We start from the raw sequence: 104,778 nt of genomic DNA on the forward strand, positions 1-104,778 counted from the left end.
GAAGAAAGAATAGTATCCTGAAAGATGGAGGTAAAGAAGTTCATATATGGTGCAGGCATGGGAGCTGACCTGGGCAAAAATGCAAAGGCATGAATGATTTGAGCATTTTCATTACAGAGAATCACTAATTCCTTTTGGCTAGGATCCAGTTTTCAGAAGCCCTGAGATCATTCCTATCTCTTCTTCCCCTAAGCTTCTTTCTAAAACTTAGAGTTCTTAAACATTTTGTGACATGAATCCCTTTGTCAAAGCCTACAGGATCTTTTCAGAATAAGATGTTGCCTACATCCATAATTGAAAGAAATGAACAATTTCATTTAGAGATTAAAATAAAGATACAATTTTTTCCCAAACAAGTTTACACATCCTCTTAAGCCTATTCATAGACCCCTTGGGAGTTTGCATCCCAGGTTAAAAAACCCTGTTCTAGAGAAAGGGCAGAAAGTCTTAAAAAGGTAAAATTATCTTCTCAGACATTTAAGCCAAAACCTTGATGATCACTTCCTCCCTTGATGTTTTCTCTGCATTCTCAGAGTTTTATCTTCCCAGATAGGATTCTCAGGAATTTCTCCACCACCACCACCACCACCAGCAGCAGCAGCAGCAGGAGCTATAGATAGGATTTGCTTCTTTTCATCAATCTCAGCCATAAAGCTCTAGAGTCTCAAGTCAGCTATAGTGAACATAGGACTCCTGAATATTAGCCAAAGCTTTTGCCATTAACCCATCAGGCCTCTGTAATTGGCAAGTATGAGGCGTCCTCCGTAAATGAAGCAATTTCTATTGGTTAGTGGGGGTTACAGAGTTGAGACCTCCGCCTAAAAGAGCATTCCAAGCACTAATGAAAGCTTAAAGAAAGGCACAGAGGTATGAGATAATGAGGTAAATACAGAGCATGGCAAGTAGTTCAATTTACCTGGAGGCAAAGGGACATATGGAAGAGTTGTATGAGAAAAGATTGGAAAAGTACAATCTAACTAAACTATAGAAAATCTTGAATGCTAGACAGAGTGATTTGAACTGGATTCATTGAATAATGGAAAAGTTACAAATCCAGATCTGTCCATGGGACAGATAAATACAATTACAATATAAAGAATGTCTTAGGGATGGAAAAACCTAGAGGTTGGAAGATATATTAGGAAACTGTTGCAATAGTCCAAGTGGATAGTAAGTAGGGCCAGTACTAGGATGGTAGCTATGGCAATAGAGAGGAGGCAAGTGAAATATAGAAGAAAAATCCACAGGACTAGCTATAAGAAGTGTAAGAGGAAGCAGCTCAGTGACTCATGGATGGAGAGCAAGGCCCAGAGATGGGAGATCCTGGATGCAAATCTAGCCTCAGACACTTCCTAGCTGTGTGACTCTGGGCAAAGCACTTAAGCACTGCCAGCCCTTACCACTTTTCTGCCTTAGAAAAAAATACATGAGGGGGCAGCTGGGTAGCTCAGTGGATTGAGAGTCAGGCCTAGAGACAGGAGGTCCTAGGTTCAAATTTGACCTCAGATACTTCCCAGCTGTGTAACCCTGGGCAAGTCACTTGACCCCCCCCCATTGCCTACCCTTCCTACTCTTCCACCTAGGAGCCAATACACAGTATTGACTGCAAGACAGAAGGTAAGGGTTTAAAAAAAAAAAAAAAGAAAAAATACTTGACATTGATTCTAAGATGGAAGGTAAGGGTTTTGTTTTGTTTTGTTTTTTAAAGAGGGGAAGTGGGTGCAGCTGGGTAGCCCAGTGGATTGAGAGTCAGGCCTAGAGAAAGGAGGTCCTAGGTTCAAATCCGACCTCAGACAATTCCCATCTGTGTGACCCTGGGCAAGTCACTTGACCCCCATTGCCCACCCTTACCACTCTTCCACCTAGGAGCCAATACACAGAAGTTAAGGGTTAAAAAAAAAAAAAAAGAAAGAGGGGAAGGCAATGAGGATTAAGTGACTTGCCCAGGATCACACAGCTAAGAAGTGTCTGAGGTCAAATTTGAACTCAATTCCAGGCCTGACTCTCAATCCACTGAGCCACCTAGCTGCCCCTGGTTATCTATTTTTTTAGATAAGTGACCTCTTAGATTCCTTCCAACTTAAAATTTTAATGATACTTGGAAGTTCTCTTTTGGAAAGTATGGTCCACGTCTTCTAATATAAGCAGAATGTGTATCGTGAAACATAGAATTCAGGGATTATATATAACCCATCCCAATCACTTTCTTGGTCCTTCTACTTTCTTTGACTTCTGTTTCATCTTAATTGACTCAGAGAGGAAACTGTCCCATCCTCACTCAGAAGCATTTCCAGGTCAGAGCTCTTCCCCTCAATAATTCTCTTAATACCTTCCCAGACCCAAGCAGCCTAATAACTTTGGAAGAGGTAGAAGAATAAAACTATTAAATAGAAGGTGGTCCCTTAGTTCAACCTTGTGTGTGTTTGAAAGCTGTTATCATCCAGGAAGTGGACTTTTCCTGGTGGCCTAAAGGGTATTCTGCACTCAGGTATTCTTTAGGTGAGAGGCACAAAGAGGAAGTGGCAATGTCCTGTTGGCCCTGAATAGCTTACCTAGTGTTCTGCCACAAGGTGAACCAGACCAGCATCCCTTGTAAAAGCAATTTTCCTTGGGAATACACTCATGGAGCATATAGTTTTTTTTGTTTTCTCCATACATCTGTGGGGGTGGGGGGGGGGGAGGGAAGGGAGGGAACTTCACCTATTCTTTAGTTCAGGCCTTCCTGGTTCACTAGACCCTTTCTCCAAAAATAGGATCTGCTCTACGACTGTCCTTTAATAAATAGGGTTGTTTCCAAATGCACCCTATAAATCTTCTGGCCGGTTCATTACCTAGGTAAGGGCAGGTAAGAGGGTGAATGGCCAACCCTGGAAGAATCCAAAGGTGCAGTCTTTGTATGGCTCTTTGCAGTACCGACACACTAATGTACTGTCTGGGCTAGAGTCCCGAGCCGGGATGCTATCCTAGACGCCCCGCGCCCCCCCCCCTTCTCCCGCACCTCTATTCTCTGGCCCCTCCTTCCTCTCGCCTCTCCTTCCCGAAGGCTCCTCCCCTCTCCCCTTTCCCTGCATTCTCCCTAGACAGCTCCTCCCCCTCCTCCTCTTCTTGCTCCTCCTCCCCTTCTCTGCTTCTCCTTTCCCCCCCTCCCCAGCTACCCGCGCTCCTCCTCGCCCCCCCTCTCGCCCCACCGCCCTCCCCGCCGTAGCCGCTGCGCCGTTCCCGAGCTCCATCTCTGCAGTCAAGACGCCTGGGTGCAGAGGCTGCCGCAGCTACCGCGGCCGCTACCACCTCCTCCCCTCCCCCACTCCCATCCCCATTGTCCCCCCAATCCCTGCACCCTCACCATGGCGCACGAGGCCGGGAGGAGCTCTCGTCCCGGGGGACCCTGCGGGGAGCTACGGGCCGAGCCAAGAGGTGCGGTAGGAGCTGGGGCCTTGGGGAGGGGGTTAAAAGGAAAGGAAGGGAACGGGGGAGGGAGGAAAGCAGACTGCGAGGTGATGTTTGATAGGGTAGAGGTTTAGCTCAATGCTGAGCTCCCCACTTAAGCCACTGCCCCGCCCCCTCCCCTTCTTTCACCCCTCAGCGGAGATAACGCTACCCCCTCCCCCACCTCCCAGGCCCACTGTGGAGGGATGTACTGGGTATCTCACATGACTACAGCGTAAGGGTGGTCTGGACTGGTGGGACAGGGATCCTGCTATAATCCTTGTCAGGTGGGGGGGGGGGCGGGTAGGACGGGGAGGCAGGGAGGCGGTGCTCAGACCCTCCTGGTTTGCTTGCCTAATTGAAAACCTTCTGGGTCCTTCAGCGCCCACCCCCCTACCCTCAGTCGTGCTGAGTGGGTTATTTAATTAGAGCCTTGTGTTTTCCTGTGTCTCACACCCACCCTTCCTCCCTCCCCAATACCCTTTTCTTCTCCCCAGGTGACACTGGCGACGAGGACCAGCCTCAAGTCTGCGCCAAGTGTTGTGCCCAGTTCACTGACCCAACCGAGTTCCTCACCCACCAGAACACGTGTTGTACGGACCCCCCAGTGATGGTGATCCTTGGGAGCCAGGAAAATTCCAGCTCGAACTCCTCCTCCTCTTCTGAAGCTCGAGCAGAAGGCCAGGACAGCCCCCAGATTATAGATACAGAGCATGGCAATCCCCCCGACCCTGGGCCCTCAGTACCCACGGATACCAGCTGGGGGCCAGATCTGGCTCGAGAAGACTCTTCAGACCACTTTCTCATTACCACAGCAGGAGCTACTTCAGCTAGTGGAGGTGGGGGGCTGATTTTGGCTAGCCCCAAGCTGGGAGCAACTCCTTTGGCTTCAGAGTCCACCCCTGCACCCCCTCCACCACCACCTCCTCCCCCTCCTCCTGGAGCAGGTAGTGGTCACTTAAACATCCCCTTGATACTTGAGGAACTCCGGGTCCTGCAGCAGCGACAGATCCATCAAATGCAAATGACAGAGCAGATTTGCAGGCAAGTGCTCCTTCTGGGCTCCTTGGGTCAGTCAGTAGGTACTACTACCAGCCCCTCAGAACTGCCTGGCACAGGTGCAGCCACTTCTTCCAAGACCCTACTGCCCCTTTTCAGTCCCATCAAGCCTGGCCAGGCAAGCAAGACACTTACACCAGCTTCTTCATCTTCCTCCTCTTCCAGCTCTGGGACAGAAGTACCCAAGCCTGCTTTCTTCCACCTCTATCACCCACTAGGGGCACAGCACCCCTTTTCTAGTGGTGGCATAGGGCGAAGCCACAAACCCACCCCTACCCCAACCCCTTCCCCAGCATTGCCAGGCACCACAGACCAACTGATCTCCTCTCCCCACCTGGCATTCCCTGGCACCACAGGACTGCTGGCAGCACAGTGTCTGGGGGCAGCCCGGGGCTTGGAAGCAGCAGCTTCCCCAGGTCTTCTGAAACCGAAGAACGGTAGTGGTGAGCTGGGCTATGGAGAAGTGATGGGCCCCTTAGAGAAGCCTGGCGGGCGCCACAAGTGCCGCTTTTGTGCCAAAGTATTTGGCAGTGACAGTGCTCTACAGATCCACCTGCGCTCTCACACTGGTGAGAGACCTTACAAGTGCAACGTCTGCGGCAACCGCTTCACCACTAGAGGTAACCTAAAGGTACATTTCCACCGCCACCGAGAGAAGTACCCCCATGTGCAGATGAACCCTCACCCAGTACCAGAACACTTGGACTATGTCATCACTGGCAGCGGTCTCCCTTATGGCATGTCTGTGCCTCCAGAGAAGGCTGAGGAGGAAACCACTTCAGGGGGAGCTGAACGTAAGCCATTGTCAGCTTCGGCCACAGCACTGACCGCCACTGAGAGCCTGACCCTGCTCTCCACCACCGCAGGCACGGCCACTGCTCCAGGGCTCCCGACCTTCAACAAATTCGTGCTCATGAAGGCAGTGGAACCAAAGAACAAAGCGGATGAAAACACCCCACCTGGAAGTGAGGGCTCAGCTGTCTCTGGAGGAACAGAAACTGGCACCACAACTAGGATGCAACTGAGTAAACTGGTAACATCTCTGCCCAGTTGGGCACTGCTGACGAACCACTTCAAGACCAGTGGTGGCTTCCCTTTCCCATATGTGCTGGAGCCCTTGGGGGCTTCCCCTTCAGAGACGTCCAAGTTGCAGCAACTGGTGGAAAAGATTGATCGGCAGGGAGCTGCTGGGGCTGTTTCTACTGCCTCAGGGGCCTCTACCACCTCTGCCCCTGCGGTTTCCTCTTCAGCCTCCTCAGGCCCCAACCAGTGTGTCATCTGCCTTCGGGTGTTGAGCTGTCCCCGGGCCCTGCGGCTTCATTATGGGCAGCACGGAGGAGAGAGGCCCTTCAAGTGCAAAGTATGTGGCAGGGCATTCTCTACTCGGGGCAATCTTCGTGCCCACTTCGTGGGTCATAAGGCTAGTCCAGCTGCCCGGGCCCAAAACTCTTGCCCCATCTGCCAGAAGAAATTCACCAATGCCGTCACTCTGCAGCAGCATGTCCGTATGCATCTTGGGGGGCAGATCCCCAATGGAGGCACCATGCTGCCCGAAGGTGGGCTAGCTGTGAAGGAAAGTGGAGCTGAGCAGTCTGCACCACTAGCAGCAGGAGTCTTCCCTCAGCAACAGCAGCAGCAGCAGCAGCCACCACAGCAGCAGGCATCCCCAGAGGAGGAGCTGTCTGAGGAAGAAGAAGAGGAGGAGGAGGAAGAAGAGGAAGATATAACAGATGAGGATTCCCTGGCAGGAAGGGGCTCAGAGAGTGGTGGTGAGAAGGCCATTTCCATGAGGGGGGATTCTGAAGAAGCGTCTGGTCCAGAGGATGAGGCAGTGGTCACAACACCAGCATCTGGAAAGGAGATGGACAGTGGCGAGAAGTCAGCCCAGCTGCCTTCCCTGCCGCTTCCTGGCAACCTGGAGGAACCTCAGTCCACAGAGCATGGAAAAAATGAGCTTACAGGAGGCATTGAGGGGGGTGGACAGCCTGAGGGGAATAGCAGCCCAACTTCAGTGCTCTCTCCAGAAGGGGAAGTAGCCAGTGCTGTCATAGCAGAGGGGCCAGGCATGCAGGAAGCCAGAAGGAAGGAGCATGGGGAGAGTATGAGCAGCAGCAGCAGCAACAACAGCAGTAAACGGTCCTGTGGGGTGTGTGGCCAGTCCTGTCCCAGCCAGGCAGCCCTAGAGGAACATCACAAGGCCCACAGCAAGGAGGGGTCACTCTTCACCTGCAGCATCTGCAAGCAGGGCTTCCCTGAGCGGGTCACCCTCAAGAAGCACGTGCTGCTGACACACCACCAGGTACAGCCCTTTGCCCCCCATGGTCCTCAGAGTGTACCCTCACTCTCCCTGGCCCCAGGCCATTCAGCTTCAATCTCTGCACCAGGCTTCTGCCCTTTTGGTAGGAAAGATGATCCCACAATCCAGTGAGGCCCTTTAGCTGTACCTACTGCTTCCTGAACCAAGGAGCAGAGATTGGGGGTTCCATAGAAGGACCCTTATGATTTTACCTGCCCCTCTATATTATTGTCATAGCAATTGGGGCTCCCTAATATAATCATATCCCTCAAAGATCCTCTCCAGCCCCCCCTATGCATCAAGATCCTGGTGTTCACAGGGGAGAAACCCCTGAGGAATTTTTCATTGACCCTTCTACCCTTAATTGTGAGGAACACAGTCTTCTAGAAGGCCTTCATATCCCCAGGGGGAAACCTCTCTAGCTCCTTCAGGGGTGAACCTTCCCTCTCCTCTCTTCCTCTCCCTTTCCCTCCTGGCAGGTGCACCTGAGCACCCACGTTTGGAATTTCAGCCCAGCCCAAAGGGGCCGGCGTCTGTCCCTGGAAGGCCCCATGCCCCTCCTCTCTGGTGACCAGGTCAAGCTACGGGACTTCCTGTCCCAGGACATCCCTGCCCAGTTGGTGGGGGTGGGCCCTCTATCTTTCTGGAACCAGTATACACCTTTCCTGTCAAGTGGCCTGGCCTCTAAGCCCCCAGGTTCCAGCTCTACCTCTGCCACCACTGCTGCCCTGGCAACACCTGCCCTGTTTGGTCCAGGAACTATAGCTGGGAAATCATCTCCAGCAATAGGATCCAGTGAGGCCAAGGAGAAGGCCACCCCCCTCATATTCCAGCCTCCTGCATCCAAGACTGTACCCGAGAGTCCAGGCAGAGAAGAGAAGTAGCAAACTGCAGTGCCCCTCACCCTATTCCAGAAGGTGCCAGCAAATGGGATTTTTCATTGGTTCATGGCGTAACCCTTTGGGGTGAGAAGAAATACAGGGTATGCCAGCCCATAGGCCCTGAGAGTCACATGTAGGCAAAGGAGACTGGTTGGTGGGTGTGGCAGGACATGTCAGCCTTCTCCCGACCCCGCCTTGAGGAGACACTGGAGAATGGCAACTCTCTCATCTTGACAGTTTTCCAATGTAGGATTTGGAGTGTACAAGTCTGACTTATTTCTGGAAGGAGCAGTTTAGTTGGGGGTTGAGGGTGGTTCATGGACTGCAGACAGGAACATGAGGAGGGAAATAAAAGTATAAGGCCTGGTATGAACGCTTGCCATTCCAGGTCTGGGAAATATATCTGAAGGAGGGATGCCCCAATTCAGATTGAATGGCTCTAGTGAATGTTTGGCTCTAATAATGAGTGCACAAAGAGGACAAAGTAACAAGTCCCTCCAAACTGGGGTGTTTCCAGTTTATTAGGACCCCCCCACCTTTCCCTGGATCCTACTTTTTCCCTAATATCCCTTTTCTTTAAGCTCTTCCTCCTCCCTACTCTCCCTGCCCATGGACCAGGGCTTATGTCTTCACCACTCTCTGGCTCTTTCAGAGACTACCAGCTCCTGGAGGTATATGCCCTTCTCCTCCCTCCTGTAACAGACAAAATGTAGTATTTACTCTTAACATAGGATTATGTTAAACAGGAGCTCCAGAGAAGCAGTGACTGAGAGTCCTGCTGTCGAGGGACATGATCATGGCAGCTTCTCTAAAACTGTAGGCCCCAGAAATTCCTAACATAGTGAAATGTGCAGGGCAGAGAGGGGAGATGTTAGTGTCTTTCTTTCTATCATTAAAGGTGTTTTGACCAAACATTTGTGTTGTTTGCTCCTTGTGACTCATTGTTTAGAGAGAGCAGGCTCTATGCACTGTTTTTTCTGAATTTTCTCCCTCTCCCATTCAGGCCTCCAGTTCTCTGCCGGAATTGAACACGTGGTATTAATGTTTGTCTACTTATCCTATTACAGTTTCTAGTATGGGAATATTCCCTCCCTCTATCTTCTTAGCCTCCCAAAGTAGGGAATTTTCTTTCTGTGTTCCTTCCCATCTCAGGTTTTCTCTTTGCAAATGTTGGGCCTTCTGCCACCATATTCTGTAGTGGTGGGGGCCCATTCTTTCAGTTACCTGATTTTTCCCCAAACTTTAAGCTGTCAGCAGGTCTGCTGAAGGAATCAAGAAGGTGAACTGATTCTTTTATTCCTTTAGATAAAAAGAAAACAAAGGAAAACAAATTAAACATGTGAGATAAATTAATGAGATAAATAAATGGGCTTACCCCTAATGCTTCCTCAAAAAATGATATATCCAACACTATTGAGTGAGGTGGTTGGCAGAGGCATCATGTGAGCAGAATGAAGTGGATATTCTCTACCTCAGTCTCAGGGTAAAGTCCAAATTCTGATTTGGAGGAAGTGTTGAAACACTTTTTGGCTCCATTGCCTTGCTTCTCCAGAAAGAAGACTCTCCAGGCCCCTACGAGGCCATTTGTAGGATGCTTCAGGTTGCATAACTAGGAGCTCCTGTTGTGAGGCCAGCTCCAGGACAAAGGGGAAAGAGGTGAGTAAACCTATTCTTTGCTTAAGCTTGGGCAAAAGCAATGAATAGGTGTTGGATTCCAGTTGGCCCCACCAGTGCTGTGTGATTTCCTTTTAAAAATACAACTAGTGAATGGAAGAGACCTGGACACTGTGAGGCCTAGAATAAGAAAGAAGTAGCTCCTGTCCCTTTAATTCCTGGCAAAGCTTTGTAAGTCTCTTGTTCCTTTCCTCTTTTATTCTCTCTAAGGAAGGAGGTGGGTCAACAACCTCTTCCATTCTCTCTACTTCCCCCACTCCCATTGGTTACAGATAATGCTATTTAACTAATTAAACCTGACTTGCCCTCTGTTGAGGTGCCAGCTCTCATGGTAACAGCTGTCTGTGAGGCTTCTATTGATGGACGCTTCCTTACTTCAGGTCAACTATAATCCCAGCAGAGCTCCCATTCTGCTCCCCACCCCCTCTCCCACTGTTCCATTTCATTCTTCTCAGCTTGCCTCTTCAATCTCCAAGCCATTTTTTTACTCCTTCCCTACTCTTTTCTCCCTTTCTATTTTATCTTCCCTTTATTCCCACTCTCTGCTACTATTTCAGTCCTGTCTTTTTCTGTGTCTTCAGCCTTACTCCTTCTCTCCCTGACTCAACTGATCTTCCCCCATCCTACCTGCCCTATACTCCATTCTCATATTTAGTTTTTTTCTAATTAGCTCTTCAGAAGGTGCCTGATCCCTAACTCAGTGGCCTGGGTGAATGAGTAACTGAAACTTGCAAAAGCTTACTCTCAGATTCTTAAGTCTCCAGAGAATCTTTTTTTTTAATGAACCAAAATAATGATGGTGTTCCGTATAATAAAAGGACAGAGTTATGTCTTTCAAACGGTAATGTTTCAAAAATAAGCAGATAAGGACATATATTAGATACTGCACAATTTTAAAGATGGACCATTTATGCAACTGAAAATGGTAAAGGCAAGCTAGGCAGCAGCTCCTGAGGAACTGAACACTGAGACCTCTACAGCCCCTTATTGGGGCACACCTACCCTGGCTCCTGCTGCTCTGGAAAGTTACATTTATCTAGAAATGTGCTGCATCTCCCTTTTACATCCTACCCACTCTGTAGCATTCCTATCTTCAGGGAGCAGCATGGTGAAATGGAAAGAGCACTGAATTTGACACCAGGGGACCTGGGTTCTAGTCCTGCCATTCACTACCCACCTGATTTTCAGCCAGACAGTTGGTCTTTCAGCCTCAGTTCTTTATGTGTGAAGATGAAGGGTCTACCTTCAAAGTCTAAATCTCTGACCCTATGATGACCACATGTTCCATCTTAGGACAGAAAGTTACTTCTTAAAGATTCCTCTTTCTACTAGAACAACTAGGTCTTCCAAAGAAGACCAATCTCCATTGTTATATTTCCTCTTTTAACAAATCTGTAACTGATATTCCTCCCACCTCCATTAAAATGCTCTACCTTAGAACACATCCTCATTTTGCCTTCTAACCTTCCAATCAATCAATAAACATTTATTAAGCAACTACTGTGTGCCAGGCATTGTGCTAAATGCTGGGGATACAAAGAGGCAGACAATCCCCTGCCCTCAAGGTGTTTACAATCTAATAAGGGAGATAACATATAAAATTATACAAAGCAAGTTATATTTAGAATAAATGGGAAATAATTAATAGAGGAAAGGTCCTGGAATTGAGTAGGTGGGAAAGGCTTCCAAAAGAAGGTGGAATTTTATTTGGGACTTAAACCAGGGAGGTCAAATAGCTAGAGCAGTCAGGGAAGAGAATTCCAGACATGAGGAAAAGCCAGAAATCTAGAGCTGAGAGATGGAGTGTCTTATTCTTGGAACAGCCAGACCAGTATCAAAAGAGTATCAAAGAGTAAAGACAGGGTATAAGGAATAAGAAGACTGGAAAGGTAGGAGGGGGCTAGGTTATAAAGGGCTTTGAATGCCAGACAAAGCATTTTTAACTTGTTCTTAAATGCAATAGGAAATCACTGGAATTTATTAAGTAGGGGAGATGACCTAATTGGACCTGCATTTTACAAATATCACTTTAGTAGCTGAATGGAAGATGGATTGATAATACCTATAAAATGGAGATAATAATAGCACCTACTTCGTATGGTTGTTATGAGAATCAAATGTAATAATTTTTAAAGCCCTTTAAAAACTTTCCAAATGCTATTATTATTACTAATATTCTCTGAGAAAAATAATCAGTTTAATTGTTGGTTTGTTATAAGAATTGAAGTTATAGGAACAACTAGGTAGCACAGTAGATAGAGTACCAAACTTGAAGTCAGGAAGACTTGAGTTCAAATTTGGCCTTAGACATTTCCTAGCCGTTTGACCCTGGGCATGTCACTTAACCCCATTTGCCTACCCCTTGCTCTTCTATCTGTTACCATGACAGGGAGCAGCTAGATGGCTCAGTAAATTGAGAGCTAGGCCTAGAGGTGGGAAGTCCTGGGTTCAAATCCAGATTCAGACACTTCCTAGTTGTGTGGCTCTGGGTTCAAATCTAACTTCAGATACTTCCTAGTCGTGTGACCCTGGGCAAGTCACTTTAACCCTGTTGCCTAGCCCTCAGAGCACTCTTCAGCCTTGGAACCAATGGACAGTATTAATTCTAAGATAGATGGTAAGAGTTATTTTTTAAAACAGTACCAAGGCAGAAATAAGGATTTTTTAAATTAATGCTATGAAGGAATTAGGAAAGAAAAAATATATACATTGCCAGAGAACTAAGAGTCTATTTGCAAATGTGAGAAAAGTAAGAGTTTAAGCTCTGTTAGTATGGGTAACCAAATGAATGAAGAAGAAGTAAAGATGGGAAGAGAAATGAAAATGAATATAAGTAGATCTTTGGTCACTTTTGGTAAATAGACATACTTCTTGGCTAGAAAAGGCCTGATGATATAGTGGTATAAACACTGGCTAGAAAGTCATAGAAGCTAGGTTTGATCCCCATTTCTGCAGGATCATGAGAAAAGTCATTTAAGCTCCTTGAGCCTCTGTTTCCACATTTGTAAAAATGAGTAGGTTGGCCTAGATGGTCTCTATAGTCCCTTTCTAATTCCAGATCTATAAATTCCTAAAACTTCTGGTTGTAATTCTACAATGCATTGTTTTTAGAATATGGAAAAAGTTGCATTGAAAACTATTGGCCACTCACCAATATACAGAAAAATCTGGTGCCGATATATTTTTAGATATATCAATTACTACCAACCATACAAGTTTCTTATAGCACATATAAATTCATACAAAATGGTAGAATACCATTCTTAAAAGCAAGGAAAGATGTCTATTTTAACCTCAGACCTTTGGGTCAATTCCCCTTTTAATAATGAAATTTCAGATAGGTAACAGATACCTTCATTTTACTCCCAGTTCCAACTTGTATATTTCAAAAGACATTTGTCCAACTAAATAACCCAGTTTTAGAGAATTGGGTAGAAAAAAACTTCTTCCTCACATTTCTTACCACCTTTTTGAAATTACTCTCTCAAATTCTGACCCTTCCTTTATTTACTATTTAGTAAATAGTACTAACCTTTTCAGGCCTAATCACCTGCTACAGGGTCTACTGCAATAATTTAATTCATCAAACATCTATTAGGTTCTGACACTTTGCAAGGTACTGTACTTGTCATTAAGGGTATATACAAATATAGATATAACAGGAACTACTCTCAAGAAACTTGACATCTAAAGGGCAATAGATGGTAAGAAAGAAGGGGTTGGGGAGAAAGGAAATACAAAAACAGCTATCATATAAGAAAGAGTGGCAAGTTTCAAAGAGATATCCAAGCAATGTCCTGTGTAAAATTTAGTCTCCGTACCTCCACTGTCACTCTGTCCTGGCCAGCATGGCCAAATTAATCTTCCTAAAGCATCATAATATTCTTCTGTTCAAAAATATTCAATGATTTAGCATAGTCTACTAAGTAAAACACAAACATCTGTCTATCTTCCAAGGTCCTTTCCTTTTCAAGCCCCAACTTACTTTTCAGTCTTTTTGTTCTTTTATTCCCCAATGTGAATCTCATGCTTTTTGTCAGTCAAGAGTACTCGGGGTTCCCATACAAAAATCTCTCTTTCCCACTTCTGTGTCTTTGTTTATGCCATTTTCTATTCCCACTGTCCACTCCTCTCACATATTTGCCTACTGGAAGGAAATACTAGCTCTTTTTCAAGACTCATCTAACATGCTAAAACATTTAACCATACTAATTTTTTTTTCTGATCACATGAGCACTCGTTTCTAAAATAGTTGGTGTATCTGCCAGTATGATACTTATTGCAGATTTAATTTAAATCAGTTCAATTCACCAAATGTTTATAAAGGTCTACTAAGTAAAAAGGGCAACTAGTTGACACAGTGGATAGAGCACCAGGTTTGGAGTCTGGAAGACCTGAGTTCAAATTGGCCTCTGATGCTTCCTAGATGTGTGACCCCTGGCCACAACCCTTAACCCTGTTTGCCTTAGTTTCCTCATATGCAAAATGAACTGGAGTAAGAAATGACCTTTGTATCTTTGCCAAGAAAACCCCAAATGGAGTCATGAAGATGCAACTGAAAAGACTGAATAGCAATACTAAGTGCAAAAGACCCTGTACTGAAAACTATGAATACCAAGGCAACGAAATAAGTCTTTTCCCTCCAAGAATGTATATTCTACATAATTTTGTGCATTTTAGATATTGTGTATAAATCTTCTCTCTTCTAATGGATATTGCTAGCACAGTGCCTCACACATAGTAAGGATTTAATGTTTACTAAATGAATGAATGAATGTTAAAAATAAACACCCCTAGTCTAAGATGGAAACTAAAACTGGCAAGCATGATATCAGATTTATTATGACCTATCATTAAATGGAAATAGTTTTTAAGCTTTTTTGAACTATTGGGCTAAGCTCCTTTTTCTATTAAAGTGCTATCCCCAAAGTTACCAATGATCCCTTAATTATCTCCATTCTTATTCTTTTTGAGTTCTCTGCACCTTTACACTGTCAGTCACCCTCTTCTCCTTGATACTCTCTTCTCTCTAGATTTTTGTAATATTGCTCTCTCTTGGTTGTTCTCCTACTTTTTAGACTGTTCCTTATCAATTTTCATTGCTAGATCTTCATCCAGTTCACTCTCATTAACCCGAGGTATCTCCCAAGGCTCTGTCCATCTTCTTCTCTTCTCCCTCTATACTCTTTCCAATAGTGATTTCATTAGGTCTTGTGCATTCAATTATTCTTTCTACGCAGACAATTTTCACTTCTAATTATCCAGTCCTAACTTCCCTCCTGACCTCATTTCAAATCACCATTTGCCTTTGGATATATTGGATTCAATGTCTCATAAGGCATTTCAATCAAATGTCCTGTCTAGGAACCACCATTTTCCCAATCACTTAGGCTTACAACTTTCAGTGTCATCTGCAACTCCTCATTCATACCCATAATCTGCTCAAATTTTGTCATTCCTACCTTCTCAATATCTCTTTCACATCTTTTTAAAATATAGGTCTGAAGGGGCAGCTGGGTAGCTCAGTGGATTGAGAGCCAGGCCTAGAGACTGAAGTCCTAGGTTCAAATCTGGCCTCAGACACTTCCCAGCTGTGTGACCCTGGGCAAGTCACTTGACCCCCATTGCCCACTCTTCCACCTAGGAACCAATACACAGAAGTTAAGGTTTTAAAAAAAAATTAAGTATAGGTCTAACCACATCACCTCTTCTACTTGAACTTCAGCAGCTCCCCATTAAAATCCTGTTTGACATTTAAAGCCCTTCATAACCTATCTCTTTTCTGCCTTCCCAGTCTTTTTACACTTACTCCCCTCCAACTCTCTAAGATCCATCTACACTGGTCTTTGTATTGTTCCTTACACAATTGCCATTCGATCTTAGACTATGTACATTTGTACTGGCTAGAATTTTTTCCTCACTTCTATTACCTCCTACCTTCCTTTAAGACTCAGCTCAAATCCTACCTTATGTAGAAGATGCCATTTCCCTTTCCTGTCCCTCTCTCCTCCCTTCCTTCTATTGACTTCCCTCTAAAATATATATAGATAAATATATACATATTCACATATACAGATATGTTACATGTTATCTCCTTAGAGTATGAGCTCCTTGAGAGCAAGGACTGGTTTTGTCTTTCTTTGCATCACCAGTATTTTGCACAGTGTCTGGCAAATGTTGCTTACTCACTGACATGACTGAATATAATATTAATAATGGCATATAATTCACAGGGCTACGAGGATCAAACGAGTTAATATATATGTAAGGTGCTTTGTGAACCTTAAAATGCTATGCTAGCTATTATTAAGGTTGCATTAATTCCGTTTCCTCATCTGTAAAATTAGGTGGTTGTACAAAATGATCTCTAAGGTTCACTCCAGTTCTAGATCCTTTCATCTTAATACTTTAACTTAATGAATTAACTACTTAACGGGTTAACTAACACGGTCCCATTTCTGCTAACTTCCAACATGGCTGCACATGTGGCTATAATCAACATGGCCGCCTTCCTGCCAGCTAACAACATGGCTATTTCGGCTTCACGTTGCCAGTACCCTCTGATGCTTGCAGCATTCCACCTGCCAAAAAGGAAAATGGCGGTCCTTCTGCCCATAACAAACATGGTTCTCGCTTTGCCTTCAATCTAAGGGCGGAAGCGGAAGTGACGCGACATCCAAGCGCCTCGCCGCCGAGCTTTTTTCCTGTTTGGTACCAAGTGTCCATGTGAAGTTTGTGCACCTTTCTCCCGCTGGCCCTGGCCCTGGCCAGGGAGGAGGTGCTGGGGCAGCTGAAGCTTCGCCGTTCCTTTCTACGAAGCGTGGGGAAGTGAAGATGTCCGACACATGGAGCTCTATCCAGGCTCACAAGAAGCAGCTGGACTCGCTGCGGGAGAGGCTGCAGCGGCGGCGGAAGCAGGACTCGGGACACCTCGGTGAGGAGCGGGCGCGGGCGCGGAAGGGGGAAGACTCCGCGGGCCGTCCTGAATTAAGGGTCCCAGGACGAGCGGGGCAGAGGAAGAAAGGGGGTAATGCTCGGCGTCCTGCCCAAACCGCTCTTCAGGGAGCTCCTCTGGCCCCCTTGGTTTCCCAGACCCAATCTAGAGTATGTCACATAAGCAATGAGCCGAGTGGGCATCCTCGTCAAGGGGTCCTACCCTCTTTTTAAAGAATTCAGGTCATGAGGAACTCACCACCTGATAAGATACTTTATTGCACTTTTGCACCGCGCTAATCATTAGGAAATTTTTCGTAATATCGAGCTGAAAAAAAAAATGCTTCTACCAAACCTTCTATTCATTGCTGTCTAAGGCCAAAGAGTCCAATTAATCTCTACTTAAAGAGAAGAGAAATTTCTTTCAACTCTTTACCACCTGACACTCTCAGCTGTATGAAGATAATTATGCAGTAAACCATCCCACAGTACATCGGATCTTTTCTCCAAATTAACTAACCGTGTCCCTTTCAACTAGACTATAGTCTAGACTCTAGAGAGTTTACATCCCTGACAATCCTTTTCAGGTGATTTTCAACCCAATTTTAAAAGGCCCAACACTAGTCAAATCTAACTCTCATGCATCCTTATCTTTACTATTGCTGTGAAAAATGATACACTGTCATGTAGGTGAGTTGGAAGGATACTGTTTTCAAGGAAATTGAAGTATGTCTTGTCAGTGTTGAAAAGAGAGGTAGGTAGGTTAAGAGGTGCAAGGATCTTTGGTCCCAGTAAAGTGGTCTGTGGATTGGTTAATGTGAAAATCACTATTGAAGAACAGGATATTGTTTATTCCTATTCAGCTTTGGTCCATTTTGATTCTAAGCTTCTTTCTTAGGCAGTTTGGTGGCTGAATAGAGTGCTGGGCTCCTCTGGAATATCTAAGTTAAAATGCAGTGACTCTAGCATCAGCTATTTACTAGCATTGTGACCCCAGCCAAGTCACTTCACCTCAGATTGCCTTGGTTTCCTCGACTGTAAAATAAGTAAATAACAGACCCATTAAAATACTGTGCTTAGCACAGTGCCTGGCACATAGGTTATTCCTCATCCCTCCCCTTCCCTTTTTCTGCATATTGCCTCTCTGTAGTTTTGATTTTGTTTTTAATTGTTCTACTTTATACTTAGTCATACAAATAGTCATTTTTTTTTATAACAGAAGCCACATGACATAATGTATAGCATGCTAGGCTTGATATTTAAAAGTCATATGACCATTAATCTCTCAGAGCTTCAGTTTCCTTATCTGTAAAATGAAGTTAATAATGCTCTTTGTGGGACTCAAATGAACTATTGTATAAGTGTTTTGCAAAATTTTAAAGATCTTTAGAAATGTCAGATATACACATACCTGTCCAAGCAGCATTCTTTCTGAATGTTTTTTATGTGTCTGTAAATGAGTTCATGCAGTATGTTCATTTTTATTATGCATGTTATATACATATACATTTATATATGTGAGCCACTTGGCTTAGTAGTAGGGTACTGGAGTAGAATCAGGACAACAGGAGTTCAAATACTACTGTACTATTAGACACTTGATACCTGTGGATCTTAGGCAAGTCATTTAACTTCCTCTGTCTTCCGTTTCTTCATCTTTAAAATGTAGTTATCACTACCAGGAAAGAATGTGATGTAGTAGTTGGAATTCTAGTCTTGAAATCAGGTATAGCTGGGTTTGAAGCCTGACGCTACCATTTACTTACTAGCTGTGAGTTTCTGGGCAAGTAATCTAATCTCTTCAGACCTCTCTTTCCTCAGACTATATTTATTAGCTAGGCAAGTCTGAAGCCTTCTGAGCTTCCATTTCCTCATCTTTAAAATAATAATAGTACCTACCTTACAAGGTCATTGTGAGAATCAAGTAAGTCTATATATATAAAGCATTTTGCAATCCTTAAATTGCTGTGGTTATTTCTTCTGTGTTACTTTTGTCCATGCCCTCCCATAAATCCTCCATAGATCAGCCTAGTGGGTTGAAGGATGCCAATGTAGCACACAAGCTGTTTATCCCTCATTTTCTCCTTAAAATTTTTATTGATAAATTTTGTTTTATCATATACAAATATACTTTTACAATTTAGTCCTTTACAATGGTTAGTCCCTGAAAATGGTATGTAAAATTGTATTAAAGAAATGTTTCATTAATAGACTCAGATTTAGAGTTGGAAAGATCTCAGAGCATTAATAGTTAAATTGGGATTTTGACAAAATAAGAGAGTTATAAAAAGTGGTCACTGATTATTATCCCTTAAATAAGGAAAACTATTAGCAGCTTTTAACAATTTTGTTTAATTGGAATATTAGTAAAAAGAGGGAAATGTGGAAGGGAAAGCGGTAAGCAGACTGCCTAACCTACCCTAAATGCTAATCCGGTGAAATGAAGCTTGCTCCTTGACAAAGTTCCAATCTCCACATGAGAATCCTAGTCACTCACCAGCAAACTAGGCAAGGTCCCAATGCAGAAAAACCCTCATGAGCTAAGCTCACTGAGGCGGCAGTGAACCCAACAAGAAAGTCCCAGACTCCAAGAAGCTCCAAAGCCTAAAGTCAAAGTCTTGAAGCTGAAAACTCCAGTCTAAGGGCCCAAAGCTCCAAGTTGAAGTCAAAGTTCAAAAAGTCCCAAGGAGCAGTCTTCCTAAGAAGAAGTCCAAAGGAGAAGATCCCAAGGAGCAGAGATTCTAAAGGAGAAGTTTCAAGGAGAAATCCCTTGAACAGGAAATTCAGGACTTTTTATAGTCCTTTTTCCACGTTACTTCCTATCCTTTCCCCACTTTACGGGAACCAGTCGAAGTCTTTCAATTTACCTAGCATTGGGAAGAGGGGGGGGAGGGAGAGGCCTCTGGAGTTGTCACCCTCTAGCAAATGACTTGTGAACTCTCTCATACTTAGTGACTGATAAGGTACTAAGTAGGGGTACTTAAGTTTTTGATTGATTAACTTAAAAGTTACTGATTGATAGACAAAGAGAGTTTGATTCACTCTTCACAAGAGGCATCCTCCTCATTTTGCAGATGAGACTGAGGACCAGAGATATGAACTGCCTTGCTCAAGGTAATACAGATAACTAAGAAGCAGACTTGGAATTCAAGTGGAGGTCCTCTGGCTTTAAGTATTACCCTCTCTCCACCATACTACATTAATAATACATAAAACCTTTATCACACTAGTAATTTATTGTTTATTAAAAGAAAGGAAGGATCATTGTTGTCAATTTTGTCAGTCAACAAGTTATTTGGGGGTTTTTTTCCCCAAATTCCTTACCTTCCATCTTGGAATCAATATTGTGTATTGGTTCTAAGACAGAAGTAAGAATGAGGCATTTGGGGTTAAGTGATTTGCCCAGGGTCACACAGCTCAGGAGTATTTGAGGCCAGATTTGAATCCTGGAGTCGGCAACTTTCTATGAAAAATTTGCTATGTGCCAGGCACCTTGTTAACGTCTGGTGATACAAAGAAAGTCAAAATACTGCTCCTACCAAGGAGCACATAGTCCATTGAAGTCCACTTCACCATGCAAATGACTGTACAAATAAGATATGTACAGGATAAATTGGAGATATTGTGGAGGGAGACACTAGCATTAAGACAGATTGGAAAAGGCTTCTTGTAGAAGATGGAATTTTAGCTGGGACTTGAAAGAAGCCAAAAGCCAAAGAGAGAATTCTAAGCATGATGAACAGCCACTAAAAATAGCTATGCTTATTTGTTACAAGAAATGTGTTCTTTCTCCCACCCCCACCTCCCATAGAAGAATAGGTGTGGAGGAGGGATAAACTTTTTTTTATAAATAGAAAGTTGCATGTTGCTACAGATGTGACATCACATTAACTTTCATGTAAAATCACTGTATTATTAGTTTTACTTAACTGTTTTACTTTGTTTCAAGAACTCTTTTACAATGGGAATAATCTCTAAATGTATGAAATGTGAAAACAAAACACATCAATAAAACTTTTAAGTTTAGAGGGGTCAGCTAGATGGCTCAGTGGATTGAGAGCCAGGTCTAGAGACAGGAGGTCCTAGGTTCAAAATCTGGCCTCAGAAACTTCCTAGCTGTGTGACCCTGGACAAGTCACTTAACCCCCATTGCTTAGCCCTTACTGCTCTTCTGTCTTAGAACCAATATATAGTTCTAAGACAGAAGGTAAGGGCAATAATAACAATAATAATAATAATAAATTTAAGTTTAGAAGATAAAGAGAATATACAGAGTGAAGAGGTGGAATGAGTATCTTGTTAGATATTGTCAAGGAAGCCAGTGTCGCTGGATTGCAGGATTTGTAGAGGAGAGTAAAATGTAAAAAGACTAGGAAGAAAAAAAAAAATGGGGGCAGCTGGGTAGCTCAGTGGAATGAGAGTCAGGCCTAGAGACAGGAGGTCCTAGGTTCAAACCTGGCCTCAGCCACTTCCCAGCTGTGTGACCCTGGGCAAGTCACTTGACCCCCATTGCCCACCCTTACCAATCTTCCACCTATGAGACAATACACCGAAGTACAAGGGTTTAAAAAAATAAAAATAAAAATAAAAAAAAAGACTAGGAAGGTAGGAAGGAGTTAGGTTATGAAGGGATTTAAAAGCCAAACAAGGGGGCAGTTAGGTGGCTCAGTGGATTGAGAGCCAGGCAAATCTGGCTTCAGACACTTCCTAACCGTGTGACCCTGGGCAAGTCACTTAACCCCCATGGGCTAGTCTTTACCATTCTTTTGCTTTGGAACCAATCCACAGTATTGATTCTAAGACAGATGGTAAGAGTTTTAAAAAAAAAAAAAAAAGCCAAACAGGATTTTATATTTTATCCTGAAGATAATAGGGAACCATTAGAGTTTATTGAAGAGCTTTAACTTTAATTAGGTAATTCCAGCATTATCCATTTATTATATGTCTACTTGTCCAGCCCTAAACTTTCTCCTAAACTATAGCCCCATATTACCAAGTGTTTACACAGGACATTTCTATCTGGAGGCCCTGTGGGCATCTCAAACTCAAAAGTGACTAGAAGAGAATTTATTATTTTTTTTTCCAAATAACTATCTGCATTTTATACTTTACTATTTCTGATGAAGAATCACTGTCTTTCCAGTTATCCATGTTTGAAACCTTGGTGTATCTTTGAGACTTTCTTTTTCCTAAATGCCCATCTTCAATGAGTTAATAAGGTTTGTTGATTTTATTTTACATTCATACAGTGACTACCATACCTCAAGCCTCCATCAACTTTTACCTGGACTATTGCAAAATTCCTGCTAGTTGTTTTCCTATTTCTAGTCTCTATCCTTCATCCTCTATCTCATAGCTACCAAAGTGATATATCTAAAACACAGATTGGATCTTATTGATCACTTACTCAAATATCCTCAATAAAAATTCTTAATCATTAAACATAAATTTCATAGCCAGGAATTTAAAGTTTTCTATATAACTTCTATCTTCCTTTTCATATTTATTTCCTGTTGCTACTCTTCATCTACCCCAGTAGTCAGACTAATCTTCAAACTCTTATCTTATAGACCATATTCCAACTCCTTGCCTTGACATAGTTGGTCCTCTATGCCTGGAAGTTACTTCTTCCTCATCTCTGCCTTATAGAGGCCCTAGGTTTCTTCAGAGCACAGCTGAAATTCTATCTCTTACCTGAGATCTTTCCTGATCCTAATCAAAGTTATTCCAAAGGTATTCAAGAATAAAAATGGAAGATTACCCCCCCCAAATGAAAAAGTTATTGATAAACATGTAAAGGTTATTGGCAATTAAGGCTGATCTCTACAAAAAAGTACTTACTTGGAACTCTCAGTTCAATATCAGAAACTAATATGATTTTTCAATGAAAATAGCATTAAGCATTACCATTTGATTTATAGCTGAGACCTCCTTTTGTGCTGTCGCCCCCAGTAGAATGTGAACTCCTTGAGAATAGGAACTGCCTTATTTTTCCTTTTTAGCCCTCATGCTAATACAATACAGTTGCTTTAAACACAGTAAGCATTTAATAAATGCCTTTTAATGTATTCAAAAACATCATTCTGTATATCTTTTGTATTGAGCAGTGAACTACTGAAAACCATCCTTTGAATTTAAGCTTCTAATGTCCTGGACAAGATTAGTAGTTTGAAAACACTTTCTAAGTTGTGCTTTCTATGTCCTCATTGTTCTTTCTAACACTATCACAGCCCTTGTGGATGTGGGTATATATAAATTGAGTCAGCTTCTATGATTGTAATTAAGATCATGAACTTCAAAGCTATAATAGTGAGATTATCTGGTCCAACCTGCTCATTTTAAAGATGAACAAAATTAGACTTTCAAAGTTTTAAGTGGTTCCTCCAAGGTCACCTGCAAAGTAAATAGCAGAACGAATTTTCTAAACAAGATCCTTAGACTCCCACCCAGTCAGTACTTTTGCCATACATTGAGCGACCCTCCTTTTAGAGTTCAAAGATTGCCCCCAATTTTGTTTTTGTGTGAGTATGTTCTTACAACAAGGACTAATATGGAAGTGTATTTTGCATGATAATAAATTTTTTAAAAAGAAGTAAAAATCTTTTTAAAAAATTTAACCCCCAAATTTGGTTCTTGAAAAAAAAAAATCTCATTCTTTTGTAGAGGTGGTGGATCTGCACAAATATGAAATATTGCCTATACTGTCAGGTTTTTTCTGATATATTGATATATGTGAAATTTTTCCCTTTTTTCTTAAAAATTTGTTATAAGAGATAGCTCTCTGAAGGGGAAACTTATCTATTGCCAAAAAAAGATATTAGTAACACTTATGTTTTAAAACAAATACATTTATAATCTGTCCCTCCCACTACTCTCCCACTGGAAAAAAGGGAGAGGGGGACCACAATCATAAACATGCATAGTCCCTGAAAAATAAATTTTTACATTGGCCATACTTGAAAATAGGGTTTCAGCATATTGAGTTCATCATTTTTTTTGTTTTATCTTTGTTTTTCTGGATTTGTGGTCTGTCTTTGAATTGCTAAGCATTCTAAAATCTTTGAAAGTTGTGAGATGTGATACTGTTCCTCCTTTTCACCTTTTTTAATTATTACATTTAATATACTTGACCGCATGGTCCATTCATTGTGTTTGTTTTAAGAATCTATAGATAGGAAAGAACTGGAAACAAAGATGATGATGATCTGTTGGGGAATAACTACACAAATTATGGCATGTGGATATAATGAAATATTACTATATCATAAGAAATAATGAATATGAAGAATTCAAAGAAGCATAGGATGACTCAGAGGAGTGCAAAATGAAGCACAGTATACATAATGACTACAACAACATAAGTAGAACAAAAACTGAAACTAAACACTTAATTATAATGATCAAGCTCTGGCTTCAGAGAATAGTTAAGAAATTACACCTCCCTCCCTTCACTGTAGACATTTTGAATATGGGTGTGAAATATGGCGCTGTCAAACATAGTTTCTATGTTGGTTGGTTTTTCTGAACTTCCTTTTTTTTTCCTTTTAACTTTTTGTTACAAGAGGTGGCATTTGTAGGAAAGGTAGAAGTGACAGAAAGTAAGAAGGAAAAATGGGAGAAAGAAAGATCTCAGAAAGTTTGCACACCATTACTCCTGCAATCAGTTGTCCAACCTGTAAAGCTGGTTCTTTATAGTTCATTTATTGTGGATAGACATTGTGACTGGACAGCAAACTTGGCCCAGAATCAGGAGAATAAACTGGATTGCCTTTCAGAAATTGTGCAATGCTTTTTAATGACTCCAAGCTTTTCCCTGAAAGAATGAACTATCTTTTTAATATTAGTTTCTTTATGGTGCTGTGATAATTGTATTCCCACCACTTAGCATGGTGCCTGGCACATAGGAAGCACTAAATGCTTGTTAACTGATTTCACTATTCTATAGCTGTATGTCATGAAAACCAGTTCCTAAAGAATTAAATTTGCTGATCAGCGAGAGGGCAATGGAGAGGCTTCTGTTGTGGGGGGCTGCTTGAAAGTAAGGGATCCATGAATAGGCTGCGGTGTATTCACTATAAAGAACTGACCAAAAGAAACAGTAAAAGGGATATGTCTAGAAATACATAAATAGAAAAGACAGTAGGCTAGTCATATAATGAGAACAGAATAATCAGTGGGCAGCTAGGCTATATGCTGTAAAGTCAGAAGGTATAAGGTTCTTTACCCCTCAGCATGTCAGAATGCCCCTTATTGAAGATTTATGGGAAGACATGAACAAAACTCATGAAGATGAAAAAGCATGAATGGATTAAATTTCATTGTTGAAAGCAATACTCACATAGCCTTTGAAGTATGTATAATTTAACTTATTGATAAAAATGTCATGAAAGTAATCAGAAACTTGAATGCATTTTAAATTCTCCATATGATCTATTTCCTTGTGTTAGAAGGAAATAAAATTAGTCCAACACTATATTTTTAGTCTTACAAACTGTCTTGCTTGGTAACCAAATTAGATGCTGAAAAATAAATAGGGTCATAGAATCCTAGATTTAGAAATGAAAGGGATTTTTAGAGATCTAGCCCAATTCCTTCATTTTACAGGTAAGGAAACAACAAGTGAAATAATTTGTCCAAAGTTGGACAAGTGGTAAATAGAACCAGGATATAAACCCAAGGCCTCTGGCTGCCAATACTCTGTTCTTTCTACTACAAAAAAAAAAAAAAAAATTCATTCAGTTCCCAAATAAATAAAAGTATTATGACCCTAGACATATCCAGATAACATTTCTTTTGAAGATTGTTTAAGCTTCCCATATGAATGAAATTAATGGGGTGGGAGCTTTTTTTTTTCTAAGTACTGTCTTAGTAATCTTTTGAAATAAAAGAATTATCTTTTGTAAGCTTTTGGTGGTAATTTGCATTTCACTAAAAAGAGAAAACAGTATCCTTGGCTATGTTATTATACTAGAACAAAAGGTGTCTTTGCTGCTATTGTTTAGTGTGTAATAACAAATGCCCATCCATTTATTTCAGAGGCTCATATATACTGACTTACTAGGTTTCTAATATCTACATTTTTTGTTCCTAAACTTAATGGTTTGCTGATTTAACTAATTTTATTGGATCTTTTAGTATATCAAAAGGGTGTTGATGAGTTTGGGAGGAGGGGGGTTTAAGTCAGTCTTGGTGTAAAAGATAAGCACAGACATAATTTATTGGTGTTAATTGATCTTGGCAAAGTGGTAATTATCAGGTTAAGAGTAGAGATTGTTGGACCTATGATTCATTTATGGACAAGTCAAATTTAGATGAGTGAAATTAATTTATAGAATCAATATATAATTGATAGAATATTATTATATTAGTTGGTTGATAGATTATATGAATATGTTTAACTATGAAATAAGTGGCTTTTTTTCCCTTGGAGTCTTGAAAGTAAATAAAGAAAAATTCTCAGGGGGGGATATTTCTTATTATCATGCAAAAACCTATGAGGATAATACAAATCAAGATAGTTGTACTGAAATAAATGATTGATCAGATTTGAAAAAGGAAAAGATTGACAACAAATATTCAGTGTTGGTTGTTTGACATGGTTCTTGGATTCTTTTTTACTTTAGGAAATACTGACTTGTTTATAAAGAGTATGTTGATTCTAGTATTGACTAATACAAATCACAAAAATATTTTTAAAAAGAAGGAAAGGTATTAGAGAAAGAAATACTCTTTCTAAAATGAAATAAAATTAGTCATTGGTATCAGGATATATGAGAAATTATTTTAATAGCACATTTTAAGCTCATTAACATTCAAGATGAAATAAAAATTAATGTTTTTTCAGGAGCAGCACAATAAGTCTCAGAAATATATTTGTGGGTAGAATAGTTTTATAAATGTTCTTCAATCAAATAACATGTTGAAAGAATTGTAGTATTTTTATCAATAGAGTAGCCAACATGAAGGGCTCATTCAGTGAGTTTCATTTAAGTTAACAGAGCCATCATCCAGCCAAGTTTACATGTGGCATTGCATGTTTTGAATTTGGTAATAATAGATGTCATGGGAAAGTCAGAAGAGGTTACCCCCCTCTTTTGAATCTTTAGATTCCTGTGCTTCATTCTTATGAGAGTCACATACAAAGAATGGATATTTGGCAGGAAAATAAGGTGGTGTTTCACAGCTGCAGCTTTGAGAAAAGTGTTTAAAGAATCATTATTTGTGACAGTTTGAGTAGACTATTCCCACACAGGATTTGGGGTTAGTTAATAGTTATAGAATTCACTATGTAGTTTTGAAATTATGATATACAATTATGACATACAACTCAGTAGTTTCTAACAATTTTCAGATTATTTATACCACTTTTGAATTTCTTGTACTCAAGTGACATGATTGTACCCAAGGAAGGATTTCAGTAATAATAAAAATACTATAGGTTTGGTCAAGACATTAGAAATTTTCTTAAGTAAACATAGGTCTCCATTTCCTGCATAATTTAATGCCAAGGACATCAATATTATGTTAGAAAAATTTCTACACAAAGTATGAGTGCACACTAAGAAAAATATTGCCCAGATAAAATGTGACCTACTTATGACATCAAATGAAAATTTCAGAATGTCCATAATATGATATTCAAGATCAATTTAAAATCCTACACTTCCACTACAGGTGGAATCATCTAGACATTTCAGTATGACTAGAAACATTAATCATATCAGCACTGATCTGCCTAATTTAGTTTTTAAAAATAGATTTTCTCTTCTATTACACCCCCTCTCAAAGAACTATCTCTTATAACAAAGAATTTTTTTTTAAAGGAAGAAGCGGGGGAGGGTGGGACTTAGCAAAACTAATGAGCATATCAAAAAGTCTGATATTATGTACAGTGGATCATATCCTCAAACAACTACAGGACACTCCTTTCTACAAAAGAAAGAGGAAATAGCAGCAGGAGTTGCCTTTTCATATTTATTCTTTGGGACCAAGCTTGTTCATTATATACAGTCTCACAGCTTTAAATTTCCTTTGTTTTGTGGTGGTTCTAAATTATGATAGTTTTCCTGGCTCTGCTTTTTTAACTTTTCATCAATTCATGTAAGTCTTACTTCTTGTATTCATTATATTCATCATTTTTTTGCAACACGGTAATATTTCATTACATTCATGTACACAGTTTGTTTAGTCATTACCCAAACAATGGATTCTTACTTTGTTTCCAGTTCTTTGCCACCACAAAAGGTGAATATGGAGCTTTTTTTTTCTTTTCAGTGACCTGCCTAGTGATAGATTCTATGAGTCAAAGGATATTTTGGGGGGCATCTGGGTGGCTGAGTGGACTGAGAGCCAGACCTAGAAATGGAAGGTCCTAGGTTCAAATATGGCATCAGACACTTCCCAGTTGTGTGACCCTGGGCAAGTCACTTGACCCCCACTGCCTAGCCTTTACCACTCTTCTGCCTTGGAACCAATACAAAGTATTGACTGCAAGGCAGAAGGTAAGGGTTTAAAAAAAAAAGGATATTTGGATATTTTAGCCACTTTGTGTTCATTATTCTAAATTACTTTCCTTAGTGGATGGATTAATTCACAGCTCCACTAAGCAATTCATTACCATGCCTGACTTTATACAACCCTTCCAACATTTAATATTCTCATCTTTTGTCATCTTTGCCAGTTTCCTGGGTATAAGGTGAGACCCTGGGGTCATTTTGATTTGCCTAATGTCAGCTTTAAGAAGTAATTGTAATCTAACAAATTAGATTGAGAAGGAACTCAGTAGAAAGGTAAGACTTTATGAAATTTTTTTCTTTTTTGAACAGAAGGGTTTACTTAAAATACATTTTTATTGCCATCTTTTATTTTTATATCTCCTAAATCTCCTACATCTGTTAAATCCCCCTGCACCTAGCTATCCCATATGACAGATTTTTTTTTTTCCCAAAGAAAAGATGGGGAAGGGGAATTGGCAAAAACTGATCCATGGCAATACATGCAGTAGTTCCATGCTTCTCCCTCCCACCTCTGCAAAGGATAGGGAAAAAATGCTCTCTTTTCTTCAGGGCTGTACTTGTTCTTAGTAATTTGCAACATTCATTTTCAATTGTATCATGGTGATTTTTTCCATTTCCATTGTTGCAATCATTGTGTATACAGTATTTATTTTCATGGCCCTGCCAAAGCCTCATTTAACATTATTTCATGTATTTCTCTGCCTCTCTTTATTAATATTTGTCATTTCTTATTGCACAATAACATTCCATTCATTTTATTCAAAAATTGTTGCAACAATTTCATTCATTTTTATTTGTATCTTTGTTTTTTATGTCACCATCATTTCTGAATATACCTCCTTTGTAACAAATATAACAGGAAAATTTGAGTTGGGAGGTGGGCAGAAGACAGTTCAGTTCAGCAAAACCAGCCAAGTCAATAATTGAGTTTGACTATTTATGCAGTATTTCACACTGATAGACCTTCAAAGAAGAGGGGAGGTACATTTTCCTTAACTCTGTAATCCCTGGTTTCCCCTTTAAGACTCAGCTTGAATTCTTGCTTCTAAAAAAGGCCTGTCCTTGGCTGCTAGTGCCTTTCAGGGTTATTACCTTGTGGCTACTTTGTATGGTGTGTGTGTGCGTGCGTGTGTGTGTGTATGTGTGTGTGTGTGTGCGCGCGCGCGCACATACACACCCGCCTGTCTGCCTGTCTGTCTACCTGTTAACTCTTCCATTAGAATATAAATTCCTTCAAGGGAGAGACTGTTTCATATTTGTCTCTATATCCCTAGATCCTAGCACATAGATAATAAATGCTTTCTGATTGAATGATTGGTTGATTGAACTTTCCAGGGCCAAATTGGTAAGTGAATCAATAAGCATTTGTCAAATAGTTACTGTTTACCCTGTACTATACTAGAGATTATAAAGTAGACAGGAAATAATCCCTGCTGTCAAAAAACTTACATTCTTATGGAGGAGAAAATGTGTACATGTATAAATACATGCCAGATTTATACAAAATACAGAGTATTTTTTGGAGGGAGGGGACCTGTAGCTGAGGTGGAGGTGGAAGACAGTGCAGGAAAGACTTTTTCTTAGAAGATACTTGAACTGAATCTTAAAGGAAACCAGGCAGAAATGAAGAGGGAATACTTAATTGGTTATTATGATTACATGAGCTGTGATAACTTAGTGCCTTACTTTTTAAAACATTACAATATTTTCTTGGTTTATTGACTTTTACATTGGTTTAGACTTAGTTGTACATGAAAAAATAGTCTTTCTTTGCCTAGTTTTTATACTTTATAGGAGAGGAAAAAGGTGTTCAGTTTCATGCATATGTATTATGCTTTGTCCTATTTTACATCTAACCCATGATAATATTATACTCAGAAGCAAATCTTTGTGGAAATTAACAACTGTTAGCTCTTTAACAATTAATGGGGAAATGGATTCTCCTTAGCAAAAAGGATAATTATATTTAAGATGTAGGAATCTTAGCAGAGTATCTTTACATCTTAGCTAAGTTTCCTTTCAGTTACATTTGTCAAATTTATTAAAATTAATTCCATAATATTGAAAATCTCTGAATGACCACAAGTTTTGTGATTTCTATCTGATAGGCCAAATATTAGTATGACAAAACATGTCATCTTTGGAATCCACTGAAATGAGATTGGATTGATGTTACTTTACAGTTACAATAGATATGAGTCTTATACAGAGTACTCCTGATTTTGTGTGGCTCTAAATCCTTCACCAAGCTTTTAGTAAATACTTACCACTATCTGCCTGGCAATATGCTTAGGCACTGGAGAGTAAAAATGTAAATCTATGACAATCCTTGCTCTCTAGGAGCTTACATTCTACTTGAGGATTCAGAATATTCACAGATACACATAAATACAATGTAATTGGGAAGGTGGGCATTATTAATTCCAGAAAAGAAGAGCCTCTTGGAGGTGACAGTTGAGTTGAGCCTTGAAGGAAGCTTTAGTTCTTGGAGGAGTTGAGAATCAAGAATGTTTGAGATGTGGGAGGACAGCTTATACAAAAGGCATGGAAACAGGAATAGAGAATAGGGAACAGCAGGTAATCTAGTTTAGCAAAAGGTTGAAGTACAAGAGAGAAATAATGGGTAAATAGGCTGGGAGATATACTGGAGTTAGTTGGGGAAAAGGGTTTTAAATACCAAGGGAGATTGCATTTTATCTTAGTGGTAATGTGAAGCAATTGACATTTCTTACGCTGGAGAACAGTCAGACCTGTACGTTAGGACAATTAATTTGGCGACTTTTTAGAGGAAGAATTGAGAGCCTACTATCACAGACACCAGCTAGGAAGTTATTTCAATTATCCAATAGAAGTGATGAGGGCCTGAACTTAGGGTAATTGTGGTGAAAATAGGGACAAAGGATAGCCACTAAAGATGTTGAGGTGTCTCCAAGACTGGCTAGGTGATTGATGGGGTGGGGTGGGATAGAAGTTAGTGAAAAGAATCCTAGGTTTCAAACCTAGTTGACTAGAATGATGGTGCTCTTGACAGAAATTGGGAGGTTAGGAATAGTGTTAAGTGTGGGAGGAAAGATTATTTATTTTGTTTTAATCATATTAAGTTTAAGATGTTTATGGGACATCCACATAGAGATGTCAAGTAGGCAACTAGAAATGTAGGAATAGAGTTCAGGAGAGAAATTAGGTCTGCATTTATAAATTTGAAGGTCACCTACATAGCTGAATAAAGGGGAGCTGAAGAGATCACCAAGAGAGAACTTGTAGAAAGAAGAGAGGAAGCCGGACAGAGCCCCGAGGTTTACCTGCTTAGAGTTGATGATTGGTAATGATTCTAACTAAAAAGACTGAGAACTAGGCAGACAGATGAGAAGAGAACCACAACAAAGCAGTGCCATTAAAACTCAAGCAAAGAATATCTCATAAGAGAGTGGTCAGAAGTATAAAATGCTAAAGATATCAAGAAGGATGAGCACTGAAAAATTTATTGGATTTAGCTGTGACCTTGGAGAGAACAGTTTCAGTTAATGGTACTATTGAGAAACAAGTAGGACATACAGTGGAAATAACTTTTTCTAGAAGTTTGAATATGTAAAGGAATGATAGGACAAAAACTTTAGGGAATAGTAGACTCAAGAAAATTATTTTTTTTTTAAGGATGGATGATATCTGGGCATATTTCTAGGCAGAGGGGAAGGAGCCAGAGGATAAGAAGCAGTTTGAACATTTAGTTGAATGAAGGTTGATGAAAAGAGCAAATGACCATTGATTTGTCCTTGATCCTATCCCCTCCCATTTAGGTATATGACATCAGAAAAGAAAAAAAAAAAGACGAGCAAAAAAGAGAATAGGAGATGATGTTGCAGTAATTTGAATTGTAGAATTGGAAAGGAGAGGGAGCTCTCTAGATTGTTTTGATTTTTTTCTCCCAGATACTTGGGAAGCAGAGTTTTTCCTAGGAATTGTCTAGGTTTTGGAGGTGGAATGTTTGAGAAAAGGTTTGGAGAATCTGCTATGGGGAATATGGTATGATTGTCAATTAGTAAAAGGGGGTTGCCTGAGATTGGATAACGTCCTGCTGAGAGATGGAGAAGTATCAAACCCACAGACAGGAAGTATTCTTAGAGTGAACTTCAAGAAAATTTTTTTTCCATTTTTATTAGACGGTAATTCATAAGGCAGAATAGAATATTTCAAAGTCTTACCTCTTGAAAGCCCTCCCTCATGACAGTGACATGGCACCAAGAAAATTTGTTCTTCCTAATCAAAAAAGGTAGTCTAGCTTGAACTTTTATCAGCTTTGGACTGCTCTTTGCTGCTATCTAAACCAAAAGAGGACCCTGAAGGAAAAATAGTAGAGAAATTTACATTTAAGTGTTATGCTGAAGTTTATTAATCTCAGTGTGGAGTTTTGGAGAAGGCTTATGTAGGGAATTCACCAGACCATTCTGGGGGAGAGATTAGAAAGTTTAGTGATGGTTCCATGAAAGCCAAAAGAAAGAAAGGTCAAACTAATAGACTTGGTCAGAGTATCTGGTTGGCATAGGAAGGTTATTGCTGGGGAATCTTGGGATTACTTTACAATATCCATTGTGGCCAATGGTTGTATTATTCTCAGTCCTGCCATGTTCTTCTCTTTATCCCTCCTTCCCTTCCTTTCTTATAGATCCTCGGAACCCAGAGGCAGTGCTGTCTCCAACTTTTCGCAGTGACAGTCCAGTGCCCATGACACCCACCTCAGGTGGCCCTAAACCAAGCACTGCTTCAGGAACTCCAGAGCTTGCCACAGACCCTGAGCTGGAAAAGAAGTTATTACACCACCTCTCAGACTTGGCGCTGACACTGCCCACTGATGCTGTGTCCATCCGCCTTGCCATCTCTACGGTAATGACATCTATGTGACAGAGGGCTGGGATCCCCCCACTTTCCCTTTTCTTCAGCTCATAGCCAGTGTCTTGTTGCCCCTCCCCAGCCAGATGCCCCTGCAACACAAGATGGGGTGGAAAGCCTTCTACAGAAGTTTGCAGCACAAGAGTTGATTGAAGTAAAACGAGGCCTTCTCCAAGATGATGCCCATCCTACGCTGGTGACCTATGCTGACCATTCCAAGCTCTCAGCCATGATGGGGGCTGTGGCAGAGAAGAAGGGCCTAGGGGAAGTGGCAGGGGCCAGCACGGGGCAGAAGCGGCGGGCAGAACAAGACCCCACCACAACTACTACATTTACCAGCTCCTCAGCCTCTGGTCTGGCCTCTTCAACTTCAGAGCCAGCCAAAGAGCCAGCCAAGAAATCACGGAAACATGCTGCTTCTGATGTAGATCTGGAAATTGAGAGTCTCTTGAACCAACAGTCTACCAAGGAGCAACAGAGCAAGAAGGTTAGGAATGGAAGTGGTGGCAACAGGAAAATCTAAATATAGAAAAATTAAGGGGAAGAATGGATATGGATATGTATTATAGGTAGCAAAAAAAAAAAAAAAGTACTCAGCAGTCTAAGAATGGGGAAGATGTAGGCAAAGGACCGTAAAGATCACAACTTGGAGAATGAGGGAATGTTGTTTTTGGTTTTCTGTTTTTAATTTCTAGGTAAAGGATAGCCTAAGTAATCAGAATAAAAGACAAGATTTTTGCATTCTAATTTAAGCCTAAATGCTATCTTAGAGGTCTGCGTTATGTAGACCTTGGTAAGTATTTTCTGTGTTCTTCTGCCCTGTCATACATTTCCTCATTTGTCCTAATCTCTCCCAAGGTAGGATATATAGAGGTGCTCATGAAGGTAAAGTCTATGTAGTGAAACTCTTAAGCTTCCTTTATTACAGGTAAGTCAGGAGATCTTGGAGCTGCTAAATACCACAACAGCCAAGGAACAGTCCATTGTGGAGAAGTTCCGCTCACGAGGAAGGGCCCAGGTACAAGAGTTCTGTGACTATGGCACCAAAGAGGAATGCATGAAGGCCAGTGATGCTGACCGACCCTGCCGCAAGTTACATTTCAGGTCTTTTGAGAGGGGAAAAGGTGGGGTGGCCTCCTGAGAACAAGCCCATTGGGCACAAGTCCTTTTCAGAGCATTGAGGCTCTTCCTTTACCCTGTTACTTGGTATTTGAGGTTTAGGAAGGAGTGAGAAGTTCTGCCTCCATATAAAGATATGGTCTTCCCTGAGGAGTACATGTTCCTATTCATAAAAATGCCCTGTTTTTATGACCTTCCTTCCTAGAACAAGAAAGCATTTCTGAGTCCTTCTGACATGTAGACTTCAGGAAGGGATATGAGTTAATTCTATTTTGGAAGCTGTAGAAAGCTTGTTCCTGATTGGATTGTCTTTAAACCTTAAACCGTTCTCTTCCCCCTTTAGTGATAAGCGAAGCTATATTGGAGAGGGGGAATGGAACAGATCTTTTCTAGAGTTTGGATGATGTCATCCCATATTATTTGCCATTCTTCCTTCCCTAAAGCTATTAATGGTAGAGAAAGAAATTCTAATGTGGGTAAGGACTGGCTTTGGAAACACAGTCAGAAAAGATTTGGTATCTGTATCCTACCAAATTTGCATTGTAGAATCTGATGCTGAGGCAATTTACTTTCTTCTGGGCAGCTTTGAATTCTCTGGTTTTATTTCCCACAGGCGAATCATTAATAAACATACTGATGAATCATTAGGTGACTGTTCATTTCTCAACACCTGCTTCCACATGGACACTTGCAAGTATGTACATTATGAGATTGATGCCTGCGTAGATGCCGAAGCCCCTGGCAGCTCAGACCACCCCCCTAGCCAGGAATTGGCCCTTACACAAGGTGTTGGTGCTGATTCCAGTGTGGATCGACTCTTCCCACCACAGGTATTATTTGCTCAGGGAAATCCTGAGCCCAGTTAGAACTGCTTTGTAGGATTATGCTTATGTAGGAATGAAAAAGCCAAAGTTGCAGGAAGGTTAAAGCTATAATAGTTATTGCTTTATTTATTAGGAATGGGGCTAGAAGTATAATTAAAGAGAGGTGAGGGAATGGAGATGGACTCAACTTTTGGAGGCGGGAAGATGACCAGTTTACCTCCCACACAGTGGATCTGTTGTGATATCCGCTACTTGGATGTGAGCATCTTGGGGAAGTTCGCAGTGGTAATGGCTGACCCACCCTGGGATATTCACATGGAGTTGCCATATGGTACCCTAACAGATGATGAAATGCGGAGGCTCAACATCCCAGTGCTTCAGGATGATGGCTTTCTCTTTCTCTGGGTCACAGGAAGGTATGCATATTCCAGTTTTAGGAATATGAAAATACAAAGAGATGTGGCATAAAAGTACTGGGCGGGAAGCAAGATCCTGGGTTGTATTCTTAGCTCCTTTAAGTTTATGATAAGTTAACAACCCATCCTAATTTGAACCTTGACTTCTCCCATTCCTGTTTTCATATTTATGATTAGATTCCTAAGAGGCAATGAAGGTATGAATTCTATTTTTTTCCCTCTAGAGCCATGGAGTTGGGCAGAGAATGTCTGAACCTTTGGGGGTAAGTAATAATCAGTAGGTTGTTTCTCAAGCGACATAACTCCATATTGCCATCCCCTGGAATTTTCCAGTTTCCTTTTTTTTCCCAATCACTTTTGTAGAAGATGTCCTGGCAGAATTTGAAAAGCTACCTAGACTGTGCTTATTCTTTTATTTCTCATAGATATGAACGAGTAGATGAGATCATCTGGGTAAAGACAAATCAGTTGCAACGAATCATCCGGACAGGGCGAACTGGCCACTGGCTAAACCATGGGAAGGAACATTGTTTGGTAAGTAACTATGAGGACAAGCTAATTAGATAGGATGAAAAGGGAAGAATAGTTTAGTTTCTTTTTGAGGTACAATGTGATAACAGAAGCTTCAGGCATATATATCTATATATAATCCATTTTCTGTCCCTGGTCAGGTTGGTGTCAAGGGAAATCCTCAAGGCTTCAACCGGGGCCTAGACTGTGAAGTAATAGTAGCTGAGGTGAGTACTTCCTTGGGTATCCCAAAGCATTCTGCATTTTCCTCTCTGTGGTGAATTCTCACACACTCTTCAATATCTCATTTCATTGTGGAAATACTATTAATTATAAAGTACTTATGACCTGGTTTTCAGGTTCGCTCCACAAGCCACAAGCCAGATGAAATCTATGGAATGATAGAGAGGCTATCCCCTGGAACCCGCAAAATTGAATTATTTGGACGACCACACAATGTACAGCCCAACTGGTAAGGCCCCCAGGAGCTAGCCTGAGATAAGTTTCCTTAGATTGTGGGCTGAAAACTAGCATAGCTTCTTCACAACTGAATTGCCTTGCATTCCTATTTGGGCTATTTGTTTGGTAGGGGAATTCTGCCCCCTTGTGGTTTTGAATGATGTTTCTCACATATCCCACCCTTCTACCCAGCAACCCAATGGAAGGATTCTCCTTCTCCTGACTGGGTGGGAGGGCTCACATGGAGTGTGGAAGTTATAGTTTGGGCACAAGGCCTCTAAAAGGTTTGCTATCATTGACCTAAACCTAATCCCTTTCTTAATCTTAACTTAAACTACTATCTATTTCATTCACCAAGAGGTCTACACTAATGTTGTCATGTCACCTGTGTACTGAAATGAGCACTTCTACCTTTTGAACTCAGAAATCATGTGTATATCTAAGCCTCTTGCCTACATAAGAACAACACCAAATTTGTGGTAGTAAGTCGTCTAGAAGTGTTGGAGGGGGGTGTCCACATTCTCCTTTGATAGTAACAGCTTAAAGTAAATACTTATGGGGATCAGAGGTTCTTAACCTTGAATCCATGAACTTGTTTTTAAATTTTTGGTATCATTGGTTCCTTTTCTAATCCTACATTTTATAACATTATTTAGACAAAGAGTCTATTACACTAAAATTCTTGGTCTAGACACAGTCTCTATGGTTCCTTCTAACTTCAGCTTTCTGATCTTATGGTAAGTCCAGAGTTATGCTTTTTCATTGCTACTTCTTATTTTCAGGATCACCCTTGGGAACCAACTTGATGGGATTCACCTGCTTGACCCAGATGTGGTTGCCAGGTTCAAGCAACGGTATCCTGATGGCATTATCTCCAAACCTAAGAACATGTAGAAGTACTTCTTTCCTGGATAGCTAAGCAGCCATAGAGATGCCTGCTGTAATTACTGCCCTGGACCTGAACAAACTTCTTTTTTTGGGGGGGGGGGGAGGGGAGTGGGGATGTCTTTTTAAATAAAATAGGACCATCAAATTCTATGTATGGGCTACAGCCATAATTAGTAGCTATTAGTACATAAATATAGCATATAGAAAGGGGAAGAGAAACTAATCTCTGAACTGTTTACTCTAAAGCAAATACCAGCTTTTGCTATTCTTCATCAACTAATAGGTACTTTTTTCTTTTCAGAATTGCAACAAGTGAAAACGTACCACTGGATTACTTAACCTGGCCTTATTTAGAGGACCAAGAACAGTTTAGGGTATGCAGGGCTGGTCTACCCTCTAACTTAAATAAGAATCTCCTCCCTTGGAAACATTTGTAGATAAGCACTTTGTCAAACATTAGTGCTCACAGCCTCTATCTAACAAGTAGAGCCATTACTCTGACCTTCTATTATGACCTGAGGTAACAAGTCAGGTAAGGAGAGGTTGCAAAAAATGCTTAAAATACTTTGTTTACAAATCATAAGAGAGAGAAATGAATGTATAGAGACCATAGAGCCATGTTTCTTCTCTAAAACATGAAAACCAGTACAACTGTAAACATGTTTTTCTCTGAGGTTCAGAGCTGTGTATTTTCTCTATCATTTTAATTATCTTTCAAGCAAGTCCTTTGAAAATTATACCAACAATTTTTTTTCTTAAAAAGAATCAAACAATTCCCCTACCCCCACATCCCCATGTTCTGTCTCAGCCACTCCCCTAACTCCTCTGCTGTCATCATTGGGCCCTCTGCTTGTACTTCAATGTATAAAGCAGCCCCAGATTTCAGCAAACATGGTGGCCCTCCTCCAAAGCTTGGCCCCTATCCAAGAAAAGAAAAAGGAAGAAGCACGGAGGGCCATTATTGACTGGAATCAGGCATCACCAGAAGCCCAGCTTGTGTTTCACATACAGGCTGATAAGTTTTCACTGGCTTGGGCAATGGGACGGACTATTTCACAAATACCACTGTACTTGAATTTCTGGAAGCCACCCAGGCCAGGAATACATCCCTAAAAAGGGAAGAAAAAGAAAACAAACAAACCCAGAATTACATTACACATTCTCTTAAATTTTACCATGCCTGAATAAGATCCCAAGTAATTCCCCCAATAGATGTAGAGAATAGGCTTAAAAATTAGAGTAAAAAAGCCCAGAAATACTATTCCTATTCTGCCATACCAAAGAAGGTTTGAGAGGCACAGAACTAAGCCTAATGATTTGTGAAGTACCCAGAGTTCATCCTTGGTACTTCTACTTCCCTGATGTAAGCGAGTATGAATTTACTGATTTTTGTTACAGCTAAAGTGGTAGGAGTTCAAAGAACTAAAGCTTCATTTAAAGGAGGAAGTTGTGTATAAAATTTGCTCCTGATATTCTCTCATTGTAAGCTGACTTGTGCATGAACTCAATAGGCAGCCAATCTGCTGGAAATTGAGGCTATTTGTTTCAATATCTGATATAATGGAAAGAACATTAGCTGTGAGATCAATCTGTGTTCAAATTCTCCTTCCAGCTTGCTTATTACTTACTACCTGTGTAATGTGTTACTTTTGAAAACATTTTAAATCTTAAATAATAAATCAATAATAGTGATATTCCTGACAATAAGGGGAAATATGCTGAAAAACCTGTAATTTAAGGTTAGCCAGTATGTACCATCTATGAATATCTGATCCTGAGATAATGGAGTTTACAATCCAGGTCTTGAAAATTCAACCACCTCATTCCTGTATGGCCCCTGGTTTGAACCAGACCAGAGAAGCCTTATGATCTCCCTAAGAAGTAAAGGACCTGAATAGCTATTGTACTCACCTGCAATGCTTCACTACACACTCATTGCTGCAGTATTCATTGTCCCAGTCCTTACTCACAACTGGAGGATTCTCACAACCTGACCTCACACATCGGGGCTGAGGGGAAAGTGTCACAGGAGACCCAGTCACCAGCTCAACATCCATCTGAGAAGGAGACTCAACCTATAAAAGGAAGATAGCCTTATTAACCTAACCCCACCTTGGTACTGGCTAGAGGCCTAAAGACTCAGGCATTTGTTAATACTACCGTTGCCATTTAAAGGTTCAGATTACATCAATGTATAACACACTAACAATTTGTAAACAAAGTATTAAGTGGAGATTCCCAATTTATCTTCTCTTGTACATATATCCCCTTTTAGGATTAGTCTTTTAAAACCTCTATTCTTGTAGTTACTACTTTTGAAGAAATTGGAAGACTAGGAAATCATCTCAAGTAAAATAGGTAGTAGTTCAGGGAAGTCAAGCTATAAATCCTTTAAAAGGAAGGAGTTACATATAAAATTTATTCCTGAAACTTTTTCTAAGCTTATTGCTAAGGCACACAATTGCTAGTTATTTTGCTAGAAATTAGGACTCTGAGTATTTGTTTTAGCCTCTAGAACAATGGAAAGGACCTGTGTTCAAATTCCTAATCATGCACACTTACTACCTATGTGACCTCCCTGGACCTCAGGTTCCTCATCTATAAAATGAGGCAGTTGTTCTGGATGACCTCTGAGATCTCTTCAAGATCCACAACTATAATCCTTTAAGTTCTGAGTTCAAACTGAGACTTTTTCCATGGAAAAGGTGGGCTAATATGCCTGGAGAAGAGGAGTCAACATACCTGTGGTCCCTGCAAAAATTACTAGCCTTTCAACTCAAAACTTAGCTCATACTTTCCTTGAGGAGGGACATGGTGCACTCCCTCCTACCAAGAGAACTTTATAGAGAAGGCATTCTTACCTCAGGTACAACATCTGTGATCATTTCAATTGGCTCAGGAGAAGTTGCCTCTACTGCATGGGGCTCAGGGCTGGTGGTAACTGGCTGTTCTGGGCTATTCTCCAGAGCAGGTGGGACTGAGGCAGGTTGAATATGCAATGTAGGTGGAGGAACAATCTTGATCTGCAGAGGAGGTGGCTGTTGGAGACTAAGACGAACTTTTTGCTGTGGGGGCTGCTGCATGGCTTGGAGTGGAGGAGGCTGCTGCAGAATGGTTACTTGTTGCTGACTGGGTGGTTGAGGCATCTGTTGCAATGGAGGGGGCTGCAGTCGAGGTGGAGGCAACTGCATAGAAGCAGCAGCTGCTGCTGCTGCCTGCAATACAGATCGAGTAACAATCTTGGCTTGTTGGCTCTGATCAATGGTAGATGTGCTGGTAGCTGCCTGGATTTGGCTTAACTGAAGCCCCTGGGAAGTCACCATTGTGGCTGGGATGACTGTAACCATGCCCCCTTGGGACATGGCAATAGAAGAAGTCAACTGGCTAGATGTTAACGTCTGTTTAGATATAATGATCTTGGTGATGCTGGTCTGGGCCCCTGTCCCACCAGATGTCTGGCTTGTCACATAGGATGAGAGGGTGGATTTAACCACAATAGACGAGGACAGGGAAGGGGGCTCTGTTGAGGCTGGAGGTGCTGGAGAGGCTGGCACAACAACTGTTGCAGCAGGAGATGGGGGAGGAGTCTGCTGTGGTGTCACTGGATCCAATTCCACTGTCTCCACAGTAGTCTAGAAGGTTAGAGTGAGACCAACAAGTGTTATCATATATCCTCACTACCCATCATAAGCATCTGCTTAAAAAAAAAAAAAAAGGTATAATATAAATCAAAGAGGTGATTTCTTCCAAACAAACTCTTGGAAGAAGTTGAACAGGTTTAGGCTCAAAGCTTTTCTGGCAATCTCATGAACTAACTCAGGAATTAAGCTCCCATGGGTCTCTAAGAAGGGAATTAATACCAGGTATATTAGAGAAACATCTGTTTGAAAACATCTCACAAAAGATAATAGAACTAATAAAGTCATTTTGAGTGTCCCCAAGTGGGCTACCAACTTAATTATATGGCCACCCCCTAATTATCTTACCTGACACACCTGATTGGCTTTATAAGCTGCCAAGGCCTTCAAATATTCCTTCTTGGCAGCTTCAGTTTTCCTTTTATACACCTACAAGCAAAAAAGACATGCCAGTCAGAAAGAAATTAGTGAGGAAATGGTTTTAACAATAATATTTCCATAGCACTTCATATATTTACATTTTTTCCCTGACTGATGAAAAACCTGAAATGGTGAGGTTAACTGTGCTTTCTGTATTCATGGCAAATAAGTGTCCAAGCTGAGAAACGAACTCAAGTTTTAGTCAAAGTGGGAGTGAAATTGTTAATTAACCATGTAACTTCCAATTATTATTAAATAACAATTTTACACATAGGAGAAACCGAGGAAATAAAAGGTTAAATAACTGTCCCACTTGGAACTAAGATTTTTACAGTGAACCAGACAGAATAATACAACAGGTCTTTATTACATATTGTATACAACGTAATTAGGTAGAACACCAAGGAAAGAAAAAGGGAGGAGGTTGGCAAAGGATGCAATTAGGTCTTGTGCCATAACTTCAGATGATCTAAACTTCAAGGCTATGGCAGAAGGAGGGATGTGGGTTTATTGGTGAAGCTATTCTTCCTTGGACTTCCATCAAACTCTCTACCTCTCCTCAGCATGAGACTTCCCCATCTGCATAGCCTGGCTTTTCCCAGTAGTTATGTTTTTTAGATAGGTGGGGAAATGATTTCAGCTTTATCTTCCAGGTATCATACTCAGGGAACAATCTGATAAGTTCCTACAAACTGCTTGTTGGGATGATTTTTTAAATGCATAGTAACTTAGGGGATGGGAAGCATACAGGGAAATTCACTACTCATTTCCACAACATTCTATTACCAAACCATTTTTAACTCCTGGAGAGAAACCAAGAGTTGGAAGATGAGCTTTCTGGTGCTTGCACATGTATATAGGAAAACTGTGGTGGTGTAAAATAAAGTACACTGATTTAAAAAAAAACAACAACCAAAAACCTTTATCTTCTGTCTTAGAATCAAAATTGTGTATTATTTCCAAGGCAGAAGAGTGGTAAGAGCTAGGCTGGGGGTGAGGGTGAGGGTGTTAAGTGACTTGCCCAGGATAACACACCTAGGAGTATCTTAAGGCCAAATACACTGACTTTTGAGACAAAAGTTCTAGGTTCAAATCCTAGCCCTACTAATCATCAGTAATTATTAGTTCTAATTACTAGATCTGTGTCCTTGGGTAAGTCTCCTAATTATCAGTTTTCTCCTACATAAAATGGTACAATCATGCACTGCCAATCCCACAGGGTCATGAGGATGAAATAAGAACTTAAAAGAAACACTGTGTAAAGAGAAATGCCAGTTGTTACAATATGTTGTTGTGAAGTTCAATAAAGATTTTAGGTCAAGGATAACAGTGAACTCGGAGTTAACACTAAAATAAATGTTTGCAATGGATATGGAAAAGATTTAATATTTCAGAGTCTTCTTTTCTACTAGAAAAACTTTAGTTCCTGTTGATTAATGCTAATTCTTGCTGCTTACATCCCCTTACCTGTTTTTGCTCTTCTCCAAGACTGTCCCACATGGAGGCCACGATTTTTGATACCTCCCCAAAAGTAGCATTGGGATTCTGTCCCTTGATAGCTGCCTGTGTGTCACGGAAGAACAAGGCATATGCTGAAACTGGTTTTTGGGGTTCATTGGGATCTTTCTTCTTCTTTTTCTTTGGGGTCTTCTGTTTTTTGCTTGACTCTACTACAATTGTCTTCTGACTGGGGAGCTACAGAAAAGAAGGGGAAAGGGAAACATTGTGCCTTAGAAGGCAAAAAATAATAGTAATAATTTGAGGACTAGGAATGGGAAAGATGCTACCTAGCCCCATGAATGTTTTCCAAAATAAAAGCAAGTATAAAGTGCACACTAAACCAGAGGTTCATAACAAAGGGTCATAACAAGGAGAATGGGAGAAATTAACTATAAAATTAGGGACCAGAAAAGAGTTGGCCATGCAAGAATGAAGGAAAATAACTGGACAGTACATATAGTTTTATGCTTGAGCATTGCACTTAGATAAAATGAGAGTAGCAGTTCTGCCAAAGGATGTCTCACCCGCCGGAAATCCTCAACGTCATCCTCATGAAGGGAGCTAGTAGGTGAAGGGGTGGTTGAAAGTCGATCCTCAGGTGACTGGGCAGATGGAAGGATAGTGCCACCCCCTAAACTCAAGCCAAGCTGAGAACTCAGCTCTGACTGGTCAATGGTGGTCAGCTGGCTATGTCCCATCAAGCCAGACGACACATCTGTCATTGGTACATCGATTGTGACAGGTGGGTTGGCACTATACTGAGTTCCTATAGAGTGGTCCAAATCCTGAGAGGTAGATGAAGATAAATTTAGGCACTAAATGCTCCAAGTCCCACCCTCTTTCCCAGACTCATGACAGGATCATTCATTGTAACCTCATTGGCATTTCCTTTTTGTAACCTAGTTTCTCTCTAGGGAACAACCTAACAAGATAACAATGAGGAAAAAACAGAAGAAATAATCTTCACTCTGTATGTTGGCTAAAGTCAGTCACTGGACATTCTGTTAGGTTATAAGCATGACTGCAGAGATGGCAGTGACAATCAGAGTTCCTGTCACTCAAGTAAACTCTGCTTAAAGTCATTTCCAACTAACATTTATGACAACAACGAAACAAAAATGGGGATACAGATAGTAAACAAAAAGATTAAAGTCTGATTTTATAGACTTAACAAAATAGAACAAATTGGAAGTCTTGGAAAAGACAATGGTTCTGGCTTAATGGGAAGTCAAGGACATTTCTTTAACCTTATACTTCTCGAAACATTCATCCCTAACTTCTGCAATGTTTAGGAGGCTTTATTATCAGTATGTATCCACAGTATGTAAACTGGAAGCAACAGTTTAAAATCACTGATATATAACTGATGGATATATCTACTAAAAGTACAAATTCTTCAAAAGTTTCACCTCTCAGGAATTAACAAGCCTTTTCATTACAGCACTGTTGTTTTCAAGGAAATCAGCATATGGGGAAAAAAAGTTACCCAAAGGTCTAGAGTCCACCATCAGAAACATAAAGAGTCCTTCTGACTTTTGCAGTTGCCTGACACATTGAACTTTGAAAACTGCTACTGGTATGCAGAGTAAGCAAAAGATAGACACCATTTGAAAATATAACTGCACTATATTTGAACAAAAGAAGGAATGACAGGAGCCAAGACTGCTTCCCTTCCTCATTCCCACCCACTTCCCAATAAAACAGTTTTAAAGTCAATTTATGGCTTATGCTAAAGCTAGTCAAAATGCTTTTATATTTTCTTAATCATTTATACTTCAGGGTGTATTTCATAACTGAAAAATGTAAAATACATTTGTTAATGAAGTTGGCTAAAATAAATAAGTTCCTTTTCTTTAGTTCAAAAAACTCCCCACTCTTTTAGTGTAGAGTACATCTAGGTTTAAGTACCAAGATGATAAACAGCATACAACCACATGTATAGCATCAAGCATATGCAGTTGTGTCTTCCTCAATTCACCCCATGTTTGGGGTAAGCTGCTTAATGTTCTTGCCTCTTACCATGGCCAAGCCCCCACTCAGGAGCCCCCCGCCCTGTTCCATCAAGCCATGACTCATGGCCACAGGCATATCCAATGTCTGGACCCCATACTGGGCTGAAAAGCTGCCATCCTGTGAGGAGGTAGGGTCTCCCAGGTCATCAAAGTGGCCGATCACATCAGAGACAGCCAATGAGGGGTCAGAGTCCAACGAAATAGGAGGGATCTCAAATTCCTCATCACCCAGACTTGGAGTATGAAATGTCTGAAGAAAAAAAAAAAAGATGAGAATTAGTTGAGGGAAAGGAGGAACATGCTCATTGGTATAAGGAAAGGAATATGACTTAAGGCTAGGGGTTCCTCAGTTCCCTGTGGTCCCATTTCTGTTAAAAAACTCTTAAGATGTATATAGTTCTATTAAGGACATTCTCTCCTGCCTCATCACCAGAGTCCTATCATGCATATAGCTCTGTCAACATTATCATATGAATCTTTCTGTTGAGTTTGTTGACTAGCCACTGCCAACTGACCAAAAATGACACAGAAATAGGGTCACTGAAGCTTTATTCACTCAGAATGAGACACACTCCAACAGCAAGTGGTTAGAAATGTGTGTCTCTTACAAAACAGCTACACACACACACACACACACACACACACACTCTCTCTCTCTCTCTCTCTCTCTCTCTCTCTCTCTCTCTCTCTCTCTCTCACACATTACATAAGATTAAGAGGAAAGAGGATGTCTGGTTTGGTTTTTGTAGCTGGTTACACAAGATAAAAGAAATGTTTGTTACAATCTAGTTGGTTATACAATAAAGAAGATATATATTACTAGTGACATAAGATAAAGTGCAGAAAGTCCTTGAAATAGTTACAAGTGAAAGAAAAAAGAAAATATTATATGGAAGCTAGCTGGTTTAAACTATTTCTGTAGCTTTTCTTATAGCAGTTAGTCATAATCTAGTAAATACTGAATCAGAACAAAACTGTTTAACTCTCAGCAATCTATTCTTAACAATCTCTCTTTTAGCTCCAGATTAAACTTAATCTTAGGCCATTTTACTTGAGTGTAAAATTTAGGAAGTCTTCTTCCTTTCAATTTCTGTTTGCCAAAAATACCAATAGCCCATCTACCTAGAATGGGTAACTTTCACAAACCTTTGCAAATAGATTAATTTGTTAGAAACAGAAATTCATGATCTGGCCATTGCTGACTATTAAAATCTAATCAATTATACTACAATAAATCTAAGAAGGAATAAATAAATAGCTTGGAAAAAAGTTCTTCACAAGAAAGGAAAGTCATTAATTTCCAAAACCTAGTCTTCCCATACCGTGTCTAGAACATTATTGCTTTGAAAAGCAGTAACTATTTGGCAAAATTATTCACATTCAGATGTATGATCTTGGATTTCAAGAGTAGCCTTTTTGAAGAACCCAAAGTGCTCCCTTATCAGACTGATAAAGTAACAAAAATTTTATAACTGGGAACATGGAATTTTTGTCTTAATTATAACATCTAGGTACCTTTCCAGAAAGGATTAGATACTCTTTAAGAGAAAATGGGCAGAAAAATACTTTAAAATAAATAATTGTTTTTTATAAAGAGAAAAACACTAGGCAATATAAACATAACTATAATTAGGAGGACAAAAGGCATAGGAAATGCATCTTAATGTCCATTTAGACAACAGGTTGTTCTTGTTTCATCACCTTGAGTTTACCTACCTACTACATGAAGTAGTCTTTTTCTGGGAAACTTGGAAATTCCAACTCAAAGAGGAGAGGGAAGGATTATCATAGATCATTTTCCAAAAATTGTCAAGCGTGGTTGGCTTTCACCAAGATAAGCCTTTCCATCTTATTTCTATGGTTCTCCTAGTAGATCCACCAGTAGATATGACAGACCCAACTTTTTTCCAGTTTCTAAGTCATGCAGGTGCCTGATTTATTCAAACCTTCTGGTGATAAAGCTTAGAATGATTTAGTGAGGTCTGATAAAACCTAATCAATTGTTCTTTTAGTAATCATTGCATGTGGTGAAAGTCTTGTGGCTAACCTTAAAGACATCAGGGGTTGAGAAAGAAAATCAGACTAAAGTACCTATTACTCATCTTAAAATTCTGAGTTTCAATTTTTATATATCATGTGTTCTTTGTACTTTACTCAAAATTTGTAGATGACATAATCAATGCAGTTTATAGGTTAGAGGAAGAATTTTTTAAAGGATCCATGAAGACTTGACTTATAAAATGAGCCCTTCTGCTTCTCAATATTATCAGTGAGAAAATTCAAATGAGGAAAATGATTTAAAAGATTCTTTATAACTACATAAAACAATTCTACATGTGAAAGCCTCAAACTAAGTTGTGAATTGATAATTACGAAAACCTATTCAAAAGCCATTAATTTGGGTATTTATATAAAATTCATCTGTATATATTGAAATAAAATTTGAAAATTCAACACTTTGTACTACATTTTTTAGCTACATTCTCTACTACCTCCAAAATTAAATTTATTCTTTTTCAAAGTAAGGCTTACTACTCAATTAAGAATAAAAGCATTTTATATTACTTTATCCCTTATAACAAGTTCCTTTGGGAATATATTTTGTCCTCATATCATGGGAAAGGGATGGTTTATTGAACCAAAAAATTTGTTAGATCTTAAGAACATGATTATAAATTAATACATAAATATTAATGCTAGCTATGTGATCCTGAGCAAGTCACTTAACCCCCACTACCTAGCCCTTACCATTCTTCTACCTTGGAACCAATACAAAGTATTGATTCTAAGAGAGAAGGTAAGAGTTTAAAAAATATATATGTATGTATATATAAATAAACCAATAAGCCAGGAGAAGACTGGTTTAAGAACTGATTTGCCCTCGTTACCCAGATTAGAAATTGAAAGAATAGCCCTAAATTCTGAACAGTAGAAACAAAAGCAATAAGATCCTTTACTCCTGCATCCCATTATAGCAGGTTCAGAGATGCCAGATTTGAACAATAAGATTCATTATAACATCTTTTCAAGACCCTAAGTAAACTTTTAAGCTGTCCTCTCAATGGCTGTTTATATTGGAAGAATGATCTTAGTTCCTCTATAAACCAATTTACTATTTTAGAATTTAAAGATTCTCATTCATATATTCTTGAAGCAGCATCTTTCATAGATAATAGCTTGGCCTAGCTAAAGCCAAAGATCCCAAAGACCTACTATGTTCTCAAAGAACTTCACAGATGAGACTTTCCAAGGTCTTTTGTGCTTTTCCCAAATGCCAAGCAATTATCATTACTTTTTAAAAAAATAAAGCATACTCATCTGAATACTCGAGATAATCTTTAGCCTCAAGGACACCATCCTACTGACAAATGTCTCTAAAAATGATAGCTCAAATTCATATTTCTCAGCATTTGGATCCAAAGAGGAGTTAACCCCTAATGATATAAATGCTCTCACTCCACAAATTAACAGCACTTCAATAAAATGGTTCCTCAAATCACAATGTAAGAAATTATACATATAATACTAAAATAAAACAATATCTAAGATTTTAAAACAAGAACACAAAACTTATTGCCTTAGTCTATCTGAAATGTATTAAAAATTTTAGTATTCTATACTATTTGCATTCAGAGACCAGTATAGAGTAATTTTCACTTTTGCACTTAGTTACAAAGATGACACTACCAATGACCATTTAACCGATCTACCATGCTTGAATTATTCCCTCAATTAATTTATCAAACCCAATATGAATCCAAATTTTAAATTGCCCAAGAACTGGGGGGCATTTAAGTGGCTTAGTGAATTGAGTGCCAGTCCTAGAGACAGGAGGTCCTGGATTCACTTCCTCAGAATCTGTGTAAATTACTTAACCCTCAATGTCCAGCCCTTACAGTTAAGAAGGTAAGGGTTTAAAATAAATAAATTGCCCAAGACCTCATACTGTCACAACTGGGGTAAAAAATCGCAAGTTCTTGGGGGGGGCAGCAGGGTGGCTCAGTGGATTGAGAGTCAGGCCTAGAGACAGGAGGTCCTAGGTTCAAATCCGGCCTCAGACACTTCCCAGCTGTGTGACCCTGGGCAAGTCACTTGACCCCCATTGCCTACCCTTACCAATCTTCCACCTATAAGTAAATACACAGAAGTTAAGGGTTTAAAATAAAAAAAATAAAAATAAAAAAAAATCACAAGTTCTATATTCCTGCTTTTTGGAAATAAAAAATGAATTGCATTTAAAAAACTTTTCTATATCTAACATAATTTTTATATACTTCTCTACTGAGCTTCACATTCATAATAGGTCAAGGCAAACAGTTTACAACTTAATTCAATTTTTTTACCTTTGTTCCCATAAACTCTGATTCAAAGCCTTTCAAACCAGAGAATTTGCATTATTCTCTACACGTTAATTCAATGTTTCACTTTTCTCCAATGTTAACTTTCTATCCTGTACCTTTCTGCTTTCATCATGTCTCAGAATCATCTTTAGAGCTAATTTTAACTCCCTTGAATCTCTCCTTTACAAATCTAACACTTTCCTTATGTACCTTGAATTCATTACAAAACTTTACTTTTACCTGATCAGAACAGAAACTTCAAGGTTTATAATTTTTCATTTTGTAAAGTAAACTGCTTCCAAATTGGTTTCTTACTTAATGGCTGCTATGTGATAGAGTGCTAGGCCTGGAGTCAGGAAGACGTTGAGTTCAAATTTAGATTCAGATACTTATTAGCTGTGAGAACCTAGGCAAGTTGCTTACCTACTATGTGCCTCAGTTTCCTGAATTGTTAAATGAAGACTATAGAAGCACTATCTCCCAGAGTTGTTCTGTGGATCAACTGAGGTAACATCTATACACTAATTACAGTGCATGCCACATTTTAAAGTTCCTGTTAAATGTTTATTCCAGATCAGGTACACAATTTAGACAATAATTATTATAGTAATCTAGTTTTTGATAAACTGAAAGATCAAGCTTTTGGAGTAAGAACTCATAGTTTGACAAAAACTGATGGGAAAACTAGAAGGCAGTTTGGAAGAAACTAGGCAAAGACCAATACCATGCACAATCTATCAAGATAAAATCAAAATGAATAAATGATTTAAATATAAAAGGTACCATCATAAGTAAATTAGGAGAACATGGAAAAATTTACTTGTCAGATCTGTGGATAAAGGAAGAGTTTATGACTAAACAAGAAATAGAGGAGGATCATGGTAAGCAGAATGGATAATTTTGATTCTATGAAATTAAAAAGGGTTTACACAAAATAATAGAGCAAAAATTAGAAGAAAAAAAGGAAACTTGGGGAAAAAATTTTAAGCAAGTTTCTCTGATAAAGGCCTTGTTTCTCAAATATATAAGGAACTGAGTCAAATTTACCAAAAAAAAAAAAAGCCATTCCCCAATTGATAAAAGGATACGAACAGGCAGTTTTCAGAAGAAATCAAAGCTATCAAGAGTCACATGAAAAAATGCTCTACATCACTAATTAGAGAAATGCAGATTAAGATAACTCTAACATACCACCTCACACCTATCCAATTGGCTAAAATGACAGAAAAGTAAAATGACAAATGCTAGAGGGGATACGGTAAAATTGGGCCACTAATGCACTGCTAGTGGTGTTGTGAACTGGTCTAATCATTCTGGAGAGCAATTTGGAACTAGGCCAAAAAAGTTATAACACTGTGTATACCCTTTGATCCAGTAATACCACTACCTGGTCTGTATTCCAAAGAGATCAACACAAAGGAAAAAGGATGTATTTGTACAAAAATATTTATAGTAGCTCTTTTTACTGGGGAAAAGAATTGGAAATTGAGGGGATGCTCATTAATTAGGGAATGGCTAAATAAGTTGTGGTATGTGATTGTGATGGAATACTACAGTGTGATAAGAAATGACAAGCTGGTTTCCAGCAACCAAGATGGAGAAGTAAGAAAAGCTCCAAGCTTGCCCAAAACTACCTCCAAACAACCATGAACACAGGAAAAACAAAATGCCTCCAAAAAGAGTTGAAATAGGGTTTCATCCAAAGAAAATGTAGAGTGAAAGCTGGAAGGGATGTTTCTCTGCAGTAAGCAGTGGAACCAGCAGCACAAGCAGCAGCTCAGAGTGTATAGGGGACCAGCTTGACCCATGCTGAAGAGTGGCCTGGTGCAAGCACATCTGGGGGAACCCTCAGTGGAAGAAGCAACCTGGCTCTCTTGACACCCAAGGGAACTGGCTGCTCACAGAATCTAGCTCAATTCAGTGCACATTAGGGGGGGAACCCAGGGACAATACTCCCTCCACTCCATAATGAGCAAAAGACAAAGAAAAAGCCTAACCTTGGAAAATTATTGCAACAACAGAGAAGACCAAAATGAAAGCTTAGAAGAGGACAGCAATGCCAAAATGGAAATGTGTAAAGTCTCAAAGGCAAATGTGAAAGGATGTCAGGCTCAAAATGAAGATCACAAAATAAATATGTAGAAGAGGAAATGAGACATCTAAAAAAAATATTTTTAAAGGAAGTATAAAACCTCAAGCAAAAAAAGGACCTTCTAAAAATTAGAACTGGATGAATAGAAGCTAAAACTCGAGAAGATAGCAGGAAACAGAATACATTCAAAAGAATGAGAAAATAATAGAAAATCTGAAATATCTCACTAGAAAAACAAATGACCTGGAAAACAGATCCAGGAGAGATAACTGAAGAATCATGAGGCTGTCTGAAAGCCACAATCAATAATAAAAGAAAAGAAAAAGAAAAAGAGCTTAAATATTACACTGCAAAAAATTATCAAGGAGAACTGCCCTGATGTTCTTGAATAAGAAAAAGGAAATAGAAATTGTGAGAATTTACCTTCTGAGAGAGATCCCAAATTTTTAAATCCCAGGACTATTACCTTCAAACCCAGAATTCCCAGGCAAGGAGTAAATGCTGAAATCAGCCAAAAACAAACAAACAAATAAACAAAAAACACAATTCAAATATTGTAGGGAAGCAGTCAGGATTACACAGGTCCTAGCAGCTTCTAGGGTCTAAGGCAAAGAATATGATATTCTGCAAGATAAAGGATCTAGGATTACAACCACAAACACCTACCCAGGGAAAATGAGCATAATACTCCAGGGAAAGAAATGCACATTTAATGAAAAAGAGGACTTCCAGGCTTTACTGACAAAAAGCCACAGATGAAAAGAAAATCTGATGATCAAATTCATTATTCAAGAGAAACAGAAAAAAAATAAACAGGAAAAAAAACCTCAAAGAATTCAAAGGGTAACACATTCCAGCATGAGAAAATTGTAACTAGAATACTTAATACCTAAGATATCTGAAATGCAAGATACTTAAGGTACTTAAGATATTTAAGATAATCAAGAAAAACAATGGGATTAAACTGACTATGATACTTAAGATATCTATGATATTTAACCTCTCAGCCAAAGTTTCCTTATCTACAAAATGGAGAATAATATCAACCTACCTCACAGGGTCATTGTGAATATTTAAAGAAAAATATTTAAAGTGCTAGGTGGGTTCAAATGTGGCCTCAGATACTTTTTAGCTCTATAACTCTGGGCAAGTCACTTAACCCAAATTGCCTAGCCCTTGCTGTTCTTCTGTCTTGGAATTGATACTAAGAATTGATACTTAGACAGAAGGTAAGGTTTTAAATAAATAAGTGCTTTGGCAAACTTTAATGCAATATAATAATGCTTACTATTATTAGCAGCAGCAATAAACATGACTCTTAATTATCCAAGATAACAGAAGGAATGGAATTTAAAATAGTAAATAGTCTTAAGCATTTATATTTGGGGTTGGAATCCCATTTTGCAATCATATTTAATAAGTACTAGCCACATAATCATGGGAAAGTCATTTAACCTTTTAATGTCCAAGGACTGATTGCTCATCTTTATCAGTGGAAGGAGTTTCCAAATTGAGAGCTCCTATGTAGATAAACTCAAAGATCTAGACAAATTAGGCCCTCTTTATCTAATATCCTACTTTGAAGTCTCACTGCGAAATGGAGGTAACCTTTGCTTTAGAAGAACAAGTTCCAATTGCTCTAACATGGAAAGAGACTGACAACAGACCATATGTCAGTTGTCTAACGACCAATCTAGCTCATTTAAAATGTCATACTCACCTGATGATTGGCCAATAGATGGGTAATTTTTTTAGCCATGGTAATTTCAGTAAGTCATGTACTAAGTTATAGAGAGGTTATGGTTGGCACATACAAACAATTAAAAACCTCTCAAAATACTAAAGTATTTAAATATGGAGGAGACTAATTTTCTGGAGTTCACAGGCTCCAAACTATTTAATGAAGTTAAATTGTAAAGAATGAGTCAAGGAGAAGCAGAAGGTGAGAAAACAACATTGGAACAAAAAAATAAATCTAAATTTGTTACTGATCTGGTTTAGGGCTTCCCTCAAGATGAGAGAATAGATAATTAAGCATCAGGCTATAAAAAGGTTTTTCCTTTTAGCCTTAGAAGCTAAGGCTAAAGGCTTGTAAAGAATTTCACTAAGAACATAAGGTAACAAAATCAACATAAGAACAGAAATCAAACAAGCAGGCTAAGGGTAGGAGTTAAAAGAAGCAATTGCAGATAAGCAGCATAACCCATTCATAAAGCCAGCTGAATACATAGGATGGATTGGAATGCTTGTTGCCTTAAAAAGAAAAAAAAAAGAATAAACCTTCCATTAAAAATAGTAGAAAATGCAAATCTTTTTATCTTCTTTTGCTTACCTAGAAAACAACGACAAGTATGTTTGCCTAATAATGACAGTAACACCTAATCCACGATTCAGGTAAGAACCATAAAAATAATTCACAACTATCATTTCCACCTCACATAATACAATTCTAACTATTTTTTAGGTCCACATACCACCTGGAGGGAATTGTGACCCAGAAAGGCAAAATAACTTCTCACTGCCACAGTACAGACATGCCCAGCTAAAATTTCCTGTGGTTTGAGAAGGCAGCAAGCTTAAAATACAGAATATGAGGAGACTAAACCACGCTATTTTTTGTAACCATAGAAGTCCCCCTCCAAACCTTCCCCTCCCCCCATACACAAAACAACTAAACTCAAACCTCTTCTCTGGAATAAGTTCTCTTTGCTATACTTTCCATCTTTCATCACATCATTCTCCTGGCTCAGACTGTCTTTTGCAAAAACTGCCAACCCTCCTCTTTCACTTTTTCTTCAATTCAAAATAATTCTTCTCTTTAAGGATCTCCCACCACCACCCCCCGGCAGCCCTTTTTCTCGTCCAGTTGTTCTGGTCACAACAATTTGCTCGGTCGGCCCTCCCTTCTAAGCTACGGTGGGCTGCCTAAGAGTACTTCCCCAGCCCCGGGTCCCACCCCCTTCCACCCCCAAGGGCCTTGTGCCCTTCCGCCCGCGTAGGCAACTCTTGCTCACCTCGGCCCCCGACAGGAAGGGGTGCGAGGACCCTGTGATCGTCAGGTAATTGTCATTTCCTCCGGGAAACTGGAAACCAAAAGAAACCCGTGGGGATGTTAGGGGTGGGGGAAGGTCAGGGAGTCAGCCTGGAGCGACGGATTCTGACTCTGACCCCGACCCTCGCCGCCTCCACCCCCGTTTCTCTTGCCCGTCGGCCGCTTCTCCGCCCAGGTCCCTTCCTCTGCTCATCTCCCTCTGGCCTTTTTTTTCTCTCTCCCTCCCGCCTCCTTCGGGCTCAGGATCCTACCTCCATCTTCAACACAACCGCTACCACCGCTTCAGCTCTCTCATAGCGCCCACCGCCCCCGCCGGAAACGGAAACTTCGTCACTTCCGCCAACACTCGAATCTGACTGGGGATTGAAAGATTCATTCGGGGAAGCAGTGAGTTGGTAGCAGTGAGACAACAGACAGGAAATGAAGAGCTGGATAGCGCCTCCTTCGGTCGGAGACCAGAATATCCAATGGAGGCCTAGAGGTTTCGAAAGAGGAAGTGTCAAATTACAGCTGCATGGTACAACTAGGACTGTTCCTGCAGAGAGCAATAGAGACGTGATCTTAGGCTAGAGGGACCGGATGGGGAAGTAGGGGTATCGATAGGTCGAGTGGCTAGAGAGGCCGGAGGTGGGTGGCCAGAGAAGTCGGGAGGACCAGCAGTCGAGACCATGACTTACGCTTATCTCTTCAAGTACATCATCATAGGGGACACAGGTACTCTGCTGGCAGGGCCATCCGCTAAGCTGGGACTAGGATCTAAAGCCTAAAGTGGCACCAGCGGAGGGCGGGGCTCGTGGGGGAAGGGCGGAGCACTCTAGAGGGGCGCTGTCGGGGGCGGGGCCAGCATGGGGGCGGGGCTGACCGGGGCGGGGGAGGGGAGGAGGGGGAGACGGGGACGGGACTGGGGACTGGTCTGAAGGTTCTCTTGCACCTTTGCCTTTCTGGGGGATCCAAACCCTAACTCCACGTCTTCGACTCGTGTCCTCACTGGGTTTTCCGTTTCACCTCCCTTCTTGGAAGGATAGACCTGAGTACCCGCATCCTCTTTCAGGTGTGGGGAAGTCATGCCTCCTCCTGCAGTTTACAGACAAGCGTTTCCAGCCTGTCCACGACCTCACAATAGGTAAGGACTTTCTGCCAGCCACAGGAAAAATGGATGAAAAGTGTGCAATTAAAAGTTAGCAATCCTCAAAAGTTAACCCGAGTTAATTTGCTCCCACTTTTTAACTAACCAGAAGTTGTATTAATAAGTGAAGAGAAACCAGTGGAGGCAGCTTTATATAATGGAAAGAACATGAATTTGGAACCCCTGTTCTGAAGTTACTAGCTTAGATAAGTCACCTCATCGCTCTAAAGCTCAGTTTTTCTCTCCATAAAATCAGAGAGTTGCAAGGATCCCTTCCAGCTTTAAATGCTGTGATTCTGTGAAAGGGTACTGTCAAGTGATTATAACTTTTGAAACATTAAAAATAACAAAGAGACTTAAGACTGTAAGCCTCAATATCCTTATCTGTAAAATAAAGGAGTTGGACTAGATTGCCCTTAGTACCCATTCAGCTTTGGTATGTTGTAATGACACAAGGGGAAAAAAATGATTAGTTGGTTTGTGAGTTATATGAGAGAACATGGTGAATGTCCTAGTAGCAATATTACCATTTTCAGATGCAGTTAGTTTCTTTTCTAAATGCCTTATATAAGAAGTTCAGAAAAACTGTTAATTGTTACTGGTACTAGAGAAGAAAGAGCAAAGAGATTAAATTTACATAAGTAGTGATAAAGAAAACTATAGCAAGATAACACAAGTTCATTACAGTATTAAAAGACAGATACTTCCTAGCCCTGTGACCCTGGGCAAGTCATTTGATCCCAGTTGTCTAGCCCGTCCCACTCTTCTGCCTTGGAACCAATACTTAATAATTGATTCCAAGTCAGAATATAAAAGTTTAAAAAAAAGAGAGAGAAAAGCAAAATCTTTAGATTCCATCACATAAAGAAAAGCCTCTGCACACATATGTAAAAGTAAAGAAGCTTAAGTTTCCAGGAACACAACTAGCAATTCTGAAAAGCATTCTCTATTGGAGGGCTTACTTGATCAAGAAGTCACCAAATAGATGGGATTCATAAAAGAGATGCAAGTTTGGTAATAATACCATTGGGGAAAATAGAATTCTACCCAAATTCTGGCATAGAATTTATATTCCTTCTGGATCTACCTTTGTAGTGACCCAAGAGTTGGACAAGAAGCTGGGCACAGAATCCCAAGTGGCTCCAAGACCATGGTTATAAAAAATTGCAACTAAGGACAGAAATCTTCTTTCATCCTTATTCATACAAATTGTTCTATAACAATCCAAGAAACAGAATTTTTTTTTTCAAAAAAAGTTGTTCCATTCTTGACAAAGGAATTCAGAGTAATTTGCTTTCCATCAGAGTATTCTTGTGTCTTTCTACTTGCCTGCAACTAGTCCTTCTTAAGACTTCATAACTTAATTATGACAACCTGCAAAGAGACTATTTTACTGCTAAGGTAAAGCTATTTCGTCCCTAAACATTCTGACTCCACACCATGTGAAAATGACGGGATTTGGAGTGAAAAGAAGAAAAAATACATAGTGTATTATCAAATATGTTTAATAGCAGTTCCCTTCATTTTCTGGCTTTGTGGACAATAACACTCTAATAAGGGAATATAGTTCCTAATGCAGAAACTTAAGTCATCTTGGGCATTTTAGTTCTTAAAAGACTGTATTTCTTGAGAAAATACACTATATTATATCTTTCAGATACATCCTGTAGTTGCAATATCGATAAAGTGGATAGAGTGTTGGGCCTAGATTCATATTTCTGAGTTCAAATATGGCCTCAAACACTTAGTAGCTGCATGACTAGGCAAATTAGTTAACCTCTACCTTAGTTTCCTGAAGTGTAAAATGGGTATAATAATAATACTTATCTCCTAGGATCATTGTAAGGATGAGATAATATTTACAAAGTGCCTAGGGTATATTATGAATTGATAAATGCATTTTTCCTTATAATAAACAATTATTGTTCAATGGAAAAGGTTAGAGAATGGCTATTTTAAACCTCTTAACTTATACTTTAAAAAGAAGCTATAAATTTCATGTCAGCTAATTTCATAATGGTTAACATTTGAGAGGTAGTATGACCTAGTAAATAAAAGAGCTGACCTTGGAGTCTGAAAAGCTTAATTTCAAGTCCTGACTCTGACACATAACTGGCTATATGATCATGAGCAAGTCAGTATCCCAGCAAACCCTTTTATTTTTTTATTTATAAAACTCTTACCTTTCATCTTAGAATCAATACTATGTATTAGTTCCAAGGCAGAAGAGTGGTAAGAGCTAAGCAATAGGGGTTAAGTGACTTGCCCAGGCTCACAAAGCTAGGAAGTATCTAAGGCCAGATTTGAACCTAGGACCTCCCATCCCTAGGCCTGGCTCTCAATCCACTGAGCCACCCAGCTTCCCCCTTCAGCAAACCCTTTTAAAGTGTACTTATCAATAGTAGAAGCAGATTGTTCATCTGCATAAGTGGGGAGTTTCTATATTAGTAGTTCCCTGATGAAATCACAAATTCCCTCCTCCAAAAAAAAAAACTTCCAAAACAGGTAAATGGTGCAAAATTTAGCCAAGTTTAAAAATTTCCAATTTCCACATTGACTTTCTTTCTTTTAAAAACCCTTATTTTCTGTCTTAGTAGTATCCATTCTAAGACTAGAAAGGGCTAGGAAATTGAGGTTAAGTGACTTGCTGAGGGTCAAGACAACTAAGCAGTGTCTGAAGCTATGTTTGAACCCAAGACCTCCAGTCTCTCTACGTTGACTTTCTTCTTTTACCTCGAGACAATTATTACCAAAAGCATAATTAGATGCATCTAGATGAGAAGGATGACTAAAATGAGAGCCCGAGATACAGTATTTAGATAGATCCAGGGGTACAGCTACATTTTGAAAAGCACAGGAAGTGGAAGCTGAATCATATGGGGACCACAACCATGACCCTTCATTGAACATAGCTATCATTGATGATAATCATTATGTTCTCTGTTCTTCATTGGCAGGTGTGGAGTTTGGTGCCCGTATGGTCAACATTGATGGCAAACAAATCAAACTGCAAATCTGGGATACGGTGAGAGAGAGAAGAGAAGTACTCATTTACTTCTAGTAGTAGCTAAGCATAGAAGGAAAGAGGAAAAGGATCTGAGGGTGAGGTATTTTGAGCTGAGAACAGAAAAGTCAGAGATGAAAAATAGTTTCAGGTCCCATTGATTCCACTTCCAAATCCAGGATAAAATTCCTTTTCACAGTCTTTTAATATTTCATTCATTTGTAGCATTGAAGAAGGCAAATACTAGGGGTATACCTTATATGTTTTGTTTATATACATATTTACATACCAGTTTTTCCCAGGACATCTTCACTTTTTTGAAATCATTTGATTCCATTCCCCTCTCTGCCCTAAAGAAGTCTATTCAACATCTTCTTACTCTCAGTTTGTGTGTAGGGTAGTTGTTCCTAATTTCTGATTACAATCTCTTCCTTTTTCAGTTACTTTTAGGTTTTTTATATTCAGCCATTTGCTAATCTTAAAAGCTGAAACATCTGTGTATTGAATCTCAGTTCTGTGTATTGTGACCCAGGTGGTATTTCTTGAGATCTGTCTTCTTGATAATTGAATTGAAAACTGGATACTTTTTGTTCAAAGCCCCTCATTATTCTTATTACTTCTTTTGAATTTGAACTTCAGTTGATCAATCTGTTTTTTATTATGTTTTTATTAATCATATTAATATATGCATATATAGGGCTGAGTTTTCCAAGCAGCTTTAGCAAGATTATTCTGTCTGATCCATACTTTCTATCTCTTCTGGCCAAGAGTCATCATTATGACAAATAGTTCACAATTCAAATAATAGCGTTAATAGCCAAATACTCTGCACCCCTCTTAACCAAAGTCCTTACTTTTATTTCTAGCATCCAACTTGACAGAAACCACATATCTATCACCATACATTTAAGTACATATATTGGCATTATTTGCCACTGTTTTTCTCAATAATTGACAATTACATAGTGATTTATAGACATCTCATTTGGAATTCAAAACAACCCTATGAGGTAAGTACTTAAGGTATTATTTTCTCCATTGTATAAATAAGGAAATGGGGCAAAGAAGGGAATTGATTTCCCCATCACACAGCTAACATCACAGGGAGTATTCAAACTCAGCACTGCTTCATTCCGAGCCCAGCACTCTCACCACTCCCTCATGCTGCCTCATATTTCCTTGCATTGCCTGGGCTCATGGATTCTTTCCCATTATATAGACTCTGAAGTGTCAAAGGCAAGCCTTGCTTCTAAACCCCTTTTATATTCCATTCAGTATCTCTTGTCTTGGTTTCCCAAACTGTGGTTCTGACTCTATAGAGAGATCCTAGAAACTCTGAGAAAATCCCATAAAGAAAAAATGCAAGTTTTATAAATGGGCAGAATCAGTTGAGTTGTCCATGCCTCCCTAAACTGAATCAGGTTTAATGTACGAATTCTACCCAAGTCCTTAAGTAATTTGTTTATTACCCTGTGGATAAGATGATTTTAACTTCTTTTAGGAGGGATAACATAAGTCATAAAGTGAGCAATTGAGAACTATTACTCTATAATAAGCAGCATTTTCCCCAAAAAGTGACTTGATTTTAATGGACCTCATCACAAATTTCTTTACCTGCTCCAGTTCTTCCAAGTAAGTTTTGGAGAAGTTTTCTTGCTGATCATTGATCATTTTATCATCCAAACTTTTCTNCGGGGCCAGCATGGGGGCGGGGCTGACCGGGGCGGGGGAGGGGAGGAGGGGGAGACGGGGACGGGACTGGGGACTGGTCTGAAGGTTCTCTTGCACCTTTGCCTTTCTGGGGGATCCAAACCCTAACTCCACGTCTTCGACTCGTGTCCTCACTGGGTTTTCCGTTTCACCTCCCTTCTTGGAAGGATAGACCTGAGTACCCGCATCCTCTTTCAGGTGTGGGGAAGTCATGCCTCCTCCTGCAGTTTACAGACAAGCGTTTCCAGCCTGTCCACGACCTCACAATAGGTAAGGACTTTCTGCCAGCCACAGGAAAAATGGATGAAAAGTGTGCAATTAAAAGTTAGCAATCCTCAAAAGTTAACCCGAGTTAATTTGCTCCCACTTTTTAACTAACCAGAAGTTGTATTAATAAGTGAAGAGAAACCAGTGGAGGCAGCTTTATATAATGGAAAGAACATGAATTTGGAACCCCTGTTCTGAAGTTACTAGCTTAGATAAGTCACCTCATCGCTCTAAAGCTCAGTTTTTCTCTCCATAAAATCAGAGAGTTGCAAGGATCCCTTCCAGCTTTAAATGCTGTGATTCTGTGAAAGGGTACTGTCAAGTGATTATAACTTTTGAAACATTAAAAATAACAAAGAGACTTAAGACTGTAAGCCTCAATATCCTTATCTGTAAAATAAAGGAGTTGGACTAGATTGCCCTTAGTACCCATTCAGCTTTGGTATGTTGTAATGACACAAGGGGAAAAAAATGATTAGTTGGTTTGTGAGTTATATGAGAGAACATGGTGAATGTCCTAGTAGCAATATTACCATTTTCAGATGCAGTTAGTTTCTTTTCTAAATGCCTTATATAAGAAGTTCAGAAAAACTGTTAATTGTTACTGGTACTAGAGAAGAAAGAGCAAAGAGATTAAATTTACATAAGTAGTGATAAAGAAAACTATAGCAAGATAACACAAGTTCATTACAGTATTAAAAGACAGATACTTCCTAGCCCTGTGACCCTGGGCAAGTCATTTGATCCCAGTTGTCTAGCCCGTCCCACTCTTCTGCCTTGGAACCAATACTTAATAATTGATTCCAAGTCAGAATATAAAAGTTTAAAAAAAAGAGAGAGAAAAGCAAAATCTTTAGATTCCATCACATAAAGAAAAGCCTCTGCACACATATGTAAAAGTAAAGAAGCTTAAGTTTCCAGGAACACAACTAGCAATTCTGAAAAGCATTCTCTATTGGAGGGCTTACTTGATCAAGAAGTCACCAAATAGATGGGATTCATAAAAGAGATGCAAGTTTGGTAATAATACCATTGGGGAAAATAGAATTCTACCCAAATTCTGGCATAGAATTTATATTCCTTCTGGATCTACCTTTGTAGTGACCCAAGAGTTGGACAAGAAGCTGGGCACAGAATCCCAAGTGGCTCCAAGACCATGGTTATAAAAAATTGCAACTAAGGACAGAAATCTTCTTTCATCCTTATTCATACAAATTGTTCTATAACAATCCAAGAAACAGAATTTTTTTTTTCAAAAAAAGTTGTTCCATTCTTGACAAAGGAATTCAGAGTAATTTGCTTTCCATCAGAGTATTCTTGTGTCTTTCTACTTGCCTGCAACTAGTCCTTCTTAAGACTTCATAACTTAATTATGACAACCTGCAAAGAGACTATTTTACTGCTAAGGTAAAGCTATTTCGTCCCTAAACATTCTGACTCCACACCATGTGAAAATGACGGGATTTGGAGTGAAAAGAAGAAAAAATACATAGTGTATTATCAAATATGTTTAATAGCAGTTCCCTTCATTTTCTGGCTTTGTGGACAATAACACTCTAATAAGGGAATATAGTTCCTAATGCAGAAACTTAAGTCATCTTGGGCATTTTAGTTCTTAAAAGACTGTATTTCTTGAGAAAATACACTATATTATATCTTTCAGATACATCCTGTAGTTGCAATATCGATAAAGTGGATAGAGTGTTGGGCCTAGATTCATATTTCTGAGTTCAAATATGGCCTCAAACACTTAGTAGCTGCATGACTAGGCAAATTAGTTAACCTCTACCTTAGTTTCCTGAAGTGTAAAATGGGTATAATAATAATACTTATCTCCTAGGATCATTGTAAGGATGAGATAATATTTACAAAGTGCCTAGGGTATATTATGAATTGATAAATGCATTTTTCCTTATAATAAACAATTATTGTTCAATGGAAAAGGTTAGAGAATGGCTATTTTAAACCTCTTAACTTATACTTTAAAAAGAAGCTATAAATTTCATGTCAGCTAATTTCATAATGGTTAACATTTGAGAGGTAGTATGACCTAGTAAATAAAAGAGCTGACCTTGGAGTCTGAAAAGCTTAATTTCAAGTCCTGACTCTGACACATAACTGGCTATATGATCATGAGCAAGTCAGTATCCCAGCAAACCCTTTTATTTTTTTATTTATAAAACTCTTACCTTTCATCTTAGAATCAATACTATGTATTAGTTCCAAGGCAGAAGAGTGGTAAGAGCTAAGCAATAGGGGTTAAGTGACTTGCCCAGGCTCACAAAGCTAGGAAGTATCTAAGGCCAGATTTGAACCTAGGACCTCCCATCCCTAGGCCTGGCTCTCAATCCACTGAGCCACCCAGCTTCCCCCTTCAGCAAACCCTTTTAAAGTGTACTTATCAATAGTAGAAGCAGATTGTTCATCTGCATAAGTGGGGAGTTTCTATATTAGTAGTTCCCTGATGAAATCACAAATTCCCTCCTCCAAAAAAAAAAACTTCCAAAACAGGTAAATGGTGCAAAATTTAGCCAAGTTTAAAAATTTCCAATTTCCACATTGACTTTCTTTCTTTTAAAAACCCTTATTTTCTGTCTTAGTAGTATCCATTCTAAGACTAGAAAGGGCTAGGAAATTGAGGTTAAGTGACTTGCTGAGGGTCAAGACAACTAAGCAGTGTCTGAAGCTATGTTTGAACCCAAGACCTCCAGTCTCTCTACGTTGACTTTCTTCTTTTACCTCGAGACAATTATTACCAAAAGCATAATTAGATGCATCTAGATGAGAAGGATGACTAAAATGAGAGCCCGAGATACAGTATTTAGATAGATCCAGGGGTACAGCTACATTTTGAAAAGCACAGGAAGTGGAAGCTGAATCATATGGGGACCACAACCATGACCCTTCATTGAACATAGCTATCATTGATGATAATCATTATGTTCTCTGTTCTTCATTGGCAGGTGTGGAGTTTGGTGCCCGTATGGTCAACATTGATGGCAAACAAATCAAACTGCAAATCTGGGATACGGTGAGAGAGAGAAGAGAAGTACTCATTTACTTCTAGTAGTAGCTAAGCATAGAAGGAAAGAGGAAAAGGATCTGAGGGTGAGGTATTTTGAGCTGAGAACAGAAAAGTCAGAGATGAAAAATAGTTTCAGGTCCCATTGATTCCACTTCCAAATCCAGGATAAAATTCCTTTTCACAGTCTTTTAATATTTCATTCATTTGTAGCATTGAAGAAGGCAAATACTAGGGGTATACCTTATATGTTTTGTTTATATACATATTTACATACCAGTTTTTCCCAGGACATCTTCACTTTTTTGAAATCATTTGATTCCATTCCCCTCTCTGCCCTAAAGAAGTCTATTCAACATCTTCTTACTCTCAGTTTGTGTGTAGGGTAGTTGTTCCTAATTTCTGATTACAATCTCTTCCTTTTTCAGTTACTTTTAGGTTTTTTATATTCAGCCATTTGCTAATCTTAAAAGCTGAAACATCTGTGTATTGAATCTCAGTTCTGTGTATTGTGACCCAGGTGGTATTTCTTGAGATCTGTCTTCTTGATAATTGAATTGAAAACTGGATACTTTTTGTTCAAAGCCCCTCATTATTCTTATTACTTCTTTTGAATTTGAACTTCAGTTGATCAATCTGTTTTTTATTATGTTTTTATTAATCATATTAATATATGCATATATAGGGCTGAGTTTTCCAAGCAGCTTTAGCAAGATTATTCTGTCTGATCCATACTTTCTATCTCTTCTGGCCAAGAGTCATCATTATGACAAATAGTTCACAATTCAAATAATAGCGTTAATAGCCAAATACTCTGCACCCCTCTTAACCAAAGTCCTTACTTTTATTTCTAGCATCCAACTTGACAGAAACCACATATCTATCACCATACATTTAAGTACATATATTGGCATTATTTGCCACTGTTTTTCTCAATAATTGACAATTACATAGTGATTTATAGACATCTCATTTGGAATTCAAAACAACCCTATGAGGTAAGTACTTAAGGTATTATTTTCTCCATTGTATAAATAAGGAAATGGGGCAAATAAGGGAATTGATTTCCCCATCACACAGCTAACATCACAGGGAGTATTCAAACTCAGCACTGCTTCATTCCGAGCCCAGCACTCTCACCACTCCCTCATGCTGCCTCATATTTCCTTGCATTGCCTGGGCTCATGGATTCTTTCCCATTATATAGACTCTGAAGTGTCAAAGGCAAGCCTTGCTTCTAAACCCCTTTTATATTCCATTCAGTATCTCTTGTCTTGGTTTCCCAAACTGTGGTTCTGACTCTATAGAGAGATCCTAGAAACTCTGAGAAAATCCCATAAAGAAAAAATGCAAGTTTTATAAATGGGCAGAATCAGTTGAGTTGTCCATGCCTCCCTAAACTGAATCAGGTTTAATGTACGAATTCTACCCAAGTCCTTAAGTAATTTGTTTATTACCCTGTGGATAAGATGATTTTAACTTCTTTTAGGAGGGATAACATAAGTCATAAAGTGAGCAATTGAGAACTATTACTCTATAATAAGCAGCATTTTCCCCAAAAAGTGACTTGATTTTAATGGACCTCATCACAAATTTCTTTACCTGCTCCAGTTCTTCCAAGTAAGTTTTGGAGAAGTTTTCTTGCTGATCATTGATCATTTTATCATCCAAACTTTTCTTCTTCCTTCTAGTGATGTAATTTTTTTGTAACTGTATTAAAAGCATCAAACATAAAATGTCCATAGATTAAGAGAGAGTGTATAACTTTTTTTTTTAAACCCTTACCTTCTGCCTTCAAATCACTACTGTGTATTGGTTCCAAGGCAAAAAAGCAATAAGGGTTAGGCAATGTGTATTAAATGAATTTCCTGGGATTACACAACTATGAATTATCTGAGGTCAGATTTGAACCCATGACCCCTCTGGGCCTGGCTCTCAATCCATTGAGCCACCTAGCTGCCCCCAACTGTGTAACTTTTTAAAAATTTAAAACCCCTTCTTTGTGAAGCAAGAGAAACTAATGGCCAGAGGATCACAAGTATTATTTTTTTTTTTAAATCTAGTGGAATGCTAGGTTCAAACCTGGCCTCAGCCACTTCCCAGCTGTGTGACCCTGGGCAAGTCACTTGACCCCCATTGCCCACCCTTACCAATCTTCCACCTATGAGACAATACACCGAAGTACAAGGGTTTAAAAAAAAAATCTACTGGAATGCCATCTTCCATATTTTTGTTTTATATTCTCTTGGTATATTAGAGAGAGAGAGTGTAAAATATATTTTTTTCATGGAGTGCCTTAGTCATATGGGCCTCTCTGTGAAATTCTAAAGTTAATTACTTTTGAATGATTGTGCTATTGGTTTTTTGTTTGTTTGTTTTGTTTTAAACCCTTACCTTCTGTCTTAATATCAGGTCTAAGACAGAAGGTTGGCAAGGACTAGGCAATTGGGATTATGTAACTTGACCAGGGTCACACAGTTAGGAAGAGCTTTAGGCCGTATTGGAAACCAGGTCTTCCTGACTCTAGGCCTGGCACTCTATCCACTGTACCCTCTGTTCTATTGTTGTTAAAAATTGAGAATGATAACATTCTGTTGTCTTTTACTTGATGATGTGTGCAGATAACTCCCAGGTATCTACATGAATGAAGAGGAACTATCAGGTTCATACAGTTTTAAAAATAACCCAAGGCTCATTTATAGTTGACTTTGGTGTACATTTTGATTCTTATACTTAAAGTAGAATGTATCTGACATTCTAGGAATAAGAACTTATAACCTATACAGTGTGTTGGACTTTATAAAGGACTTTCTTCATAATAGTATTTTGAGGGAGATGGTACAAATATCTTTGTTTTACAGAAAAATTTTGGTAATTTTCCCATATTCACATAGTCAGTAAATATCAGAATGGCTTGAGCCAGGCTTCATGACTCTTAATTCCACCAACAAATTCAGCTATGAAGACCTATCTTAAGACGAGTCACAAAAATGTCCAGCCTCATCCTTCAACCCCTGTCAGCTTCCTCCCTTCTCTCAGTTCCATATTGAAAGTAGGCAGGGGTATCTTGCCTTTAAAAACTGAACACCCTGAATGGAGCTGTCCCTTCCTGACTGCATTCTACCCAGACCTAGAGCAGGTAAAGCTGAACTGGAAAAACTAATTTAATAATTTAATTTTCAAAGGGCTTTTCTTATTAAGCCAGCTTAAAGACACAGGAGATATTTTCAGCAGCTGAACTTAAATACTCATGTGATTTAGCCACTGTGTAGGCTTCTCCCAAACTTCCCCTTCCCATTCTTACTGGGCTACAGTCTACTTGCAGAGAAAATCAAGAGAGGAGGTTAAAAAGTCAACAGGAATTCAGAACAAAATAAAGATAAAATAATGATATGTTGACCATGTATCTAACAAAAAAATGTGAAATAAAAATTGTGTTTTTAGATAATATTTTGTAAAGCTAAAGTGGTATAAGTATTTGCTCCAAAGGACTTGGAATTCTTATTAGATTCTGATATCTTAATAGTAATACTAATGCGATTTACTGAAAAATTTGTAAAATTCTTAGAGAAAATCTAATATAGGGAAAGGAAAACTGGATGACCAGTCAGCAAACCTGAACTATTCTGCAGTTTCAACAATAATTTACTACACAACACTAAGCAAATCACATTGTTTCTAATGCTTGTATCTTAGTTTCTTTATCTTCAAATCATGGATAATAATTTCTTCTCAGATTTTCAAGGAAGCTATGTAAGGATAAGATTAGAACTATGAAAAGCTTTTTGCCATCCATCCTTGTATAATGGATTCAGAACTTTTACTAAAAAGTAGTTTTCTTCTGACAGAAAACAAATAATAGCACAAATAACTATGAGACCAAATGTTCCTAGTGTGTTACTTTTTGTCCGTATTATGTGAACCAGGAGTTTTTGATACATAAATTGACTTACAATATGATTTAGTGTGCAAGTGCAGCTACAGCTTTTAAATTTTGGTGAGGGGCCATTTACTACCTGGGCATCATCCCAGTTTTCTTTTTTTCACTTATCTTGTTAAGACTGCAATTGGGGAGCAGCTAGGTAGCTCAATGGACAGAGAGCTAGACCTGGAGATGGGAGTTCCTAGATTCAAACCTGACCTCAGACTCTTCCTACCATTGATAGGGAGCCAGGCCTGGAGATGGGAGGTCCTGGGTTCATATCTTGCCTCAGACACATTCTAGCTATGTGACCCTGAGCAAGTCACTTTAAAAAAAGATTGTGGTTGGGCAGAGTGCTTAAAAAGTTAACCCTTTTTTGCCAGTGTGGCATCATAGCAATAAAGTAAACCAGCTTATATAATAATGATTCCACCATGACTTCCTTCATTAACATCTTAAAAATAATTTCACTTTGTACATCTAAAGAAGCAGGAGTAGAAGGTTACAATTATATATTATTTATCACCTGGATAGTCAATAATATAATTAAGGCTAAAACTGAAAATGCCTAAGTTTCTATTTGATTGCTTAGTTGAGCTCTCCTGGTTTCCTCTTTCTTTGTATACTGACTTCTCCCAATCCTCTTCATCTACAAAAGTGCTTTTCTGCTTAAATATTATGTGTGTACGGAGGGTTGGGGATGGGCTTGGTAAAAGTATGATCCATCCTCTTATTCAGGAATAACTTGGTTTTGTTTGGGGTTTCTTATTGCTGTGTTGGTGGGAAAGGCTGGGCAAGAATCGTTCCGTTCTATCACCCGTTCCTACTACAGGGGAGCAGCTGGAGCCCTGCTGGTTTACGACATTACAAGGTGAGTGATATCTGGGAGGTATGGATGTGGGGAAGAATTTTTTTCACACCCTACAAATCTATTTTACCACTCACTAAATCTATTGAGAAAGACATGCAAAAAAGACTTCTATATTATTTCCTCTTCCTCTTTTGTACCTGGAGGCTACTGTCCTTTTTTATTTTGGACCATTTTAACCCATTCTGATTTCTTGAGCTAGATTTTTTTCCCCTCTGCATACTTCCATCCTACAGACGTGAGACCTTCAACCATCTGACTTCATGGCTAGAAGATGCTCGGCAGCACTCCAGCTCCAATATGGTTATCATGTTGATTGGAAATAAGAGGTATTTTTTATGTTGATTATTAGTGATATAGACCCTTTTTCTCTTTGAATTTAATTTCTTTTTTTTAACCCTTAACTTCTGTCTTAGAATCAATACTAAATATCTGTTCTAATGCAGAAGAGTGGCAAGGGCTAGGCCATTGGAGTTAAGTGATTTGCACACAACTAGGAAGTGTCTGAAGCCAGATTTGAACTCAGGACCTGCTGTCTCTAGATCTGTCTCTCTATCCACTGAGCCACCTAGTTGCCCTTTACAAATTTAATGTCAAAGTATTCCATAGGCTAGTTATATATTTTCTTTTAGAGTTTTATAGGTATGTATGGTGGAACAAATATGAATACATCTCCTATGCAATGCTCTGCTTCAGCCTAGAGTGCTGGGCTTAAAGGTAGGATGACAAAGCTCCAAATTTTGCCACTGAGATGTATTAGCTATGTCCCTGGGCAAGTCACTTAGCATTTATAAGATGATATTAAATTAGGTCTCTTCTAGCTCTAAATCTATGGTTTTCTATGATAAGAAATTGGGAATACAAAGGCAAAACAATACTTTAAGCTATCCTAAGGCAGCTAGATTACTCAGTGGATAGAGCATTGGACCTGGAGTCAGAAAGACCTGAATTCAGATCTAGCCTCAGATACTTACTAGCTATGTAACCTTAGGCAAGTCACTCAATTTCTATTTGTCTTAATCCCCTGAAGAAGGAAATGGCAAACTAGTATCTTTGCCAAGAAAACTCCATAGGCAGTATGGTCTGTGGGGTTATGAAGAGTCAGATAACAAGAAAGCTTACAATTTAGTTGGAGGAGGACAAATAACATATATGAATTTAAGTAAAATTCAAGGTATAATATGATCAGTACACAGGAGAAATCTAGATAAAATTCTATGAGAGATTTGAGAAGGCAGAAGGGGAGATGCTATAGGAACTGAAGATTAAAAGGCAGAAACAAAGCAGTTCTTTCCTTCAGGAACTTATGTTCTACTTGAGGATAAATAACATGTGCACAGATAATTGATACAAGGGTGATGATTCCAAAAGCCATTCTGAAAAATTGAGTCAAAAAACTCAGGAGAGTGCTGAAAAAAGAGGAATTGTGAGGAGGGAATCTGCTGCACCTTTCTCAGGATGTTTTTCCAATTGCCCCCTCAGCCTTGCTTCAACAGTGAAACAACCTATTCATTCAATTCTTTTATTGGATATAACTATTCAGATAATGCTACACTCTGCTGAAGGCAGGTCAGCAGTTCCTGCCTAGATTTTTGTTCTGATCCAATTAGTCCCCACTCTTGTTCTGGACTCTTAATGAGCTAAGCATTGGTTATCATTTTACATGAATAGGGACAAGTGTCCCAGGGAGATTGCCAGAATTGCAGAGGCAGTATCATGTGGTGCTGGGGAAAGACACTTGCAGTTGGCGTCACAGGGCCCAGGTTCAGATCATGGTTTTGCCACCTATTATCCTTATAACTTTGGACTTGTCACTTAATCTCTCCAAACTTCAGTTTCCTTATCTGGAAAATGAAGGCCTTGGACAAGATAACCTCCAAAGTTTCTTCTGGCTCCAAAGCTATGGTCCTAAATAAATACAATATATATACAGAGTAATACTGCTGATTATGCAGCCTGAGATCACATTAGTTATTTTTGCATATAACATCATACAATTGAATCAAATGGAGTTCTCAGAGTACTTATATCTTTAAGATCCATCTTAACTTTTGTTAATGTGAACATCTTTCTAGCAGTAGTTGTAGAATTGATTTTTATAGATCCAAATGTGGGACTTCATATATCTTTATTAAATATTTTTTAACAAATTTTTTTCACCTTTTGTTTTTATATCAGCTACATTTCCTAATTTATTCCTGCCTTTACCCCCAAAATGTCTCTCCTTATTATAATTTTTTTTAAAAGAGCAAAAAAAGTTCAGCTAAACTAATATGTCCAAAAAGATTGGCATTATATTACTTTTCCACACCCACAGTCCCCATCTCTGCAGAATAAGGGTACTGGGGTAGAGAGGAAATACCTTCACAGATCTATTTTTTTGGGCAAAGTTTTATTCATTCAGTGTCATTTATTGTTCTTTCCATTTACATTGTTGTAGTCCTTGTGTATATTGATTCTACTTACTTCACTTTTTAATCAATTCAGGTAAGTCTTTCCATGTTTTTCTATATCATTTCAAATAGACCAAATTATAATAATTATAATATAACATTACATCCATGTACCACAGTTGGCCATTCCCGAATAAATGAGCATCAGCTTTATTTCCAGGTCTTTGCTACTATGGAAAGTACTGCCATAAATATTGGTGTATACACTTAGGTATAAATATGGTGTATAAAGGGACATTCTTATTGTCTTTGATTTCCTTGCAGTTTGTGCTCATAAAGGAATTTCTCAGTGAAAGCATATGGACTCTCAGTCATTCTCTTTATATAATTTCAGATGACTTTCCTAAATGGTTGGATCAGAATACAGCTTCACTAACAATGCATTTGTGTGCTTCTCCTTCCAAAACTACCTCAACACTATTTCTATTTTATGTGGTCTTTGCCAATTTGCTAGGTGTGAAGTGAAAGCTCAGGCTTATTTGTTTTGCATTTCACATTATTAGTGCTTCATATGCTTGTTAATAGTTTGCAGTCCTTCTTTTGAGAACTATTTATTTGTTCATATCCTTTTACTGCTTATCGATTGAGGTATGGCTTTTGGTCTTATATATTTTTATTGTCTATATTGGATACCAGACCCTTATCAGTGTTGATTGATATAAAGATTTTTTTTTTCCCAAAGCATCACTTAACCTTCTTACCCTAGCTACATTAGTTTTATTTATGTAAAAGCTTTTCAATTGTATGTGTTGAAGAAAATATATCTTACTAATACTATATTACCTGTATTTTTAGGCTTAAAAATGATTTTATTTAAAACGTTAATCTCTATGCAAACCATTTCTAGCTTGAAAAGAGATGTCTAAACTGGCATAGTTCCCCATGCCATGATTCTCTTCCCCAAAAAGGTTTCAGGTAACATTTATACAAATCTTGAACAAGGTGAAAAAGAGCTTAAAATACAGTCAGGGTTAGCATTCCAGAAATGAGTAACTACATCCCTATCCCATTCCTCCTGAACCACCCTTTTTTTCTTTCTGGAATTAAACTTAGAGCCTTCTTCCCTTTCATTTCTGGGACCTAGTATAAAACTCAGCTTGGCAGCAGAGTGCTGGGTCTGGAGTCAGGAAAGAATTGAGTTAGAATCTGGCCTCAGACAATTACTAGCTATGTGACCTAGGGCAATTCACTTCACATTTTGTGCCTCTGTTTCCTCAACTGAAAAACAAGGATGATAATAATAAGACCTTTTCTCCCAGGGTTGTTGTGAGGACTAAATGAAATAATATTTGTAAAGCACTTAGACAGTACCTGACATACAGTACATGCTTATTAAATGCTTATCCCTTCCCCTTCCCTCTGCTATTTTCTTTCCATGTGGGCTTAGACAAGTCACTTCTCCTCTCTAAGCCCCAGTTTCCTAGTTTATAAAATAAGGAGTTTGGACTTAATAATATCTAAGGTCCCATCTTGCTTTTATATTCCATGGTATGTAATCTACATGTTATTATTTCACTATCCTTGAAGGTAGTACATCTGAACCTGGTGACTCCAAGCAGTCAATAAGCATTTATTAAGCTCTGACTGTTCACAGGTATTGTGCTATGCCCTGGGGATACAAAGAAAGTCAAAAGACAATTCATTAAGTACAAGTATATGTGCTCTCTTATTGGCTCTTTACTTTATAGATAGATATAGATAGAACAATAGATAGATATAGATAGAACAATAAAATAAAAGCAAACAAGATGTTTGATGATTCTACCTTTTATCTACTGTATCATTATCTGTTATTTTTTTAGCCCAAGCTGGGGTCCTTTCTCATGTCATCCAAAAGCCTCTTATGTTTTTCTTCAACCTAAGTGCTTTCTGGGATTTTTTTTTAAACCTTTATTTCAGGCCTTGCTATTCTTTTGTATTAGTCCTATGATATCTATCCTTCATTCTTTTGTACTATATTTAGTGTAGTTCCCTTTATAGGCAGGAACTAATCTTTAGTTTTTAGGTGGCTTTTTTAAAAGTAGTTTTCTCTTTTCCTCCTTTTTAGTATTATGTACCTCATCAGAATTTTCTTCTCAAGAACTTCCAAACACTTGTTAGTCAGGTTTCCTTATATAATCTTAGAACATATGATCATATGTTCTGCTTTTAACAGAGATATCACCAACAGATGTTTGGATACTGGAAACTCTCAATTCAGTTCAACACATTTTCATTAAACACTTGTGACTTGCCTCCCCACCAGTTTTTTTGTTGACTCCTATAATTCATTGTCCATTCCTATATTCTGGGCAAGTAGTCCCTTGAAGGAAATGTAGAACTACAAGGAGTTAAAATCCAAGATAAGTGATGACATGGGAACCAAATACTAAAGGTACCAAGTGATTCAGTGAGTTTCACTAGGCCCAGATGGATTATATAAAATAAGTCTGAAAGAACTAGTAAATTTGATAGCAGCTCAGCAGCTGGCAATAACTTGATATAAAAAATAATGGAAATGAGAGAATGAAGACACAAGTCTAGAAACTAGGAAAATTTACTGAAAGAACTTATTTATAGTATCCATCACAAGCTGAGCCCTTTGCTGAGTGCCAAATTAAAATAAAAAAAAGAGTCATCTCTGTCTTTAAGGAGCTTACAATTCAGTCGGTCATTTTTTCAGCACCTACTATTAAGGAAAATATCATATTCAGAAAAATAAAATAAAAATGTATAGAAAAATACTTTTAGTGGAGAAAAGGATTGCCTGAAAGAGTCTGAAAAGACCTTATGTAGAAGTGACACCACAACTGAGAGACACAAGAGTTTGGGGGGGGGGGGAGTGGAGCAGCTGGGTGGCTCAGTGGATTGAGAGTCAGGCCCAGAGACAGGAGGTTCTGGGTTCAAATCTGGTCTCAGACACTTCTAGCCATGTGACCCTGAGCAAGTCACTTAACCCCCATTGCCTAGCCCTTACCACTCTTCTGCCTTAGAATCAACACCCAATATTGATTCTAAGACAGAAGTTAAAGATTTAAAAAAAAAAAAAAAGTTTCCAAGGGGCCAGGATGAGAAAGGCCTATCTAGCCAGTGGGCAATGACCTCTTTAAGTTTGGAAAAAAATAAGACAGTTTGACTAGAGTATATAATATATCTGGGGAGATAGTGGGAAATCAGTCTAGAAGTCTAGATTGGAGTGAAATTGTAAATGCCTAACAGAAAGTTTGTGTTCTATCTTAAAATAAATTAATCACTGTCACTCATGAGTGGTCACTAGTAGACTGTTTGAGGGCAGAGATATCTATAGTGTGTCTAAGTAGATCTAAGACACCAGAGGTGACTCATCCAATTCTCTCTACCATAACCAATCCAGAAGCTTGTTTCAAACACAACACCTACCCTTAATTCCTAACACTTATCTATTCCATACTCTCCCTCCACTCTTAAGTTCTCAGCCCTCTCTCTGCACCACCAACACCCTCTGAGTTGGAAGTTGGCCCCTCAGGACAGTTACAATCAGACTTCTACCTGGGTACCCATAGCATCAACTGCATGGTTGCCATTGGGAATTCTCTTTCCCACCCTTCCCTACACAAAACACTTATATATACTCCCTAGCCTGATACCACCTCTGTCTGGAGAAACAATTCCTTTGAGATCATCTAAGGTAGTGATCAATGAGTAAGAGCCCAGCCTCCCTTTTTGTTTTGAGTAGGACAGAATGAGTCTGCATCGATGGGTCTTGACAAGCTAGAGATCTCATTACATTATTTCTACCAGCATACCTATCCATCTTCTTAACTTTCCTATTGCTTTTGAGTTAAGTTCCAACTTTTAGTCAGCCAGGTTCACAGCTAAGTTTTATAATGTACTTATTCTCCCTCACTCCAGTAACCAATTAAATGTCAAATCTTGTCAGTTCTGTCTCCACAATACACCTCTTAATCTGGGCCTTTGTCTCTACTCAGAAAGTTCTTATCACTTATCACAGAAAATTCTTATCACTTCTCATCAGGATTAATGCCTTAGCCTCCTAATTGGTCTCTCTTAAGTCTCTCCCCTTTCCATATTCTATCAAGCTGCCAAAGTGATTTTCCTAAAACATATCTGACACTCATTTCCCTACTCAGTAAATTCCAGTGGCTCCCTATTGAATCTAAGGTCAGAGATGATTCATCTTCATCATCCTTTCTTAATTTCAATTTTCATTTTATAAAATATATAATAGTATAATGACATTTATATAATTTGTAAATAAATATACATGTGGATGGTGGAAGTGTCCAAAACATTTTTTATTGATCAGAGTGCAATCTAAAAGATTTGAAGACCATTGTTCTAGGGATCTTTCATTGGCTTTTTTTAAACTCTTATTTTTCCGTCTTATTAACAACTCTTTGACAGAAAGGCAAGCAAGAGTTAGGCAAATGAGGTTAAATGACTTGTCATCCAGCTAGGATGTGTCCGAGATTAGATGGAACCCAGGTCCTCCTGACTCCAGGCCTAGAGCTCTATCCACTGTGTCACCTAGCTATCCCTAGCCTAAGTCTAACATAGCTAATAAAATATAATAAAATGAAATTTGAACCTTGATCTCCCACTCCAATTTGGTATTCTTTACCACTACATCACACTGCCTCTACAATGCTTGTGAGTTCAGTGAGAGCACAATTCTATTTCTCCTTTTCCAAAGACTATGGACATTTACTTTTTTCCATTCTTGTTGTTTCTCTCATACTCCATGCTCTTTGAAAGAGCCCTGATACTAACTCAGCAGACACATCTGCTAGTTCTTTTAGTACCCTATAATCATTTCATTTGGACCAATAATTTGAACTCTTCAAGGAAAGATAGGTAATTTCTTATGATCTCCTTGGGTTTAGCCATTTTTGTTCTGTTTTTTTCTTGTCCAAAAATCATTCTTCTTGGCAGAGAAAACAGAAACAAAATGAGTGGAGCAGCTTAGCCAACTGTCAGTTGTCAGTCGTCATTCATTGCCCATACCCATCCTTTTTTTTTTTTTTTTGTCTTTTCTTCCTCTTGTTTTTCCCAATATTATTTAAAAACAACAAAAACAAAACACTTTTTTGTTTTCTTAGCTTTCAGCACCAACCTCAATTTGTTCTGAGTTTTGTCATTCCTGACACTATTCTTATAAGACTATGCCATGTTTTTTAGTCATTCTTTATTTCCCACCCTTGCTTCCATCTTCTGTATATGTATTTTTAAACTCTTAAGTTGGTTATATTAAGTTTTTTGCACATCCAAATCAATCTAACAATATTTTTCATCCTATTGAGAATTGTTTCTCTTTTGTCTTTAAATTTTATTCTATAGAATTTGAATCCAGGGGATCCTATCTGCCCCCCTTCAGAATTCTTTGAAATCTGTTCCACTCAAAATTAAGGGTACATTTCAGACTATTCTTGATTTTTCTCTCATTCACTATCAATAGACTCTAAGATGTTTGCTATCTACTTCCCCTGAATATTCCCCCGATTTCTCCTCCAGCAATTAGTTCTTCCTTTTTGGTCAGAATCAGATCTGGAATTTAATTTCTTTTTGTTTATCTCCTTCATATTTTGAATGATGTCATTATTAAGGCAAGCCAAGAAATCATTGCTTGCTTTTCTTTTGGCAAAGAAAACTTATAAAGATAATCAAAGTACTCCCATCATTGCTATATCATGCCTCTATGCTAGGTTTATGATGTTTCCTCAACTCCCATCTATTTCCTTTTTTTTTTTTTTTTGGCATGGAGGGTTTGTAGTATACTTTGATGACAGTATCTCTTCTGTTTCTGCTCCCACTGATCTTTACCCAGATACTTTCTCCCTTAGTTTCTTAGATATCTTCACATGCATGAATATATCTTCTTAATGTACAATACTATTCTCTACTCCATTATCTACTGTTTCTTTTGAATAAAGTATACCCTTCCAAAGCCATATTCAGTTATGTGTCTCTTCACACTGTCTCAAATGTTTATGAGGTTAAATATGGCATTGTGCAATAGTATCTCTAGTTCTTTTCATTTGTTATCCATACTTAATGAATTTAAGTATAGGCATCTGAGGCCATGGATTTTACCACTAACTTCTGTGTATCGCAATTGCTAATCTTTTTTCCTACATTGTAACCATTCACCTTTATGTAGGAAAAAGTGTTTATACACATTTCTAATTCCTTACCCCTTTGTTCAGTTCCATTATACCATTTCGTTGTATTCCAGACATTAAATCGCTTCTCATCAAGAGTCTTCTCAAATTAAGGACTCAACTACAGATTTTATGTGTAGAAGAAAATGAAAAGTAATAAATATGTTTTGGGTTTTGAGCCTTGGTACTTGAGAATATGATGATTTTATCAAGTTAAGGAGGATGGGTGTGGGAGTTAGATATGCATTCAGTTTTGAACAACCAGTTAGAAATGTAAGTCTGCCAACCACTTTGCCCAACAATTTGGAAGTATGCTAAAAAAAGTGATTAAAACACCTATCCACATTCTTTGACTCAGCCAGAGATTTCCCCTACTAGGCATATAGCCCCAGGGAGATCAAGGGCAGAAAAACATGCAAAATATTTATAGCAGTACTTTCTGTAGGGGCAAAGAACTGGAAATAAATTCCTATCTGTTGAAGGTAATGCTAAACAAATTGTGGTATATGAATTAATGGAATATTACTTAATCATCAGAAATAATGAATAAGAATAATACAGAGAAGCATGGGAAGTCTTGCCTGAATAGATGAAAAGCAAAATAAGTAGAAACAGGAAAACAGTGTAAGTGGAGAGAGCAACAGCAACAACAACAAACACTTGAAGACTGTATAATATAAAGCTACGACTGGTTTGAAAGAAGAACAAAGAAAATGCATCTCCCTTCCTTCTTTGCCGAGGTAGGGAACTTTGAGTTCAAAACACTGCATATACTCAGTTGATGTTTTGGCTAGTTTTGCTGAACTGCTTTTTTTCTTTCTTTTTCTTTGTTTTGGGGATAAGCAAAAGGTATCAGTTTTTTAAAGAAAGAAATGGAGCTTAGAAGAAGAATCAGCTGGAAAGAAAGATTTGGAAGTCATTTGCTTAAAGGCAATACTTAAAACAATAAAAGTGGATAAGATTGTTGAGGAAGAGAATTGAGAACTAAAGACAGTTACCACATGCCCACAATTAGGGAAGAAGAAAAGACAAGGAACAATTCTAAAGGTGAGATGTAAGGCAGAATAATTCATTGTCATAGAATTTGAAGGCAAGAGTATCATAGAGAAGTAGTCAAAAACCAAATGCAGCAGGTTGGTCAAGAAAAATAACTGAACAAGCATGGTAATTTGTGACTTTTGAGGACAATTTCAGTAGAGAGATGAAACCAAATGGTAAGGGGCCAGAGAATGAGTAAATGGAAGCAGCAAAGGCTGACTAATATTTCCAGAAGTATGGCTCTGAAAAGAGAAGGATTAGTAATTTTAAATGGACTACATAGTCAATGGAAGTTGCTTTTTTTTTTTTTTTTAATTAGGGAAATCTGATCATGTTTGTAGGAAAAAATGAAGAAACAAGTAGAGGTGAAGAGATTGAAGATGAGAGATGATAGGGAGAATTTGATGGTGTAAGAGGTGATGAAGTAGGATAAGATCTAAGGTTATGTACAAATAAACTTTGAAGAGGGAATGTTGGGGTATGAAGTGTTTTCTAAAACTTGTTTCCTCTTCCTCATTTTCCTTCCTTCACCTTCACCAAATCTCTATTAGATTGTATATTCCCTGAGGGCAGAGACTGTTTTTGCCTTTGTATCCCTAGGCATACATAGTGCCTGGCACATAGTAGGTGCTTAATACTTATTAATTTGACTGGATCTCATTTTGCTGTAATGTACCTGGAGTTGAAATAAGTACACTATTGTTCTGATCTTTTATTAGGCTTGTGTTTATTCAACAGTGGAGTCAGGAAACTGGTTGGCTATGCCTAAGGGATATTTTCCAGACCCTATACAGAAAAAATCTTATACCGGGAAAGAGCTATTTATGCTGCTGCACATTCAGAATCTGCTGCATGCAGAATACTGCACTGGTGTCTTACAATTGAGATAGTACTGCCACATTGTTCCTGGAAGAGTTCCCACTCTAATATGGGTCTTTTGTCCCTTCTTCTCTATCAATTTCTTTCAGTGACCTAGAGTCTCGACGAGATGTAAAAAGGGAAGAAGGAGAGGCCTTTGCTCGGGAGCATGGACTTATCTTTATGGAGACCTCAGCTAAAACTGCCTCTAATGTTGAAGAGGTACTGCTTCAAAGAGAGTGAAGGAAATTATCTAGGGACTAGATAGGACATTATCCTTGTCTTTCTTTCAGAGCTCCCTTCTCCAATAGCACAAGGTCTTTATGGCAAGGAAAGAAGTGGTCTTAATGGATTAGGGAAGCAAATGCTCTCCTTTTATTGGAATTATTCCATTTTTAAAATTCCAGTTACTAAAAGGTTTTTCTGCCCCCAAATAACATTAACAGAATTTGGCGTATACTGCACTGTGGGTAACTTCATAACTGATTAGAGGCCAACTGTTATCTAACATTTTCACCAATGGTTAGTAGAATAAGGAAGATGCTCATTCATTTTATATATAATATGTATCTCCCTTCCTTCTTTGCAGAGATGGGAGCCAAAGTGGTGGAACATTTCATATACTATCAAATTTGGTTATTATGTTAAATAGTTTTTCTTGGATGCTCTTTTCCCCCTTGTTTATTCTTTGTTAAAAGAGATGGCTCTCTGGGGAAGGGAAGTTGAGGGATATGTTTGGAAATGAAGGTGGTATAAAAGAAAAATATAATTTTTTTTTAAATTTGAATATGACACCAAGCTGGGTAGGTCTTAGCCCAATACTTGGATAGTACTCTAAAAATCTTCGGAAGTACTATACAGTGGGTATTGGGACATCCTATGATTTTCTTCTCTCTCTTTTTATAAATACCTTCTCTGCCTTTAGATATACAAAAATAGCTATTGCATCCTTTCTTTACAATCAGCTGTCCTTGTCTCTATGTGAACTGATTTTTTTCCTTTAGGCCTTCATTAATACAGCCAAAGAAATATATAGGAAGATTCAGCAGGGCTTATTTGATGTCAACAATGAGGTGAGAGGGGATGATGCATGGCCTAGCATTGGTTTGTCTTAAACTGAATAAGATGGGGATTTTCCTAGAGTGTAGGTTTCTCCCATCTGTTGACTTTCTATTTAAACTAAGGCAGTTTAAATATGACTCTTCACATGAGGACTCAAGAGATCCATTACTTCTTTCTAGGTTTTTTTTGATCATGTAGAATGAGTGGTTGAAGAAATAAGTAGTTAGTAATCTGGGTTGCCAGACATATTTTCATTCACTGCTTCAGTTTTTTTATAATCCTAGGGTATGGGGAAGTTACAAACATCTATCAATTAGATGGATCCATCCTCGCCTGTGAGAGTTAGGGTTAAAACAGGAGGGAGAAACTTATTTCCCATATCCGTTCTCCTTTTTCCCTCCTTCCTTCTTACCACATGCATGCATGTTATTAAGTAGCTTAACATTTTAAACTATATATATATATATATATATATAAAACAAAAGTACAAGAAAAACACTAATTCTAGACAACTATATGTACATTTCTACCACAATTGGCCATTATGTAACTACTGATAGACTTGGCAACTGTAGAGTGTGCATCTAAAAGAAATATTCACCTTCCAAGGCCATTCCCGCCTTTTTTGTGTAATCAGTTTTTTATTTCTCTCTCCCTCTTCCTTTATCTGTTACATTTTAGCACTAAGGAATGGGGGATGTCTCTTATTTTTTCTTACAGGCAAATGGCATCAAGATTGGGCCTCAGCAGCCAGCTTCAGCATCATCAGGACCCAGCTCTTATCAAAGGAATTATGAAGGCACAAGTGACAGCTCTAGCTGTTGCTGAATTTCTGGCCATAGTATCTGGTCCTTCTTGGGACATTCCCATTATGAAGCAGACTTGAGGAAAGAGGTCCTGGCCACTTTGGGGCCAGCTGAAGCCTCATCCCCAGGTGTGATATCCTGCCCTTCCAGCCGATTAGGGAAGAATTTGTGCCCTTAACCGACCTGTTCCTCTTTAGGGACATGAACATTTCCTATAGATTAGGGATCCTCTCTCTTCCTCCCTCCCTCCCAACCCTCATCCTCATATTTTAATTTCTAAACTATTAGGGGCAAGGCTGAGACTCACTAGAATTCAAAGATAAGCAAACCCTGATTTTTTTTTAGCACAACCCTGCTGCCCATTATGAAGTGTTAGCAAGTGTCAGAGATCTTCTGAGTCAGCATGTTATAGAAGTAGGATCTGGTGTACCATGTGGGAATAGATTTGCTAGTTTACCTTTTCATTTCCTTCCCTTTGGGATCCATTTGCTACTTTTTCAAAAACCTTGTAGGGAACACATTCTTCCTTCTGCTAGAGCATTTCAGATAGTAAACAGTTTTCTAAGACTATAAGCAACTCCTTTTCATTGCTAATTTTTACCTTAGGGTCCAATTTTAAAGAAATAAATGGACTTCTTGAGGCAGTCTAGGACCTGTGGTCTCTTTCTGGTAGGACCCAGAGAAAGCCATTTTTACTCTTGTTCTTTGAGACCATATCTATTCAAGACCCACAAACAACTGAATATTTACTATTTGACCAACTTCATTTCACTACAAATCCTCTAATCAAGCAAATTTGCTTGCTTTCCCCAACTTGTTATACATTACATTGTTCCTGCCTCCTTGCCTTTTCAAATTCTTATCCATATCCTTCAACATAAGTTTAAGAGTAACTTCTGATATGTGTCCTAAGATCAACCTTACCAAAATCTAATTGGTCTTCCTAGTTCCCCTTCAGCCTCCATAGATTCAGTGTTATATTTACTTGCACTTTTTGTTTCTTTGTAAATATTGTCATTGGTTAGTTGTTGATGTGGAGGACCTATTTTTCTCCAGAGAGTGTTAAACCCCTTGAGGGCAGGGACCATGTCTTCTGTTGCTTTTGTGCTTCTCCTTCCTTTCTACTTCCCTCCTGTAGTGCTTAGTGTTAGTACGTACTTTATAAATCTGACTGACTTAAAAGACTTGGAACAGCCTTATTGTATGCCTTTTCTAAGGCGCTGGAAGCACCTTTAAGGAACTACATCCCAGTATTTTTCAACTGCTAATCTGGGAATCCATATTTCCATTCTTTCCCTTAAGATCCATACTCATTTGTCTTCCCTCCCATTTCTAAGATCTTTACCTCCATTCCATGCAGACCTACATAGGAAGGCTGACTGCCTCTAGGCAAGCAAATCAGCATGCACTTTTCCGGTCAGTCCTATATTTCAAAAGCATATGATGCTATCTTCACAAAAATCTGCCCCTCTCCCACTCCCCTCCCCATCATGTCTTCCCAACCCTACCCCTGTACCTTTCTGCCTAGGTTACTCAGTTGCCCTCTTCCCCACTGGTGTCTCATGGATTTTTTTCTTTTTTTTTTTTGTTGTTAAAATTGTTTCATTATTAAATATATGCATGTGTCCAACCTGCTCACCTTTCATGTGTCATTTCTGATTGTATTGTGGGAAGGCATTGGTCAAATAAATTTCTCAGCCTTGGGGGACTCGGTCAAAGTTATTTACACAAATCTTCCTGGGATTAGGACCTGTATTGGCTATTGGACCTAGACTCTTGCTTTGGAAGATGCTACAGATTCCTTCTCCTCCTGGAGTCAAACCTCTTCCTTAGGGGGTCCTCCTGGAGGAGAGTTTGGCGAGGTGTCTCGAACGAGATTCAGCACCCCAGGAGCTGACAGCTCTTAAAAGACCAAAGCTGGGAGATGCGGTTCTTTCCAACTGGGGGCTCTGCCCACGCGGGATTCAGCTTTTCTCCTTCGCGGGGGGGGGGGGGGGGAATGGGGGGGGTTGGAGGGGAAGGCCTTGGTGCGGTAGGTGTGGGAGACTCCATTTGGGAAGGAGTCACAATCGACGGTGTCTTCTCAAGGACGCCCCGTGAGATCCGTGTAAGGCGATGTGGAGAGTGGTAAACAGAGGCTAGAATGAGGATTTCAAACTGTCCCCCACACCTAACCATTACCACTAACCAATCCAGCCCAAGATGGCTTCCCAGAAGCAAGTCACTAATTCTTTCACGCCAGAATTACCCCAAAAGTTGGGACTAAAAAAGATGCTGAGGACTTTAAGCCCCTAGGGACTAGAGGTTCATGACGACAGTGCCACCTCATTTTGTTTTTAGTCAGGCACTGCCTTGGTCGTCTACGGACTCCTCTGCTTTCTAGGACCCCACCTTCCCTTCCCTCCAGAGACTTCCTGGATGGCTCTCACACTATCCTGCTAGATGAGTCCGGAATCCGGCTATATCATTGGTTGTTGTGGAGGAAAGTGGGCGGGACTTATGGAGAATGGACTACCAGCAAGTTAGGTTGAGGCCAGGGCTGGCCATGCTCTGCCAGAAGGCGCCTTGTTCTCTTAACTGGGTGAATTGAAACCCGCCCCATAAGGGAGACAGCAGGACTCTTTCAGGTAGGCTTCCAGCTCCCATCCCCTCGTCCCCGGCTCCTCTAGGATTCCAGGGGCTTTCTGAAATCTAAAGTTAATCATCTAATTTCAATACATAAGTTCCCCTCCTCTTCTCTTCCTCTTTTCCCTCCTCCTCTTCCCCTCCCCCGTTAATAATGGGGGATCAGGTGCTACCGGGGGATGCTATGGACTGAACCATTCTCCTTTGTGAGAGACGTGGGGAGGGAAGCGACATCTATACAGGAAAGAGTGAGGTTCATTGAGGCGGGGGAGGGGGAGCGCTGCACATTGCAGTTATTGCATACTGTCTTGTATCGTTTGTGCCATTGCATTACTGGGTGTGGTATAGATTTGTAGCAGGACCTTCCTTCTGTCTCGTTCCCTTCTCTCCCTGAGGAAAAAACTCCCCAGTTCAGTTGGTCTCTCCGCACTGGAGTCTGAGGTGGGAGGTTGGGTTATTATAAAAAGGTAGGTGGGGAGGGGGGAGGTATTGTGTTGGGGGGAGGGAGGTTAGACAGAGTTCTATATTCTTGTCTAATTGTGAGTCTTTAGTAGGAAAAGGGGGAGTTGGACTGCCTGTGTTTGGAGTAGGGTAGAATGACTGGGGGGCTTCAACTTTGCGCTGCATTGACAGGTCTGCAGGGCTCAAGGATTTGTTTTCTGTAGCATTATGTAAACTCTTGAAGGAAGACCCCGCCCCCACCCCCCCACCCCCGCCGCCACACACAGAATTCAATTTTATTTACCTGTCTCTAGTGTCGCAGGAAATTTCCCTGCCCATTGCAGCAGCTGTGGAAATGCAGCAGCTGTAGGTTTTTAAAGGGGCAGCCACATGAGTGGATGATCTGTTGAAAGGTGAGGCTTGGGCCCGACAATTTCTTGGGAGGTAACTAAGCAGAGTGAGTGCAGTCATAAAATTAGATCCTAGAATTTAATGCCCTCCATAAGACCAATGCAGATAAAAGTTGCTGAATTGAAGACATAATTTGGGTAACCACATTAAAGGTGCTACTGCTTTACTTACCAATCTTAACCAGTATCCATGAGCCTTTCAGACCTTTTTCTTTTCCTGAACCTGTCATCTGTATGAAATATCAGCTTTAGCTATCTCTGGAATGCTAGTTAGGCTTGTGATTTTAGTACTTTCTATTTACCAGTCAATGTTAATGGTTCCCACTTACTATTACTCTGTAAGGGCCATTGAATTGATATCAGGATTTAAAAAATAATAATGGTCACTACCAGTGGTCAGAATGTGGGAAGCTCCTTATTTTGGATATTTTGAAGTAAACCAATTCCACAAGGGGAAAGGAATTATGATAGGAACAGAAACTGTTACTATTTGAGAGGGCCTTCTGTGTTTCAGAACTGGAATGCCAGAGAGCCTGCAAGACAAGATGAAGGACATTGGTCAAGTAATATATATGTCTCTGTGGTTGGGGATGGGGACAGTTTAGGACTGGAATAGCAAAGGAATGGTGGGGTCAGGATAGAAGGGATTTGATGAAGCTGTATGTGGGAAGCCTACATGGTTCACTTCTCCTCTATATTTAGTTCTAGCTAGTGCATTTGGCCTTTTGATTTTGCAAGTGCTCAAATCTACAAAGTTGATTTAGATAGGAAAGGAAAGGAAATGAACTTGCAAAGTGGGTTGTGAATTACTAGCAAATAGTCCCTATGTTCCTTTCTCTGCAGCACTGCAGAATGATGAGGTGGAGGATTGTTGGCACTGTGGAATCCATCACTGCAGACTGTAGGTTGGGATAGGGATAAAGGAACATTTTTGTGCAGAAAGAGCAATATATTGATAATTTGCCTAGGAGGCAGCAAAGAATTGAGGGGGTGGTGTACATCACAGCACCTACCTCAGAGAGTTGTGAAGATCAAATGAAGTAATTATATATAAAGCATTTTTAAAGTAAAACTGAAAGCCCTATATAAATGAAAACTGTCATCATTAAAGGACATGTATCAATATGCTTTGGGACAGGTACATTCTTTTAATGGAAGTGTGAGAACTTAAATGCCATAACAAACAATATTGTTTGAAAAGTTATTTTTTTTTTTAATTTTAAACCCTTAACTTCTGTGTATTGACTTATAGGTGGAAGATTGGTAAGGGTAGGCAATGGGGGTCAAGTGACTTGCCCAGGGTCACCCAGCTGGGAAGTGTCTGAGGTCAAATTTGAACCTAGGACCTCCTGTCTCTAGGCCTGGCTCTCAATCCACTGAGCTACCCAGCTGCCCCCAGAAAAGTTATTTTTTCCCCAAGTTGACATTAAAAGTTCTAAAGTAGGAGGGTGTGAAGAAGGGTCAATGACAGTTACTGTTTATGTCACTGGAATGAACTTAAGCAAACTTGAACCTTATAGGGTTGATTCTGGAGATTTCCTGGACAGGATTCTTGAACTTACCTTAAAGAGTCTACCTTGCTGAAAATGACCTGAAATGATTGTTTTAGGATTTGGGAGAAAAGGAAGATTCCTAATGGCATTTGACCTATTTTGAGACTTAATGTTTTCCAGAGCTTTCCATGAATAGATGTCTCTCCTAATGGGATAATTATGCAGTCCAGATCAGCCATAGGGTTTTGTTTTATGATCATATCTTATCCAGTTTAATTCCACTTTTTTCTATTGGTTGATTAGTTTACTCTTTTAGTGGTCATTTGACTATAAAATGCATATATCTGTTTCTTTCAACTGCTTTCTCAGATTTTGTTTCCTTTATTTTTTACTATAATTCACTTACTTTCCTCTGATCTTCTATATCTTTCTGGTATTGATTACCTACAACTGAAGCAGAATCTAAAAAATTATAAGGGATTGTAGAGAGAGTCTTGTCCCCAGATGATGTTTCTTTGGTCCTGTACTACATTGATCAGAGTTCTGAAGTCTTTCAGTGCTATTCTCCTTTAAAATTTTTCCTATTCTTGGGGCAGCTGGGTAGCTCAGTGGAGTGAGAGTCAGGCCTAGAGACAGGCGGTCCTAGGTTCAAACCCGGCCTCAGCCACTTCCCAGCTGTGTGACCCTGGGCAAGTCACTTGACTCCTATTGCCCACCCTTACCACTCTTCCACCTATGAGACAATACACCGAAGTACAAGGGTTTAAAAAAAAATTTTTCCTATTCTTAAACATTTTTTCTGGCTTAACTTTCCTTAGTTTTATAATTTCTTTATTCTGTTGTATTTAATTTCCTTTCTGTGACCCAAAACATTTGAACTTCCTTTTTTGCCTTTTTAACAAATGTGATTATTCTTTTCATTGCCAATTTAATTATCTCCTCTTCTTGATTATTATTAATACTTTAAAATTCAAAACTCAGCTTCTTGAAATCACCACTTAACTGAAGCTATTCTTTCCTATGTTGTCAATGGCTTCCCAATTGCTAAGTCCCAAGACCTTTTCTAAGTCCTTATCCTTCTCGACCTCTCTGCAAACCCTCATATAGAGAAGTCTAGATCTTCCACAAACACTCCAATACGACTCTAAAAATATACCAGAAGGAACAATGATAAAGAAAACCCAAGAGAAACTGTTATGAGACCCTCCATACAGTCTAGGGCTTCACAAAAAGATGCCAAAATCCCATAAGAGCTCGGAGCAGAGAGACAAGCTAGGTTAGTGCAAAGACAAAGAACAGAAACAATTTGGGCCTGGGTAACCTGAGTCCCAGCCACAAAAGGAGAGAGCAGTACCCAGGAATGATGTCTAGCATCTAAGCACCTTGTGCCTGAACTGCCACCAAAGGTAAGGCCTGTGCAGAGCTCAAACAGCCTTATTCCTGGAGCCATAGCAAGAGAAGGGGCTAAGGTAGCTTCTGGGAAGCAAAAACATCTGGTCAAAGCCTCTCAGAGTCACAGCAAGAGATAGAGCCAACTCTGGGTTCAGGTCTATGCAAGGAAAAGGAGACAGAGGAAGAACTGATGCATAAATTGTGCCTCCTAGAGACTGAACCAAAATATGGTAATTTCTTCAACAGTGGAGTTAGTCTTTCCCATCATTTCTCAATGACCAAGTAGGGCCTGCCTACACCATCCAAGAGTATGGGAGACAGCAGTCTGACTTAAGAATAAATCCTTTCTTGACATCCCTGCAGCTTTTGACAACTGCTTCCTTCTGGATGCTTTTTCCTCCCCAAGTTTTTATGACATTACTTTCTCTTGACTTTCTTCCAGCCTGATAAACTAATCTTTCTCCATTGTCTTTGCTGGATTAGCCACATCCTATTCCAAAACTCTTGGTTCCTCTTTCAACACCTCATCTTCTGTTGGTGATCTTATTCCAATGCAATTAGAACCAAGGAAGATGATTCCCAAAACTATATATCTAACCCTTATCTCTCCAGAGTTCATTATTTTTAAATTCATAAAATAAAATATGTAGAATTAGAAAATACTTACTGAAATATTTATCAAAATATTTTTTAAAAAGTAATTCATTGATCCCAAGTTAAGAGCCTCTGTTTTAAATCCACTCTTTCTCCAAACTTCCTGATTCTTGGCGAGTACATCAGTATCCTTCCAGTCTCCTGAATTCCCAGCATCAGAGCAATTCTTGACTCTTCCCTTTTCTCCAACCCTTCCTAAAGGCAACTTAGGAATGCAGTGGATAAAGCAATAGGCCTAGAGTCAGAAAGACCTGAATTCAAATCCATCCTTAGTTGCTTAATAGCTTTGTGACCTCGGGTAAGTCACATAACCTCCTACTTACCTGTTTCCTTAACTATGAAATGGAGATAATAACAGAACCTACCTCACAAGGATATTATGAAAATCAACCAAGATATTATTTGTAAAAGCATTTAACACAGTGCCTGGCATGTAGTAGCAACTATATAAATGCTTATTATTACACACACTTTCTCTCTCTCTCTTTCTCTCTTTCTCTCTCTTTCTCTCTTCTGGTTACCAAATCAATATGTCTTGAATCCATTCTTTACTCTTCATTCAGAGAGCCACTATCCTAGTTTAGGCCTTCATTGTCTAAGTGGTCTCCTTGCATTACAACCTCTTCTTTCCACTTAGCTGCCAAAATAATCTTCCTAAGGCACAGCTCTAACCATATCACTTATCCTACCTCTAGGACAAAATGCAAACTCCTTTTGGCAAAGTCCTCACTATCTGGTCAGATATTTCACATTATTTTCCTTTAGGTAGTCTAATGAATGAAAACAACATTTATTAAACAGTATATGCTGAGCATTGTACTAAACATTGGAGATATAAAATATAAAAGTGAGAAACAGTCCCTGCCTTCAAGGAGCTTATATTCTAATGGGGCAGAGACAACATATCTGGGGAGTAATGGTCAGTGCAGAATTTTATGATTTGGAAAGGAATGGTGACTGTTTTAATTAAGGTTCCAAAACTGGAAAGGGGGGAATCAGAGGGTACAAGTCCAACAAGGAGGAATATGGCAAGATGCTCAAGTGAAACATGATCGGAACTACCTAGATAGAGTAGTAGGCCATGAGAGGCACTTGGCAATCAAAACAGTGGGCCTCAGGTTTCACTTCCAACCAAACTGGCCCACTTGTTGTTCCTAAACTTGACATTCTCTCTCTGCCTCAGATTTTGCACCAGCTGATCTTGTGTCATCCCACCCTACCACATACCCCACACCCCTACACACACACACCCCAAGCCTGGAAGATCCTCCTTCATCTGTGCCTCTTGGAATCCTTGGGTTTTTCTCAAGACTCAGCTCAGAGGCTGCCTTCCTTGGGAAGCCTTTCCTAATATCCCTGGTTGTTGGTGTCCTTTTTATCTCCTCAGATTGTTTTATATTTTGGTAGATTGTCAGCTCCTTGAAGCAGGAGCCAGTTTTCATTTTTGTCTTTTTTCCCCAGTACATTGAACATGTTGGAGGCCCAGTGCATGCTTGTTGAATTCCTCTAGTTCTTAGTTGTTCAGCATCACAAATGCAAATACGGTCAACTCTGAATCATCTTAATTCTTGTTTTCAGATGGCTTTTTGAGCCAAAACACTTTGCATTTCCAAATTTACAGTAAATGTGAAACAGAAATTCAGCAAATGGCAATAAATTTTTAGCTCAACATTCATAGGAGTTTTACCTCTATTGGAGCAGTAAAACTGTCTTTTTTAAGGAAAGAAGGATGGACGGGGAGCTGGACAGCTTTCCACCTCCTTATGAGTGATGTTTTCAAGCTGATGTTTCATTCCTTCTTGACCTTTCTGCAGCATCAAACAGTGTTTATCACCTTTGCCTTCTGGATACTCTTTCTTTGGGCATCAGTGGCCACTGCTTTCTCTTGGTTCTCCTATCTGTCTGACTGACTCTTCTTAATTTCCTTTGCCGGATCTTCATGTTGGTTATGATGTTGGTGCTCATTAACTGTGAATGTACCCTGAGGCTCTGTCCTGGGCCCTCTTCCCTATTTACTCTATCATCTTATCAGCCATTATGAATTTTATTGTCATTTCTGTGTAAATTATTCCCAGGCCAAAAATCTAACCTAAGTCTCTCCTGAATGTCAATTCCTCATTGCTTTTTGGATATTTCAAACTGGATGTGTTCTAGCCATCTCACACTCAACATATCTGAAACAGAACTCATTCTTCCTCCTCTGACCCTCTAAGTAACCCCTATTCCCAATCACTGTATCACTATCCTACCAATTACTCAGCTCAACAAACTTGATATTATCCTCAAGTCCTCATTCTCAGTCATCCCATATATCTAATCAGTTGCCAGATCTTGTCATTTCTGACTTAACATCTCTAGTTTACATTTCTTTCAGTTCACTCACACAGCCATCATCCTCATTCAGGCCCTATCAGCCTTCCCCTGAATTATTGCCTTAGCTTTCTAATTGATCTCACTGCCTAAAGTCTTTCCCCATTCCAGTCCCTCCTCTAGTCAGCTACCACAATGATTTTCCTAAAGTGCATGTCTGACCACTTCACTGCACTGCATGATAAACTTTACTATCTCCCTTTTACTCAATTATAGGACCATTTGTTTGACATTTAAATTTCTTCACAAGCTTCACAATCTTTCTAGGTTTTGTATTTTTTAAGTTTTTATTTTTCTTTCTAGGCTTTTTAGACTTTCCTCTATACATTTTGCATTCTAACTAAACTGATTACTTGGTGTTTACCAATCTCCCATCTTGTCCCCCATGCCCAGAATGCTCTCCCTCCTCTTAAAATCTCCAACTTCCTTCAAGACTCACTTTATTTTTTTATTAAGTTTATTTATTTAATCAATTTAGAATATTTTTCCATGATTCCATGATTCATGTTCCTCCCCTCCCCTCCTTTCACCCCCCACCCATAGCCAATGAGCAGTTCATCTGAGTTTTATATGTGTCATTGATCAAGACCTATTTCCATATTATTAATATGTGCACTAGAGTGATCATTTAGAGTCAAGACTTGCTTTAAAAACCATTTTCTGCCAGAACTTTCTTGACCTTCCCAGCTGCTATATGCTTCTCCAACTAAGATTACCTTAAAAACAGGACCTAGACCTAAATACAAAAAGACCTAAGTTCAAATCTGGCCTCAGGAATTTATTCCCCAGGTGACCCTAGGCAAGTCAATTAGCCTCTGACTTCCTCAGTTTTCACACCTATAAAATGAGGACAATAATAGCACCTATCTCAGGGTTGTTATAAGGATAAAATAAAGTGAGGATATTTTGAAAATGTTTTACAAACCTTAAAAAGTATATTAACTGATATTTTAAAGCTCTTATGAAATGCTCTGTGTATTTTTTTAATGTATCCTTTATGTACATATGTGTTTCCCATTAGAATGTGAATTACTTGAGAGCAGGGACCATGTTTTTGTCTTTCTTTGATTCCCCAACAATTGACACAGGGTTTAATAAATGCTTATTGTTTGAATTTTCAAAACATCAAAACCCATATTAGGTATAAGGGCAAGGACACTAATGATTTTTTTTATTTATTTTTTTAAATTTTATTTTAAACCCTTAACTTCTGTGTATTGACCTATAGGTGGAAGAGTGGCAAGGGTAGGCAATGGGGGTTTAATTTTTTTTTAAACCCTTAACTTCTGTGTATTGGTCCCTTGGTGGGAGAGGGTAAAGGTGGGCAATGGGGGTCAAGTGACTTGCCCAGGGTCACACAGCTGGGAAGTGTCTGAGGCCAGATTTGAACCTAGGACCTCCTGTTTCTAGGCCTGACTCAATCTAATGAGCTACCCAGCTGCCCCCATCACTAATGATTTTTTAATATTAACTATTTTCTTTCTTTATTATGGATAAAGAAAAATTGCCTAAATTTTGAATGCCTTAGTATCAAAGATCTTCATGAGTTGCTGTAGATAAAATATTTATTTCCTGAAATCTAAATTCTGATAATGAAACTATCCAAACTTAGGTAGACTGTCCTTTTCTTAAATAAAATGTTTAAGTATTACATTTGTTAGGTGAAAGTATTTCGTATCATTCTTCTCTCTCTTCCCCTAGAATTCAGCTCCCTAGATAGAGAAGTTCTAATCCTTGTATTAAGAAAAATATCTGGAATAGCTAGGTTGCTTAGTGGGTAGAGAGCCAGGTCTAGAGTCAGAGGACCTGGATTCCAGTCTGGCCTTAGACACTTCCTAGCTCTGTGACCCCAGGCAAGTCACTTAACTCCAGTTGCCTAGCCCTTGTCGTCACTCTTCTGTCTTAGACTTGATACTAAGACAGAAGGTAAGGGTTTGGTTTTTCTTTTGTTTTTACTCTTTTTTTTTTTTAAACCCTTGTACTTCGGTGTATTGTCTCATAGGTGGAAGATTGGTAAGGGTGGGCAATGGGGGTCAAGTGACTTGCCCAGGGTCACACAGCTGGGAAGTGGCTGAGGCCGGGTTTGAACCTAGGACCTCCTGTCTCTAGGCCTGACTCTCACTCCACTGAGCTACCCAGCTGCCCCTTTTTCTTTTGTTTTTAAAGAAGAATATCTGACTGTGCTTCAAAGTTTACAAAACACTTTGCAATTAACTCATTAAAGCATCAAAATCTCCTGTGAGCTAAGAATAACAGGCATTATCCCCATTTTAAAGATGATGGAACTTAAACTCACAGAGTTAAATGATTTGCCCATAGTCTGTAGCTAGTATATATCATAAGCAGGATAAACCCATGTTTTCTTGGTCTCAAACCTATTATGCTATCCACTTCACTACTTTTCTCAATATACCTTCCTTAACTTCTTATCATTTCTTCATTTCTAGGGTCTTAGTTTCCTGGGATTACATCAGAATAACTTTCTAAGAAAGACATGTTAACTCCCAACATTTTTTCATTGTTTTCCTCCCCAAGGGAAAAATGTTCAAATACTATAAAAAATCTTTTAGAATAATTTCTCACAAATTCCAAGAATCACAGAATCTGAGAATTGGAAGGAACTCCAAGGGCCCATATATTCCAATGTAATCCTGATCGGTCTTCTACAATGCCCATCCCTCACTTGAACATCCTAATGAGGGCAAACCCATTCCCTAAGCCAGACTGTTCCATTATTTCTAATCGTTAGGAAGTTTTTCCTTACAACAAACAAAATCTTTTTCTCATTGCACAAATATATTTTTAAATCGTCCTCATTTTTCCCACATCCAACCCATTTGTAACCGGCTTCATGGGTTTTCATTTCTTCGTGACGCTCTAAGGAATTAAAATTTTGTGGTTGGACTAAATATATGAGAATTTTAAGATAATATTGTGGTGGCTGATTTAAAAATATTATAGCTCAAGTCAAATTGACTTTCATTAGTTTTATTTACAAAGAGGTGGAAAAAGTGAAAATAGAGGAATGTAAAAGAGGGTAGAGAAAATGTCCAGCCTATCACCATAATGTTGCTTCAGTACTGGCTCAGGGCTCATTAACTTCTCAGCCAGAGGACTTGGTGGTGAATTAAACAAGGGTTCAACCCACTCAGCCTCCTCCAAGAAGGGGAGGCCTATCCAGAACTAATCTCTCCAGAGGCCAGGAAAGGAGGGCCAGCTTTTCACTCACCCAACACCCAAGCCAAAGCTCCAAAGGGAGAAGATCTAGGAGCAGTCTTACCAGAAGCAATCCAAGATCCAGAGTCCCAGGTCCAAGACATTGCTCCACACTGCAGTCCCAGTCCAAGATTCTCCAACCCGAAAATTCAGGAAGAAGCCCCCTGGCACAGGAAATTCATCACCTTTTATAGTTGTTTTTTTTTTTTTTTTTTTATCACTTTCTGTCCCTTCCTCCACTTTATGGTGACCAATTACAGTCTTTAAATTTGCTTAGCACTGCCCAGGGGGTGGTCAGTCATTTCTGAGTTGTCACCACTGTAGCAAGTGATTTGCTAACCTCCCCTATTTAGTGTTAAGTAGGGGTATCTATGCTTTTGGTTGATTAAATTTAAAAGTAGGCAAGGGGAGAGTCAATCCCATCTTCACAATGTTGATAGCAAAAAAGTATTTTTCCAAGATTTAAGGATTTAAGCATTAGTTTGGGGTCGACTTCAGAAGAAGAACCAATGGTTTCTATACTAATTTTTACTGTTCAGATGAATATTTCAATTCCAAAACAATGTAATTTTGTGATCCAAAGCTGCTGTTCCCTAGAGAAATGTGCATTAAATAGTATGAGTAGATGAGAGTACAGGAATTTTTAAAAGGCTACCAACTAATATGTACTGATACTCAGTTATCAATCATTTTATTAATCTTTAGTTCTTTGTATGGCTTCCTTACATAATCCTTCCCAAATCATCTCCTTATCCTGATACAGCCCCCTAGCAGATGGACTCAACCTTTTCTTTGAACCTAGGATCACTCTCTCCTATCTCTATTAAGGAACTACAGACTTTGGTATCCATTCCCATATAGGTTGTTATATAGAGGTGATGGTTAATTCTATTCACCATATGTTTAAATAATGGGGTACAAGGTGACAACTGAGACAGAAATAATCATGTAAATAGTTAAGCAACATCTTGTCTAGTCAGATGAGGAATTATATTTACCAATATAGACACTGTAAAGTGAACTGAAGATCCATGAAATAAATGGATTCACAGGATCACATAAATCAACATCAATACCATTCTTATAATAAATATGAGTAGGTCATGTCTATAGAATGCTTTAAGGTTTGCTAAATGCTGTATAAATGGAGATTTTGAACCTTGGACTGCATCCCCCATAAGTCCCTTAGTATTTCCCAAAATTCCTTTTAATCTCTCCTGCACCTCCATGTTTGCATGGTCACATTATTGTTTTATAAGTTCTGTAGCTCCTCCCTCTTTCTCTTTTTTGCTCTTGGGAGCAAGCTGGTTAGTACCTTTTAGTTAGTTTTCTTAGTTTATTATTAATAAAGCTTTATAAAATTATAATATTTAGTTATTGGATATTAATTTTAAAATCCACAATGCTTTCGTCACAAATGTAAGGTAAGTAGCAAAAGTATTCATCTCCTATTTGTAGATGAGGAAACTGAAGCTTAGCAATATAAAGCATCTTTCCACCAAAATCCATAGCTAAGAAGTATCAGAGCTGGTGTTTGAACCCTATCTCCTTTCTCCATGTCCAGTGTTTTTTCTACCCCAAGACATATGCATGATCTGTGCTAGACCCTGGTGTTTATTGGAGTTTGCTGATGCTGCGTAACATCTATCCTGCTGTTTTATATCTAGAATCCATACTCCCTTCTCACCTTCTGAGATTCCTTTTATAATTGGCTTCAATAAATGTTACTAGTGAAAATTCTGTGGTATTTTTTTCTTCATTCTAGAAGTCCATATTCAAAATATCAGATTCATCAGAAGAATTTTGTACTGACCTCTAGTGGGATATGGTTAGAAAGCCATACTGTTATCTTTGGTCATGTTAACACCTAGTTTTTTTCCCCCATTAGATAGAGCCTGGTTTTTTAAAGTATATAATCCATTCAGCATATTAGTTTCAAAGGTGACTATTGTAATCTCCTTTTCTTCTTTACACTTTAAAAAAAATCTTCATTTATTCATTTTTCTCTCCCTTTTTTTTTAGTTCACTATTATTATGTCCCAATTCTCCCTCCCCCCAAAATAACTTAAAAACTCTCCCTTATATCCAGTAAACATATTCAAGCTAAATAATTGCTCACATCCAATAATATCACATTCTTTACCTCTAGTCACTTCTCTCTTAAGAAGTGGAAAATATAATTTAGCATTGAGTACCTAAAATGTTTGTAGAAAGAGCATAAGACCATTAAGTTGTAGGAGTTAGGTGGTTTGTGTCATTCAGCTTTACTATTGTCTAGTTGTGAAACCTTAAGCAAGTCAACTTAGTTCTCTTGGCCTCATTTTTCTCCAAATGTTAGGGAAAGGATGTTTCTTCACCTCATTTGTCAAAATAGGAATTAAATTATAATACCATGAAAAATATATTGCCTCCCCATAAAAGGGGAAGGAATACTTGGTAAACCTTGAAAATACTTTTATTTTTTCAATCATAAATACTTTAATCAACTCACACAGTTTTTATTAGCCACACACTTTCTAGGTCTGATTTTTTGCTACTTACTCCTTTATAGCATTAAGATGCATCGTAATTCACCTTTGAACATAAAGGTCCTCAAATGTTACTGAGAAAACAACCTCTCATACCCAGACCAGGGAAGGTAAGTAAAAGTTAATATTTTTGATAACTAACTGACCAGATAAATTTTTAGATGTTTTGTGCTATGTAAATTTAATTTATTGTTATTAGCAGCAAGTTTAATCTCTTTGTACCTCACTTCTCTCTAAATTTAGAAGGCTGTTTTAGATTTTCCAATTCTGAAATGGGGTGATTTGTGCTATAAGTCCAATTGTAGGATCAGATCACTAGGTTTAGGTTGTCTGGTTTTATCAATATTCACAGTATAAACCTCTTGGAGAAAGATTTCTTAATCCAGAGTCTGTGAAGTTGAGGTTTTTAAAGTATTTTGATAAATGTATATACATATAACTGGTTTCTTTTGTGATACTATGTATTTTGTGCATTTAAAAACATTCTGAGAAGGAATCTATGACACAAGAAAGGATAAGAACCTCTTCCAAAGAGTTATTTTTAGCCTTAAGGTAGCTAGGTGATGAAGTAGATAGAGTGCTAGACCTAGAATTAGGAAGACTTGAGGTCAAATTCTGCCTCAGACACTATCTGTGTGACCCTGGACAAACCACTTAATCTTTGTTTCCTCATCTATAAAATAGGGATAGTAATAGCACCTTCCTCCAAGTGTTTTTCTGAGGATCAAATGAAATAATAATGTAAAATACTGAACACAGTGCCTGGCATAGTAGGCACTATAATAAATAAAATAGATAAATAAATAAATAAGAGCATCTGTATTTAGATTTAATATAGTATGACCTAACTGTAATTAAAAATTAACTTATAGAAAGAACTCAGCAATAGTGTTGGGTAAGACCTTAGAATTAAGAGTTTAGGTAGCCACTCAAGGTTAGAAGGATTAAAATCTTGACCATCAGTTAAACAAGTATAGAATAGGTTCCTGCTATGTGTCTAGCATTGCTAAGATTTTTGGAGAATAAAGATTTATATAACAGAATCTCTGTTTCCCTAGAAGTATACAGTTTAGTTTGGGAGAGATGGCTATGTCTCTTCTACACAGGAAGCAGGTAGAGGACAATATAAGATAGTATTTACATATGAAAAATATTAAATTAAATATAATCAAGTATCCAGAAACTTAGAACAGACATCTTAGAATCATGAGACCATAGCTTACTTGGTGTTATAGAGGAAAGTTTTGAGCTGGATCTTGAAAAATTAGTTTTCTGGACCCAGGTCATACTTTCAAGACAGTTGGAAAGATCTCAAAATAGGCTTTTCTTTTATCCATTTGACCTATTCCTTTGGCTCCCCAGCCCAATCTGTGACAATCTGTTCCCAGCCTTGCTGTTATGCCACGGGATTTTGTAAGCCTTATGGAGGTAGCTCCCTAACTTTTCTTAACAGGATTCTAAATTGAACATCATTGATGCTACAACTTTAAAAAGAACTGAAATAGGGGCAGCTGGGTGGCTCAGTGGATTGAGAGTCAGGCCCAGAGACTAGAGGTCCTAGTTTCAAATTTGTCCTCAGACACTTCCTAACTGTGTGGCTCTGGGCAAGTCACTTAACCCCTATTGCCTAGCCCTTACCACTCTTCTGCTTTGGAAGAATACCCAGTATTGATTCTGACAGATGGTAAGGGCTTAACATAAACAAACAAACAAATAAATAAACGTTTTTTTAAAGGGCTGAAATATAATAGGTAGCATTTTTTAAAATAATTAAATTGTTTAAGTCTATCTGTAACAATGACTATTACAATGAACAAATACCCCTATAACCTTTAGGCCAGGGCTCAGCAACCTTTTTGGCCATGAGAGCCATAAATGCCACATTTTTTAAAATGTAATTTTGTGAGAGCTGTACAGTGCTCACAGTGCTGCTCCTGTAACAGCGCCTGAAAAAAAATTGACTTTATGGCTCCTGCAGAAAGAGCCATATCTGGCCCTCAAAAGAGCCAGATATGGTTCGAGAGCCATATGTTGCCGACCCCTGCGTTAGGCTATGTATTTGACCTATATCCCTATCCTTGCCTGTCTCCTCTTCTTTTTGGGACCAAAAGCAAATATTTGGTGGATCTACCCCAAGAGAGCTAATGATCAATTGGTGTTTCTTTAAGGTTTTATTGCTGGTAGAAGGTAGCAAAATTGGCTCAATAATAGTCCAGTGCCAAAGCTGGGAGGAAATCTAGTCTTGGAACTGGCCTCTCCTCTACAAGAAAAAAAAAACAGTCTCCAATTCTCTGCCCATAATAGGGCAGGAGGTTCAGGTGCTTCATAATTCCATACTCTTCTCTGTCAGACCCTTAGTTACAATAACTGGGGTCATGATATGAGATTGGAAATAGTGCCTTATGGTTTTAGGGAATAAGTTTAAACTCTTTTTGGAATCAGTATCTTGTATTTGTCTAAGGGTGTTATGTTCTGAATATTTGCCCAAGTTACAGTATAGAATTATCAGAATAAGAACTATTCTAGTTTGTATGCATATGGTTAGAAAATGTATGGCATAGTGAATAAAGTGCTATCCATGTAGTAAGACCTACAACCAAATTCTACCTCTTGACTATAAAAGGATTATAAATCATTTAACCTCTCAGTGCCCCCAGAAAACCGTTTATAAGACCAAAATATATTGATATGCTTTAATGACAACAACAATAAAATACATATGTTGGTTTTTTGAAACTACTAAACTAGGGGCAGCTAGGTAACACAGTAGTCAGAGCACCAGGCCTACAGTCTTGGGAGGACCTGGGTTCAAATCTGCCCTCAGATACTTCCTATCTGTGTGACCCTGGATGTGTCACTTAACTCTGATTACCTAGCCCTTACCACTTTTCTCTCTTATAATTGATACTAAGACAGAAGGTAAGGGAAAAAGAAAGAAAGGAAGAAAGAAAGACTGCTGAAGAGTCATTAATCTACATGTCAATGTCATAGGTAAGGTTAGTTACTATTCTCAAATCATAAGGATGGTAACATGATGACTTCCCATTCATTTATGTGCCTGTTACTCTGTAAACAAGACATGATGGAAAATACATGGTTTAGAAGGCATTGATTTTGCCTTAAAGAGACTTAAATCTACACATCTAGCCCTCCCCTCTCCTGAGCTCCTATACTGCATTAACAGCTGTGTGTTGGACATCACTTGAATCCCCATGGATACCTCAAAGTCAATATGTCTTAAGGGAACTGATTCCTCACCACCACCACAGTGAATAGAGTGCTGGGCCTGGAAGACTCTTCTTCCTGAGTTCAAATATGATCTCAGACACTATCTATGGGAGCCTGGATAAGTCACTTAACCCTGTTGGCCTCAGTTACCTTATCTTTAAAATGAACTGGAGAAGGAAACGGCAAACCAGTCTAGTATCTCTGCCAAGAAAACCCCAAGTGGGATCATGAAAAGCTGGACATACTGAGGGTGGGGGGAACAACTGAACAGCACCTCACTCTAATTTCTCCCTCTTCCTAAGAAAGCACAGTGGCAGCTAGGGGTCATAGAGATTAGAATTGCTAGGCTTGGAGTCAAGAAAGACCTGAATTCATATCTGGCCTCAGACCCTTATTAACTCTGGGTAAATCACCTAAACTTTTGTCTGCTTCAATTTGCTCAACCATAAAATGAGGAGAATAATAGTACCTACCTCTCATGATTGTTGTTAGGTTTAAATGAAATCATATTTGTAAAGAGCTTAGCACAGTCCCTGGTACATAGTAGGCACTTAATAAAGGGGTTTTTTCCCCCTTTACCTTTCATTTCTGTTGAGGGTACCAGTGTTCTGGTCATCCCTGTAACCAACCTCTGAGTCATCCTAAACTCTTTGATCTGCCTTATTCTACATGTTCATTCATTTATCTCATCTTATTAAATCTACCTACACAGCTCTTACATTTTTCCCTTTCCTTTCACTTACCAGCCTCAGCCTGGTTCAGACTTTCAGCACTTCTTGCCTGAATTTTTGCAGTTGCCTCCTAATTGGTCACCCAGCCTGCAGTCTCTTCCCTCTCCAATCCATCCTCTATGCAGCTACCAGATCAGTATTCCTAAAATACAGGTCTGGCTGTGTTGCTCCTTTTTGCTTATAAGATAAAATACAAGCTCCTTTGTATGTCATTTAAAGCCTTTTACAGTTTGGCTCCAACTTGTTTTCTAGACTGATTTCACTATACCCTCATTCATAAGCTTTACATTCTAACCATATTAAAACATGACATTGCACATCCCAACTTCATGCTTTTGACTAGCTTTTTCCCATGCCTGGAATGCTTTCCTTTTTACCTTTACTACCAGAAATCTCTGATTTCCTTTAAGGTTCTAGTTAAGTACTACTTCTTGGCCTTTTTCAATTTACTCATTCTTCCCAACCCACTCCCCAGTCAAAATTGCTTTGAATATAGTTAGTATTTACTTATTTTAGGACCATAGAGAGCCAGACTTAAGAGATGTATATATATAGCTGTTTCCTCCAATGAAAGGTAAGCTCCTTAAGGGCAAAGACTGTTCAACTTTTGTCCCAGCACTTAGCACAGTACCTGATACATTTCAAGTATTTAAAAATGCTTAGTCAACAAAATAGTGTGCAAGATAAACTATATGCACATATAACTAAAATATTTTTTAGTCTATGACTGAGAAAGCCCAAATATAACATGATCTTGTGTGTGAGTTTATAGAAGAGACAGCACGTTTTGATTGAAAGAATCAAGAAAAACTTGACAGAGGAGATAATATTTTAGTTTGACCTTGAATGATAAGAATGATAGGGTTGAGGCAGCTGAGTGGCTCAGTGAATTGAGAACCAGGTTTAAAGACGGGAGATCCTAGGTTCAAATTTGACCACAGACACTTCCCTGCTATGTGACCCTGGGCAAGTCACTTAACCTGCATTGCCTAGCCCTTACCACTCTTCTGCCTTAGAACCAAGACCCAATATTGATTCTAAGACAAAAGGTAAGGATTTAAATTTATAAAAAAAAGAATCATAGGATTTTGATAAGTTGAGAAGATATAAATAATATGAACTGAGATACAGAAATAAAGTCTATTAAAGGAATAGTAATTGGCCAGAGTATAGGATGGTGAATGAATAAGTCAAGGAAAGAAAAAGCATTTGTTATGTGCCAAATACTTAGCTAAACTATGGAGTAAGCATTAAAACAGTGCTTGCTTCAAGGAGCTTACATTCTAACAAGCAGTATGGTCTGGTATGTATGGAAAGAGTCAGGATGACCTGAATTCCAAATCTAGCTTAGTCATGTACTGGCTGCGTAACCATGTACAAGTCACTTAAGGTCTCAGTACCCTGAGTAGAAGATATCTACATTTGGTAGAAGGCGTTTCATTTCTTAGAGTCTCCCTCACTATTCTGGACCAAAAAAACCCAAATTTTTTTAAAGCCAGATCTAAGAAAACTTTGCATGCTGATCTCAGTAGTTTAGACTTTATACTGTAGACAGTGGAGTCTCATTGAAGAGTTTTGAGCAAGGGAATATGGTATAGTATAAACACTGGATTTATGGATAGAGGAAATGGGTTCAGATCTTGGCTCTGCTACTTACTATCAGTGTAACTTTGGGCATTTTTGATCAACAAGCATATGTAAAGCTTTTTATTAAATAATGAATCAATCAACAAACAGTTATTCAGTGAGACTGTGTGCTGGGCACTGTGCAGTATGCATGGGGAATGCAAAACAAGAGAAACAACCTAGGATCTTACATTCTAATGGGAAACATTTGCATGTAAGTTTGGGTTGTTTTTTTCTTTAACCCTTCTGTTTTAGAATTTAAGTATCAGTTCAGAGGCCAAAGAATGGAAGGGCTAGACTTGCAAAAGGGTCACACAGCAAGAAAGTGTCTGAGCCCAGGACCTCCTATTCCCAAGCCTGGCTCTCTATTTACTGAGTCACCTAGCTTCTCTTACATATAAGTATTTGTAGAATTAGCATTAGGTAGTTTGGATTGAAAATACACTCACTAGTAGTTGGGAAAATGTGTTTAATTATGACTTCATGTAAAAGATGTTGATGAGCTCAGTCTTGAAGGAAAACAAGTATTCTAGGAGGTTGAGTGAGGAAAGGAGTTCTAGTCACCTAAAATGTCTGTGAATTTGTTTTCTCTACTATAAAATGAGGAGATTTTACTAGATAATTTCTGAGATTCCCTTCAGCTTTAAATTTAAATTAAATCAAAGCTGTGTTTTAGGAAGAATGGTCTGGTTATATAGAATGGTTTAGATCAGATAGAGAGATCTGAGACAGATAAACCAATTATGAAGCATCTAGGGAAGACGTGATAAGGTCTGGAACTAGAGTGGTAACAATAGGAATGGATGAATTCAATTCAGTCCAGCAATGTTAAGGACCTTTTCAATCAGTCAGCAATCATTTATGGAGTTATTACTATGTGCCTAGTACTGTGATGTGCAAAGGGAAAACAAAGACAGAAATAATTATTGTTCTCAAGGAATTAGTGCTAATGAGAGACAACATGCAAACAGCTTTGTGCATACAAGATATAGAGTATAAATGATAGGAAATCCCAGCGGGAAGGCACTATCATTGGAGGTTCTGGGAAAGCCCTCCTTCAGAAGGCAGAATTTGAGCTGAACCTTGAAGGTAGCCAGGAGGTGGATATGAGGAGTTAAAACATTCCAGACATGGAGGATAGCCAATTTTGAAAAGGCATGGAATGGGAGATCAGAGTATTATGTGAGAGGAATAACAAGAAGAAAGGTGTCATTGGATTATAAAATAAAAGGGAGATAGCAGGAGGAGTAAAATGTAAAAGAATTGGAAAGGTAAAAAGGAGCTAGGTTGCAAAAGACTTTAAAGCCAAATAGAGATTTTATATTTGATTCTAGAGATAATAGGATGCCATTGGTATTTATTTTGTGAGGAAGAGAATGGAAGAGGCAAGTTCAGACATGCACTTTTGGAATATCATTTTGGCAGCTTGAGGAAGAGAGACCAACCAAAAGGCTAATTTTAATTTAAAGGCTAATTTAAACTTAATAGTAGTTTAAGGAAAAGAGAACCTGCACCAAGGTGGTGGCTGTTTGAGTTGAAGAGAATGCATCTATATATATTCCCTAGAGAAATTGTGAAGGTAGAAATAAGACTTATGAAAAGATTGGATATGTGGAATAAGACTCATGAACAACACCAAGTTTGTGATTCTACGAGATTAGGAGAATGTTGATGCCATTAGTTAGGTAGAGGAGAATGGGGGGAATTCTGTTTTGTACATGTTGAATTTGAGATATATATGGGATGTCCGGTGGGAATTGGAGTTCAGTGTGAAGATCAGAGGAGGCGTTAAATAGATCTGAGAATCATCTGCATAGAGATGATAATTGAATCCATGAGAGCTGAGGAGATTACTGAAGGGAGATTATTTAAGGGCAAGAAGGATAGAGGGCCCAAGACCAAACCTTGGAAGATATTCATGTTTAATGAGTATGACCTGGATGAAGATCCCACAATGGAGACTGTTGGAAGCCACTCAGACAAATAAGGCCTGTTAGTATAATCTATATTAATAAATCTCTGTGCAAACTACGTTGGTCCTGATGGGGTCCATAGATTATACAAACAGACCTTATTTCTCTGAGTAGTTTCCAACAGGAGACCAAGGAGGAGATTATCAAACACATAGGGAGAACTATACTATTCTGGGCACTGCCCTGGGTGCTGGTATGCATAAACAAAAATTGTCTCAGCCCCCAAAGAGCTTATATACAAACTATGCTGTGTCAGGCTATAGAGCTTGATGACAAGCTTGCGTTGGAACTCTGTTTTGGAGGGTAAGGAAAGGAGTGTATTAGTGATGATTCAGGTTTTGAGCCAAAGTGACTGAGAGAATGCAGGTGTAATCAACAGGAATAGGGACTGGTGTTAGGGATTGGAGGTTACAGGGGCTCCATGTCAAGTGAGTAGTGCTGAAATAGACCTAGGAAGAAAGGATGGAAACATTTATTTACTAGGTGCACTACATGCTAAACATTGTGCTAAGCCCTTTGCAAGTATTATCTCTTAAGCCTCACAACAATCCTGGGAGATAGGTATTGTTATCCCCATTTTACAGTTGAGAAAACCAAGGCAGACAGACTTCTGGCCTAGCACTCTTAATATATGTATTGTATCACATAGTTATAGTTAGACCCTAAAGCCAGCTGATTGATACTCTAATATGTAGAAGAAAGAACAGAGTTAAGTTTCTAGAGGAAATCTGTGCCGAGTTTTCTGCAGTAGTTTCTGCTAGCATAACCTCATTGGAGAGTTAAGTGTTAACTGATATGTAAAGAACAAGAGGCCTGTTTTCTGTCATTCTGTGGTTGGCCAAAGTGTCACTAGATGAAAGGATTTGCCAGAGGAAAGGCTCACGGATGATTTGCTTGACAGATGGGTTCTGCACATAGTAGGTACTTAAGTGTTTGCTGCATTGAACTGTATTTGAGGTGCATGGAGCAGAGGTAGAAAACGGAGAGGTTTTTTTTGGTGGGGCACAGGGTGGCCGGGGTGGTGCTCTGTGCAGGACACTGCAGAGGAAGGATTGGGGGCCTTCTTTGGTGCAGCTGAGCACTTTGGTTAGTGGCAGAGAGAGAGGCCCAAGAGCTACCAGTGCAGCAAATCGGCCTTCCACTCACCCTGCGGGGAAGGGAAGCCCTAGGGTGAAAACCAAGGGGCTTCCCTAGGCAGGGCAGAGGGAGGAGGCCGGGGTGCAGAGCTGGCTGGCCCTGGCACCACAAGGCCCGGACCCAGAGGGGGAGAGGGCGAGGACCCCTCCCTCCGAAGTCATCCCTTGCCCGCCATCTGAGCGGAATACTAAATCGTAACGAGGGGATCAAGAATTGAATCTCCGGAACTTGTTTCTCTCAGGGAGAGAAGGAGGCCGTGACCCTGCTTCTTGGGCCAGGCTCATTTCTCACTCAAACCGCAGGCTTCGCCTTGGCCCTGGAAACCGGATAGGCCTCTTCATGCGCTCTCAACCTAACCTGGAGGCAGAGGGGGAGGGGGAGCTTCCCTAGTCCCGCCCCCCCGTCTTGCTTGGCGTTGTTGTCGGTGTGCTGAGTGACGGGTACTATCTACCAATGGGGACGAGGGGCGGGCGGGAGCAGCAAGTTAGGCTGCGCAGGAGGAGGGGAACTGGTGCTGGAGAGACAGCAAGAGGGGCGAACCGGCCCCCCGCGGCCGCTGCAGGTAAAGCCGCCTCTCTGCCCCGCGGGGCGCGGCGCGGCCAAGCCGCCCTTCTTCTTCCCTTTCCCTCTCTCGGTCGCTCCCTCTCTCGCCGTATTGAGCCTCACATCCGCAGCCCCCGCCCGAAGACCGCCCTCGCCCCCGGGCATCCTCCCCCTCCCGCATCTTCCTGTGCTGTTC

General features: G+C 39.2%; 4 protein-coding genes across 9 annotated transcripts; 3 read left to right on the plus strand and 1 right to left on the minus strand.

The window, feature by feature from the left end:
• Window positions 1–3,344: 3,344 nt before the first annotated feature.
• SALL2 (spalt like transcription factor 2) lies at window positions 3,345–8,531 on the plus strand. Of its 2 annotated transcripts, XM_044662300.1 has the most exons (4): window positions 3,345–3,414; window positions 3,924–4,259; window positions 4,662–6,783; window positions 7,428–8,531. In XM_044662300.1, exons 1-4 carry the CDS (start codon window positions 3,345–3,347, stop codon window positions 7,663–7,665), a joined length of 2,766 nt encoding a protein of 921 aa, XP_044518235.1. In that variant the 3' UTR covers window positions 7,666–8,531. The 2 variants fall into 2 exon arrangements, with proteins under 2 accessions (XP_044518235.1, XP_044518234.1); XM_044662299.1 differs by lacking the exon at window positions 7,428–8,531 and having other exon boundaries at window positions 3,924–7,032.
• Window positions 8,532–16,170: 7,639 nt separating this feature from the next.
• METTL3 (methyltransferase 3, N6-adenosine-methyltransferase complex catalytic subunit) lies at window positions 16,171–37,469 on the plus strand. Of its 3 annotated transcripts, none has more exons than XM_044665272.1 (12): window positions 16,171–16,270; window positions 32,449–32,666; window positions 32,755–33,159; window positions 33,601–33,776; window positions 34,405–34,621; window positions 34,844–35,031; window positions 35,256–35,294; window positions 35,457–35,565; window positions 35,703–35,768; window positions 35,901–36,013; window positions 36,783–36,854; window positions 37,190–37,469. In XM_044665272.1, the coding sequence occupies exons 1-12, from the start codon at window positions 16,171–16,173 to the stop codon at window positions 37,323–37,325; spliced, it is 1,839 nt and encodes a 612-aa protein (XP_044521207.1). In that variant the 3' UTR covers window positions 37,326–37,469. The 3 variants fall into 3 exon arrangements, with proteins under 3 accessions (XP_044521207.1, XP_044521209.1, XP_044521208.1); XM_044665274.1 differs by having other exon boundaries at window positions 36,783–36,940; window positions 37,190–37,273; XM_044665273.1 differs by lacking the exon at window positions 37,190–37,469 and having other exon boundaries at window positions 36,783–36,952.
• A 77-nt stretch (window positions 37,470–37,546) lies between these two features.
• TOX4 (TOX high mobility group box family member 4) lies at window positions 37,547–54,249 on the minus strand. Of its 2 annotated transcripts, none has more exons than XM_044665271.1 (9): window positions 54,194–54,249; window positions 53,905–53,973; window positions 44,466–44,708; window positions 42,971–43,231; window positions 42,414–42,641; window positions 40,884–40,955; window positions 39,750–40,520; window positions 38,800–38,963; window positions 37,547–37,997 (listed from the first exon to the last, which is right to left on the minus strand). In XM_044665271.1, the coding sequence occupies exons 1-9, from the start codon at window positions 54,197–54,199 to the stop codon at window positions 37,937–37,939; spliced, it is 1,875 nt and encodes a 624-aa protein (XP_044521206.1). In that variant the 5' UTR covers window positions 54,200–54,249; the 3' UTR covers window positions 37,547–37,936. The 2 variants fall into 2 exon arrangements, with proteins under 2 accessions (XP_044521206.1, XP_044521205.1); XM_044665270.1 differs by having other exon boundaries at window positions 40,875–40,955.
• Window positions 54,250–54,610: 361 nt separating this feature from the next.
• Window positions 54,611–81,842, plus strand: RAB2B (RAB2B, member RAS oncogene family). 2 transcript variants are annotated; one of them, XM_044665275.1, is made up of 8 exons: window positions 54,611–54,656; window positions 54,994–55,065; window positions 58,026–58,093; window positions 67,782–67,864; window positions 68,098–68,190; window positions 78,458–78,569; window positions 79,352–79,420; window positions 80,130–81,842. In XM_044665275.1, exons 1-8 carry the CDS (start codon window positions 54,611–54,613, stop codon window positions 80,235–80,237), a joined length of 651 nt encoding a protein of 216 aa, XP_044521210.1. In that variant the 3' UTR covers window positions 80,238–81,842. The 2 variants fall into 2 exon arrangements, with proteins under 2 accessions (XP_044521210.1, XP_044521213.1); XM_044665278.1 differs by lacking the exons at window positions 54,611–54,656; window positions 54,994–55,065; window positions 58,026–58,093 and adding exons at window positions 59,972–60,052; window positions 63,013–63,080.
• Window positions 81,843–104,778: the final 22,936 nt, after the last annotated feature.

This window comes from Gracilinanus agilis, chromosome 2, assembly GCF_016433145.1.
Source record: "Gracilinanus agilis isolate LMUSP501 chromosome 2, AgileGrace, whole genome shotgun sequence".
NCBI classification, from domain to species: Eukaryota; Metazoa; Chordata; class Mammalia; order Didelphimorphia; family Didelphidae; genus Gracilinanus; species Gracilinanus agilis.

Excerpts from the sequence above, each read along its gene's own strand:
- METTL3 (XM_044665272.1), top strand. The coding sequence starts at position 16,171 with ATGTCCGACACATGGAGCTCTATCCAGGCTCACAAGAAGCAGCTGGAC. Across the intron at positions 34,622-34,843 it reads ATCGACTCTTCCCACCACAG|TGGATCTGTTGTGATATCCG; the intron begins GTATTATTTGCT and ends CCTCCCACACAG. Across the intron at positions 36,855-37,189 it reads GTTGCCAGGTTCAAGCAACG|AATTGCAACAAGTGAAAACG; the intron begins GTATCCTGATGG and ends TTTTCTTTTCAG.
- SALL2 (XM_044662299.1), top strand. The coding sequence starts at position 3,345 with ATGGCGCACGAGGCCGGGAGGAGCTCTCGTCCCGGGGGACCCTGCGGG. Across the intron at positions 3,415-3,923 it reads GCTACGGGCCGAGCCAAGAG|GTGACACTGGCGACGAGGAC; the intron begins GTGCGGTAGGAG and ends TCTTCTCCCCAG.
- TOX4 (XM_044665270.1), bottom strand. Across the intron at positions 42,642-42,970 it reads ACGTTGAGGATTTCCGGCGG|CTCCCCAGTCAGAAGACAAT; the intron begins GTGAGACATCCT and ends TCTTTTCTGTAG. Across the intron at positions 40,521-40,874 it reads AAGCCAATCAGGTGTGTCAG|ACTACTGTGGAGACAGTGGA; the intron begins GTAAGATAATTA and ends CTAACCTTCTAG.
- RAB2B (XM_044665275.1), top strand. The coding sequence starts at position 54,611 with ATGACTTACGCTTATCTCTTCAAGTACATCATCATAGGGGACACAG. Across the intron at positions 58,094-67,781 it reads AACTGCAAATCTGGGATACG|GCTGGGCAAGAATCGTTCCG; the intron begins GTGAGAGAGAGA and ends TTGGTGGGAAAG. Across the intron at positions 68,191-78,457 it reads ATGTTGATTGGAAATAAGAG|TGACCTAGAGTCTCGACGAG; the intron begins GTATTTTTTATG and ends AATTTCTTTCAG.